This window comes from Phocoena sinus, chromosome 13 (assembly GCF_008692025.1).
Source record: "Phocoena sinus isolate mPhoSin1 chromosome 13, mPhoSin1.pri, whole genome shotgun sequence".
In the NCBI taxonomy this organism is placed as follows: Eukaryota; Metazoa; Chordata; class Mammalia; order Artiodactyla; family Phocoenidae; genus Phocoena; species Phocoena sinus.
This window is the reverse complement of record NC_045775.1, coordinates 78842059-78984483: the sequence shown is the minus strand read 5'-3', so window position 1 is coordinate 78984483 and position 142425 is coordinate 78842059. Positions and strand designations below refer to the sequence as shown.

General features: G+C 45.5%; 4 protein-coding genes across 11 annotated transcripts in view; all 4 read left to right on the top strand.

Moving 5' to 3' along the window:
* Positions 1 to 52871: 52871 nt before the first annotated feature.
* On the top strand, positions 52872 to 88570 carry TTL (tubulin tyrosine ligase). Of its 5 annotated transcripts, XM_032652524.1 has the most exons (9): positions 53097 to 53223; positions 55244 to 55310; positions 56569 to 56647; positions 63186 to 63418; positions 72277 to 72412; positions 72633 to 72752; positions 73416 to 73685; positions 78380 to 78523; positions 85106 to 88570. In XM_032652524.1, the coding sequence occupies exons 3-9, from the start codon at positions 56586 to 56588 to the stop codon at positions 85218 to 85220; spliced, it is 1080 nt and encodes a 359-aa protein (XP_032508415.1). In that variant the 5' UTR covers positions 53097 to 53223; positions 55244 to 55310; positions 56569 to 56585; the 3' UTR covers positions 85221 to 88570. The 5 variants fall into 5 exon arrangements, with proteins under 5 accessions (XP_032508413.1, XP_032508417.1, XP_032508414.1 ...); XM_032652522.1 differs by lacking the exon at positions 55244 to 55310 and having other exon boundaries at positions 52872 to 53223; XM_032652526.1 differs by lacking the exons at positions 55244 to 55310; positions 78380 to 78523; positions 85106 to 88570 and adding exons at positions 75643 to 75707; positions 77572 to 78371 and having other exon boundaries at positions 52872 to 53223.
* Positions 88571 to 95657: 7087 nt separating this feature from the next.
* On the top strand, positions 95658 to 119701 carry POLR1B (RNA polymerase I subunit B). Of its 3 annotated transcripts, XM_032652520.1 has the most exons (16): positions 95846 to 95971; positions 97356 to 97506; positions 99599 to 99766; positions 100018 to 100164; positions 101590 to 101722; positions 104254 to 104390; positions 105295 to 105518; positions 106100 to 106271; positions 109243 to 109414; positions 110183 to 110464; positions 111564 to 111697; positions 112961 to 113131; positions 113925 to 114081; positions 115011 to 115207; positions 115843 to 116096; positions 116918 to 119701. In XM_032652520.1, exons 4-16 carry the CDS (start codon positions 100090 to 100092, stop codon positions 117798 to 117800), a joined length of 2991 nt encoding a protein of 996 aa, XP_032508411.1. In that variant the 5' UTR covers positions 95846 to 95971; positions 97356 to 97506; positions 99599 to 99766; positions 100018 to 100089; the 3' UTR covers positions 117801 to 119701. The 3 variants fall into 3 exon arrangements, with proteins under 3 accessions (XP_032508410.1, XP_032508412.1, XP_032508411.1); XM_032652519.1 differs by lacking the exon at positions 97356 to 97506 and having other exon boundaries at positions 95658 to 95971; XM_032652521.1 differs by lacking the exon at positions 97356 to 97506 and having other exon boundaries at positions 95768 to 95971; positions 101590 to 101676.
* A 12962-nt stretch (positions 119702 to 132663) lies between these two features.
* On the top strand, positions 132664 to 137165 carry CHCHD5 (coiled-coil-helix-coiled-coil-helix domain containing 5). Of its 2 annotated transcripts, XM_032652530.1 has the most exons (4): positions 132664 to 133178; positions 134315 to 134455; positions 134544 to 134709; positions 136994 to 137165. In XM_032652530.1, coding segments are annotated over exons 1-4 (333 nt in total). In that variant the 5' UTR covers positions 132664 to 133176; the 3' UTR covers positions 137018 to 137165. The 2 variants fall into 2 exon arrangements, with proteins under 2 accessions (XP_032508421.1, XP_032508420.1); XM_032652529.1 differs by lacking the exon at positions 132664 to 133178 and having other exon boundaries at positions 133201 to 134455.
* Positions 137166 to 140481: 3316 nt separating this feature from the next.
* The window catches only part of LOC116764183 (axin interactor, dorsalization-associated protein-like), a 2003-nt gene continuing 59 nt past the window's right edge, over positions 140482 to 142425 (top strand). The window contains 3 exon segments of the mRNA XM_032652528.1: positions 140482 to 141224; positions 141226 to 141516; positions 141518 to 142425. The exon segment at positions 141518 to 142425 is cut by the window's right edge and continues 59 nt beyond it. Coding sequence (XP_032508419.1) covers positions 140787 to 141224; positions 141226 to 141516; positions 141518 to 141694 — 906 coding nt within the window. The 5' untranslated portion in view covers positions 140482 to 140786 and the 3' untranslated portion in view covers positions 141695 to 142425.

The window sequence follows — 142425 nt, the reverse complement described above, 5'->3', positions numbered from 1 at the left end:
TAATTGGTACAAAGTTTCTTTAAACTTGTAATGAAAATTCCCGTTCAATTTATTTAGTGCCTCCATGCACTTGCCCACTATTCTAGGTCTCTGGCTTCATGAAGTATACATTCTAATAACAGAGCCAGACAAACACATAAAAGTGAGGAAAAGAAGCAGACAACTACAAAATGTGATAAGTGCTACGAAGGAACCATACAAGGTACTAAAGCAGGGGACACTTGGTGCGATTTCATTTAGATACAGTGGGGGTATTTCATCCCTTTTGAGGAGGTGGAATTTAAGTTTGGGCCTAAACGATAAGAAGGAGACAGACAGGAGACAATTTGGTAGAAGTGGAGGGGCAGAAATGCATCTCACACAGGTAGAATAGCACATGTGAAGGCCCTGGCAGGGTATCCTTTTGGGCACCCAAATATTTCCCATTTCCTGCCTTCACTTAGGACATAGAAAGCTGGAAAGGGAGTTGCTCCCACCCTAACAACAAGAAAAAGTCAGATAATCCACAAAATCATAACTTTTCTTGAACTTATTAGAGAGCTGAGGTTGAAGGGCAACTCACTGGACTGAAATCTAAGAAAAGACAGCCACTTTCAGGGAGAGGCAGGGGCCCAGCACTGGCTTCCTTAGGATAGAGCATGGGAGGAAGATGAGACTATCATATACCTACCTGATCAGAAGATTTTAGCTAAAATTCTTAACAAATTGCTGTGGCCAATTGTAGGTGAGTGTGAGTGTATAGGGCCCATGAGAACCACAACTAAGAAAAATCCACACCTGTTCACAGGCTTTCTCCAGGACCTCTCCTGGCGCTCATGACAAAGATTTGGGACAGGGCAGGAGGCTGGGACTGTCTCCCTTGTGGAGCAGGCTTTGGGAAGAGGAGCAGCCATCACTGCAACAAAGGCACAGATCTCTGCCCACATCTGTCTCTTCATGGCACAAAAGCTCGAGTCACTGAAGGAAGGACAGCAAATCCTGTCATCCCCAGGGCACGGGTCAAGACCACTGCAAGCGGAGAAAGAAAACAGAATACAGCCCTCTACCTCGGGGGAAGAAGCAGAAAACCATCCTGAATTCATAACTGTTAAAAGTCTCCTGTTGGGCTTCCTTGGTGACGCAGTGGTTGAGAGTCCGCCTGCCGATGCAGGGGACACAGGTTCGTGCCCCAGTCCGGGAAGATCCCACATGCCGCGGAGCGGCTGGGCCCGTGAGCCATGGACGCTGAGCCTGCGCGTCCGGAGCCTGTGCTCCGCAATGGGAGAGGCCACGATGAAAGTCTCCTATTGCTGAGGGAGGAACAGGGCCTGCCTACAATTGAGGCTGAGTGAGAACAACAATGAACACTACCACCTCCTCTCCAGACCAGCAATCATCGAGTCACAAGTAACAAGCAGGCTATGGAGAGGCAAGAACATTGAGAGAGAACACCCCTGAGGTGCACACTCACAAGGAAAGCCTCAAGCTGACAGTGGAACAGGAACATTGATGAAAACCCTCTGGTAACCCAGACCCTGCACTGAATACAAAGTAATGCTAGAACATTTGAATCCAGTGGTTACCCAAGGATGACTGTAACAGTGCCACCCAAACTCAGCTCAACTCCTGACTATATTGACTCACACCCCCACCTCCCACCACACACACACCACACACTAAAGGCCTAGAAGAAGAGGTGGGCCCATTTTCAGGCATACATAGTACTCATTTAGTCTCTACCAGTCTATGCATAATGTCAAGTTTTCAATGGAAAATTAAAAGACACACAAAGAAGAAGAAGGATCTGCTGTCAAGAGAGAGAGACAAAGCAATCAAAAAACCCAAACTCATGGGACTTCCCTGGTGGCGCAGTGGTTAAGAATCCACCTGCCAATGCAGGGGACACGGGTTCCAGCCCTGATCTGGGAAGCTCCCACATGCCGCAGAGCAGCTAAGCCCACGTGCTACAACTACTGAGCCTGCGCTCTAGAGCCCACGAGCCACAACTACTGAGCCCACGTGCCACAACTACTGAAGCCCGTGCACCTAGAGCCTGTGCTCCGCAACAAGAGAAGCCACTGCAGTGAGAAGCCTGTGTACTGCAACAAAGAGTAGCCCCCACTCACCACAACTAGAGAAAGCCCGCATGTAGCAACAAAGACACAATGCAGCCAAAAATAAAATAATTAATTAAAAAAAAAAAAAAAGAAACCCAAACTCAGATATGAGCCACATGTTGAAACCATCAGATAGGAAGTTAAAAATAACTATGATTTATATATTAGTGACTTTAGTGGAAAAAGTAGACAAAATGCATGAACAGATGGTGAGTTTTAGCAGAGAGATAAAAACTATGAGAAATAATCAAACAGAGATGCTAAAAATAAGAAAAAATGTGGTAACAGATTGAAGAATGCTTTGACGGGCTTATCAGCAGATTGGACACAGCTGAAGAAAGAATCAGTGGAACTGAAGGTAGGTTGATAGAAATTAACCAAACTAAAATGCACAAGAAATCAGGTGACAGGTTTCGGTAAGAAATGCAGTTGAATTTAATAGCTAAGAAGCAGGTGGAGTTGCCTCATGAATGTCTGCTATGTTGCTCTCAGCCTGTGACCTGAGTCATGGTCCTGTGCATGTCTGTGCCAGTGTCCACCCTTGGGATTAGCACTTACCCGGAGACTGGCGGCTTCTGCAGCCCTCACGGTCTTAGAGGCAGCACGGAGGAGCTGCTGTGCATTTTCCACCAGGAGCTCTTCAGAGGACTTGCTTCTTGCCAAGGAGGCCTTTACTCTTGGGAGTTGACAGGAGGAAAGCAGTTAACATTATACCAGGTAAGAGGCATAATCTCAAATAAACAAATACCAGATGGTTTTACAATGTGAGCCTCTTCCAGAAAGCTGGGATGCCTTTGTAGGGACTATTCAGAGAAAGAAAGTTCTTAAGGTATAATTTAACATTTTAACATAAAATTTATATTTTGATACTGAGAAAGTATGACTCATATAGAATCTATAAATTAACAAGAAGTATGTTTTTAAAAAATTTTTATTGAAGTATAGTTGATGTGCAATATTATATGTTACATGTGTACGATATACTGATTTACAGTATTTACTCCATTTATAGTTATTATAAAATATTGGTTATATTCCCCATGTTGCACAATATATCCTTGCAGCTCATTTTTTTTTTTTTTTTTTTTGGTGGTACGCGGGCCTCTCACTGCTGCGGCCTCTCCCGCTGCGGAGCACAGGCTCCGGACGCGCAGGCCCAGCGGCCACGGGTCACGGGCCCAGCCGCTCCGCAGCATGCGGGATCCTCCCGGACCGGGGCACGAACCCGCGTCCCCTGCATCGGCAGGCAGACTCTCAACCACTGCGCCACCAGGGAAGCCCCTTGCAGCTCATTTTATACATGATAGTTTGTACCTCTTAATCCCCTACCTTTATATTGCCTCTCCCCACTACCCTCTCCCCACTGGTAACCATTATTTTGTTCTGTATATCCGTGAGTCTGCTAAGAAGTATTTTTAATGAAAATAACTGAAGAGAACTAGCAGAATAAATGCCAACGTCCATACATAATGAAAGGGAACAAGAAATTTTGTCTAGAATTGCATTCAGGACTTAAAGTAAAAGTTCTAATCAAAGATCAGACTGCTATTTCTAAATTGAATCACACACCTCAATGATACTTGCTTTAAACTGAGTGTAACTGAATTTAGTGAGACAAGTTGTTTTTCACCAATGAAAATGAAGATGCTATACATAAAATAGATAAACAACAAGGACCTACTGTATAACACAGGGAACTGTGGTCAATATCTTGTGATAACCTATAGTGGAAAAGAATATGAAAAAGAATAGATAGATAGGACTTCCCTGGTGGCACAGTGGTTAAGAATCCGCCTGCCAATGCAGGGGACATACATTCAATCCCTGGTCTGGGAAGATCCCATATGCTGCAGAGCAGCTAAGCCTGCGTGCCACAACTACTGAAGCCTGCACGCCTAGAGCCCATGCTCCACAACAAGAGAAGCCACTGCAATGAGAAGCCCGTGCACCACAACAAAGAGTAGCCCCCGCTCGTCGCAACTAGAGAAAGCCCGGGCGCAGCAACGAAGGCCCAAAGCAGCCAAAAATAAATAAGTTGATTTCAAAAAAAAAAGAATAGATAGATTGATTGATTTAGATAAAACTGAATCACTTTGCTGTACACCTGAAACTAACACAACATTGTAAATCAACTATACTTCAATAAAAAAAAGAAAATGAAGATGCTGTGGAACTTAAGTGAGTAACTTTGGTAAAATCTCAGGACTTTCAGATCCTTTAGAGAACTGGGAACTTGATAAATGTACCTGTATTAATCATGCCTTTTTATTTTCTGTGTTTCTGATGCACTTAGGGCCATCTGATGCTGGAAAGACTGCCCCTCCCAGGGTTAGCCAATCCTTAGAGTAAACCACTTGCCTGCAAGTGCACTTATACATGCAAACCAACCAATCCGAAGTTCACACCCCCAACCTTCTCCTTTATAGCGCTCTTATACTCTGGGCCACTATTCCCCTGCCCTAATCACCCCAGAGCCAGGTGCCAGACAGCTAGAGATAATCTCTATACTCCAGAGCCCAAATTCAAATTAACCAATTCTAAACCTGTTTAGCCTACTTCCCCTGACTTGTCCATTCCTTCCCACAAAAACACAGTAAAGGATTTGTCCATGCTTTCCCCTCACTCCTTCTGCTTTCTGACTGACCCTGGTGCTTCCCTATGTGGTCCTACCGATATGGCTCCTGTTTCTAAGGGTCCGTGAGGGATTGTCTTCCTTGCTTTCTTCCTTCTTCCTTGTCACATCCATGTTTGCATGTCCTACTATACCTGATTTAAACAAATCCGGAGTACCCTTACAACAATACCCATATTTGAAATGCTAAAATTAATTACAGTTCCTGTATTTTAAGTAGAAAAAATCTGGTAGCTAATCGTGAGATGATTTTGTGCCTGAAATATTATTTCCTAGAGAACAGTAACCAGGCTTTATGTTTAGTTTAAAAACAATTTATATACCCTGGTCTTGGCGATGTTATTTTTATGCCTCACAATAATTGATAGTAGTCTTAACTACCAAGCTTTCCCGTAATATATTTACTAATAAACATTTGTTACTGATGAATATACCACTGCAGGTATTAAGGGACTTGGGTGGAAATGAAACCATCCTATACTTCTATTCCGGTGTTCTATATTATCACCGTGAAAATTGTTATATGGAGACAATGACCAAAAACTGCTCAACTCCAGCACGAGGCTTATGTTAAGATTAATTCACTGGGCACATTAAATGAATTAATCTTAACATAAGCCTTGTGCTGGCATAGTTTTTCTTAGGCAAATGATGTTTAAAATGCTTTCACTTTGCAATTAGTGTATTTTTAGAGATAACCAGCTTGTTTGTTAGATATGATTCGTATAAAAACAAATAGAGAGCTAATGGTGAAAATGTAAACACGATTGTAGAGTAGAGATCAGTCATCTGTGCTTGTATATTAACCCTGAAGTGTTGTGAGCCCAGCAGCACCACCGGAGTCACTGTTATGAAGGGAGGAGGGACCGATGTTGAAGGAGAGCCTAAGTTCTGATGTATTTGATTCTTAATCCTTATGGGGACTTAAGGACTCCGTGCTTCCACTGTGGGGGGCACAGGGTCAATCCCTGGTCGGGGAACTAAGATCTCACCTGCCACGCAACGCTGTCAAAAAAATAGAAAAAAATTTAAAAAAAATCCTTATGGTTACTTTATCCTCACACCTACTCAGGAACTAGTTTTCCATGTTAAATATTTTTTCTTTCTTAAGTATATTATCAGATATGTTTGTGATACAGGGAGAAATGACAGTAGCCTAAATGTGTTTTTTGTGCTCTGTAATTATACTCTATATTTTTAACATTTGATATTCCTCAAATAAATGTAGATTCTTGGAGGATAAAAAACATTAAAAGGAGTATACAAAAGAAGGAATTATATTCCCCCTTCCAAGCCCTCCCTTTGGGTCTGAGAAAGAAGACAGCAACTTCCCTTCAAAGCCATTTCCTACCTGGAGATGATGCGGAGCTGGCTGCTCATTGTCTGAATCTGCTCTACCATATACAGAAGCTCCTGGGAACATCTTTGGTCTACACAGTTCTTAGCAATGATGCGGATAAGTCTGGCGAAGTTTTGTCCGGAAGTCGCAATTTTCCTGGCAGAGGTAATGAGCTGTTCTTTGGTCTATACCAAAAGAAATGAAAGAGTTGGAAGTAGGTGAACAACGCCTCCGCAAGTTTTCCCTAAGAAATCCGTGGCAAACGGTAAACATCCCATACTTGCTTGGTACAACTTATTTCAGCCCCGGAATGAACATATTGTAGCTTGGTCTAAAACTGTGATGTCCCGAACCTCCTCCAGAGGCTTCAAGACCAGACACTCCAGGTTAGCAAGAAGCTTATTCTCTTTAAAACCACAGAATGAGGTGGTCCAGGCCCATCTGTCCGTGGGGACTGCTGAAGGGAAGGTGGCCCAGCCTCCTGGTCTTGGGCTAGATTTTCTGCACAGGAGCTGTGGCCTGCAGTGGCTCAGAGAGAGTTTTCAGCAGCCCCGGGGCAGAGATAAGGCCCCTAAGAAGGGCCAGGTGTGAGGAACGTGCAGGTTGAAGGAGGTCTTGGCTTGACCAAAGGGTCAAAGGCCTATAGCCATATGTAGAGCTTCCCAGTTGGGAACTGCTAATTAATGGGTTGGTGACAGAAGCCTTTTCCTAACCAGGTCTGAAAAGGCTTCAGAGAACAAGGAAAGGAGACCAGCCTGGCTTTTATTGTGGTCAGAGAATGGGGCCAGGGTGGGAGTTTCCACTCAACAGTCAGGGCTTGTGTGGTTTGAGCTTCCCACTAGCACCAAAGGAGACCATGCCTGGACCTTTTGGCTTGCCCAGATGTGGAGCACGAGGGGAAGGAGGAGGAGTGGGCGGGGCTTGAAAGCTGTCAGCAAACATTAAAAATGGAGTCAGACTCTTTATAGTACCTGCCCTGTTGAGGGGCCTCTAAATTCCATGAGGATGGACATTAACTTAAGGGACAGAACTTAATTTTGTCTGCCCCATTCTTTTCGTAATGGCCAGCCCTGGTGGGGAGCCACTTCTGGGTCCCTCTCCTGCATGTATCATGCTGTCTCAGCTTCTCCTGTAAGGAAGAAAACAATCCTAATAAACCTATGTTAGAGGCTTAGTTTATTAGAGGTATTTGCAATTCCAGATAAGAAAGGACTGGGTACAGATGTGTCCAATGCCTAATTCAAGCAATTCCAAGCTCCACAGCAGACCAATCCGAGAAACCTCCCTTTCAAATGGGACAGCCTTTTTGAATCACAGAACTCAAGCAGCCAGTCCTAAATTAGCCAAATCTGTGCCAGGTCGTTTGACACTCTGTTGCTCCTTCTTTTTAAAAAACTGATGTTGCGGGCTTCCCTGGTGGTGCAGTGGTTGAGAGTCTGCCTGCTGATGCAGGGGACGTGGGTTCGTGCCCCGGTCCGGGAAGATCCCACGTGCCGCGGGGCGGCTGGGCCCGTGAGCCATGGCTGCTGAGCCTGCGCGTCCGGAGCCTGTGCTCCGCAACGGGAGAGGCCACAGTGGTGAGAGGCCCGCATACCGCAAAAAAAAAAAAAAAAAAACTGACATTGCAACCCCAAACCAAGCCCCATCCCAAACATCCAAGGCAGCACACTTCTTTATGATGTCCCAGGAGAAGACATGAGTCCTCACACCCTCGAGAATTTGTTTTTGCTTTATGATATGCCACCCCAGTTAGCAAATGAGTCCTAAAATATGTACTTTACTTCTCTTTGGATAAGGCTTGGGTTTAGGCAAGCTCTGCATCTGTCAGCTCTCTCCCTGTACCAAATGTGGGTTTGATGACCTGATTTCAGAATTACTGGTCTTTAGGATAAGAATGAAAAGGAATACTAAAGAAATAGGAGAGAGGAGGGTGAGAGAACCCCTCTTTTTTTCCTGTGGGTATTTTATTTTGTACACATTACTGCGACAGTTTCCCTGACCTAGATAATGACGTGAGGAATGGCTGTCGTTCTCTGCTGGCACACAGAGAGTGCTGATGAAGGTCGTGATGCTGGAAAGTCTTTAGTAAGAACATCTCCATGAGACGCAAGAGGGAAGACATATGGGAACATATGTATATGTATAGCTGATTCACTTTGTTGTAAAGCAGAAACTAACACACCATTGTAAAGCAATTATACCCCAATAAAGATGTTTAAAAAAAAAAAAAAAAAAAAGAACATCTCCATGTGTGAAGGGGGAGGGCTCAACTGAAGAGGTCAAGCTGGAATATTCCAGAACTCATAACCTAGGTCTCAAAGGTGCCAGAGGAAACTCAAACCACATGAGAATAATCTTTTGTAGACCACTGCCAGGAAAGGAGATGCTTACCTTTTCTGCCTCTCCAAGGGAAACCTTCATCCAATCTCCCCATCTTCCTCCCCGCTTCCTCCAATTCTGGCCCCAGCCTCAGGGCTGAAGAGTTGCTAATACGGTTGGCTCAAGATTACTGCTCTGCCCCCATGCCTGTGCTGCCTGTTACCTCCCCAACCAGCCATTTTAAACTCTTTTCTCTGTTTTACTCAAGAGTACCAGGGACTTTGGTTGTTAAAATCTGATTGGTATTAAGGTCGAGATTTGGAGGATTCGGGGGGAAGTTCTGCATAGTCACCCCATTTTACCAGGCACTAGCCTCACTGTAAAAAATCACCATTTGCTTTTCCTTTTGTCATTTCCCTTTAGCGCACATTTCCCCAGGGAACTGCACGGGCTGGAGGATTTGCATATTCCTGGGCCCTCAGCCACATGGCCCCATCAGCACCCAAGTCCTATATAAATTAGAATATCTGAGATGTTTGGAAGGAAAATGGAAGTCAGCAAGAAGTTGTAACTGCTCCCACTTTTGACCTAATGACCTTGGGGTAACTGTTCCAGTGAGAAACTAACTGAAGTGGCCATGGGTTGGGAGAAAGAAGAGGCCAATGAAAGGTCTGAGTCTTGGGTGTGGTAGGGCTGCTGGGCAGGGCTTTGCAGTCACCTCGTCTGGAGGTGCCCTGACATCCAGCCTTCTCTCCGGGCCCCGCTCCTCTACCACGTGTGGCCCAGCCACGGGTTTGGAGGCCATGAGTACCCAGCAGGCCTACGCTAGAAGACATTTTCTAAATGGCTCTTGGTGCCATTCGATCTCTTCCTCTGGTCCCCACACTCAGTAAATGGACTTCTTTTCTTTTTTTTCAGTGTTGATGTGTGTGTGGATGGTAAATGATGCTTAACTGCATTGAATCAAGGAGATGGCTAAAGAGAATCAGGTGACCTGTGGTTGAAGTTGCCCCCCACCCCAAAGCCAGTGGAAAGTAGCCCCCATCCTGTCCAGGCTGTGCTGGCCCTGAATGGCCATCCTTCAGGAGCTTGCAGCCCTGTTACCTCTATTTTGGGGAATTTTTAAGGACGTAAATGGCTCCCTTCAGTTCATCCTCTGGGATAGGAATGGGTCTTGATTTTATGAAACTGCAGCTTCCAGTAAATTATCTTCCCCAATGGACTAAGACAAAGCCTTAGTAACGAGCCCACAGGAGGAGGGAAGAGAAAAATGAAGTGAGCTCTATGATACGCCCAGATGGAGAGAGAAGACAGCACCGAAAAATGCTACGTGCCTGATGGCCCCCGCTCGTGGCCCCTCTGTCCTGGCTCCTGCGGGGCAGCAGCTGGGAGACCCGTTCCCCCCCGTGGTGCCCAATCCTCCCACCACCCACTGAAGGTCAAGTACCAGGATGCATCCTCTCCTCCTCAGACTCTGCGCCATCAGGAACACCTCCTTGGCCATCTCCTGGGTAACCTGGGTGATTCTGTTCCCACTGTTCACGCTGCCATCCTCTGGGAGAGGCAGGTCCACCTCAGTGTGCAGCCAGGCTGGACAGCCGGGGGAGCTGCCAGGGGTGCCGCTATGCTGGTGCTGTAAGAAGACAGGGTGGAACTGATGAAATTCAAGACGCTCAGATCTTTTAACTGCAGTGGGGATGTTAATGGCTTCTTCACCATTTTTAAAAGAAGAGTGGGAATCAGGAGGGTTTCCTGATCCCCACATGCCAGCAGCTCTTGACAATCTCCTCCAAATACCTAGGGAAAAAGTGAGAAGAGGAAACAATGAATCCCTATTGCTCTGTGCTCCTTTCACCCAGAATTTGCATAAACTGCAACCGGGCAGACTCAGGTCCCCAGTATAGTTAAAGTATCACATTTTCTTTCCTTTGATGAATTTTCAGGGCTTACCTGGGAGAATCTCTAGCTCCTTGAAGAAATTCGGGAATCCTTGAATGTCCCTACTTTGGGACAGTTTCATATCAATTATTCCATGTGAAAGGACTTTACAGTTCTGGTATGAATAATTATTTTTCCCCCATTAACTTGCTTATTATTTTCTAGTGAGAAAAACAGCAGCTTCTGCCAACCAGAAGTGGGCGAGGCCATGTTATTCTTTTTTGGACCCTAAGTGGGGCCTCCCCTAAGCCTTTTCCAGACTCTGGAATTGAGACCAGGTGTACTGCCCTTGAAGGTAAACCCAGTAACAGTGTCAAGAGCGGCCTTGATCATCTCTCGGCCTCACGCACCAGATCCTGAGCTCCTGGGGGTAGGGCCTGTGCCCTGGGTGTAGGTGGGAAGGAGAACATGGGTGGGAGGAACCTCTGGGCCTTCCTACACCCTGACTTCTCCCCCAAGACCCCAACGTAGCATACTGATGTCTCAGAAGGGTCATAACGTAGCTGTTGGAAAAGTATGAGTGTGATAGCAAATTCTATCTAAATTGGGAGATATATAAGTTCACGATCCTGTTCGGTCTGAGGCTATATATGTAGCAAATATTTCACCAGGAGAGGAATGGAAATCAAAAGGATAACTGCTCCAGGCATGTGTCCCTTCCACCCGCACCTTGTTGGCCACTCTGTCCAGTCTTTGTCATGCTTCCCTCACTGCCGAGCACGCAGGAAGGGCGCTGCGCTAAAGATGTGGAATCAGGAGACCAATGATCCAAGGAAGGGGTTGGATGAAGCACATCATTTGGCTGTAGCTCTAGAGCTCAGGTGGGTGTTTAAGCGAGCGGTTGCCATGTGACAGACAAGGGGACGGGACGTATGTGAGTCTGGGACCAGGAGACCGTGGAGGCTGGGATCTAAGTGACCTGCCCTGGGGTGTGGGTGCTCCATGTCGTGGTGCTTGGCCCCAAGCTTGGCCCAGGAGCAAGCAGAGGCAACAGCTGCCAAGCATGTGGGGAAAGCCCTGATCATTTGGGTTTGACTCAGAAGTTGTCCAGATGCCGAGAACAGCAACCGGCCAGGTGGGTGGATGGAGGTGGCACAGGGCATCCATAGTGAAGGCTTAACTGCAGGCTGTTTTCCTCTCCAACCATAAAGTATTCACTTCCACATTGGGAGCACATCTGAGCACAGGTATACGCCACCCGGACTCATAGCCACTTGCAAACCAAGCTCACTTCAGAGCTCTTATTGCCTGCAATGTCCTTCCTCTCTTCCCTGGCAAATACAAATCCCAAACTGCCTTTGAAGCTCAACTCAAGACCACCCTCGTCTCAGGAGACATCTAGAATATCTGCTTTATCCCTCCCATTACCATTTTGCCCCAAATTTGTACCCCTTCTGCCCTTCTAGGCTGTCTTTAGGATCCCAGCAAGCAATCTAAATCACTTACCATGCACCTGCGATGCCCCAGACACCGTGCTTGTCCTGAAGGATCTAAAGATGAGTAAGATGAAGTCCTTGAACTTTAGCGGCTGAGAGTTTAGACTGTGCTAGTACATATTGAGAAGTCACCTGGCTTTTTTTGTATTATGTCTGCAATTAAATAATCCCCCACCTTCTGAAAACTGTTTGTTGGCCTCATTTTAGACAGGTTGGGATGCCCCCTGACTGCTGGGAGGGGCAAGTCGGAGCCTTTTCTGGAGAAGGACCAACACACTGAGGGCCAGCAGGCTGCCCAGACGGGGCCCGGGTTTATGTGACGTGAAGAGAAAGGTGAGAACTCAACTGAGACTTAAGACTCAACCGTAGTGACTAAAAACCAGGGTGAAAATGGCAAATATGGGATTTGGTGGGCCTTGAGCCAAGGGATAGGCAACTAGGAAATATTCTTTTCAACTCATGCCTCGTATTCAACTGTCAGGGACCGTCAACATCCAAAGCTAGCAGTGTCTCCAGGCTCTTCAGTAATGAAGGAGGCTAGGACTCTGCTGGAGAGCCCATAACTGGAATAAAGAATTTCCAGATTGTGACTTACAAGTACCCAAAAGATGCACCTTCCCAAGGCCGTGCCCTCCCTCAGGGGCTCACAGTTTGAGGTGCTGTTTTGGGCTGTGTGGAGGGTGTCTCCACCCCCCAGGAGCCCCAGGGAGTGGGACAGTGGGGCAGATGCACACCATGGATGGTGATTCTCCCTTCTCCAATTACCCTCCCACCCGGGGGTAGCCCAGCAGGACCACTGTCCCCACTGTCCCCTTCTATGCACTGGAATTATGTGTATGAAGGAGAATGCTTCCCTGGGGTAGGAACCTTGGAATGTGAGGCCTTGCTCTCCACCCAGAGGAAAGCAGCCTGCAGCAGGAGAGGTGACACCCCTTCGTGGACAGGAGGGGTGATGGGGGCTGAATGAGCCTGCTGTTCTCACCATTCCGGGTGCCAGCTGACCTGGGCGGTCAGTTCTCTGAAATGCTCGTGTTGGGAGGTTTTGCTGAGAAGGGGACTGTGTCAGCTGAACTGAGAGAGAAACAGAATGTGTTGTCAGTGAAGTCAGCGGCATTAAGTATGTGTCAGAAAGACCCTGTGGAAAAACAGATCGGGGGAGCTGGCAGGATGTCTGAACTCATGAGACCAGGAGCCACAGAGCAGGAGAGATGAGAAGACAGCGGGAGGCAGAGCAAAGAGGGCTTAGGCTGCAGGGGCAAGGGAACCGTGCCTGGCTCCCAGTGAATCTGGGAACAGGGCCTTTCTCATGGTAATGACATTTTAATGAGAAAGATGAAGTAAAGGGTAATGGGGTGGAGAAACACATTGTCTGGTCCACTTTATCTTGGGAGAAAGCCCAGGGAAAGGTTTGGGGGGGAGTCTGGGCAGCCAAGCATAAGGTCACGAAGGGGACAGATCAGGTTATGCGCAAAACGCTGGGCTGAGCACATCTACCTGGGAACTTCTTGGGCGGCCACTGCCAACCTATTATATCTCCCACGGTTGATGTTAAGTAAATCAAATGTTTGGGCTCCACAATCCCTGACATTGTCTGGTGCCCCAGAAGGAAACAACTATACGTGGAAGGTGTTCAACAGACCCAGAAGCCTTCCGGTAGATCTTTCTTTTTGCCTGTGAGGATTCAAGTTGGACTCCGGCCACTTGCAAACCAAAGAACCCCTGACTGGAGCAGGGAGGTAACATCGTGGAGGTCAAGGTGGCATGAAGTAGCCGGATCCACAGGAGGAGTGCTGTCAGTCACAGCAAGGGGAACCCCCTCCAGATGGGGCCATGGGAAAAACTTCATGGAAGTCAATCATTACAGGCCCTACCACAGGGCACTAATTATGTTCCAGGCAAGTGCAAGTATTTTCCGTGGATGCTTTCATCAACCCTCTGCCAGGGAAGTATCAATGTTCCCATTTTCTAGACTAGGATCTTAAAGTCCAAAATAGCTAAGAAACTTCTCTGAGATCTCAGAACTTGGAAATGGTAGAGGCAGACACAGTGCAGGCAGTGTGGTTCCTGACCTTGGATTCTCAAAGGGTGCCCTGTGCTTCCTGCCAGATGTGAATTACACACGTGGGCACCAAGAGAGCTTTTTCTGGAACTTGACGGGGGGCTTTGGTGACCAGAAAGAAGGCTGAGGTGGGGGAGAAGGAGAGATGCTGACTTTCCTACCATGCCCAGGTCTGCGACTGTCCCGGTGTTGCCTGGATCAGGAGTGCGGGTCCCCACTGAGCTCCCTGCGGCGTCTCTTGGAGCAGCACCCTGAGAATCTACACTGCTGGCTTCAGCGGCTCCTGGTGCACCCTCCCCACGGTGGAGCTGGGGCTGGGTGGGGTCCTCTTCATCACTGGGCTTCAAGCACTGGGCCAGGAGTCTCCAAGCCTTGGTGTGACCACCTTTCCAGGCCTGGAGCTGGGCCACAGCATGGTGGGCCTTGGCTGCCCACTCCTGCTGAAGCCAGTCCTCTGGGCAATCTCGGAGCACAGGGACCTGCTGGGCTACCTCCTTGGTGAGGACAAGAATGCTCTCCAGAGCCATGAGAAGGTCTTCCTGGCAGGGCCCAGACTCCTGACCTCCAGCCACAATTCCCTGCACAGCTTGGATACCAGACACCATTCTTTCCAGAGAGCCTTCTGGCTGGGTCTGGGGGTCTTTGCAGACAGAGAGCCTCGGGCAGAAGGCACCTTGGAGGACACGTTCATAGTCTGCATTGATGCTGCTGAGGTGGCCAGTCAGGGCCTTGGCTTGAAGGGTGAGCTCCAAGCAGAGAAGTTCAAAGCGGGTGGACAGGCTGGGAGATGGTTTGGGGAAGGAGGCCAGGATCTGTGCCACATCCAGCAGAGCATCTGTGAGCACATGAACCTCCCTGCTCAGAAAGGAGATCTCACTCTTTACCTGCTCATCCCCACACAGAAGAGAAGACAGCCTAGCAGCCTCTTGGAGCCTTTGAGAAACATCTGCTGCCTGAGCCAACCCTTCCTGCAGCCCCTGCTGGTCCTTCACAGCCTGTCGCAGGGGCAGCAGGAACAGGCCTTGTCTCCCGCTGAGCCTCTCCAGGCACTGGAGCAGGTCTTGGACAGCCACTGACCACAGAAGGCACCCATCTTCAATGCTCTCCTCCCACGACCTGGGGGCTTGGAAACCATCAGAGGCCAGAACTTTGTCCAAAAGCTGTTTGGCATGGGTCTCCGCCTCCTCCAATCTGCCTTGCACTTGTAAATGCGCTTCTGGGTGCCCAGCTGAGTCAGAATCCTCCTTACCCGAATCCATGGGTCCACTTTTGACTGCTAGTTGAACCATTGAGGCTAAGTTCTGCTGAAGCTCCATGAACACTGTCACGTTCTCTTGAAGATCGGCTGCTGGGTTGTTGCAAAACAGCTGTTGACACAGAGAATACCAGTCACCAGCTATGGCTGCCAAACTTTGCCTGGTTTCCCTGGACTTCCCAGACAGTTGGAGAGCCACTTCCAGAAGTCTGTCAGTTCTAGCAGTTGTGCAATGTTCTATCTCCCTTGCTAGGTCAATAATAGAAGGTGCCAGTGATGGGATTTCTTGGAGTCCAGTCATCGTCTCTGACCCCAGTGGTCCCTCTCCAGCCAGGGCCTCCTGAGCTGCCTCCACAGCTGCATCCTGGTCCTGCAGGATGGTGTGAGCTGAGGTCACTCCCTGGTGGCTCAGGCTGTCTACAGCAAGCATGGGTTTGCTGATGGCAGAGAGTGGAGAGCCCACCTTCTGTAGACCGGTGTCAAAAATCAAGGGGCAAAAAAGATGATCCCTAGGTGGATAGGAGGTGCCCTGGTCGCTTTTCCTCAACCCAGGCTCCCTTTGGTGTTTCAGTGCAGGAGCTGTGCAATCCTGGAGGCTGGAGAGAATGAAATAAGGCTGTCTCTCAGCCATGTCAAACCTCTGGACTTGGTCCCGAAGGGGACTGAGGATATCTGGGTGGTTAGTTCCATCCAGCCCCTCTCGGATGCTCTGAGCTGAAGAGATCACATGTTTCGCCAAGGTTAATAGCGCATCTGTGTCCTGAGAGCCGTGCCCGCCTGAACAGTGCTCCCCAGCTGCACCCAGGACCCGGGAGGATTGCTCCAGCTGCTGGATCAAGACTCTCAGGCCGTTCCGGAAAATAGGATCTCGATCTTGCTCCACATACCTGCTCATCACCTGCACTATGTGTGTCCCTCGACCCTGTAAATATGCCACAAGTGGAGCAAACTCTCTGGAATCTCCACACCTCAAAGCCCATGTAAAAAAGTCCAAGTGCTTGGTCATTTCCTGAATGGACACACTCAGGAACTCAGGAATATCGAGAACATCATCAAAACATGCTAATAAGCCTTCAGATGCCGTGGCCCACTCCTGAAGCAGGGCCTGCAGGGCAGCAGGGCTCCAGTCCAGACCAGAGCCTTGGGGGCTTTGTGAGAAAAGCTGTTGCACTCTGACCACAAGCCCCCAAAGGCCTGCCATGGTGGCCTCCATGTCTTTGCCAGTTTGCTGTCGTGGGCAGCAAACCAAGACCAAGTGAGCCACTCTGAGCATCCGGTTGGCCTGGTCATGGAAAGCAGCGAGGAGAAGCTGGAGGCTCTCAGGCAAGGCCTCGCCATCGCACTGGGAGGAGACTGAGGGAGTGGCCAAGGCGGCCCGGACCAGCCTTTGAAGAGGGCTTTGCGTGTCGGTGAACGTGTCCAGGATCTGGCGCAGCAGCCCGGTGCGGACCCCCTGGGAGAGGTCCTCAGTCGCGGCCCACAGCGCTGTGCACTCCTCCGCCGGCTCCTGGCTGTTCCCGCCCGTCCCCGGAGGCCCGTCAATCGGGTCCAGGCGCCGGACGTCGGCGCTCCGCAGCTCCAGCAGCCGGCGGCAACGGGCCACTAGGCGCAGGCGCTCGGGCGGCGGGGAGCAGGCGGCCAGGCGCATGCAGTGCCAGACCACGGCCGCCAGCGGCGCGTCCAGCCCGCCGCGCAGCCGCTCGGGTCCGGGCGCCGCCAGCAGCTCCCGCAGCTGCCGCAGGCTCCGAGGGAGCGCGCCGTGCGGGGCGCGGGCCGCTGGGGCGGCGCCGGGCTCCAGGCGCCCTAGGAGCTCGCCCAAGGTCTTCCTGGCCAGAGCGAAGACGTGGCGCCGGGAGGCGGCCAGCCGCGGGTCGCGGGGACGCCGGAGGTGGCCGCGGGCGGCCACAAGCAGCACGGGGACGCAGCCCCGCAGCAGGCGGCTGGCGCGGCCCAGGCGCTCCTCGGACCCGCGCGCAGTCAGGCCGCCCAGGCTCTGCAGCGCCACCGCCAGGTCGGCGAAGGGGCCGCGCAGCGAGGCCGCGTCGCCCGCCGCTTCCAGCGCGTCCAGGCAAGTCAGGCACCAGCCCGCCGCTCGCACCATCTTCCTCGCCGTCGCCGCGTCTTCCAGCAGCAGGACCTGTTTGGGCAATCGAGGGAAGAGAAGCTGGAAAATGCGTACACGTTTCTGGAGCCGAAGCGAGAGCAACGGCAGCTGCTTTACCCCCATTGTGCAAAAAAAGACTAAAGAGAACCTCAGAGATAATAATAGTAATAATAATGATGACGATGTCACCTAAGAGTGACGTTTAAAGAAAACATTTGGCTTAACTGAAAATGTAAACCCCTCTAAATTGAGCTACATTTAATGTGGGGTCCAATCCGGCTTTGAAGAGCCCTTCTCTTCACATTACAGGAGGAGCAGTCAACCGTCCACGTGGTAACCAACACATCACGAACTAAAGAGTGTTTAGGAAGCACTTACTGTTTGCATGAGGATGATGGGGGCTGGCGAGATGGCCTGTTCAAGAAGTGCCTCTAAGAAATCTTTCCTGGTCTGACTCTGTCGCCCCCTGACTGCTCTGTTCATCCCCTTCAACAGAGCTGGTACCCAACCACTTCCAAGAGCCTGCCCTTCTTCCCCTCTCCTCCTCCCATCAGCAGGTGCCAAAGCCCTCTGGCTGTGCCTCTCTCATCTCCCCATTTCAATCTTTCTTTAATGATGACCTGTTAAATTACAACTACACCCCCTCCCAATAATCCACAGTATTAAAGTTTAAATGATGAACATTATTAATATATTAATATCTGATAATAGTTGAGGCATATAACATTGTAACAGGGAGCAATGTACCGAGCTAAAAGGGTTGTGACAGATGGTGGAATGTCAGCATGGAGAATGGGGAGTATTTGGAGGCTGAGGGGTTATCCTGGCCCCTGAGATCCTCCCAGGTGTAAGGCAATACAGCAAGTTAGCCAAATAGGCTGAGAGTTGCCCAGGTTTTGGTAGCTTCTCCCCAGGTAGCTCCTGGCCATGGGTAGGGTGGGAAATGCATCCCTTATCATTACGGTTTGGTGGCCAAGTGTGGGGATCAGGGGTTGCCTGTGGGTTTAAGAACAGAGACTCAGTACGTCTACCCAGCTCCCTCTGGCAGCTTCCACAATGAGCATTTATTAAATTGGTAATGAACTCTGCGATCTTGGCATAAATTTGGGCAGGTTTCTCTCTCTGGGGTGGGCATCCCTTGTGGGAATGACATGCCCCGTCCATGCTTCCCAGCAATGAGCTCTCTGTCCAGACCAACGGGCCAGCCAGCTCTGACATCAGCCTCACCTTCGTGGTGTCTACCAGGATGTGCTGAGCTGTGGTCACTAGCTCCTCCTGGTGGCTCTGACATTCCGGCTGAAGATGGAGCTTCTGAGCTACCAGCGTGATATTCCTTGAAGACAGGATCAGAGACTCCGCCGCAACCCCCATTTCCTCCTGGAGCCACACTTCCTCAGAGTCTCCCGCCAGCCTGGACAGACATGTTCTTTGCTCAGCATTTACCAACACTCCATGAACGTAATGTTACAAAAAAGAAACATCCCGGTAAGGAAACTGTGACGCGTAGAAGTTACAGAGCACTATGGAGCCATTGAAGTGGTGACGTAGGTCTGTCTATATGTAACGTGACAGAAGCCTCTCCAAGATGTCATATTGAGTGAATAAAACCAAACTACAGAATAGTGTGTATGGCAAGATTTAATTTGTTTTCAATTAAGTGTAGATCTACATCGAGAACCATTTATCGAGAAGGATAATCATCAAACTGGTTCTATCTTGGCGTCTTAAAACGTGCTTTGTTCCTTTTTGAATTGCTCTCATTTTCTCTGCAGTGAACACATATAATTACTACAGGAAACAATAAGCCTCTTTTTGTAAGGAAGAACCATCTAGAATCTCATTGCAATCCATGTTATCAGGAGGAGATGTTTTGTGTAACAAAAATCAGTTTCCATGAACACAGATGTCCACAGCAGCTGTTTTTGTCCACGTGACTGCAAACATTTCTTTCTCACTAATAATCCCTAACCACACAAAACAAAACAAGAAAAGTCCCGCCCCCCTCCCGCCTGATCATATAATGGTTATTCTTTGCAAATGAGGCTGAGCTCTGTGCCTTTGGACTTGCAGGCTGGGAGGACACAGGAGTGCCAGCTTGAGTGATCTCAGCGAAGCTCCTCTCAGCTTTTGGTCCCTTACCTAATGGCAGCTGATTTCAATGCCCCTCATTCTTTCCTGCCCCAAACAATCCAGCTACCCTCATGTAAAATATCCCGAGGTCCCAGTGTGCAGAATCACACGAACCCAGAAAACCCAGCGCAGCAAAATGTCGAAACACTGGGGGAAAGGAGTATTGGAGAGGATATGTGACGGCTTTTGTCTTCCCTTACTTTACTTTGGACTCCTTGCGGAGAATTTGCACATCAGCTGCTCAGCCCATAAATATGACTGTGCCACATCCTGGCAGCTGTTCAGTTGCAGAGCTGGGGCCCTCACACACTTGCTAACTTCCTGGGCTTTCTCATGGGAGAGAAACATAGCAGTCAAGAGTCAGGGTTGTATATGTGAAATGAGGTTGTGGAGTCCAGTCCTAAGGCAATTAATAGCTGTGTTCAAATATATGACCTTGAGTACCAGCTACTTCACACAGAATAGAACCTCTGCAGTGATCTGCCCAAATGAATCTTCCGATGACCTGCTGACCTTCCCAACTCTCCTCCCTCTTCCTGAGACCTTTGGAACATTTTTCAATCCTTTCTCCCCTCACTCTCTTCCCTACTTTTAGATTCGGCTGAGGTAGTTTAATGTTTTGAATTTGAAGCCTCAGTTAGAATTTCCCTTAGCATTTGCATCTCTCTTTCAGGAATTTTGATTCTTAGCCATTCCAAGATGCGGTACTATTATCCTTTACAAATTTCTGTTCTTCTTCATCTTCCCTTATATTGAGGTCTTTGGTTTCTGTTTGTGTTGTTTATCAGTATTTTTCTGGGTTTTCTTTTTCTTTTTTTTTTTTTTTTGTGGTACATGGGCCTCTCACTGCTGTGACCTCTCCCGTTGCAGAGCACAGGCTCCGGACGCGCAGGCTTAGCGGCCGTGGCTCACAGGCCTAGCCGCTCCGCGGCATGTGGGATCCTCCCGGACTGGGGCACGAACCCATGTCCCCTGCATCGGCAGGCGGACTCTCAACCACTGTGCCACCAGGGCAGCCCTGGGTTTTCTTGATTTCTTGACTTGGGGTACATGGTGATATGGTCACTAAATCCTTGCTTATCTGCATTCATATACTTCCTGTTTCAGGTTAATGATGAGGTGTCTGGGTAGAGCGTTCTTAATGGCAGGCCTTTCCTCTTCACAGCCCATAGACTTGTTACCAGCATCTTCTGGCCTCCAGAGTTCCAGGTGAGAAATATGAAGCCAGTCTATTTGACACCAGTCTAAGTGACCTTCCTTTATAAGTAGTTTGTTTTTCTTTTGTCTGGATGCACCAAGAGTTCAGGAATTATGCCAACATATGCTTTCTATATATCTTTCCTCTGCAATCTCACCCAGAACCCAAGGAGCAGTTTTTCTGTACAGATATGGGTCATTAATTGGCTCAGAGAAATTTTCTTCTGTTATTTGTTTAATTATTGCCTCTCCTCGATCTCTTCATGTTTCTCCTTCTAGAAGCCCCATTACCTGAAAATTGGGTCTCCTGGATCTGTCCTTCAATTCTACTGTATTTTACATGTGTGATTTCTATATCTTTCTGCTTTTGCTCTTTGGCCGAATTATATTGATAGCTTGCTCTTTCAGATCAATAATTGAGTCATAATAGTAAATATTCTTGGGACTTCCCTGGTGGTCCAGTGGTAAAGAATCCGCCTTCCAATGCAAGGGACGTGGGTTTGATCCCTGGTCGGCGAACTAAGATCCCTCATGCCACGGGGCAACTGATCTCGAGTGCCGCAAACTACAGAGCCCACGCAACACAGCTAGAGAGAAGCCCACGTGCTACAACGAAGAGCCCACGTGCTGCAACGAAAAATCCCGCATGCCTCAACGAAGATCTTGTGTGCCACAAGTAAGACCCGATGCAGCCAAAAATAATAAATAAATAAATAAATAAAAGAGTAAGTATTCTCAAACTTTTGCTTCAAGCCATGAGAGTATCAGACCAACCTTCCCACCAAGAACACTGGTAAAAGATGGATGAAATATTTTTAAAAACCCAGATACTTTAAGGTGCTAGAGATCAACCAAGGCAGCCAAGATTTATTCCCAAGTAACGCAGGCCAAGAGGCACAAAAGCCATGTAAAAAGTAGCAGCCATGCCAAGACTTCAGTAGTCTCATGGTACTGAGAAAATAAAAACTAGAGTTTGGGTCTCATCAATGTGAAGGAAACCTGATGAGTATCCCAGGATTTCAGCTGAGACCGCAAAAGGCTACACCTTAGAAGTAAGAACTGGAAATAGACATCTCCTAACAGAGACTGAAACTAGTCTTGAAGCATCTTAAGGTTTTGATTGGAGAAGAGTGACCTCTTCCTACTTTAACTGCCCATCAGAATAAAATTAAATTCTCTCTGGAAGGAGACAATACTACAATTTGCATACATTATGTATTGTGTTCAGTTTTTTAAAATTAGCCCACATGAAAAGATAAAGGTAGCATCTCAAATTATCTTGGTAAAGATAGACTTTATAATAAATAGTGCTGGGGGAGTTCCCTGGTGGTCTAGTGGTTAGGATTTGGCACTTCCACTGCCGCGGCCCGGGTTCAATCCCTGGTCAGAGCACTGAGATCCCACAAGCTGCGTGACCAAAAAAGTAATAAATACATAAATACATAGTGCTGGGACAACGAGTAGACATCTGGGAAAATATAAAGTGAGATTCCTATCTTAAGCCATACACAAGACTGAACTCTGAGTAGAGTAGGCAATCTGAATATAAAATCAAAACTATGCAAGTACTAGAAGAAAATGTGAGTGAATTCTTCTTTAATCTTGGTGTGAGAAAACCTTTGTAACTATGACTCAAAACCAAAAGGCAATAAAAGAATAGGTTGATAAATTTAACTACATAAAATTTTTAAATTTCCATGGCAAAAAAAAAAACCACCTAAAATGTCAAAAGACATACAGTAAGCTGGGAAAAGATTTTTGCAATATATATGACAGACAAAGTTACTAACCTTAATGTATAATATATTCAATGTTTATAAACCTAATGATATAACTCTGCACCATACACTTTGCTTTTATCACTTAATAGTGTATGTGTTTTGGATTAATAACATAACCTAACATACACTACAAAGGGCTAATAACCTAATTATATTTCAATAGATCCAACATGTAATTTATAATATATTTCAACCCAGAAATCTCACTACAAAGAATCTACCACCTCCAACGATATGAAAGTACATATGCACAAGGTTATTTACTGCAGCATTGTTTATAATTTCAAATATTGGAAACAACCTAAATGTGCATTCATACAACAGTGGTTGAGTAAATTATGGTGCATTCATACACACAATGGACTGATTATACAACTCCATATAAAAAAGTAAGAACAGTTTCTATGAAATAATATGTGTGATCTCCATGATATATTAAGTAAAATAATCAAAGAGCACAACAATATCTGTAACATACCCTTCATGTAAGAAAGAAGATATTAAAGATACATGTGTTGAAATTAACCAGAATGTGGGGAAATCCCAAAATAAAATATGAAAAGTAACAAATGAACCTAACTAATCACTAAAGTTGTCAGAATTCTAAGATCGCCCGCAAGGCTCTCATCCCCTGGTGTACACACCCCGGGTAATGGCCTCCCCTTGAGTGTGGGTGGGACCTGTGAATAGGATGGGATGGCAGATTATGTTATCTTATAGGAAAAAGGGGATTGTTGATGTAATTAAGGCCCCTAATCATTGGCTTGAGTTAATCAAAGGAGGATTATCTTGGGCTGGCTTGACCAAAGCAGATGAGCCCTTAAAAGGGTGAGTGGGTCCTTCTTGAAGAGACAGATATGAAGGAGCAGAGACACTCTCCTGTTAGCCTTGAAGAAGCAAATTGCCACATTGCGGAGAGGGCCATATCTCAGGGCCTCAGTTCTCCAATCCCAGAGAACTGAATACTGCCAGTAATCAGTGAGCTTGGAAGGGGACCTGAGCCTCAGATGAGATTGGGGCCCACCTGACACCTGGGTCATCTGGCTCACCCAGCCAGATGAGACCCACAGCAGCAGACCAGCTACCCCAGGCCCAGACTCCTGACCCACAGACACTGTGAGATGATAAATGGGTGTTGTTTTCAGCAGCTAAACTGGTGGTAATTTGTAACGCAGCAGTAGAAAACGAATATGATTTCAAATGAATAGCACTGAAGGGGAGGGGGAAGAAAAAAACTAACCTAAGTAACTCTAGAGAACAATATTTTTCCAGGACAGGGTCAGGATAAAACCGGTAAGAACTACATAAAAATGCTTCCCTCTAGTAATCTGTTTCTCATATGGTTACAGGTTAAATTTGCAATTCCTTCACGTGTATAGGCCTGAAAATAAGTGGATATATCGTTGGTAATGAGAACCAGGATTCTCATTGTTGGAAAAAGAAGCTGCAAAGAAGGAAAGGAGAAGATAAGAAAGAACCTTGTGGGGTTGGATTGGACTTGGAGATATGAATATGCGATTATATATATGCATTCGGAGACATAGAAATAAATAGTCAATGTATGTGTGCCCATGGATTAGGATACATACATATATTTCTTAGCTCTGTCTGCTGAGAGGCCCGAGGAGCAATGACACACCAGTAGTAATGAGTATATTTAAAGCCCAGATCTTGGTTTCTAAATGCTCTTATCCTTCAGTAAAGGAAACCAGGGTTCTTTGGGGGAAGAAGTTAATTCCAGGGCTCAGGCTGGAAAAATACAACATGAGTCTGAAAAATAAGTGGGTGCTTTAAAAAAATGGAGACATTTTCAAAAGGACACAGGAGCTGATTGGAAGGAACTCCCGATGACCGAAACTGGAATGAATTAAACAGTAAAATAATGACAGTATTGGATTATAAGCCATAGAACGAAATAAATATCCAGTATAAATCATTGAATATATACATATAATTGAATAAATAAATGAGGGAGAAAGGATACTATTTCTGTACAGAAGAATTCCAGTTTATACACGTAGAAGAAATGAGAGAAATTTTAAAAATTATTAGGCAAACATCATAGTAACAATTCTTACAGGCAAGATACACTAATGGGTAAATGGATGAAAGTTTGAAGAGAAACAGAACAGTTACAGAAATTACTCCAAGACACTTATGAATTACAAAAGGAAAAATAGCGGAGAAATCTATCGGTTAGTTAGCAACTCAACTAAATGATAAAGTTTAAAATCACTAGTAATAAGATAGATCAACATCGTGATAGAATGCATAAAGAAGGCCACATCACTTCTGTGATATTCTTGCCAAAAAATGCATAACCTCGATCTAATCTAATCATGACAAAACAATCTGACAAACCCAAATTAATAGATATGAAAGTACTAAATAACTGACTGCAAAATAACTGACCAAGACTTATCATAATATCAGGGTCATAGAAGACAAAGAATGAAGAACTGCCACAGATTGGAAAATCTTAAGGAGAGACCATTAAATGCAATGTGGGATCCTGAATTCGATCCTGGAACAGAAAAAGAACATTAGGAGGAAAACTGGCGAAGTTTGAATGAGGTCTACAGTATAGTTAATAGTATTGTATCAATGTTAATTTCCTGGTTTTGAAAATTGCACTATGGATATATAAGTTGTTAACATTAGGGAAAATGAGGTGATGTGTGTACCTGAACTCTATTATTTTTATTTATTTATTTTGCGGTACGCGGGCCTCTCACTGTTGTGGCGTCTCCCATTGCGGAGCACAGGCTCCGGACGCGCAGGCTCAGCGGCCATGGTTCAAGGGCCCAGCCACTCCGCGGCATGTGGGATCTTCCCGGACCGGGGCACGAACCCGTGTCCCCTGCATCGGCAGGCGGACTCTCAACCACTGCGCCATCAGGTAAGCCCCTTTACATATTTTTGAAATAAGTTCTTTATCAGCTCGATGCTTTGTAAATATTTTCTCCCAGTCTCCGTCTTCTTTTCATTCTCTTAGTAGTAGCTTCTTTTCATTCTCTTCTTTTGAAGAGCAAAAGTTTTTTATTTTTTGAAAAAGTCTAATTTGTTCTTTTATGGATCATGCACTTGGCATTATGTCTAAGAAATCTGTTCTTAATCCAAGATCTCAAAGATTTTTTTTCCCCTATGGTTCCTTCTAGAACTTTTATAGAGTTAGGATTTATATTTAGGTCTGTGATCCATTTTGAGTTAATTTTTGTATATAATCTAATATAGTATGTATCAAAGTTCATTTTTTGGTATATGAATATCCAATTATTCCAGCACTATTTGTTGAAAGGCTAACCATCCTCCACCGATTTGCCTTTACACCTTTGTAAAAAATCAATACTAATTTATATTAGAGTCTAAAAAGTCAAGGATTCATGTTGTAATGAACTAATTCATGCATAGTGTAGAACATTAAAAGGATAATTTAAAAATGCATAACAGCATAAAAGAAGAGACATCATACAGAATATTTATTGGACCACAGTATAATTATGCTAGAAATCAGAAAGGTAGCTAGAAAATCTCCAACTGTGTGGTCCAGGAGAGACTGAAGTTGGAAGTGGAGAGCAGAGAAGGTGTGTTAAACCGTCTTCCCCAGGGCTGCTGTGATGCCCATGCTGACTGTGCAGTCACAGCCCCAAAGGCACGATTCACCCAGACTCTGAAGTGAGTGGTACCCTGTGGGGTTGTGCAACCCACGGACCCTTCCCTGTTTACCAACCAGTATGATCATATATATGTATGGTAAACACATATACATATATACAGGCATATCCATGGATAGATATGCTTTATATGAATTTTTAAAATGAAAATGGAGAGATAGGGAAGAAAAAAGGATGGGAAGAGGGAGTGGGAAGGAGAGAGAGAAAGCAAAAATATCTGGAATCAATATATACCAAATGTTCACAGTGGTTACCTATGGGCTGTAGACTTATGGGTAATTCTTTTCTTCCTCATCTCATTCATATTTTCTAAATGTTCATCGTATGATACATTTTTAAGCAAAAGGGAACATATGCTGTGTTGGCCTCTTCTTGTGGGGTCTTCCCTGTAGCCCCGTCCTGATGCCAATGCTGGTCTGCTGATGTGGCAAGTTCCTTCTGGCCTCCTGAGAGCTTACACAGCAGAGAGAAACACCAGAACTTGCCAGCCAGAGAGAAACACTTAGCACGTTGTGTACAGATTGCCTCCATTTGCCCTCTCCTGAGAACTGCTGGAGGAGCTGTCCTGAAAGCCAAGGGAACCAAACCCAAGTCAGAATATAAATTATTTGCAGTGTTGCTCGGATTTGATGGGCTGGACCGTATCCCACGGTCATGAGCACAGATAATTCCCTTTATAAATAATTTACTTGCCCGGAACAGACGATACAGCAAAGGCATTTATAATGAAGCAGACAAAAAGGATATTTAACTTCTCCCAAAGTTTTGTGTGCCCTTTTTTGTGTGTGATTACAAAATGCATTGCATTAAAAACTTACAGTGTACAAAAGAGCGTTAAATGAGTATAAAATCACTCTATTCTCAAACTCCTAAGTAAATTATTGTAAAAATTTTGGCAAGTTTCTTTCCACGAGTTTTTTTCCTTTCACATCACTGGGGTCACACCATGTACAGTGCCTCTGGCTGCATATCTTGTGTGTGTGTATTAAAATACACATAACATAAAACTTACCATCGTACCCATTTTTAAGCGCACAGCTATTGTGGCAGTAAGTACATTCACATTGTTGTGCAACTATCACCACCATCCATTTCCAGAACTTTTTTCAACATCTCAAATTGAAATTCTTTCTTTTTTTTAAGATTTAATTTTATTTATTTTTGGCTGCATTGGGTCTTTGTTGCTGTGTGCGGGTTTTCTCTAGTTGCGGCGAGCGGGGGCTACTCTTCATTGTGAGTGGGCTTCTCATTGTGGTGGCTTCTCTTGTTGCGGAGCACGAGGTCTAGGCCCGTGGGCTTCAGTAGTTGCAGCACATGGGTTCAGCAGTTGTGGCTCGCGGGATCTAGAGTGCAGGCTCAGTAGTTGTGGCGCACGGGCTTAGTTGCTCTGTGGCATGTGGGATCTTCCCAGACCAGGGCTCGAACCTGTGTCCCCTGCATTGGCAGGCAGATTCTTATCCATTGCACTACCAGGGAAGTCCCTCAAATTGAAATTCCATACCCATTAAACGATAACTTCCCATCTTCCCCCTTCCTGAGCCCGCCCCTCACCACCCCTGGCAACCACCATTCTACTTTCTGTCTCTATGAATTTGACTACTGTAGGAACCTCACATAAGTGGAATCACAAAGTATTTGTCTTTTAGTGCCTGGTTTATTTCGCTTAACACTAAGTCCTCAAGGTTCATCCATGATGTAGCATGTGTCAGAATTTCCTTCCTTTTTAAGACTAATACTCCCCTGTATGTGTACACCACATTTTGTTTATACATTCATCTGTCTAGTGACACTTGGGTTGTGTCCACCTTTTGATTATTGAAAATAATACTGCTGTGAACACGGGTATACAAATAACTGTTAGAATTCCTGCTTTCAATTCTTTTTAATATAGAACCAGGAGTAGAATTGCTGTATCATATGGTAATTCCATTTTTGGTTTTTTGAGGACTCATGTACAGTTTTGAATCCTCTCTGCTTCTAATTCACTTAACTTTTGAGCATGAGGTGTTTTGTTTTTTCTTTTTAATGTTTTGCTGCATTGGGTCCTTATTGCTGTGCGTGGTCTTTTTCCCTGGTTGTGGAGAGCGGGGGCTACTCTTTGTTACAGTGTGCGGGCTTCTCATTGCGGTGGCTTCTCTTGTTGCGGAGCACAGACTCTAGGCGCACAGGCTTCAGTAGTTGCAGCATGCAGGCTCAGTAGTTGTGGCTCGCGGGCTCTAGAGCACAGGCTCAGTAGTTGTGGCGCACGGGCTTAGTTGCTCCGCAGCATGTGGAATCTTCCCAGGCCAGGGATAGAACCCGTGTCCCCTGCATTGGCAGGCGGATTCTTAACCACTGTGCCACCAGGGAAGCCCCCATGAGTATCTTTTTAACAATGTTTTTGTAGCTCTTAATAATTTCAAACTTCCAAAAATTTTTGCGAAAATAATACAACAAACTCCCATATGTCCTTCAGTGAGATTCACCAACTGTTCTCATTTTGCCACATTTCCTTTATCATTCTCTTTCTCTTTTTGTGTATGTATGTGTGTGTGTGTATAGAAAGTTCCAGATACGATGCTTCTTTACCCTGAAATGATTTAGTGTGGATTCCCTAAGAACAAGTACATTCACTTTCGTAACCACAAAACAATTATCAGAAATTAATCAGAAAATTAAACATTGGTACAATGCCATTACGTAATCCAAAATCCATATTCTAAGTTTGCTAATTGCTCCCAGTCTGAGGACATGTATGAAATTTAATTGTCGAGTCCTGTGGTGGGCAGTTCTAAAGATGCCCCCACCCCAACGGTCCCATCCCCTGGTAAGTCAATCAAGTGTTAATCGGGTACTGCTGGGAAGGGACTTTGCAGGTGCAATTAAGTTGACCTTAAAATAGGGAACTTATCCTGAACTATCCAGGTGGGTCAAAGTAATCACATGAGCCCTTAAAAACAGAAGAATAAGGCAGAAGGGGAAGTCAGAGAGGTCTGAAGCGTGGGCAACCTTGACCCGCCATTGCTGGAGGGGCCACAGGAATGCAGGCAGCCTTGAAGAGCAAAGATGAGCCTCTGGCTGAGAGCCAGCAAGAGACTGGGCTCCTCAGTCCCATGACCACAAGGGACAGCCTGAATGAGCCTGGAAACGAATTCTTCCCAGAGCCTCTACAGGAGAGCCCGGCCCACGGACACCTCAATTTTGACCTGTGAGACCCAAAACGGAGGAACCAGCCAAGCCCACCAACTTCAAAACTCTGAGGTACGAAATCTGTGTTGCGTTAGGTCCCTAAGTTTGTGATAACTTGTTACAGCAGCAAAAAAACCCTAATACACGTCCCCTCAGTCTCCCTTAATCTGCAGCAGTTCCTGAGACTTCGTCTTGACCCCTGACACTTTATGGAAAATACAAGCCATTTATTTGTAGAAGGTCTCTGAATTTGGATTTTTCTGATTTATATATAAAAGTATATATATATATATATATATATATATATATATATATATATATATATACTTGGCCACGTGCATGGTCACCTGACCAGGGACTGAACTCAGGTCACAGCAGTGAAAGTGCTGAATTCTAACCGCTAGACCACCAGGGAACTCCCTGATATTTTATTAATAGATTCAGGTTCTACATCTTGGCAATTGATTCCACGGAAGTGGTGCTGTGTCCTTCTCAATGGCCCACATCAGTGGGCATGTGGTCTTGTTTTTGTCCCAATAACAGTAATGTTAACCTTGATCACTAGGGTAAAGTGATATCTGCCAGGCTTCTCCTCTGTAAAACTACTATTTCCCCTTTGTAAATAATAAATACTCTGCCGGAAGATAACTAGTGATAATACAAATATCATGCTCCTCATTAAACTTTTGCCCACCAATTTTAGCATCCACTGATGACCCTTGCCTGGAACAGTTATTATTATGATAGGTGCCTTCTCTGTTCATATGAATTCTAGCTCTATATTAGCTTAAACATTTTGTTTGATAGCCCGCTTCCCCATGTAAAGCAATACTACAAGTATTTCCCCTAATTAATAAATGTTAATTGACATTTTAAGCATCTACTTTGTTTTATTGTTTCACCATAAGGTTATGTCACGGTTTACCAAACTAGGTCATTTAGCTTGTTTCTCTTTTTTCACAATTTTAAATAATGACACAACAGATGTCCTTGTAAATACATTGTAGCTCATATTTGTGACTATGTCCTCTGGGTAAATTAGTAAGATTGGAATTAATGAGTCAACAGGTACATATTTCTAAAGTCTTGGATCTATTTTATCAAATTACCCTCTAAAACACCAATTTCCATTTCTCTCATATGAGACGACGCATGTCTGCCATCATTATTCTTTAATAGTTGCTGATATGCTGGGCCAGAAAAATAGTATCTTACCATTTTAGTTTTCATTTCTTTGTTTGCTAAATGTTTGGTAAAAGAATTATTGAGGATTAGTAAGATTGAATATATATTCCAGATTTTAAAATTCACTTTTATTTCTTTTTCACTGAAATAGCTGTACTTTCCTTACTTTCCTATTTATGTATTTGGCTTTTCCTTGTTGATATCATTGTATGTTTCCTTTCTGTTTGATCCACCGCTCCTGAGAGCAAGGACTGTGAATGTCTTCTTCATGCTATATTTCAGCACTTAGAATAGTGCCTGACACTTTAGTAGGCGGTCGATAAATACATGTTGGATGAAAACATGTGTTCTTAGTGGAAAACTCAGCTAATTCTGAAATGTTTGCCTTTTGAAATTACATCCCGACTAATAAATAACATATTAAGTAGCTTTGCTTTATGTTTTATCAATTTACTTGTCACACCTGACTTCTTTCCAAGAGTATGTAAGGAGACTATAATAAGGCTCTATTTATACTCTTCTTCTGCAAACTTGTCAGAGTAAAGCACTTGAGTTGTTTAAAATTATTACCTTTGGGCAATTTGCACAAACTCTTCACTGGCTTGAGCCAATTCCTCTGCCATCTTCTCCAAAGAGGCAAATACTTCATTGTCCATGTCTTTCCTCTCCACTGAGATGATCAGATGGCAAAGCTGAACAGTCATTGGTGAGATGATTCTCTCAATGGCCTTGTTCTGTATCATGGAGCCAATGTCATCCAAGAGGAAAGACTCCATCTGTGGACAGAAGTATGACATGGCTGATATGAAAAGAGGAAGGCTCAGACTTGCCCTTCTAGTTAAGACATAATAGATTACAACAGGTCAAAGTGGCTGCTATAACATTAAGAAGAGTCAGATAAATTATAAAAATTATATTCCAAATACATCAGAGAGCTGTGGCAGCAAGGATTATGAGACAGATTAAAATTCTAGGAATGGGGGCTTCCTTGGTGGCGCAGTGGTTGAGAGTCCGCCTACCGATGCTGGGGACATGGGTTCGTGCCCTGGTCCGGGAAGATCCCACATGCCGCGGAGCGGCTGGGCCCGTGAGCCATGGCCGCTGAGCCTGCGTGTCCGGAGCCTGTGCTCCGCAAGGGGAGAGGCCACGAGAGTGAGAGGCCTGTGTACCGCAAAAAATAAATAAATAAATAAATTCCAGGAATGAGAGAATCTTTCAGAGATGAGTTAGTGTAGAGGACTATTTTCTTAGGGAAATTTGTTATTCTGGGCACAGGCTGAGGAACAGGGCCTGGACAATTCAGAAGCCCAGTGCTGGGGGAAACAGATAAAAAGAAAACTGAGAAACATTACATAGTCCAACTGCTGAAAATTAAACACAAAGAGAAAAAATTTGTGAGCATCCAGAGAAAAAGGCACTCTATCTCTAAAGGAACAGTATTAAATTTGACAGGTGACTTCTCTATAGAAACAAAGGAGTACAGAAGATAATGGAATGGCATCTCTAAAGCGATGAAAGAAAATCATTGCTAACCTAGAATCGTATACCCAGTGAAGTATGCTTTTAAAAAAATGAATGTGCTGGGGTGATAGAACAGTCCTAAATCTTGGTTGTTGTGATTATGTAAATGTGTACATTTGTCAAAAGTTGCAGAATTGTACACTAAAAGAGGATAAATTTTACTGTATGTAAACTGTGTTTTTTTTTTATGAAAAAAGGAAACAAAGGCATCTTCAGACAAACGAAAACCAAGGGGATTTGTTGCCAGCGGGAACTGCACTGAAGGAAAAAAAAGGAGCTTATCAGGCAGGAGGAAGATGATCCAAAGAGGGAAACAAATGCAGAAGAAAAAGAACAGCAGAAGGGTAACATACGATATTGCTTATACAAAACAATAATCGTATATAATGGTATATTTTATAGAGTTTAAAATATATGTAGATCTAAAATGCATGACATGAGGTGGATGGACCTAGAGACTGTCATGCAGGGTGAAGTAAGTCAGAAAGAGAAAAACAAATACTGTATGCTAACTCATATAAATGGAAACTAAAAAAAAAATGGTTCTGAAGAACCTAGGGGCAGGACAGGAATAAAGACGCAGACGTAGAGAATGGACTTGAGGACACAGGGAGGGGGAAGCTGGGACGAAGTGAGAGAGTGGCATGGACTTATATATACTACCAAATGTAAAATAGATAGCTAGTGGGAAGCAGCTGCATAGCACAGGGAGATCAGCTCTTTGCTTTGTGTTCACCTAGAGGGGTGGGAGGGAGGGAGACGCAAGAGGGAGGGGATATGGGGATGTAGGTATATGTATAGCTGATTCACTTTGTTATACAGCAGAAACTAACACACCATTGTGAAGCAATTATACTCTAATAAAGGTGTTAAAAAAAAATAAAATGCATGACAGGGAATTCCCTTGTGGTCCAGTGGTTAGGACTCGGTGCTCTCACTGCCGAGGGCCTGGGTTCGATCCCTGGTCGGGGAACTCAGATCCCTCAAGCCGTGAGGCATGGCCAAAAACAAAAAAAGAGATAAAATGCATGACAATCATGACTCAGAGAGCAGGACGGGGTAAGTGTTGTCAGAGTGTTCTAGGGTTGCAGCATCATTAAGAAATTAGTAAAAATAATCATCTGTGTTAAGCTATAATAATGTAAGGACACATATCATAACCTCTAGGTTAACCACTACAAAAGTGAAGGAATGTGTAATTAAAAAGTTATTACATGGAAATAACATAAAAATTACAATTTTGATTGATTTTTAAAGTCAAGAAAAGGAGGAAAATGGGCATAAGACAGATGCCGAATAGAAAAGTCATCCCAGTAAGAGAGTATATATATATATATATATATATATATATATATATAATTTGTGTGTGTATTGTGTGTGTATATATATATACACACACACAAATACATCTAATTACATTAAATGTAAACAGATTGGATTCATCAAGTAAAAGACTAAAATTGTCAGTCTAGGTAAAACAAATTCATTCTAATTATAATACAGTAATCCTGCTTACATGAGACATAGTTAAGGGCACAGAGAGAGATTGAAAGTAAAATAAAGAAGCATACCATTGAAATGTTACCTAAAAGAAAGCTGTTTTGCTATAATTAATGTCATACAGAGTAGACCGAAGGCAAGAAATATTACTGGAGATGAAGAGGGTTACTTCATAGACATGACAAATCTCCCATGCAGTAGAATTCCAAATAATTTCTATAGCAACTCCACCCTCAAGGAGGGGGAGAATAACTCCCCAGTCCTTAAGTGTGGGCTGTGCATAGCAACTTCCTTCCAAAGAGAACTGTAAGGAATGGGTATGGGGGAGAGTAACTTTACAGTCGAGAAACCTGACGACGCTATCTCAGCCAGGCAATCCAGGTCAGCATCAACAGTGATGAACCTAAATAGTATTCCTCAAAGCTGTTTAGATCAAGGTGATCAAAAACAGGGAAAACCTTTGGAACTGTCATGGCCAGGAGGAATCTAAGGACACATGACAACTAAATTTAATGTGGCATCCTGAATGGAATCTTGCAAAAGAAAAAGGATGCTAGGTAAAAACTAAGGAAATCTGAATAAGGAATTAACTTTATATAATAATTGTGGGGACTTCCCTGGTGACGCAGTGGTCAAGAATGCGCCTGCCAATGCAGGGGACACGGGTTCGAGCCCTGGTCCGGGGAGATCCCACATGCGGCGGAGCAACTAAGCCCGTGTGCCACAACTGCTGAGCCTGCAGTCTAGAGCCTGCGAGCCACAGCTTCGGAGCCCGTGTGCCACAACTACTGAAGCCCATGGGCCTAGAGCCTGTGCTCCGCAACAAGGAAGCCACTGCAATGAGAAGCCCGTGCGTGGCAACGAAGAGTAGCCCCCGCCCGCCACAACTAGAGAAAGCACGTGTGCAGCAATGAAGACCCGATGCAGCCATAAATAAATAAATAATAAAAATTTAATAATTGTGTATCAATATTAGTTCATTAATTAAAACAAATATACCATATTAATATAAGATGTTGACAATAGGGGAAATTGGGTTCAGGGAGCTCATACTACTTTCTTAATTTTTCTATAAATCCAAAACTGTTTAAGAAAATTAAGGAAAATTAAGTCTAATTTTTTAAAAATAAATTATCACAATATATTTAATCAATAAATTAAATATGATAGCATTAAATCAATAAATAGTAAAAAGGCTATTCCTAATCTTTAAAAAGATTTCCAAGTAAAATGCTTAAACATGGTAAAGATTATTTACCAAGAGAAAGCTTTAGACTAAAGAGTAAAAGGCAGAGCCAATTTCATCAAAATCAGTTTCAAACTACTTATGCATCTATCACTATGATTCAACATTTCCCAAAGTTCTATTTAATGCAGTTAAACCAAAAAAATCAAATTAAGTTAAAATTAAATTTTAAAATAGGCAAAATCATCCATGATATTTTAGGAAAGAAAATCTTTAAAAAGAAAATTTGGTTTAAATGGTTGCATATGTTTTCTGTATTAACAAAAATTGGAAATGGAAGAACATCTCATTGTAGTAGTAACAATATCCAACGTGAAGTAAATTTAACATGAAAGGCATGATTTAACTTAAATAAAATCTTCTAGAGGACATAAAAACGGAATCAATTGAGAGATATAACACGTCTGGATAGGAAGACTTAGTATCATAGAAATAAGAATCCTCCCGACATTAATATGTATGGACATTACTGCCATTCGATCACAGTGAGTTTAGAGCTAGCTAAAAATAGTCATATGGGGCTTCCCTGGTGGCGCAGTGGTTGAGAGTCCGCCTGCCGATGCAGGGGACGCGGGTTCGTGCCCCGGTCTGGGAGGATCCCACATGCCGCGGAGCGGCTGGGCCCGTGAGCCATGGCCGCTGGGCCTGCGCGTCCGGAGCCTGTCCTCCGCAACGGGAGAGGCCGCAGCAGTGAGAGGCCCGCATACCGCAAAAAAATAAAAAATAATAAAAATAGTCATATGGAACAACAATAATGACAGAAAAGCTCATATGGAAAAATAAGTGCTTGAGAATAACCAAGAAGCTAAGGCAAAGATTAAGAGGGAATTGCCTTTAAAACCATTGTGTGGTGGAGACGGCTACTTACACCCCCCATACTGGTTATCTATATCTGTGTAAGTACAACCTTCTGTAATACCTCAAGAAAATCAAAGGAGTTTTGTTCAGTCATACAAAGGTCCCTTTAAAGAGATTTGGGTGTTCCTCTCAGATCCTCTCAATCAAACAATAAGGGGAGATTAAGAGCAGTGTTTCTCAGCCTGCACGCAGGAGCTCAAGGCAGTGAAGGGTTTATCTCAAAGATTTGTAGTATGTTTCATCTAACGGAGTTAATCCCAAGGAGACTCACACACACACAAAGAAAACCCACAAGTTTTTTGAGAAATCTGTGTCAGCCAAGCAGGCATGCTCCCACAGGGGTGGGGTGTGGAGGGATACAGGAAGAGTCCCTCTAAAGTTAAGGTAGTGGTGCCCACTCGGACACTGTCACCAGCAGTGCAGCTGGTGCTGTGAGTATAAGCTGCCAATTCCCCTCTCCCGGGAACTGCTCTGAGCCTACAGAGCTGCTTTCCCTGGGGAGTAATTCCTTCCCCCTGGGCAGAGCGGACTGTAGCCAATGGCTGAATGATATGGAGTGTAAATGGTCAGGCCCCCTTGCCTTTAGGGGAGGCAGATCTAGGATGCTGTTTGTGCTCCATGGTCATATCCTGTGGGTCAGACCAGGTTAGACTTGATCATGAGACCAGGTCCTTTCTCCTTCCCCTCCCCTGTCCTCCCTTCAGGCTTTTCCTGAAGGGCACTCCTTCAGTATATCCTGCACCCCCAAACCACTATCTCAGTCTCTGCTTCTGGGGAAGCTGGGCTAAGTCTCTTCCCCTGGCTGCATGTATTGATTCAGGGAGGGCAAGTGATCTCAGCCTGTCCATTTAAAGCTGACCCCCCCAAAACCCGTTGAGAGCCAGACTATGCGCCTGGAGCTGCTGGCAGCCGTCTTGCCCCCCAATGGCGATGGCGTGGCGGGTGGTGTCTGCTCTTGGAGGGAGACAGCAAGGGTAGCCAAGGGATGGAGCAAGTAAGACCAAGTCCTGAAGACATTGCTTACGCCCTTGGATTCAGGTAAACAGTTGTCTTCCAGCACACACTATTTTTGTGTTGCTTAAACCATTTGGTCACATTTGGGAGACTCAGCTGACATACCTGGGAACCTCCCAGAGGAATGAGGCCCCTCCCTCTGCATAGCTACAGGTGGTCAACACCACCTGTAGTGCTTATAGAGTAGCAGGGAGGAGCTACAGAATCCTGGCCCACTGTCTCAGTTATCAAAAAATTTAAAACTTTTTAAAAAGGTTGTTTTTATTTAGTATTTTTTTTATTTTATAAAAATCTTCTCTTTTTTTTTTTTTTTTTTTTTTTTTTTGGTATGCGGGCCTCTCACTGTTGTGGCCTCTCCCGTTGTGGAGCACAGGCTCTGGACGCGCAGGCTCAGCGGCCATGGCCCACGGGCCCAGCCAGCCGCTCTGTGGCATGTGGGATCTTCCCGGACTGGGGCACGAACCCGTGTCCCCTGCATCGGCAGGCGGACTCTCAACCACTGCGCCACCAGGGAAGCCCTTCTTTCTCATTTTTAAATGGATACCCACATAATGTTTCTAGTGTGAACTCTGTTCATGAAAGATTTTAACACACCAAAACGTATTATAAAATAAGTTATTCCTGGGACTTCCCTGGTGGCGCAGTGATTAAGAATCCGCTTGACAATGCAGGGAGCATGGATTTGAGCCTGGTCTGGAAGATCCCACATGCCACAGAGCAGCTAAGCCTGAGTGCCACCACTACTGAGCCCACACGCTGCAACTACTGAAGCCCTCACGCTCTAGGGCCCGCGTGCTGCAACTACTGAGCCTGCATGCTGCAACTACTGAAGCTCGTGTGCCTAGAGCCCGTGCTCTGCAACAAGAGAAGCCACCGCAACGAGAAGCCCAAGCACCGCAGCAAAGAGTAGCCCCCGCTCGCTGCAACTAGAGAAGAGCCCATGTGCAGCAACGAAGACCCAATGCAGCCAAAACAACAACAACAACAACCACCAAACAAACAGAAAAACAAAAACCATAAAATAAGTTATTCCAGATAAGAAAGAGTTTAACACATAAGAAAAAGGAAAACATGGTTATTCCTGCTTCTGAGTATGTCTAGGGATCAGCCAGCATCATCTTATGCCAAGAGCATGAGTTGTAAAAACCCTATGATCCATCTTTGACTGACAGTCATGAGAGCATAGCCACCCATAGAGAACCAACAAGGAGGAAAACATGGACATTTTTGCTTACCTTGATGGGAAGATGCTTTCCACTTTCTAAGCCAAAGAGCAGAATACTGGATTCACTCTAAATGTAAAATATCCAGTTTTTTAAAACCAGCAACAGTAATCTATTTACATCCATACTACTGTTCAAAACTGTGGCATCTCCCACCATCTGTTAGCTGACTCTGCTACTTACGTCACAGACAGTATTGCTAACAAGCAAACATCATAATTTATGCATGGAGCTATTCAAAGTCTGCTGCGTCTGCGGGATTGAATGTCCTGCTTATTCACAGGAATAGGAACCAGATTACAGTCCGAGAAAGAATCTAAATGTTTTAATCAATTCAGTCATAAAAATAAGACTCGACTATCGGTCTTCAAAAAGTTTTGTTGTGGGCAACTGAAAGGAAATCAGGCATCTGAAAGCCAGACGATGAATCACTGAGCAGCTTAATGAACTTGGCTTCTTTCTAGTTTCCTCTTGTGTAGATTTTCACAAGAATCTGGTTTGTGAGTGAATATTCAGGCTGCTGTTTGCGGGAACAGTAAAAGAAATGGGGTCTTAAACTGGAGGGAAAATAGAATTAAACATGTATGTAAGGTTTGTACTGTGTCCCGGGTGTTTCCTATACGTCATCTCACTTACTTCCTAGAACAACTTAATTAGGTAAGTATTATGAACTTCTCTTTACAAGTGAGGAAACCAAAGGCTGGGGCAGGTGAATGGTGCCAAACCTTTGAGAATTATTTCCTATTCAAATTATCACTCATTCCTAGATTTACAATAAGTTCCTAAAGACTATATGACGTTTGAGTTGTGCCTGATTAGGAAAACAGAAAGCACTTTAGGTACCTAAACCAGAGGGAATTTGATTCAAAGAATTAAATACAAAAGTGTTGGGAAGGGTAATGATTTCAGGCAGGACTTCTGACTATGGTTGAGTGAGGAGATTGTCAAACGCTCTTCCCTAAAAACAACTATAAAGATGGACAAAATTGCCCCCAAACAATCATTTCAGCACTCTGGAAATTGACCACAGGCATTCAACAATCTGAGAAGTGTTTATGCTTTAGCAAATGCTGGACTTGGTGGAAATCTGTGGCGTTCTAGTCTGTGTCTGATCCTGTCTATCCCTTCAATGTGGAGTACTGTCAGGGAGGAAGGACCGTGAGAACCAGCAACTTTGCTCTTGCCATCAAAGGGGGCTCACTCCATTTGGAGCAGTGGATGATGCCCACACTCAGGGTCCTTGTCAGTGAAAGTGATTTCCCAGAGGCAGGAGAGCTGGGGAGGGCCAAGCCCTGGTCTGGGAAGATCCCACATGCCGCGGAGCAACTAGGCCCGTGAGGCACAACTACTGAGCCTGCGCATCTGGAGCCTGTGCTCCACAACAAGAGAGGCCGCGATAGTGAGAGGCCCGCGCACCGCGATGAAGAGGGGCCCCCGCTTGCCACAACTAGAGAAAGCCCTCGCACAGAAATGAAGACCCAACACAGCCCTAAATAAATAAATTAATTAAGAAAAAAAATGAGTAAATCCTATTAAAAAAAAGGAGAAAATAAAAAACAAATAGAAAAATGACAAATATATAACAAACAATATCAATAATTATATTAAATCTGAATTATCTAAACACCCTAATCAAAAGGCAGAAATTGAAAGACTGCATAAAAAAGCAAAGTCCAATCCTGTCTACAAGAGACACAACGCTGATTCAAAAACAGAAATAAACAGAAAGTAAAATTTTGGGAAAAGATACTCTTTGCAAATAGTAACGAAAAGAGAGCTAGAGTGCTGTATGGGGTTGAACAGCATTCCCCCCAAATTTCATGTCTACTCAGAATCTGTGAATATGACCTCATTTGGAAATAGAGTCTTTGAAGATGTAATCAAGATAAGACAGGTCATACTGAATTAAGGTGAGCTCTAATCCAATGATTGATGTACTGATAAGAAAATAGAAATTTGGACACAAACACACAGAGAGAACACCATGTGATGATGGAGACAGAGATCGGAGAGATGCATCTACAAGCCAAGGAACATCAAATATTACTGGCAATTACCAAATGCCAGGAACAGGCAGGGAAACATTCTTCCCTTGAGAATCCTAGAGCCTTGAAAGAAAACATGCCCCTGACAACACCTTGATTTCAGAGTTCTAGCCTCCAGAACTGTGACAGAATCAATTTCTGTTGTTTTAAGCTACCCAGTTTAGATATCATCAGAGACAAAATGGGACATTTCATAATGATAAAAAGGGTCAATCTGTCAGAAAGACGGAACAATTAAAATGTAAATGCACTTACAATAGAACTCCAAGATACATGAAGCTAGAGAATTCCCTGGTGGTCCAGTGGTCAGCACTAGGTGCTTCCACTGCTGGGACCCGGGTTCGATCCCTGGTCAGTGAAAAAATACATGAAGCTAAAACTGACAGATTTAAAAGGAGAAATATACAACTCAACATATACAGTTGTAGATTTCAAGACCCCATTTTAAATATTTAATAGAACAACTAGTCAGAAAATGACCAAAACATGAACAGTACTATCAACAAATGCACCCTAACTAGTATATACAGAATACACCAGCCAATGACTGGAGAATACACATTCTTTTCAAGAACACATGGAACATTTCCAGGAAAAACGACATGCTATGCCATAAAAGTATAAAAGTCTCAATAAATAAAAAGGATTGAAGTCATGCAAAGTACGATCTCTGACCACAGTAGATTTAAATTTGAAAACAACATCAGAAAGAAATTTGGGGAATTCTTGAATATATGAAAATTAAAACACATTGATAAATAGTCGATCGGTCAAAGAAGAAGTCACAAGAGAACTTAGAAAAAAATTTTAGTTAAATGAACCTGAAAGCACAATGGATCAAAATGTGTGGGATGCAGATAAAACAGTACTTAGTGGGAAATTTCTAGCTTTAAATGTCTAAAGTAGAAAAAGGGAAAAAAGTGGTAATTGTTGCTTTTGTTGTGGTCATCCATTTACAATGCTTGGTGTCAGTTTATTTATCTATTGTAAAAATAAAAGACAGTGTGTGTGTGTGTGTGTGTGAGTTGCGAAAAAAAAAATCTGAAAGCCTGTCTATGTGTTTTGATCATTTTAAAAATTGGTTTATTGTTCTTTAAAAAATTGACCCATAAGAGCTCTTTATATATTAAAGAAATTAGCCCTTTGCTTATTGTATGGGCTACAAACATTACCCCCACTTTGTCTTTCACCTTTAAAATGTTTAACTATTTTCCACAATTAAAAAGACGCTTTTAGTTTAAAAAAAGAAAAAAGAAAAAGGGAAAAAAATCTTAAATCAATCATCTAAGCTTCCACATTTAAAAAGTTAAAAAAGAAGAGCAAACTTAATCCAAAGTAAGGAAAGGAAATAAAAAAGATTAGAGCAAAAATCAGTGCAATAGAAAGCAGGAAAATGATAGAGAAAAATCAATAAAACTGAAAATTAGTTCTTTGCAAAGATCAACAAAATTAGCAAACCTTTACCTAGACTGCCCAAGGAAAAAAAGAGAGAAGTCAAATTAGGCACAAAATAGGATGTATCACTATTGACTCTATTGAAATTAAAAGGAATGTAAGGGAATATTACAAACATATTCATGATAAAACATTGGATAACTTTCATAATGGAAAAATTCCTAAAAGATACAAATTGCCAAACTGACTCCTTAGAGATACCCAAAGTCAGGTGGGAGGGGGATAAAGTGGGTAGAGGAAGATGTAGCCTTTGGCCTTTCCTTTGGTCAATAGAGATGGGACTATTTCCTCCCATACTAGATCTGTTTCAAAACTGATTTCATCTGAGAAGTTTTCCCTGATTATTTCCCCCTCTCGCAAATGCTTCTTGTATTCCTATCTCCTTAGCACCTCTAGTTATTTAGGTCTATAAATTATCTTAAATTTATTACGATTTTCATTTGTGATTTTTCTATAATGGTTTCCTTTGTGTATGCTTAATCTCACCAACTAAATTGTAAATTGCGTGGGTTCTGAGATTGTGTTCCTTTTTGCTACTGTTGCCCTAACGCAGGTTAAAAGTGGGAGTGGTTAAGAGCAAAGTCAGGAGACATGGGGACCAATGCCCAAGCAAGTTACTTAATCTCTTGGGGCCTCATTTTCTCTTTTGTAAGATGGGTAGGACATTCATAAACCTACCTCATGGGACTACAGTAAGGATTAATTGAAAAAATATTTATAAAATGCCTAGCAAGTACCCAGCATATGTAATCTGCTGAATAACAATAATAGCGTTGTAATTGCTAGTAGGAGTATTAAACAAAAGTGGAAAATTTTAAGACTCCACTTACTCACCATGTCCTCTTAAGGTTTGGCATAGCAGAAAGGATATGGGATTTAGCATCTAAGGGCCTTCATTAAATTTTTAGATTTGTCAAGACCTAAGAAACCTCACTTTACCTTTCAGTTTCTACATCTGTAAAATGGAAATGCTATCTGCTCTAGAATCTTTTTTGTGAAGATCTAATGAAAAATTTGCAAATAAATTGTATATATATCAGGCGCACTTACTGAGGGCTCTCCCCTGGGAGGACTGAACCAGATTCAGTCAGCAGAACTTTTATGGACAATTAATTAATGCCTACTGTGAGGCAGACATGAAATCAACCATTGATTCAAGGAAAAGGTAGGGGATCGACATCGCCACATGAGGGTACTGAAATAAATTGTGAAAATAGGGCATTCTCCTCTCTAATGGGACTATTCGTTAAGTAAATGCGTCAGGAAATGGAAAGATCAAAACATCTACTAATTATGCAGAACAGAAGAGAGAAATGCATCCTTATGTTCGAATCCATTCTCATGGACCATCTGCTGGTCATGATCCAATGAGACCCCCAGCCACCAAAGCTATGATGCCAAAGGCCCAGACAGAGGTCTGGCTTCACTGAGATGGACAAGCCGAACAGCCTAATGCTACAGGCTTGAACACTACAGTCTGGAAAGGTAAAATAAAACTGCTTGCTCAGAGTTACAAAGACAGTCAGTAGAGGGGCAAGACGTGGAAAGAGTCTAGGCCTCTGGCCTCTAAACCATGCAGAAAGCTGGCAACAGTCAGAGAATTCCAGAGAAATGAATCTGCATTGGGAGCAACTGTGCACAATCCATGCTGGGATCCAGTGGGAAGGTTAGTTCCAGAGACATCTGGACTGGGTGTCAGTGCCGGGCGTTGGGGTGCAACTGATCCACTCATGCCCTGGCCGACTAAGATGATGAGATAGAAGACCTTTCTAGGCAATTATCCAAGCCCCATCCTCAATCACTGTAGACCCTAACGGGCTTGCTCTCGTCTTCCTGGCCAAACACTCCCAGCTTTGGCCCCGACTTTGACTCTCTTTCCCTTGTTGGTTTGGCCTTCTTGAACATTCTCTCTGGGTTTGGGGAGCTTCAGCTTCATTCATCATTGTGTATTACTCTAAGGGGTGGAGTGTCAAGGGCCAGGGAGGCTAACCAGAAGGGTTGTCCCTTCTGTTGTGTCTGATGGGTGGCTGATAGAAGTTGAGTACAGATACTGAAAAGTCTCCCATCTTTTCAGCCCCATCAGTCCTACCAACTAAAAGCCAGTTTTATAGGGAGTCATTTGGAAAGCTCTGTTGCTACTCACTCTTCTTCATCCTATTCTCTGAGCTAGAGTAACAGGAGCTATCTTTAGCCAGAGCGCAGGTAGCCTGGGGCACGCCTGGTACTAATCTCTGACTCAGCTATCATTTTCAGTTGCATCTGTTAATTTCCCAGACTTTGTGGAAAATGCCTCTGTTCTAGTTATCTACTGTTGCATAATGAATTGCCCCCAAACTTAGCAGCTTAAAACAACAAATTTGTTGTTAAACCTAATTCTTTGCTGGCATGCTGAGCGGCTATTTGTTTTATCGTGCAGTTTCTGAGAGTCAGGAATCTAGGAGCCGCTTAGCTGGGTGGTCCTTGGTTCTCCAAGGTTGCAGTCAAGCCATCACCTGGGGCTGCAGTCATCTGAAGACCTGCCTGGGTTGCAGGGTCTGCTTTCAAGATCACTCCTGTGGTTGTTGGTCAGAGGCCTCAGTTCCTTGCCATGTGGCCCACTCCATAAAGATGCTCAAACATGTGGCTAGCTTCCCCAGAGGGAACAATCTGAGAGAGAGAGATCAAGACAGAAGCTACAATGTCTTCTTAAACCTAATCTTGGAAATGGTCTATTATGATTTCTGCCATATTCTATCTGTCACGCAGACCAACCCAGGTATAATGTGGTAGGAGACTACACAAGGGTATGAGTACCAGGAGTTGGGGATCTCTGGCTCCAGTATACAGGCTGGCTACCACAACCCCCTTGAAATGGGACAGCTCTTGACTGGTGATGTGTGTGCAGTGCAAGCTTGGCTTTTCCCTCTCCCACCCTCTTTCTCTGTCACCATTCCCCATTCTGGGAGATAAATAACACTGGAAACTGACCTATATGTTACCTTCTCTCTTTACTGAGATGCCCTTAGTTTCTCCACAGTTTAAGGACAGTGTGACATATCTTTTCCTAAAACTCTGTGCATATGCCCTCTTACAGTTTAAGCCTTTCCCCCTTGAAACCTGGAAACCTAACTCTTTGCTGGCATGCTGAGCGGCTACTTCCTGGATGTCTTTGTTTGAAAAGATGCCACCAACATCTAGTTAAGTTTGTTATTCACAGGCCTGTAACCCTGTGTGCAAACTCTAAGCGGGCATCACATGGCAGAAACCTGACCCAGGCAGAAGGAGAGGAGACCTCTGGATAGGAGGCATGGGTGTCACCTCAGTCATTGGTACCCTGTAACTCTCGGAGATTTCACAATGTCCTGTGAATGCAACTCACTGAGTTATTTTCTATTTTCCTGTATCTCTGCGTGGGAGCCGTTGTATTCATCCCAGAAAGAACAGGAAATAAGAGGAGAAATTACTTAGGTGCCACATGGACATAAGTGGCTTCCTTCTACATGGTGAGATGTGAGGTTTCCTGAAGGTATTGTTGTCCCTTACATCTGTCACCCCAACCCAGAATTGCAGCTGCAGAGACCGTGGGAATTTGTGCTCCTCCAGTTAGAATTCCTCTCTCTGAATCCAGTAAAATCCAAGCTTCCCCAGGAACAGAAGCTCTGCGAGGGCAGGGACTTTGTCTTGTGTCCTCCATGCCTCAAGCGATGTCTAGAACAAGGATTTGTTAAATATTGAATGAGCAGTTCATGCCTTGAGAAGAAGGCATTTCCTGTGTTCCAGAGTCTCTGTTTCAACCACCCATGCTGCTAGAAATACCAACACATCAGTCATCGTAATCTTAGCATTAATAAGTTCATTCAAATGGAAAATACTTTTGTCCTAGTTTTGAGAAATATTTGGATGGACATAAAGATGAGAAAGTCAAGGTGCCTTCCTCCGAGGACTTCACAACCTAGTCCGTCGATTTTGGTGTCCTTCAGCTGCACGAATGAGCTGGGTGAGAACAGCAGAGTGTGACACCGTCGGAGCAGGTTGGTTCAGTCAATGTTGAAGCTGTTAATCAGCAGACACCTCTTGACATAAAATGCAATGCGAAAAACCCAGTCCCGATATTACCAACCATTGACAAACTTCGTAGCTTCCTCCAATCCTTCTGTTCCATAGTCATAATTGTGGGTACATACATCCTGGCCTCTGCTGGTCCCATTTCCATGGCTCTGTATGATCCTTTCCACGGTTGGACGTAGGTCTCTTCTTCGTCTGTGTTCATGGGCTGTATACCCAGCCCATTCTCGGAGTCTGGCAGGATTGATGGGGAGGGAGCTGTCCTGTCCAGAGCTCACCTCACTGCCTTGAAAAGGCAGCGCCAGGACATGCAGTGGGGCCCTGGCAGGTGTAGGGTGCGGGCTGAGCATCTGGGCTGGAGAGAGTGTTAAAAGGTGTGTGAAGTTGAATATCACCATCTTAACTCTGTGTCTGGAGACTGCTCATGTTGAAGACTTGGAAATGGAGGTTTCATGCTCACCAGCAAGGATATCCTCGCCCTACAGACTGTTTTCTTTCTAACGGAAATGTTATATTACACGTACACACAACATCCAAACTTGGTAACTTCCCAGTTATGAAGAGTTGATTATATGCCAGGCATGCCTTAGACGTTTCACATGTCACTTAATCCTCACCAATGTCACATTGTTATTCCATTCTTCAAAGATACAATTTGAGGGACTTCCCTGGTGGTCCAGTGGCTAAGACTCCACGCTCCCAGTGCAGGGGGCCTGGGTTCTATCCCTGGTCAGGGAACTAGATCTCACATGCATGCTGCAACTAAAAAGATTCCGCATGCAGCAACTAAGACCTAGAGCAGCCAAATAAATGTATGAATGAATGAATGAATGATATAATTTGAGGCCCAGAGAGGTTGAGTAACTTGTCGCAAGTCACACAGAGAGTCAGCAGCTGAGGTGGGATGTTAGCCTAGGCCTGGTGGCCCCAGAGCCTGAGTTGTCATCTCTCTGTCACACAGCCTGAGCAAAGTCACAATCCCAGACACAGTCACCTTCTGAAGAAAGTGACTCCAAGCTCTGTCATCCTAATAAAAACCTCAGGCCTCATGATTTCTAAATGACACCCAGCCTGAAGCTCAGGACCTCATTCTGGAACTCCAAGTCCCTCTCTACGGCTGGAGTTTAAGTAGCCTGGAATGTTCTCCAGCGCTTCTTAGGGCATTTGAAGTGGTAGGAGAACAAAGGAAGGGACCAGCTGTGTGAGCTGAAGATACTGTCTCTAGAGGGACTGAGCCCTTTCCTGGCTCACATGAGACCTTTGGGAGAGTGGGATGTTTGATGTCTATGGAGGGGCGAAGAGCTCCCCCATCCTTCTTCCTGGTGCCATATTCACGGGTACCCACGTTCCACATACCACGGATGACCTGGGCATGTCTCATCCCTGAAACTCTAAGGAACTTGACTGCAAGAGGTATATACCAGGAACTGCATATAGAACCACCCTTCAAGGGCCTTTCTCTGCCGCAAGGTTCAAGCTGTTGTTACAAAGGCCCCTGTGAGGTAATAGAAAATTCATACAGTTGACCCTTGAACAAAGTGGCGGTTAAGGCCACTGGCTCCTGCGCCCTCAAAAATCCAAGCATGACTTTACAGTCGGTCCTCCCTATTCACGGTTCCAATCCATGGATTCAACCAACCATGGATGGTATCGTGCTGTATTTACTGAAAAAAAAAATCCATGTATAAGTGGACCTGGGCAGGTAAAACCCATGTTATTCAAAGGTCAAATATAGCAACCCAAATCTCTCATTTATCACTGATATTTATTGAAACTCTTTAAAATCACGTTATCTAAAGAATGCCCCATTTAGGCAGCTGTTCCACGAATTTATTGGTCTCTACGCTTGTCTATAGAATGGGCAATCCCTTCACAGTTGGGGCGGGATTAGAAGCGGATTCAACAATTGACACATATTTCAGGTATGGTTCAGGTACTTTTTTTATACTTTTAACTATAGGTTCCGACTGTGCTTCCCTTTTACAATTGTTTTTTAGATGTATATGTTTGTATGTGTACACATGAATGTGTATAATAATTATTATTATGGATATTTAGGACATCATACAGTACAGAAATTTTTGAAGCAGATGTTCACTTTGTAATATCAAAGGCATGAAAGAACTTAACACAGAAAAATAAAACAGATAATTTATGCAGTCTTTTTATTAAACATTTTGGTGCTTGGGGGGAAAAAGTAAAAAAGGTCAAATATATATTGGTCTCTGCTCCTGGCACAGAGCTCCTACAACACTTGTAATTTCCTAAGTGATAAGAGCCCTGGGATCATCTTGAGTTCTACTGAGGTGACTCTGGGTGAGCTTCTCCATGGCTCCTGGATAGGGGCTGGTTGTCAGGAAGACCAAATCATGGTGGGGGAAGTAAGATCCCGAAAGTCATGTGGCGTGGCCAAAAAAAAAAAAAGAATTATCCAGGGAGTGTAACATCACGTGCATAGCATCTTGAGAACCACGATTCCGGTCCTCTGGGGGCAGAAGACTGTGACGGGCCTTCCTCAAGGAGGGGGTCAAGGGCTCCACTGAAGGGTACGGCAGTTCTACCTGCAAAGTGCTTAAGAGCTACCAAGACCTCGGGCTAAAGAAACAGTAAGTCTTATTTTACCCAGCACGATTGTGAGATACAAAATTCTGGCTCATTAAATGTTTTGATTAATAGGGCCTTTATGATCCATGTGGTATATGGTCCATCCGTTTAGGGAGGGTTAATACACACTCAACAATGAAACAGACTTTCATTTGACCTTGATGGTGATCAGGGCACTTCAAAGACTTTGGATGAAGGAGTGTGGGTAACACGGCAGGGAAGATCCAATGGGAAGACTTAATGAAAGGCTATGAATTTGAAACTGAGGATGCTGGCTTCAATGAGCCACTGCAGTTTTTGATGGGTGGATAGACGTGATGAATGCTGTGTTTTTGAAAGATTAACCTGATGATGACGTTCAGGGAAGAGGGGAGGTAGAGGGGCGAAAGCAAGAAGAGCAGCCAGAGGCAGGTGCAGTAACCGAAGCGTGGAATGATTGCGGTGGTGTCAGACACAGACAGTTTTGAGTTGTTTGGTGTCCAAGTAGGAGACACAAAGAGCAGAGAGAGGGGAAAGGGTAGTTGAGGATTTTGCAGCTTGTATCTCAGGAGCATCAACCTGAGGCCTATGTAAGAAAGGTCCTTCTTTAGAGGCTCCAGGTCTGGCCCTATTCTAGCCACGTCCCTCCCCATGAGGGAGACATTTGTGAGGTCAAGGGGATATGGGCACCCCAAGACTAGAACCTTCCCCCTTTCTAGACTATTCTGGGCACCTGAGAACCCGATGCTTCACTGTCCAAATAGCCCAGCTCATGGCCTGGGCCTGTGCAGGCTTCTTCCCTGGCTCCATTCTCTGAAGGGTCGATGGCATGGCTGGTGTGTGCGCCTCTAGGCCTGAGTGGTGGCCAAAAGGTAGCTGTTTGTGGGAGGTGTCGGGTGAGTGGACGGAGCTTGAACTTCCTGGCTACGGAGTCCCCGTGCATGATGCACAACTAACCCCTCACAGTGTAGGATGGAGTCAAGGGGGCGGGCCATGGACAGGGGCCAGGGTCATCCCTTCCAGTATCACCAAGGTCTGGCATGGAACTCCTATGAGTCTGAAAATTATTAAAATCCTGACCTTCCAGGTCATTCTCGTAAATGTATATTTGTAAGGTAGGAAGATAGACGTATTGTTTATCAGCTTATCGGCTTGGTTTATAACTTTAAAGTATTTAGACGTATGGCTTCCCTTGGTACGCTTGCCCTACAACTATTAGGTGTATGTGGGCCTGCTTTTTAGCCAAATATATTCCTCTTTTAGTTTCTCAGGGTGACTTTTCTTCAAATTTTCTCTTTTCTGAGGGCTTACCTCTTGGGTTGTCCCTTAGACTATCCTGAATGATTCTTTTGTTAATTGGCTTACCAGTTTCTTGTTTGTTTGTTTGGCCGTGCCACGTGCGTGGCTTGTGGGATCTTAGTTCCCCAACGAGGGACTGAACCTGCACCCTTGGCAGTGAAAAACGTGAAGTCGTAACCACTGGACTGCCAGGGAATGCCCCTCAGTTTTTTAAATTATTGATTTGTAATTCCTTGTATATCTCAGCTATGAGGCCTTTGTCAGATACATATGTGTATGTACACACGTGCACACATATATCAGATATATTCTACTCTCTTGTTTTCCTTTTTATTCTCTTGATGATGTTTTTGATGAATAAAAGTTCGTAATTTTAAGGTTGCCAGTTTATCAGTTTTTTCCTTTATTCATAGAGATTTTTGTGTCTGCTTTGAGAAATCTTTATCTAGTGGAAGGTCATAAAGATTTATCTTCTTTCTGTTTTCCTCTAGCAGGTTTATTGCTTCACTTTTCACGTTTAGGTGCATTATATCACAATGAATCTGCAACTAATATTTTTCTTTTTGCAACTGATTTTTGTGTGTGGTAGAGGTCAAGATTAATTTTGTTTTCCAAGTGCATATCCATTGACCCAGCTCCATTTATTGAAAAGTCCATCCTTTCTCCTATTGATGTGCAATGTTGCCTTTGTTATAAACAAAGGGACTATATATGCATAGGCTCTTTCCATTGGTCTATTTGTTTCTCCTTGTACCAAAATCATACTTTCGTAATTACTATAGCTTTGTACTTAAATATTATAATTTTACAGTTCTTGATATCTGGTAGTGTTAAGTCCTCCAACATTCTCGGTCAAGATTGTCTTTGCTATTCTTGGTCCTTTGCATTACCGTGTAAATTTTAGAATTGCCATGTCAATTCTCAAAAATTTTTCCGTTTTCTATTTCCTTGGCTTCTTCCCTTATTGTTTCTTCCCTTCCACTTACTTTGGATTTGATTTGATATTCTTTTCTAGTTTCATAGATGAAACAGATGACAATAGAGATAAAAGCTTAGATAATTGATTTTCAGTCTTTCTTCTTTTTCTAACATATGTTCTGTAGAATGTAAATTTCCATTTAAGCATAGCTTCAGTCTGTGTTCTACCAGTTTTGATACACCATATCTTTATCGCCATTCAGTTAAAAAAATTTTTTTTCATACTGTTGCGATTTCTTCATTGACTCATGGGCTATTGAAGGGTTTTACTTGATGTCCAAGCAGCTTGATTCCACTGCAGTCAGAGAAAGCACTCAAAATTATATCAGTCCTTTGAAATTTGTTGAGGCTTACCTTATAACGCAGCATATAATGAGTTTTGGTAAATGTCTTACAACGTTTTGTCCCACTATTGTTATTGACTGTGTATCCTGCCTCCAAGAGAAGAAGGAGAAGGCAAGTGCAAATTCTAAGGTCCAGACTAGGAAGAAATGCACAGTACTTCATTTACATGTAGTAAATGAAGATATTTATATATCCACATGGCCAGGCCTAATGCAAAGGAGGATGGGAAGCTGAATTCTCAGACAGGGTGTTCCCTCTGTAAGATAGCAAGAGAGCTGCATGCTGTCCCACACAATCTTCCAGCTAAGCAACTCCAGTTGGGGAAAAAAAGAGAGTCTTTCTCCATAGCTCAGGTAGAAAAATCCCGGAGAGAATCAGATTCGCCAAATTTGGATCACTCTCCTATGTTTTACCAATCACAATGGCAAACGGGGTGGAGTAGTCCTGTTGGGCCAAGATATTCATTTTCCTGTGTCCAGAATGGACAGTGTCAATCCCAACAGAATCACATAAAATGGACTCCAAGGGGAAAGATGGATTCTATTCTTAAGAAAAGGGGTGCTGTACAAGAACTAAAACAAACAAAAAAGATGTTCACTACAAAGCGTAGGTGAGACAAAGGAGAGAAGTACTACTGGATTTGGAAATTCAGAGGTCGCTGATGTTCCTCATGACATCCGTGGCTGCGGAGTGGCAGAGAGAGAAGCCAGCTTGCCGGGGTGAGTGGGTGATGCAGGAGGATTGAGTGAGTGAAGAGGACGGGGTGGGGGGGGCACGATGAAAGTGGGTGTCACTTCCGGGATGACTGGCTGTGAAGAGAAGCAGCTACAATGTCTGGGCCTGAGTTCCCCAAAAAGGTGGCCCTGGTACAGGGATTTGAGAGCAAGTAGTTTATTTGGGAAGTGATCCCAAGAGACGTGGGATAGTAAACCAGGAAAAGGAAGGACTCCAACAAGAGAAGGTGCGTGAATGAGCGGGTTACAAGCTGTGGACAACGGGAACGCTTCTGCAGATGATCTCGAAGTAGAGTGTAGGATATATGCCTCCCTGCCGGTTCGTTCACTGGAGGGGTGAGGAAGCTGGAGGACTATCTACCAACTCTTTTTTTTTTTTTTTTTTTTTTTTCGGTATGCGGGCCTCTCACCGTTGTGGCCTCTCCCGTTGCGGAGCACAGGCTCCTGACGCGCAGGCTCAGCGGCCATGGCTCACGGGCCCAGCCGCCCCGCGGCATGTGGGATCTTCCCGGACCGGGGCACGAACCCGTGTACCCTGCATTGGCAGGAGGACTCTCAATCACTGCGCCACCAGGGAAGCCCTCTACCAACACTTATTCCTCCTGGATGTCTGAGTGCTGGGGGCGGGGTTGGGGGGGGTGAGGAAATGTAACCAACCCGGCACTCCTGAGTCTGCCGCATTCCTCCTCTGAGCGAGCTTCCCTCCAGCGGTTACCGAGCTGGAGGCTTGGGCATAGAATAAGCGAGTACTGGCCGCTGGGAACGTAGGCAAAATGGGAGAGAGGAGAGCGCCTTTACGATATGCTAATTAGACACCATGAGCACAGGGAGAGCAGGACGGGGAGACGTCCCAGGATGCTCTTTCTCTAAAGAAGAGTAAAAGATATGAGGCGTGTGGCTGATGCGGCTATCTTATGCGGAAGTGTAGGAAGTTTACGGGAAATCTGATAGAGTCCTTTCTCTGTCCCTCAAATGGACCAAAAATCTTTTCCTAAAAGGAAGTCAGAGTGAGATCAGGGCTGAAGGGGCTTTCAAGAACCCCGCCACGCACACACTCGAAAGGGGAAATCGCTCCGAAGAGAAAGCGAGTGACCCAACGCCGGTAAACCGCAGGGCGGAGTCCAGGGCTCCCCAGAGCTTGTGTGCGAGCGCCCGGCGGAATCTGAAGTCACCCCCTGGCTGTGTGCCACGCAGGAGGTCTCAGCAGGTGAAAGGAGCATTCGACCCAAAGGGAAACCAACAGCCACCGGAACGCTTCTGGTTCTCCGCCGTCTTTAAGCAGGAAAGCCAAAGAAGCGCATCTTGGACACAGGATGGGGCCGCAGAACTTTTTGGTTTCCTCCATAAAACGTCCCTTTGAAATAGTGGGTGGGAAGCTACCGGAGCAAGCCCCCTAGAAAGGGATCTTCCGCTGGCACCGCCGCCCCCCTCCGCCCCCAGCAGTGACCCTGGGCTCGGGAGGACTGCCCCACCCTCCGGTCCCTCTGGGGACCGGCTCCCGAGGCTGCGGCTTAAACCGCGCGCCCCTCCTCCAGCCCCCGCACCCTCCGCCGCCGGCAGCCGGCTCGGGGAGGGTGCGGGGCGCGCCGCGGGCGCACAGGCTCCCCCCGCCCGCCGCCGGGCTGGCCGCGCGGAATCACGGGCCGGAGGCGGGGCTGCGCCGGCGGTGGGCGCGGCGTCCGGGCTGCGCTCGCCGCTCGGGCCGACGCGCGGGCACCCGGGCGCGGGCCGCCAGGGGAACCCTAGCTGCGCGGGGGCCGGGCGCGGCGGCGCGGCCGGAGCGTGCGGGGCGGGGTCGGCGGGGCAGGGTCCCGGCTGGCGCCCGGGCGGTTCCTACGCTGAGCCGCCGCCTGGCCGGCTGGTTCCTGCGGCGGCTGCCGGGGCGGCCCGGTCGCGCGGCCCTTCGCCATGTACACCTTCGTGGTGCGCGACGAGAACAGCAGCGTCTACGCCGAGGTCTCCCGGCTGCTGCTCGCCACCGGCCACTGGAAGAGGCTGCGACGGGACAACCCCAGGTTCAACCTGATGCTGGGAGAAAGGAACCGGCTGCCCTTTGGGAGACTGGGTGAGCTTCCCCGTTTCGCGCCCTCCCGCTCCTCCCGGTAGAACGAGCGCTTTTGTCTTAAGGTCAGAAACCTTCCCCTCTGTCGTTCCTCGGGCGGATAAAAAAATGCATCCCTAATGGGCCAAGGCCGTCGTTTTTCATGCCTTCTCGGGTCCCAAATCGAATTCGGGGCGGGAGTGTCGGTGCGGGCCCCCGGGACGGCGGCTGCCTCCTGACAATGACCCGGCCCTGCAGCCCCGGGGGCGTCGGCCTCGGGAGCGGGGAGCCAATGCCGCGCGTTCCTCGGATTCCCCGGTCCTGACGCCCCCAAATCGGGCAGGTCGGCTGGGCAGATCGCCGGGCGGGGCGAGGCCCCGCGGAGCCGGCGGCTGACCATCTTGCAAATTTCCTCCACGGGGGATTCCGCCCTGTCTGTGTTGGCTCGGGAGGGGAGCTTGAGTGTGTTGAAAACCCTGAGGATTCAGCTCCCCGAAGGCTCAGATAAAGCGGCAGGGGATTTGGAAAAGACCTCTGGATTCCGAAAACGGGAGCTTCAGCAGTGAGCCCAGCCCGGGGAAGGGCGGAAGGGTGTCTGATTTTAGACATTCCCTTAGTTTCACCAAAGAGCACGTTTTCACACTTGCGCATTGAATGCAGATTTTACGTGACCCAGGTTTCTCTGCCCTACTGTCTCCGAGGGAGTTCCCTTCATTCACACGGTTGAAGCTGGCACCCCCATGCCTACATCTTCCCCTGTAGGAAGAGGCAGGGGGAAGGAGAGGACCAACGGCTCCTTTTTAGATGACGTAATCCAGAAGTTGTGCAGATCACTGCCATTTACATCCCACTGACCTGCACATAGTCTCACGGCCTCTCCTCCCTGCACAGTCATCCGGAATTGCAGCCTCACCTCAGGGTCGCCGTGGGCCCTGCCAAAATTCCCCTGGGGTGGGCACCCCATCGTACTGCCAAAGATAGAAGGGGAGAAAATAATGAGGAAAAGTCATCTCTGCCTTGGAGGGCATCCCAGAGAGAACAGTTGTATGTCCAGGAGAGGAGACAGTTTTTAGAAATAGGTGTGGTCAGCGGGTTGGAGAGGTTGAATAGGCAAAGAGTGAAAATAGCCATTTGGAACTGACTAGCCCTTGGTGAGCTGACAGAGCACAGTTGGGTGGGAGCCTGTAGAATTGTAATGATTTGAGGAATGAAGGGGGTTTCAGCCTAGTCTTCCTGATATTTTTTCTTTGAAATGAGACCATGGACAACTTTTTATTGTTATACAAATTTATGATGTACGTTGGGGACTCCGTGGAAGGGCTGATTCCAACCCCCAGAAACCTTCAAATACAGAGAATGGGCCTGGAGATTGATTCCCTTTTGTTAAACTGTCTCCCCAGGAAGCCCTCAGCGAGAAGAATACCTTCCCTGAACGAAGAAAACCTGCTTATAGTTGAGAACGTTTATTTCCTCCTTGCTCTGTCTGCTCCCCTGCCTGCCTGACTTTCCTCTTTGGACTGGTCAGTGCCCGGCTGAAAGAGCTTAGGTGGAATCCTAAAATTAAAAAATGGCTCTTTGCAGGGGTGATCGGTGTTGCTGTGGGGCTCAGGACTAGGGTGTAGGATTAGGGTTAGGAGCAGAGTCCTAGAAGGTCCAAATCCTAAGCAGGTACCATGAAGTCAGCAACTGCTCAGGGAACATTTGCTTTTTATGGGAAAGAAAACAGCATCCGATTGGGAGTTTGGGATTAGCAGATGCAAACCATTACATATGTATAACCGGATCACTTTGCTGTATACCAGAAACTAACACAGCAGTGTAACTCAACTATAGTCCAATATAAAATTTAAAAAGAGAAAAATTCTAAAAAGAATGTCAGCCAAACCCCCCCATGCTTCAAGAAAATAAACATTTTTTAAAAGGTTAGCATCTTAAAAAACAAAGAAGAAGAAAAAAGAAAAACAAAACAAAAAAACCAGCATCCCACAACCAGATGGTTATAATAATATGCCTTCATTGTTAAGGATATTTACCTTTCACACAGTTCGAAACCCAAGGAGATGGCCCAGCGGATAAAGGCCAAGGAATGCTGCTGCCTTGGTGATGTGAAGGTGGGTAGTTCAGGTGTGAACCAGTCCATCTGTCCAGGGAGATGGTGAGAGCTAGTTAGCGCCTGAAACTTTTTATTTGATTGTATGCTGTTCTCAGATGAATTATTCTTACCTCTGGCATCTTCGGTTCAAGCTCCCATTGTGGGGTTCTACTTTGTGTTGCTGAAAACTGCATTTTGTTAAGCTGTTAAACATAAATTGAGGCTTTTATAGAGATTATCGTACTCAGTGAAGTAAGTCAGACAGAGAAAGATAAATATATGATATCACTTATATGTTGAATCTAAAAAATAGTACAGATTAATTTATTTACAAAACAGGAACAGACACACACAGAGAAAACAAACTTATGGTTGCCAAAGGGGAAGGGGGGGAGGGATAAATTAGGAGTATGAGACTAACAGATGCGCGCTACGACATACAAAATAAACAGAAAGGATTTACTGTACAGCACGGGGAACTATATTCAATATCTGGTGATAACCTATAATGGAAAAGAATCTGAAATATATATATATACGTATGACTGAATCACTTTGCTGTACATCTGAAACTAACACAGTATTGTAAGTCAACTATACTATAATAAAATTTTTTTTAATTGAGGCTTTTGTTTTTATTTGTATCCTTTTGCCCTAATTTTAAAGAGGAGGGGGCATGCAGTACAATCTATTGAAAATGGGTTTCCCCGTGAGAGGACACACAGAACATCCTCAGGGCTTCTGAATTTACAGACACGGCCTCTTGGAGCATCTAGTGGCCCTCCTAGAAGCTTGCACAGGGAGACATGCTTGAGAACAGCAGGATCGTAGTTCTCCTACCTTCCTTGATGACTGTAGAAAGCAAGGGTAGCAACATCAAAAGCCTAACTGTGTAAGTCCTTACTGTACAGAGATGACTAAATCCATATGTGTTAAGCCAAGTGTGCAGCGCACTCCAGGAGAGGCGAAATAGAAAATACTCTCCCCCCCAAAGAAGAAAAAACAGAGGCAGCAGTGGTCTTTGGCAGACCTATGATGGCGGTATCATAATAGCCACCCTGGGGAGGGTGAGAATTGCCAGTGAGATGCTGAGCAAAGGGGCGTAGAGGGAGGGGCCGGGCAACTGAATCGCTCCCTTTCCAACACCCAGTCCCGAAAGGGGAGAAAGACAAGCTAAGCGTGACCCTGCTCTCCCTCCCGCGTGCTGGTGCTGACATTGTCATTTCCCACTCGAGAAATTGTCTGTTTCCCTTCTGAGCCTCTTCTTCCCTTCACAGGTCACGAGCCTGGCCTGATGCAGTTGGTGAATTACTACAGGGGAGCTGACAAACTGTGTCGCAAAGCTTCTTTAGTGAAGTAAGTGTTCTTTAAGAGCCGTGTTTTCCAATTTTCACCTGAACCTTTTGGGCTTTCATCCTGAAGCACTTAAGCAAAAGTGTGAGATCGTCTTTAAAGGGAGAAGACACTTTGATTTAAAAAGCCAGCAGAGATCCGCTTTTAGTCCCAGTCCAAACTTGGCCGTACATGCCTGTCTGTCCCTTAAGTTGAGGCTCCCTAGAAGCAGAGCCTGAGACAGGGCTTCTGGCGGAAGTGATTTGTAAGGGGAGGGCTTGCAGGAGAAACGCGCTCAGAACCAAGGGCAGGGCATCTGGGGAAGACACGAAGCCAGGAGGTGGTTTTAGCTGAAGTCTCGCCTCTGCCTGACTCCATGGAGCTTGGACAGCAGTGAACAGCCCCTCCATGTTCTCTACTCTGACGTCGCCCAGCCACCGGCTTTGGGCGGGACACAGCTTCCCCAGCGCTTCTAGGCACGGGCTGGTCCCCGGAGAAGAGGCGCGCCTAAGCCCTTGGCAGCCAAAGCTCGGCAGCCAGGGGTCCCTCAGAAGGGACACCTGGGCAGAATATACCGGCGTCTACTGCACCACCCATCTCTGGGCAGTGGGCTTACAGCCACGTGCCGAAAGAGCCGTGTCATAAGGTGGAAGGAAGCAGCCTTATACGGTGATTAAGATCTAGGATCAGCAGCTTGGGTTTTAATTTCAGCTCTTAGCAGCTTGGGCAAATTTTCTGATCCCTCTAAGCCTCGGTGCATCCCTCATAAAGAGGTTGTGATGTACGTAAAGCGTGTAACACGGTGACACAGAGTGAGCGTTTGACGCTATGCCTTAGTTTCCTCTTCTGTGAAACGAGGATAATAATAGCAGCTACCTCAGGGTTGTTGTGAGGATCAGTTGTTACTTTACATAAAGGCCCGGAATAATGTGCGTGCCAGAGTTCACACTGTATAAATGCAAGGTGGGTGTGGCCCCCAAAATCAGGTCTCCAGCATTCCCTCCACAGTGGCTAGCGAACATGTGTGTGTAGCCAAACCAATCATTTAGGTAAGAAGACACTAGAAGACTTGACCCAAAGCAAAGGCTCTTTTCCCCAGTCACACAGCTTTCCGGGCTCTAGCTGTTTACTAGTTTGAGTGCTGGTAGGAATATTTCCACCTTTTTGTTCAGACTCACTGCCCCCACTAACTTATGTATCCACTTCTTCCTGTGATGGATTTTCATGATTTACCAGCTATCCTGAAGGAGAACGAGGCTTTCTGAAGTCTTCTTACATATTTACACATTTAGAGTGCAAACAATTGTTTCAGCAGAGCTAGAAGTAGCCCACGATTATTTATCCAGATTGTCCATTTAGAAAAATTTTTTTTTTAATTTTATTTATTTATTTATTTTTTGCTGTGTTGGGTCTTCGTTTCTGTGCGAGGGCTTTCTCTAGTTGTGGCAGGTGGGGTCCACTCTTCATCGCGGTGCGCGGGCCTCTCACTATCGCGGCCTCTCTTGTTGCGGAGCACAGGCTCCAGACACGCAGGCTCAGTAATTGTGGCTCACGGGCCTAGTTGCTCCGCGGCATGTGGGATCTTCCCAGACCAGGGCTCGAACCCGTGTCCCCCGCATTTGCAGGCAGGTTCTCAACCACTGCGCCACTGGAGAAGCCCCATTTAGAAATTTTTATAAAATGCTTACTCATTCTTTATTCTATGATGATTTTTTTTCCCTAAAGATAGAGGTTGAATTCTGTTTTTGAAGTAGAAAGCAGAGGGTGCTGTAAAAAGTAATGTTCTCTATATTTGCATACTTGGCAGCTCTAATAGGGTGAAGAGAGTACAGAGCTGGAGTCGTGAGCAGGTCTGAATAGGTATCCGGACCTCTGTGACCTTGGACGTTGCCACTCAGAATCTGTGGGGAGGGAGGTGATCACACATGCCCTTTGCCGTTCTGCAGCACGCGGCGTGGTCTGTCGTGGCACCTTATAAATGACGACATGACTTATGCAGACTAGGGGTTGTCATCATTCTCATAAGCTTCCTTCGTTCTCTCAGGTGTCCTGCAAGGGACCGTAGTAATTCCAGGAGGGAATGATTACCTTTGTCATTTTGTCTCTCTCCCATAGTTTGTATGGCTCAAAAGAGCTCCAGAAAGTTAAAAAAATGTCATCTTAGGTGGCAGTCAGAGAAGACAGCCAGGTTGCCCGTGGCCGTAGCAGTTAGTGTTGAGCCAGGACGGTTCTCATCTGTACAAATGGGCCCCGTGGGCAGTGTGCCTGGGCATCCCTCGAGGCTTCCCAGGGCCTTGATGGGGTTCCATGCTGGACGCTGTACAGCAAGTGCCTGTCACTTCCGGGAGCTTTAGAAATTCATCAGGGCCCCATGGCCATAGTCTCAGAGCGCTCAAGGGCTGTCCTCCTGGCCCTGATTGGAGCTTTCTTTTCCTCTTGTGAGCGTTTCTCACATCTCATGTGCGATGCGACTAAACCTCCATTTGTGGCTGCTTCCCAAATGGGCCTTTTTTGGAAAGGGAACAAATGCTAGAGATTTCCGGTAGAAACTGGACTGGGTTCTATACGGGAAATGAGGGCTTCAGATGAAGGGCATTCTACAGACCAGCGCTGGCCAACAGAAATAGAATGCTGGCCACATGTGTCATTTTAAATGGCTTAGTAGCCCCATTAAAATGAGTGCAAAGAAACCGGTGCAATTTTTATTTAACCAAATAAATCCAAAATGTCATGTAATTCACATTAAAAACAACTAATGGGATATATTCTTTTTTTTCTTCCGAGTCTTCAAAATCTGGTGTGTATGTTTTACATTTATAGCACAACTGAGCTCAGATATTAAATTTCCATTGGAAGTCCTATGTTTAGATTTCATAAAAATGTGTGGTTGAAAAGGTAGATTTACATACGCAAGTCATTCTGACATACGTAAAAGTTTTTCAATAACTGTATAAAATACCAAAATATAATTTTCCTTTAATAGTCACATGTACATTGACAAAGCAGGTTCATTGATTTGACTTTGAAGCAAAAGCATATCATTTTTAAAACTACGTCCAAGTTAAGTAAATTCACCAACTCATGTGTCAACTCAGTATTATTAATATTGAATTCAGAGGAGGTATTGAATAAATTGAAAAGAAACTCTGAATTTATCAACAAAGTGTTCTTCAAATTTTTCTTTAGTTTTTGCAGCCAGTTTGCATAATGTTATCTATGACAAGGAAAATCTTATGCATACTGAGTCATAAAACTATGTAAAATTACTATTGGCTTATATTATGAAGTTGGAACATAAATTCTCACACCTGTTGGTCTACGTCATAAGTAAGATCTTTTCTTCCAACTTCCTTGGAGCTTGAAATTTAGCTTGTTCACATGCAGCGTGGTTATAGGTGAAAAAATGTAAACCACACTGCATTTTTTATCTTTGATTATTGAATGAGGTAATAGTTGCATGAAAAGAACGATTTGACAAGCATTCCTCTTATTTTAAGAAAATGTGAACTGGAGTTTACAGTACGGGGAAACCTTGTAAAACCCTTCCATCTCTCAGTGAGCATTGGCAAAGAACACAGAATCATTAAATTCATCATCTTGTGTTTCTTTCATGGTTCTATACCTGCGAACCATTGTAGTATTTGCAAGCATATACTGAACCATTTCAACAACTGTATCCATACAGAGTGCAAATGTTTTCAGTATGTATCATGCGGGCTTCCCCGATGGCGCAGTGGTTGAGAGTCCGCCTGCCGATGCAGGGGATGTGGGTTCGTGCCCCGGTCCAGGAAGATCCCACATGCCGCAGAGCGGCTGGGCCCGTGAGCTATGGCCGCTGAGCCTGCGCGTCCGGAGCCTGTGCTCTGCAACGGGAGAGGCCACAGCAGTGGGAAACCCACGTACCACCCAAAAAAAAAAAAAAAAAATGTATCATGCAATGAAGCAGATGTTTCCAATACGTATGGTCCAACAAAATAAAGCAATAAAGCAAACGTCAGTCTATTAAAATCCCAGTAAATCCAGATTTTAACCCAACCTAGCTGAAGTAATGTCTGTCATGATAGAAGCTGACTTTTCACATGTAGATGAAATTCTTCTTGGACAAATGTAAAAGATTAGGAAATACCCTCACCACGAGTTTACATTTTAGGCTACAATTTGACAATAATTTTTTCCTATATTTGGAAATCTTTTGAGGCAAAACATACAAAGTATTAATTGGGCAGCATCTCTTATGTCACTCAGCTCATCTAAAGCTAAGGAAAAATATTTCAAAATTTTCCGGGTTTGAATCAATCTTTAATATTGTTAGAAATGCTTTGTGGGCAATTATTGATGGCTTAATAAAGATTGTTCACTTTTTATAAAATATCTTTTTAGTCTTTTCCTCAAAATAATTTCTATTACCACATTTCCATCTAAAAGGATGTTCGTTTTGCGTGTGTATGTAAGAATCCAAGCCACTTTATAGCTGACCAAAGTTACAAGCTCAGATCCTAAGAAAAATACGTTGAAAGTTTTTTTGTTGAGTTTTTAATTCTGATTTCAGCCGCTAATTCCATTGCTTCTCTTTAGACGATTGAGAGGAAAACACCTATCAAATTCATTATGTATTTGCTGGAAATGTCTCCTTACACAGCAAACTTCATTTTTCCTGCTACAGCAAATTGTAATTGCCATTTGTTAGGAGATTTGTGACACGTCTTCTTCTAGTACTGAATTTGTTCTTTATTGTCTGGTCATAGTTCTAGCTTCTGCATCCCCACTCAATTCCGTGTCAGTAGAATGCCTTTGTTTTAAACTTAAAAGTTTGTCCATCCTCATTTTTTTAACTAGAAGACTAATTATACGTTGTTTACCAACTATGATTTACCTAGCAATCTCTGTAACTTCGCTGTGTGCTTAATAAACACATTATAATGTTTCATCAGTGCCTGGAAAAAAATTCACATGAGCTGAATCCATCTGTTGTTCCCCAGTAGAACAGTGATGCATTTATGTCTAATTCCAGAAGTAGCACACGCGCCTGACGTGCACGCCACCCTCTAACAACAACATCTGAGGTCCCATGGTAGTTAAAGTGAAAACGTCATCTGCCGAAACAGTAATGTTGTGCTTGGTGGAAACATATTTTACAATGCTTCAGCTTTTAAATGAAAACTAAACAAAACGGAAAATTCAGTTTCCGAGTTGCATTGGCCCCTTTTCAAGTGCCCGGAAGCACTTGGAAACTCCACGTGGCTAGTGGCCGCCGTATTGGACAATGCAGATAGAGCTGAATGGTCAGTGAGTTAGAAATGTATTGGTTTTTTTGTTCCTTTGAGTTCTTTAAGTTAAATTCCATTGCCTCTAACGTAAAAATAGCTTTATTTAAAAATCTCAGTTTAAAGTTTCTTTTCATTATTTCTGCCATTGGCTCAGAGGCTGGGTTTTGGTGATGAATCATAACCCAGGCTTTAACAGTTCTGTTCTAGATAGAAGAGGGAGTGCAGCTCAGGGGAGGCCTGTGAATGTCTTTGGGCAGGTTTCTCCCTCCTCTGATTCCTGGGGAGCAAGGGTAGGTTTTTTTCTTTCTATTTTCTTTCTTTTTTTTTTGGCTGCACCTCACGGTTTGAGGGATCTTAGTTCCCCAACCAGGGATTGAACCTGGGCCCTCGGCAGTGAGAGCCCGGAGTCCTAACCAATGGGCCACCAGGGAATTCCCAAGGATAGGTTTAGAATTAGGACATGGGAGTGATTCAGGGCTCATATCCTGCTTGTTTCTTTTTTTTTTTTTTTTTTTTTTTTTTTTCTGCTTGTTTCTTACTACCTTTGTGATCTTGGGAAATTCACTTCTCTGTGACCCAGTGCCTCATCTGTGAAATGTGATGCTAGCGCCTCCCCCCAGGGGTCTGATTGGAGAGGAGATACAGTGTGAAGCCTTTGTGTTTATTAAGTGCCTGCCCAGGGCCTTTCTTTATATTCCATTATATTATGGGTTTTTTTTTTGAGGGGGGGCAGGAGGTGTGTTTAGTTATGACCACTGGGGTCCCAGGTTCCATTAGAAAGATTCTTCCTTTATTCTGTCACTGAAGCAAGGCTGAACTAAAAGCAAGAAATGAAGAACGAAAATGTCTTTAGATAATTCCGATTCCTGAGTGTCAGCCTTTTCTCTCCAGAGTTGGGCCAAGGTGGTATTTTTTGCCAGTAATCCAAATGGTTTCCTCAGTTCTCCACTTTGTTTTTGTAGGGTGGGTCTAGCTCAGCTACAGCACGTTCGGTGAAAAGATGTTGGTTCAGGATTACTTCAAGCTAAGTTTCCTTAGATGCATTTTAAAAGGAGCTGAAGTTCTGGACTTTAAGCCCCTGTTGAATTCACCGGAGCATGCCTATGAGGTCGCGGGTAACAGCTGTGAGCTGCCCCGTGGTGCCTTGGAGGTCTGCCCCGTGAGTGGGATAAAAAGGAGACCTAGCCCTGGTCATGCCCGGCTTCCTTCAAGAGCTCTGGGGCAAAGCACTGGCTGTTCTGAATAGAGGGACGGAGGGTACTCAGAAGGGAGACTGACCCTCTGTCATCTGTCAGGCTCGTCAAGACCAGCCCAGAACTGGCTGAGTCCTGCGCATGGTTCCCCGAGTCCTATGTGATTTATCCAACTAACCTCAAGACCCCAGTTGCTCCAGCTCAGAATGGAATCCACCCGCCAATCCAGAGCTCAAGGACAGATGAGAGAGAATTTTTCCTGGCTTCTTATAATAGAAAGAAAGAAGATGGAGAGGGCAACGTTTGGATTGCCAAGTCGTCAGCCGGAGCCAAAGGTGAGTCGGCACTGTTGCCGCTTCTCCCTTCCCTGTAGGTTCCCATTGTGTTTTGTTAGATTCCAACAATGTCTTTAGACGTGTGGCTATTCTAATCTGAATCCTCGTGGGTGGAGACCTCGTTTCATGACACAGTTTAAAATATCTGCGTGCTGGTGACTGAGAAACGTATATCTCCAAATCAACTAAAAGAGAATAAAATAAAATTTTTAAAAAAGTGAAGTAAAAAAAAAAAAAAAGTGAAGTAAAGTAAAAAAAAAATAGAAGTATCTCGAAAATAGAATAAACTCGACCTGAGGTCTTTGCCTTTAAGCTCCACATCCAACAGCAGGCAGTTTCAGCATAACATGTCTGATACAGAACTCTTTATTTCCTTCCCAACTTCACCCGCCCCAGCCTCCTCCTCTTTCCGTCTTCCCATGGAGTGTATGATTCCACTTCTCACCCAGCCTCTCAATCCCCAAACCCAGGAGTCCTCTTTGGCTTTACAATCTATACCTACTGCATCAGTAGGTCTTGCTAACTGTACCTTCAAAATAAAGTCTGCAATGGACCTTTCCTTGCCATTCCCACTGTTCTCACTTAAACCAAAGCTCCTTTTCTTTCTATTCTGGGTAACTACAGCACCTGCTCACAGCAGCTCTCCTGCTCTTGGACAGAGTGATGTTTTAAAAACAGAAACGTGATCATGTTACTCCCCGCTCAAGACTTACCAGCTGGCTTCCCAAGGCAACTAGAATAGACTCGAGTCCTGCTGGAAGTCTCTGTCCCTTGATATTTGCCTGTGTCTCTGATCTCATCTCTTATTCTTGGCCTTGCTCCCTGTACTGTAGCCATAACACCTGCCTAGCATCCCTGAAATACTCTAAATTCATCTCTGTACCTGGAATGAGCTTTCATAGACTATTTTTCATTTCTCAGCTCAGATGTTGCCTTGTCAGAGAGGCTTTTCTTGTTTCTTTTTTGCTTTCTTTTTTAGAGAGGCTTTTCTGATCTAAAATAACCTCTGTGCCCATTGCTTTCTATCCTTTCTCCTGCTTTATTTTCCATCCTTGCACTAACCTCTTCCCAGCACTCTATTACATATTAGTTTATCTGTTCAGCTCCCCCATAGTCCTGCACACTCCATATAAACACAGACTTTCTGTCTTGTTCATCTCTGTACCCTCCCCATAGGCACTTAATGTTGTATGTTGAGTGAATGCAGGGAAGGCATAAGGTATGTCATACCAACTCAGGCTTAAAATGCAGGCAGCTGCCAATGTAGTGATCACATAGACACGGTCCATCTCTGCAACTGCCATCATATGCTCTCTTAAAAACCACTCCATTTTGAACTTACTTCTTCTTTCATTGCCTTGGAAGACCATCTGGCCATTGGTACTCATTTCTGTCCCTGGTCCAGTGGATCTCACCTTCTTTTCCACCAACCGTGAGACAGGAGGGCATCACCTGGAATCTCCTGAAAGTGGGAGAGTTGGACTCTTGCCACAAGCCAGGTACCTCACCGACTTCTCCCTCCCCTCCTGGGACTTCTTCTCCAGGAGAGTCCCCTAGCTTTGTTCTAATAGTAAGTGGGGGAACTGAAAGAGGAAATAGTCATCCACAGTATTCCAGATTCCTCCTTTGGATCGGGGCTGGAATCAGGATGGCCGTTATGAGGCTATCGTGTGTCCTTGTGTCATGGACTTGACTGGTGCCGGAACCATGAGTGAGGCGGGGCCCTGGGTAGAAGGATCTGTCAAGTCGTGGCGGTGATCCCACCTAGGTGGTCCCTGGACCCTCACCAACACAAGATAAAGAGTGATTCTCAGCAGCAGAGGGAGGTCATAAGGAGAGAATAAAATGCCAAACAAGACGTTTTGCTTTGGGAGTTGAGGAGATAAGTGGTGTGGATTTGCTTTGTTTAGGCTGAATGAATGACTTTTATTCTTGTTAAACAAATACTTAGTGCCTACTACATGCTGGGTGTAGTTGGCTTAACTTCACCCTATATCCAGATCGAGCCACTGTTCACCACCTCCACCCCCGTCTTGGAGCTGAGTCACCTTCACGTGTCACCTGGAGCATTGCTCCCTGTTCTGTTCTTGGCCATTCTGCAGAGTCTACACAAAATACAGCAGACAGAGATCCTGTTAGAGCACAAGCAGACCATGTCACATCTGTGCTCAGCACTGTCTCTGGGGCCAGGACAGCACCTGGCATGCTGCAAAGGTTCACTATATGTATTGAGCGAACGAGTGAATGGGATGGATGAATGAATAAGAGAAGTAATGAACGTTTGGAGGGAGATAAAGAGATAAATGAGACGGACATGGTTCTCTTGCCCTCAGGGACCCATAGTCTAGTCAGAAAGAAGGCTAATGATGTATTTATTTCCAGATTAGCTAAATGCTGAGATGGAAACAACCTGAAAAACCATTGTGAGTGCGACCTTGAAGCTCCTAGAAGAACCCCAGCTTCATAACTTAGGATATAAACAGATATCCTCCAGGTGTAGTTAGTGAGGATAGAAACAAACGGTATAAGAAACAGTTAAGAAACACATGGAAACGTGCTGCGCTGGTGTACAGAACTTCCAAAATAAGTGTGGATTTTATGTATCATTTTACATCTACAAAGTAAGAAAACAAAAGCCTTCAGTGGTTGTGTTGCTGAATTTGTTGTGAACTGCTCCCTCCCAGTGGTGCTACACAGCCCTTTGAAGCAGCGATAGGACCACACAGCAAGGGTCAGAAAGAGTTCCTTTGCTTTCGGCTCACTCATCTCATTCCTGAAACTTTACTCCAGGGAGATGGTTAAAAAGTAACAAGGGCGATCTACAGCAAAGACATTTACCATTGTGTTACCTGTAACAGCAAAATTGTATTTAGGAACAGCCCCACTGTCCAGCAGTCAGTAAACGTGTCATTTTTAAATCCACACGATGGGCTATTTCTTTGGCCACTAGCATTGGGAAGTTAATGCAGAGACAGTGAAAATATTGACTGTACGAAGTGAAAAAAGAATATGAGGTGAGTTTGCTGTGATTGAACCTATCTTTGCCATATTACATAAAGGAAGGTAATACGAAAAAATGAAAAGAATTATGTTAGGAAATAAGATGATGGGTAGTTTCAGGGCATTCGTAGGAAAATGGTGTTTTAGGATGATTATTCTAAAAAGAGTGTGCAAGGTGCTGTGGAGCAGGAGAGACTGAAGTCTGATCTGAAGAACTGGCAAGTGAGAATGAAGAGGAACCAGGGAATCTGAATGTGGTTCTTAAGGGAAATGAAACAGAATGAATTATGTTCATCCAAAAAGAGAGGAAGGGATGTTTCCCAGGTTGATTTGCTGTTTCTTGTTTAAGAGGCTAACCAGGTGGTGGAGGGAGTGATAGAAATGGGGTAGTTGAAAACAGGGTTGGCTTTTAGGAAAGATGAATCGTTAAATTAATTTGCTGTACAGCAGAAATTAACACAACATTGTAAATCAACTATACTTCAATTAAAAATATATTGGAGGGCTTCCCTCGTGGCGCAGTGGTTGAGAGTCCACCTGCCGATGCAGGGGACACGGGTTCGTGCCCCGGTCCGGGAGGATCCCACATGCCGCGGAGCGGCTGGGCCCGTGAGCCATGGCCGCTGAGCCTGCGCGTCCGGAGCCTGTGCTCCGCAACGGGAGAGGCCACAACAGTGAGAGGCCGGCATACCGCAAAAAAAAAAAAATTTTTACTGAAAGCATGAGACCCAAGTAGAGATGAGCTGTAAATCTAAAGTGTAGGGGGGTGACTTCCCTGGTGGTCCAGTGGCTAAGACTCCGCGCTCCCAGTGCAGGGGGCTCCAGTTTGATCCCTGTTCAGGGAACTAGATCCCGCATGCCGCAACTAAAGATCCTGCACGTCTCAATGAAGATCCCGCATTGCCACAACTAAGACCTGACGCAGCCAAGTAAATAAATAAATATTTTTTTTAAAAAAAAAGTGTAGGTGGGAGGTCCTAGAACCAAAAAGTGAGTCCAGCAAGGTCGCAGGATATGAGATCAACACACAAAAATCAATTGCATTTCTACCTCTGTCACTTATTTATGCCTTGCTCTCCGCAATCTGGCCACATCCCATCTTGTATGCTCCAACCTTATTTTCTTAATGCAATTTCCTTACGGACTATTTCTTATTGAAAATTAATATCTCTAATGCTAGTAGATGGAAAAATAATGGGAAGAAAGTAAGGAGACAGGTACTTTTTAAAAATAAATTTATTTATTTTACTATTTTTGGCTGCATTGGGTCTTCGTTGCTGCGCACAGGCTTTCTCTAGTTGCAGTGAGTGGGGGCTACTCTTTGTTGCAGTGCGCGGGCTTCTCATTGTAGTGCCTTCTCCCGTTGCAGAGCACGGGCTCTAGGCGTGTGGGCTCAGCAGTTGTGGCTCATGGGCTCTAGGGTGCAGGCTCAGTAGTTGTGGCGCACAGGCTTAGTTGCTCCATGGCATGTGGGATCTTCCCAGACCAGGGCTCGAACCCATGTCCCCTGCATTGGCAGGCAGATTCTTAACCACTGCGCCACTAGGGAAGCCCTATATATATATTTTTAATAGGAGTATAATTGCTTTACAGTGTTGTGTTAGTTTCTGCTGTACAATGAAGTGGATCAGCTCTATGTATACATATATCCCCTCCTTCTTGGACCTCCCTCCTTCCCCCCACCCCATTCTACCCATCTGGGTCATCACAGAGCACCAAGTGAGCTCCCTGTGCTATACAGCAGGTTCCCACTATCTATTTTACGCATGGTAGTGTGTATATGTCAACCCTAAGCTCCCAATTCATTCCATCCTCCCCTGCCCCTCTGGGTCCACATGTCTGTTCTCTACGTCTGCGTTTCTATTCCTGCCCTGCAAATAGGTTCATCTGTACCATTTTTCTAGATTCCACATATATGCGTTAATATACGATATTTGTTTTTCTCTTTCTGACTTCACTGTATGACAGACTCTAGGTCCATCCACATCTCTACAAATGACCCAATTTCATTTCCTTTTAAAAAGTATTATCATTAGAGAAAACCTAACATTAAAGGGAAATGGAAAAGTTACCCATAGCCTTACCCAGTTCCTAACATAATTATTTTTATTTTTTCATATTAGTTTCTTTTACATATGGGCAAAGACAGATTCAATCACGGTGAACTCATATCTTTTTCATTTCGTACTAACAATGAACATGTGGAAGCCAAAGTTAAAAATACAATACCAGTTACAGTCACCGTAAAGAAAATGAGATACTTAGGTATAAACTTACCAAAACTCGTACAGGGCCTATCTGCTGAAAATTACAAAACAACTATGAAAGAAGTCAAAGAGGACCTAAATAAACAGGTAGACATATCACGTTCATGGACTGCAAGATTCAACACAGTAAAGATGTCACTTCACCCCAAATTGCTCTATAGGCTTTAGGTGATTGGTGTCAAGACCTCAGCAAGGTTCTTGTGTAAACATAAAGCTTCTACTAAAATTCATATGGAAAGGCACAGGCCCTAGAATAGCTTACACAATATTGAAGAAGAAAAGTGGGAGGAAACACTGTCCCTGATCCCAAACTGTATTGTAGAGCTACAATAATCAGTACACTGTGGTATTCGTGGAGGGGATAGAAATATGAATCAGTGGGACAGAGATGTACCCACTCATTTATGACCATCTGATTTTTGACAGAGGTGCAAAAACAACTCAATAGAGGAAGGATAGAGTTTTCAACAAATGTTGGTGGAGCAGGTGGATAGCCACAGACCAAGAAAATGAACCTCAACATAAACCTCACCCCTTATACAAAACCGAACTCAAAATGGATTGTGGGCTTAAATGTAAAATATAAAGTTATAATTTTTCAGAAAACAGTAAGAGATAAAGCTAGGCAAAGAATTCTTGAACTTGATACTGAAAGTACAATCCATAATAGTAAAAACTGATCAGTTGAACCTTATCAAAATGAAAAACTTTTGTCCTGTAAAGGACCCAACCACGAGGATGAAAAGACAAGCTACAGACTGGGAGAAGATACTTCCAAGCCTTATATCTGACAAAGGACTCCTATGTAGAATATACAAACAACATTCTAAACTCAACAGTTAAAAAAAGGGGGGGATCCGATTAGAAAATGGGCAAAAGACAATGAAAACGTATTCCATTGAAAAGGTTCTACAGATGAAAAATAAGCAAATGAAAAGATTTTCAGTATCATTAACCATTGGGGAAATGCAGATTAAAACCACAATGAGCTATCACTGCACTCCTAAAATGGCTAAAATAGTAAACAGTAAAAACAGCACATGCTGGCAAGGGTCAGGAGAAACTACATCACCCTCCCAGTGCTAGTGGGGATTTAAATTGGTAGAGCCACTCTGGAAAACAGTCTGGCAAGTTCTTATAAAACTAAACCTGAAGTTACATGACCCAGCAACTCCACACGTGTGGGCACTTGTCCAGAGAAATGAAAACTTACATTCACAAAAAACTTGTACATGATTGTTCATAACAGCTTTATTTGTAATAGCCCAAAATGGGAACAACTCAACTGTCCTTCAACAAGTGAATGATTAAACAAAGTGGGATGGATCGATCCCATAGAATACTACCCAGTAGTAAAGGAGAATGAACCGTTAATAAATACAACACCTTGGATGGATTTCCAGGGGAGTATCAGTGAAGAAAACAACTTCCAGGGATCACATATTTTATAATTCTATTTATGTAACATTTTTGAAATGACAAAATTATAGAAATGGAAAACGGATTAGCGGCTACCAGGGGTCGGGGAGTGGGGTGGGGGAGGTACTTGTGGCTTTGAAAGGGCGATATGAGGATTCTGTGCAATAATGGAACTGTTCAGAATTGGAGGAGATATTTGCAAATCATATAAGGTACCAGTATCCAGAATGTATAAAGACCTCTTATAACTCAGTAATAAAGACAAATAACCCATTAAGAAATGAGCAAAGAATCTAAATAGACCTTTCTCAAAACAAACAAATGACATAAATAGCCAATAAGCATGTGAAAACATGCTCAACATTACAAGTCATTAGAGAAATGCAAATCAAAACCATAATAACATACCACCTCCCTCACAGCCACTAGGATGGCTATAGTTAAGACAGAGTACAACATGTGTTGGCAAGGATGTGAAGAAATGGAGCTCTTGCCGCCCTTTGCTTATGGGAATGTAAAATGGTACAGCTATTACCAAACTATTTTGGAAAACAGTTTGGTAGTTCCTTAAAAAGTTAAACAGTTACCATATGACCAACAATTCCACTCCTAGGTATATTTCCAAAAGAGTTGAAAACATATGTCATATGTTGAAAACATGTTTTCCACACGAAAACTACAGTACACATCTTCATAGCAGCATTATTCATGAGCCAAAGATACATGTATATGTATAACTGAGTAACTGCTGTATACCTGAAACTAACACAACGTCGTAGATCAACTATAATATAAAATTAAAAACAAAAGAGCCAAACAACAGTGGAAACAACCCAAATGTCCATCAGTTGATTGAACAAAATGTGATATATCCATACTATGGAATATTTAGTCATAGGAAGGTGGAATGGCATATTGACACATGCTATAACATGGGTGAAGCTTAAAAACGCTGTGTTAATGAAAGAAGCCAGACCAGAAGGGGCCCCATATTGTGTGTTTCCATTTATATGAAGCATCTAGAATAGGCAAACCCATAGAGACAGAAAGTAGGTTAGTAGTCCTCAGGAGCTAGTGTGAGGAAGGAATGGGGAGTAACTGCTTGGTGGGTGTGGGGTTTGGGGGGAGGTGAAGAAAATGTCCTAAAATTAGATTGTAGTGATGGTTGCAAACCTCTTGAATATACTAAACACCATTGAATTTTACACTTTACAAGGGTGAATTTTGTAGGATATAAAAAATATCTCAAAGCTGTTGCATCATTTATCTAATATTGATGGACACTTTATATTAGAGTATAGTTGATTTACAATGTTGAGTTAGTTTCAGGTGTACAGCAAAGTGAATCAGTTACACATATACATATATCCACTCTTTTTTAGATTCTTTTCCCATATAGGGCATTACAGAGTATTGAGCAGAGTTCCCTGTGCTATACAGTAGGTCCTTATTATCTATTTTATATATAGCGGTGTGTATATGTCAATCCCAATCTCCCAATTTATCCCTCCCCCCCGCCCTTTCACCCCTGGTAACCGTAAGATTGTTTTATACATCTGTGACTCTATTTCTTTTTTGTAAATAAGTTCATTTGTACCATTTCTTTAGATTCCACATGCAAGCGATATCATATGATATTTCTCTTTCTCTGAAGTAAGTCTGACTTCCTTCACTCGGTATGACAATCTCTAGGTTGATGGACACTTTGAATGTATCCAGTTTTTTCTAATACAACGCTGCAGGAATGTTCTTGTACATTTGTCTTTCTGCCCTAACCACCTGATGTTTCTACTAGATATAGTGTTTCCAGTCGGTTTATTGGCCATAAGCAGCATACAGCCTTTACTGTGGTAGCCAGTGACCAAAAGTAGAGCGGCCTTTATGGTGCTTAGACCCTTTGAATATCCATAAAAATGAAATTTCATGGAGCCTGCCATGACAGTGTTTACAATCCTACATGGAGAGAGGGTTGGATAACCCTGGTGCTTTTGTGGGGAGAGGGGAGAGTGAGAGAGATGGAAGGAGGGAAAGGATGGAGAATGAAAAGCGAGTCGGCCAGTAACAGCCTCCTGTCGGTTTTTACCTGCTGTCAGAATTTCCTTTCTGGCTTTGCAGAGAGCTTTTCCTCTTGGGGTGAACTGGACTGATTATGGTTTGCTTTTGCCCTGTTAGGTGAAGGCATCCTCATCTCCTCGGACGCTGCGGAGCTGCTGGATTTCATAGACAACCAGGGCCAGGTGCACGTGATCCAGAAATACCTTGAGCGCCCCCTGCTTCTGGAGCCAGGTCATCGCAAGTTTGACATCCGGTAGTGCTTCCGCGTCTGGAGTTTTTGTTTTACAAATCTGGAAAAAATACAGCGGTGTGTGATGCGGGGGGTGACATGGATTATAGGGAAGTATTGGACTTCGTTTAATGTTCCCCAAGTTGAGTGCAGCTGAACAGAACCGAGCTTCTGTTTTTCTTTCACTCTTTCTCTTGTCTTTCTAGAAAATGTTATTAAGATGATGAATTTTCTTTTTTTTAAGTATTCTCTTTAATGAAGATGACTTGTGGATCCAAAGAAAGGATATCAGTGTGTGGGGCTTGCTTTATGAAAGCAGCAGAGAGATATGCATAGAACACCTAATACAGTCACAGCAGATCAGGTGATCCTGCCAAAGAGCATGTCCTCACTTTATTATCCGTGTCCCACTTTTTAAGGTTTTCATGAACACACCTCAGGGGTTTGGACTTTACCTTTGCGAGCAAAGGGCCTGCAAGGAGAAGTAGGTTGCATGGTGCTTTCAAAAGCTGAAAGCCCTGCCCCAGCTTGCCCTGAACCTTGCTGTCATCTCCCCATCCAGGACTCTTTGTCACTTAGGTGCCTTCACGTTGACTTGCTGCTTCTCGAGCCCCAGTGCTGTCAGATCAGCTTCAGCAGAAAGTCTTCTTAAGATAACTAAAAGAGCAAACATGGCAACTGGAGGTTTCATAGATTAACCGTAAAAACCAAGCCACTCAGATCTCTTCGAAATGCTGTATCTTTTGAATGGATCAGAGTCTCCTTGTCAGTTATGGTGAAATGTTTTCTTTACCTCATTATGGTGATAACCCACTATCTTGGCTAACTGGCGTGGCTTGCCTTGTGTATTTTTTTTTTATTAATTTTTTCTGGAGTATAGTTGCTTTACAATGTTGTCATGGCATGCCTCGTATAATTTTAGAACATACCTCCTTCCTCTGTTTCCTCCCAGAAAAATCAAGGTGTGGGGATGATATATATAATATGCAGAAACTTTGGGTAACTTGAATATTTTATTGACTTGCAGAAGCTGGGTCTTGGTGGATCATCAATATAATATCTACCTCTATAGAGAGGGTGTACTTCGGACTGCTTCAGAACCGTATCATGTGGATAATTTCCAAGATAAGACTTGCCATTTGACTAATCACTGCATTCAAAAGGAGTACTCAAAGAACTATGGGAAGTACGAAGAAGGGAACGAAATGTTCTTTGAGGAGTTCAATCGGTACCTAACAAGTGCTTTGAACATCACCCTGGAAAGTAGTATCTTACTACAAATTAAACATATAATCAGGTAACTTATTCATATCCCTTTCGGTTAAATGTGTCTTAAAGGAGCTTTGGGAGTTTGTGCCTTTCAAGGAATGATTCCATTTACATTGTCTAAGAACAAAAATTATTTGTTATATCCCACTATTATCCTTTTAATATCTATAGGATCTGTAATGCTGTCACTTTTTTTTAATCCTTATGTTGGTAATTACCTCATGTTGGTAGTTTATATCTTCTGTCTTTCACTGGGACAGATTGGTTAGAGGCTTATCAATTTTATTCATCTCTTCTAAAAGTCAGCTTTTGGCTTTATAGATTTTCTTCGTTGTTTCTGTTTTCACTTTCTTTGATTTATGTTCTTAACTATTTTCATCCTTCCGCTTTTGGGAGGTTTGATTTGCTTTTCTTTTTCTAGTTTCCTTGAAGTGCAAGGTTAGGTCATTGATTGGAGAGATTTATTTTTTTATAGAATATAAGCATTTAAGGCCATCAATTTTCTTATAAGTACTCGTTAGCTGCATCCCGCAGATTTTGCTATGTCATGTTTTTGTTTTCATTTTATTTTTATTTTAAAAATGTTTTGTTTATTTTCGGCTGCTTTGGGTCTTTGTTGCTGCACACGGGCTTTCTCTAGTTGTGGCGAGCGGGGGCTACTCTTTTTTTTTTTTTTTTTTTTTGCGGTACGCGGGCCTCTCACTGTTGCGGCCTCTCCTGTTGCGGAGCACAAGTTCCGGACGCGCAGGCTCAGCAGCCGTGGGTCATGGGCCCAGCTGCTCCACGGCATGTGGGATCTTCCCGGACCGGGGCACGAACCCGTGTCCCCTGCATCGGCAGGCGGACTCTCAACCGCTGCGCCACCAGGGAAGCCCTTTTTTTTTTTTTTTTTTTGTATTTTTGGGGGCTACTCTTTGTTGCGGTGCACAGGCTTCTCATTGTGGTGGCTTCTCGTTGTGGAGCATGGGCTCTAAGTGCGTGGGCTCAGTAGTTGTGGCACTCAGGCTCAGTAGTTGTGGCACACGGGCTTAGTTGCTCCACAGCATGTGGGATCTTCCTGGACCAGGGCTCGAACCCATGTCCCCTTAATTGGCAGGTGGATTTTTAACCACTGCTCCACCAGGGAAGTCCCTCCTTTTAGTTTTATTAGGTGTTTGCTTTGTACATTTTGAAGATCTGTTGTCAGGTGCATATGCATTTAGAATTGTTATCTCTTTGAGGGGAATTGACCTCTTTATCATTATGTAGTTTCTGTCTTTATCTCTCGTAATATTTCTTATTTTGAAGTCTATTTTGTCTGATATTAATATAGCCAGTCCAGCTTTCTTTTGATTAATGGTATGTCTCTTTCCATCCCTTTACCCTTCTTCTCTATTCTATTCTATATTTAAAATGGGCTTTTGGTAGACATCATATCATTGGATTTTGTTTTCTTTTGCTTTTAACCCAATATATCATCTCTTTTTTTTAAAATTTAATTTTATTTATTTTTTTATACAGCAGGTTCTTATTAGTCATCAGTTTTATACACATCAGTATATACATGTCAATCCCAATTGCCCAATTCATCATCATCTCTGGTTTTTAATTGTTGTGTTTATACCATTTAAATTTAAAGTAATTACTGACTTGATGGGATTTATGTCTACCATTGTATTGTTCATTGTCTGTCCCTTCTTTTTTGTTTTTCATTTCCCTGTTTCCTGCCTTCTTTTGAATTATTTGAACTTTTTTAGAGTTCCATTTTAATTTTTCCACTGAGTATTTGGCTATATCTCTTTGTATTTTTGCTTGTTTGTTTTAGTGGTTACTCCAGGGTTTATTATATACATACTTAATATATGATAGATTGTCAGGTTGGATTAAAAAATTTAAAAAGACCAAACTATATGCTTTCTACAAGAAACCCACTTCAAATATAAAGGGAGAAAAATATGCTTTGACATTTACCCAGATATTTGCAGTTTCCTTTGCTCTTCCTTCAGTCCTCAAGTTCCAAGTTTCATTTCCCTTCAGACTTCAGCATTTCTTCTAGAGCAGTTCTGCTGGTGTAAGTCCTCTTAATTTTCCATCATCTGAGAATGTCTTTAGTTTACCTTATTCCTGAAGGATTTTTTTCACTGGAGTTATACAAATATAATGTCAAGCAAAAAATTACAAATTGGTCCTGTTCATATAAATTGAAAAACAAGCAAAACTAAGTAATACATTATTTGGAGGAATGTGCACATGTGGTAAAAATCTAGAGAGAAACAAAGTAATGCTAAACACAAAATTCAAAATAGTGGTTAACTCTGGAGGGGAAGCGGGAGGGACCCAAGGAGGGGGTTTAAAGGTATTGAATTGTAAGTATATGGGTAGTCATTAGTGCTACATATATTTTAAAATCACAAGTCGTTGTTTTTATTATTTGTATAGTTAATATCCTGTTAGATTTCCCCATACATTTTAACCCTTTATGACCCCAGGTCACTAGTACCTAAGACTGTCCTTTCCCCACTGCGTTTTGGTGTGCCTTTGTTATAAATCAGGTGGCCGTTTATGTGAGAGTCTGTTCCTGGGATCTCTGTTCGGTTCCGTGGTCTGTTTATCTGCCCTGTTGTTACCACCCTGTCATGATGACTGAGCCTTTTTCCTTAATGTATTCTTACACAGAGTCTAACAGAATAATTACGGGGCTCAGAGTTCCATCTCTTCAGGGATTATATGTGGTTAGAATTCTTACACCAGATACGTCAAGTATACTGAAGAAAGAATTCATATTTTAGGCAAAAGATTTATTTGATATTTGATATACCCCCTCCTCCTCGTTGTTCTGTGCACTGCAGAGTGTTGCTACTTTGGTGCTATTAACGCTCCTCGCGGCTCTCATGTTCTTTTCTTCCCCAGCCAGCTTCCCCCAAACTTCCCACTCCAGCTGAAAAAAAAGATGTACTATATAAAGTCTCTGATGATGAAAAAAAATTCTTTAAAGTGAATTATTAACTTGAACTCCCAGCAGATAAAACAATATTTTGTTTTGATTTGGTTCTTGCTTTCAGTTTTTCCTGTAAGTGTTGGAGTGTAATGTTTCTTTCCATTTTTATCCTTCAGTATTGTTGGCTTTTTTTTTTTAACCATGAGCACCTATTAAATTAAAATTTTTTTCTAAATTATATTTTAAAGGGCATTTTAATAAAAACAAAAGTTAAGGGTATTCTCTCGCAGAATAGAGATGAAATATAGAAAAAAATGTGATATGTGGCTTGCAGGTTAGGGATGAATGGGAGAAGAAATTTTTATTCCAATTGGTTCTTAAGTGACTGTCCAAAGTGATCTTGAAAGGTTTAAACACATCTATAGAAAATGTTTCCTCTTGGAGAAAAAAAGGAGGAAACTGATGCTTGGGGTGGAGGGAGGTTGAGGGGAGCAAGACCCTGGTGCCAAGTTCACAGAAGCCTCAGTTCTTCTTTTAAAGTCATAAGCCAAAAGCTACTTATAAGGACACGTCTTTTTTCTTTCTGGCCATACGGCACCTGGGATCTTAGTTCCCCGACCAGGGATCAAACCCGCGCCCTCTGCATTGGAAGTGCGGAGTCTTAACCACTGGACCGCCAGCGAAGTCCCCTTCTATTTCTTCTTCTTCTTTTTTTTTAGGACACATCTTTTTCCTTCTAAATATACAGCTGTGTAGAAGGACAGCTATCTCTGGTAGTCTTAGAGTCATCATAACATATATTGCATTTACTAAGAGAAATATTTTGCCCCAACATCTAGTTGGGAAAAATCAGTGAAGAGAGCTTCATGAAACAGAAACGGCATAGCATTTTTCTGGGATGGTTGTACTAGATAACAGTTCTTTATTATTCATAAACAATACATTCGTGATTATCGTAATTAATGATACATTCATAAAATATGCTTACATTTATTAGATGCTTCCTAGCTACCAGAAGTCATGCCAGGTTCCTTATGTAATTATGTCATTGAACCATCTCAGCACTGGGAGTAAGTATTATTTTTACCCCAACTTTACGGACAATGAAGTCAATCAACACTTGGCTTAAAGAGGTTAAAAAATTTGTCCGAGCCTCCGGCTTCAGCAGCCTGACCTCAGGCATCATGTACTTTTCCGTTATGTCTCTGAGATTCACTTTCAGCTTTTCTGCGTCACTAAAATCTTGCAATTTTTGCAAACAGTCGTTGATCCTAATATTAAATCCTATTCTGTATTTCAATATCTTGTTTCATTATATAAAGCTTTAAAAGCAACTGTTTGGTACTTGAACTGGAGCTAGTGAAAGAAATGAACGGAGTCAGCATTCTTTTTGTAAATTCTGCTCTTCACTAAATGGTGGTCCATTCTTTTAATATAGCAAAAATACGTAGAAATGTTTTGCTTATTATTTTTTTTTTTTTTTTTGGTTTGTTCTGCTTATTATAAACAAATGTGGCAGCAGTCCACCTGTTGGAGGAGTCCACATTTGTAGGGACCACGGTGACTCAGCACCTGCTGGGTGGGAAAGCAGCCACTACTTGTAAGAACAAGAGTGATGGCAGAGTTTTCTAACAAATAACTCACATCATCGTGAATAATCTATTGGTAATGCATTTAAAAAAGAGAATTAAGCCAAAGCCTCATTTTCATCAGCACGTTCGATGTAAAACCATCCAAGCACCTCTTCCGGTGGTCCTTCTCCCTGGACCACCCCATCCTCAGTGAGCGCCCCCTCTGCCCTGCAGGAGCTGCCTCATGAGCGTGGAGCCCGCCATCAGCACCCGACACCTCCCTTACCAGAGCTTCCAGCTCTTCGGCTTCGACTTCATGGTGGATGAGGAGATGAAGGTCTGGCTCATTGAAGTCAACGGCGCCCCTGCTTGCGCTCAGTAAGCCCGAACACCGCTGGGTTTTTGTCTGTCTGTTTGCTTTTATCTAAAATGAGGTTTACTGCATTTCATGCAGTTTGAAGTCCGTGCGGCAAAGGAGACTAGCACGATTTTTAATGCATTTAAAAATAAGGGCTTCCCTGGTGGCGCAGTGGTTGGGAGTCCGCCTGCCGATGCAGGGGACACGGGTCCGTGCCCCGGTCCGGGAAGATCCCACATGCCGCAGAGCAACTAAGCCCGTGAGTCATGGCCGCTGAGCCTGCGCGTCCGGAGCCTGTGCTCCACAACGGGAGAGGCCACAACAGTGAGAGGCCCACGTACTGCAAAAATAAAAAATAAATTTTAAAAAATTAAATTAAATTAAAAACAGGGGGTGGGAGGCAAATACACAAAGTCCTAGTCTCCTTGAGTCCCTGGAAGAGAAGGGTTTGGGTTAAAACATGTGGGAAGTTAGTTCTGCAGGAGAAGTAGTCTGTCTTGGCAAGGTGGTGAGCTCCTGTTACCTGGGTGTCCAACCACGGACCCTTTGAGTGCCATCATGGAGGAGGTACCAGCGACGGGAGGGCTTTGGGAGGACCCCGGCCAGCAGGGGGTTTTGCTGAGTCATTTCTTATCCCTTTTCCTCCCTGTATGTGTTGAGCACTTAGCACTTGTGGGTGGTGGATGCCGTGGGAGTTCTAAACAAAGCTAGTAATACCAGCAGCGACCCTCTCCCTTGACAAGGTGATGAGTCAGCCGCGTCCTGTGAGTCAGGGAGAAAGTGATGACCAAGTAGTTCAGAGGCTCCCTGGGCAGGAAGTGGTCTGAGAAGGTACCATGGACATCGTGGAGCTGAGGCTGGGGTGTAAGAGGGGAGTGTCATGTGTGCTAAGGGGGAGGGAACCCAGAATCCAGTGGGACCTTGCTCTGGGCCAGGCTCTAGGGGAGATGCACAGATGAACAGACCCTGCCCTCGGGGAACTTCTGTTCCTCCTGGGAGGAGCCTGGCTGCAGCGTGGCATGAGCGTCGGGGGTGAGGAAAGGTGAGGGTGAGAAGGTGAGTTGGGGCCCCACTGTGGGACTCCTTACGTGTAAGGGAGTCATTTGGACTTCATCCTCAAAGGCTGTTGGTTCCTCTGAGGATCCACATTCGTTAGTGTCAAGACCCTTTCAGGGTTCCCCACGTCCACGTCTTGGAGGAATTGCGGTGTGATCTTCCGACGGCGTAGGAGAAAGGCCTGCACCTCCAAGGGGCAGTGTTAACACATAAGCAGTTCTCTCATTTGCCACCTGCTTCGTGGCTGTGACCTGGCAGGTGGGATGCCGTCTCATTCATCCTTGCCTGCCGCTAACGAATACCCGTTAGATACCCCTAACCCGCCAGGCCCCGGACTGGGCTCTGGGTCACAGTCGTGAGCAGAGAGACCCGGGCCCCGCCCTCAGTGGAGGGAGACTGGGCGAGACAAAGGACAAGACAAATATAGATTACAAACTGGGACACACCCTTTCGTAGGGTAAGAGATGTTAGAAGGTAATATGATTGAGCAAAAAGTCCCCCTGGGAGGTGATGTTTGGAACCGAGATCTGAAGGAGAAAGGAAAGCTGAGGAGACCAGGGGTGGAGGAGAGCAGAATGTTTCACGTCCTCCCTTCCCCAGGTCCACAGGGGTGTCCATCTTCTCCCGTCCTTCCTGTCAGAGGTTTGTCCCTTCCTTGTGCTCTGGACCCGATCCCCTCCCTCCAGGCAAGAGGGTGGGTTGAGGATGCCTCCCTCATCTGCTTTCTCCCTCTTGGCTGCATCGTTCCCACCAGCCTGTGGCGTTCAGCAGATTTCCCCAGCAATTAAGAAAAGCCCTCCTCTGAAGCCCCGCCCTGCTCCCGGGACCACCCCCTCCCTGCTCCCTCCACAGCCACACTTCTGGAGAAGCCACACGTGCACACGCTGTCTCCTCGTCCTCAGTCCGCATCCATGCTCTGGTCCACTCCGGGCTGCCTCACATCCCGGCCGCTGCACAGAAACTGTTCTTTCCAGGTCCCCAGCCAAGCCCATATTGCACTTCAGGATTTTAAAACCAGCAAATGATGTTGCAGCCCGGAGTTGCAGGCCAGTATCTGCACCTGTCTTCCCGGTGTCCTGCAAGGATGTGTGTGGATGTCCAGTAGGCGCCCCACCCGGCCAGAGTTGCCCATCTCACTGAATGTCCAGCCCCCACCCCCGCCGCCCCCCGCTTTCCAGGTGACCGAGACCCTGCCCCTGCCTTTCCATTACCCTCAGGTTCTGTCCATCGGGGCCTGGTCAGTTCTGCTTCCAGCCTCGCCAGCCCTCTGCTCCCCCGCCCGCTGCCCTTGCTCTCCCAGACATCGTCCACCAGCTTAGCTTTTGCAGAGAGCCTGCTAACTGGGTCTCCGCACCTTCTCGCAATTGCCCCAGTGGAGTCTGTTCTCCCCTGAGCAGCCGGAAACCAGGCCCTGCTGTTCTCTAGCCTTCCCCCTGCGCCTGGGACCGAAACCTGACTCTGAGGTTTCTGACCGAAACCTGACTCTACCGCCCCGCCTACCTCTCCAGCCTCACCCAGAGTGTCGTTTCCCTGATGACGCTTACCTGCTGCGGGGCCTTTGGCTTGCCCTTACCCTACCCCCGCAGCCCAGTCTTACCAAGGCTGCTTCTACTCTGTCAAAATGGCATCTCCGGGAAGCCTTCCCGCCTCCCCTGAATAATCCCATCTTTTTTAAAAAATTTATTTTATTGAAGCATAGTTGATTTCCAGTGTTGTGTTAATTTCTGCCGTGCAGAGTGATTCAGTGATACATAGATAGACATTCTTTTTCATAGTCTTTTCCATTATGGTTTATCCCAGGATATTGAATAGAGTTCGCCGTGCTCTACAGTAGGACCTTGTTGTTTATGCATTCTGTATATACCGGTTTGCATCTGCTCACCCCCAAACTCCCAATGCATCCCTCCCTCCCCCCTCCCCTCGGCAACCACAAGTCTTGAACAGTCCTATCTTTGATTTTCTCCAGCCAGAGCCTTGGTAGTTTACTTCATTACACTAATTGCTGTCAAATCAACCCATTTTTGTTTTCTTTACGGAATATATGCACCGTGGGGGCAGCGGCCTTGTTTCTATGGTTCTCCTTGGAGTCCCAGCACCTGGCACCGTGCCTCGCACATCCTAGTCTGCAAATAGTCGTTGGATGGACATAGTGTGTGTTACTGGTTAACACTCTTACTCACCTGAGTCAGTAATTGCTTAGGTTTTATTTACATAGAGACATCTTTCTATCTTCCTAATACTCCCTAATGACATTGGTGCTTCAATGCATAGAATTTCTTTATCATTAGGCCCAAACTTACACATCAGCCAGGATGGGGTGTCAGGGAGCAGGGAGGTTCTGTTTGCGTACTGTGAAGAGCTTTGGGAATGTTTAAATGGCAGCTTTAAGTGTTTAAAGACAAGGATGCCATCATGTCTTGATGGTGAATCAAGGACCAGAATCTAAAATGCAGTCAGGCATTCAAGTATACAAGGTAAGAAAGTAATAAAGTAACCCCGCTGTCTTGTGGGCAAAAGTGATTCTGGTTCAGTTTATTCCTGAAGCTTATGAGCTGTTCACTAAGTGTTTCTTCTCCAGGGTAGCTCTTTGATTCCAAATGTAAATTATCCTAGGTCAAGATACAGATAATCTGGTGCAGGCCCACATAACTGAATGCTTTCCGTAGAGGTTGGACCCTTTATTTATCATTGGTCTTAAGGGCTTTGGCTCAAGGGTGGACCTCCAGTCTCTGGACTGGAAAAGGTGAATCTGCCTCTTTTGTTCCGCGTAGGGATTGAAGGCTAGGGAGGGCAGAGAAACAGCAACTTCTTAGTTCATTTGGAGTGTCGAGTAATGGCTTTGACCTCTTTCCCCAACAGTAGCACCCACCCACCTGGTGGAAACTCACCTGCTCTCTGAGGTGCCTTGCAGGATCAGGTCATGCTGGGCCCCAACAGAGGCCTCTGGTGATAAACCCCTGGGCATCAGGGTTCACTGGCTTCTCTGGGCTCCATCTCACCAGCTCCCACACAGCCACTCACTGTCTGTTGGATTCCCTTCGTTCAGAGTCCTGATGCGGGTAGTGGGGTCCAGGGAAAGAGCGGGGATTTTAGGAACATGTAAAAATGAGCGTCCTCAAGGAGTCGACTGGAGGAGGGAGACAGACACTGCCCAGTTAATTATTATATGAATCCTACTGTGTTACAGTTGCTGTAATAGAAAAGAAACAGATTCCATCTTTTTATTTTTTGGCCGAGCCTCATGGATTGTGGGATCTTAGTTCCCCTACCGGGGATTGAACCCGGGCCCCCGGCAGTGAAAGCATGGAGTCCCAACCACTGGACCACTGGGAAAGTCCCTCAGATTCTATCTTTTAGGTTCATGATTTTGAGTGGGGAGTGTTCTTGGGTCCTTGCTTCCAAAAGGACGAACGGGGGGAGAGGGTCAATGGAGATGATGACATGATGGCGTAGTCAAAGGAAAGTCTTTTTTTTTTTAATTATTTACTTTTGGCTGCGTTGGGTCTTCGTTGCGGTGCGCAGGCTTCTCATCGCAGTGGCTTCTCGTTGCGGAGCACGGGCTCTAGGTGCGTGGGCTTCAGTAGTTGTAGCACGCGGGCTCAGTAGTTGTGGCTGGCAGGCTCTAGAGCGCGGGCTCAGTAGTTGTGGCACACGGGCTTAGTTGCTCCGTGGCGTGTGGGATCCTCCTGGACCAGGGCTCGAACCCGTGTCCCCTGCATTGGCAGGCGGATTCTTAACCACTGCGCCACCAGGGAAGTCCCGGGAAGCCTTTGTTCAGGAACCACAGTTTCCATTGTCGTGTACGTGTTAAAAATGGGACTTACTCATCTTGCTGTATGAAAACCAGCAGGATGTTCAAAGGCCCACTCTTGCCTGTATGTCAGGTACTTCCTACACCAGAAATAGCGAAGATATGAGTTGACCAGGTTGAAGCTGTGTCCTCCCCTCCCCCCAGTATCCCCTTTGGAAAATGCCTTCCCGAGGTAGCTAATGACAAGCATCAAGAAACACCAAACACGGTGTATTTTGACGGTTGTGGCTCCTGGGGACTTGCCGAGTCCCAAGTTTAGCAGCCGCTATCACTCCCTTGCAGGCCCCCTGGTCACTATCCCTTCAGAAGTGGGAGGTTGAGTGGTGTGGCCACGCCAGACTGTTGAAAATGGGACTTGATTCATAGACAGAAGGGGCAGAGGCTGGGGAACTGGGGAGAGGGGAGAGAGGGGAGAGAGGGAAGAGCAGACATCCAGCAGGAAAGATGAAGGTTAGCTGGCACTTAGGACTTCCTGGGGTAGACAACGGAAGCATGGCTTTGCGTGAGCTTTCTTCCCAGAGGGCCTTACCAGAGGTTAGAACATACAAGTTCCAGCTTCAAGGGCAGTAGAAGGGGATGGGAGGGGCAGGGAGAAAGTTTCTGTGATGGGGTGGATGATAGCAGAGATTTGCCTTTGCATCAGGAGGGATGGGAATTCGCTTGTGAAGATTTCCTACCTGATGGAGATTGGGACATAGCATCTTCTGGAAATCGGGGCAGTAAAGACCTCTGTTCCTCTAGGTCGAGCTGGCCTGGTCTCCTACCCTTGGCTGCAGCCACCTGGATTCCAAATGTGTTTTGAGTGAGTTGGGAAGGCACATCAGGCCTGGAGCGCCATCCCAGATGTGGGTTTTCTCTTTGGACCATATGTCTCTGGTTTTTCCCTGTGTTAGAGACAGTCCTGAGAGAGCTGGCTCTGGGGCCTCATGTGCTGTCATGTGAAACGGGCGAAAATCCTATAGGCAATAAGTGAGTGGGGAGCTAGAGGGCCTCGTCGCTTCTCTGAAGAGACTGGATGGGATGTTTTCCTCCTTAGCTTTTCTGCTATGGTGGTTCCAGACCCCTGCACGTGGCCTCAGAACCCTGCATGGCTTGGCCCCTGCCTTGTCCCTAGCCTCGCACTGCAATGGTCCAGTTCCCCAGATGCCCTGAGTTCTCTCTCCTCAGTGGGTACCACTCCTTCCATTTGCACTGCCCCTCTTCTCTCTCGTCCAAGTCTCTCTTTCTCCCTCCCCTCCTTTCTCTCCACATCTCTCCCTCATTCTTTGTGTCTGGCTCCCCCTCCTTCATCCTGTTTCCTATCCCATCATCCATTCTCTGTCCGACTTGATTCCCTCTCCGGGTCTTGGCTGAGCTGTCACTCCGGGGAGTCTTTCCTAAAGGCCCCTCAGCCACACTGCGTGGGCACTTTCCCTGGGGAGAGCCTGCGCCTCCAGGTGTGCCCCCCGAGACAGGCAAGACGGCCCCCGTTCTCTTTGGAATTGCCTGTCTTCCCTGCAGTTCAAGTCAGAGCAGGAGTCGTCTTGTCTGTTCACCTGCAAGACCTTCCAGAAATATCTGTTGAGTGGCTGCTTTCTCTTCCTGCAGTACCTCCTGCAGGATTTGCATGGTCAGCAGACACCAGTCTTAGAAACGTGAGGTGGAATTTCTAGGGCAGATCCCGGTGAAAAAAGCGTTGACTTTTCGCTTGCACTTGGATGAGCATCCTCATAATAGCTCTTTGAACCCGTTTCAGGAAGCTCTATGCGGAGCTGTGCCAGGGCATTGTGGACATAGCCATCGCCAGCCTCTTCCCGCCCCCCGGCTCGGGGCAGCAGCCGCCCCAGCCGGCCGCCTTCATCAAGCTGTGACCGAGGGAGGTGCTCGAAGCTGCCTCGGAAGAAGCAGGAGGGGGCGCTGCCCCGGGGGAAGGAGGAGTGTCCGAGTTGCTGTCATCAAGCCAAACGGGAGGAAGAGAGACAACCCGCAGAGACGTGCTGGAAGAAGAAAAGGCAGCTTCCCCGAGGAGTGGTCGTTTGCCCAGGGGTTCCCAGGTGGAGCTCTTGGCACTGCTACTGAGATTCGAAAACTGCAGCAAATTTCGCCAGTGGGAGAGCAGGGTATTCTTCTGAGGGGCAAAACACAGGGATGTGCTTAACGTTCTCATCCTTTGAAAAATCTGATCTTTTTCCTAAGGTAGTGCTGTGAGCAGCGCCTCTCCTGCCCGGGGTGGCAGCCGTTGGATCTGGTTGGTGTCTGTCCACCTGCTGCATTAGTGCCTTAGCTCTGTGCCCAGCTACAGCCTCCTGTCTGGGGCAGGGGCGGGATGTGAGAGCACTTGGGAGGTTGCCAAGGGTGTCGTTCCCCCCCCCCCCCCCCCCCCGCTAGTCCCACAGGCATCTGCACAAGTGCGCACCGACCGTCCTGGGCGCTGGGCTCTGCGGACGCTGCCGTGCCATTGGGGGGCTTGCTCTTCTTGGTCCTGATGGCATCTGGCTGGTCACTGGCCAGGGTTGGCCTGGGCTGGGCACCAAACAGCAAACGCTGCTCTCAGCCTGCTCTCTGCATGTTTCAGAAACCAAGCAGCGAGTTTGCTGCAAACCCATAAGCATCCAATAAGCATGAGAGAGGAAACAACACAATGTCCTGCTTTACTTAATAGTTGCGGTGGGGGGGAGTCTTTGAAATGTGATTCTCAGTTCTCTTTGTTTTAACCAGAATTCTACATGCCCTTTGGCCAAGTTCCCTTTCGTTCTGTTTTTTTTGTGGGGGATTTCACTTTTGTAAAAACCCTTCTAGGGGTCGGGAGAGGGTAGAATTCCCCCCCCTCCACCCCAGGGGGCTCCTCCCCACTTTGTTTTTCTTGCTCTTCTGGCACCTTCTGTGGGAGCTGGACAGGCAGGTTTTGTTCCAGGGAAGATTCTCCGTCTGCTGCGCCTCTCGACATCACGGAGAGGCTCTGAATCAGTGTGTGTCTCGCCTGAGTGGGAGAGTCTCTTAAAATGGGGAAGATGGGGTTTCAGAGCCGCACTCAGCATCTCTTAAGTCGGCAGAGGTTAACGGTGTCCTGTTAGATATAGTTTCTACTCTCGGGATGGACGAATTTTCTGCAGACTTTCCAGGAGGCCATGTCACTAGCGAGAGGAAGCCCCATATGCCATCTGTGTCCACCGTAAGATGAGTGAACGGTACACTGGGAATCACAGCAGACCCACTGAACCGGCTCCCTCCTCCCCAGGGCGCAGCGGGGTCTTCCCTCTGGCACGTGTGTGCTCCGTTATTTGTCTCTACTTGGCACGAGAAAACAGTTCTGCAGCCAGGGGAGACTTTTTTTTTTTTACAAAGAGAAGAAACAGCAACACCTCAAACATGATGAGATGTGGGAGCTTACAGTGAGAAAAGGAATCATGATGGAAATGATTCAATGAATGCAGCAGTGCGTGTGGGATGTGAAAGTGTTATGTCCGGGCTGAAGTGGAGGAAGGGCCAGCTGGCTCGGCCCTCCAGGGTGTTTGGAATTACAAAATAAACGTGCGGGCGGTTACCCAGAATATATAGATGATGAAGTTTCCATCCAGAGCAAAATAAGACAGTGTTCAGGGAACTGTGAAGGCCCAGCACAGCTGATGGGTTAGTGCTGGGGGCTTCCGAGCAGATCTTGGTGAGGTGCACACCTACGTAGAAAGTGTAGGGTGATGGGGAAAGCGTGGAGGCTTTTGTAGTGCTGTCACATGCGAACGCAGATTTGTAATGATCTTTTGGACCTGAACTGCAGGGACGTTCAAGAATTTTCTCTTACGGTGTCTCTTACCGGTGACAGAGCTAAGAATCCAGGTGTAGGAAGTCTGTGGAACTTGATGGATTTCCTAAGAATCAATAGCAATATATGTGAGGGAAGGAAGGCTTTAAAGAGAAAATTCTGCTTCATTCCTCGCGTGGTTTCGAATAAGTGTCTATTTTATGCATTTATTTCCGACCAGGTGGAATGGTTGGCTCAGAACTGTTCCATATCCTTCCATGATATCCTTGACACAGGTGGTCATGCCTCACCCGCAGTCAGTCTTCATACCTGTGGTCTGTGTTCGTGTGTCCAGTTGCTGGGGAAGGAGGTGGTGTTTTCTGGAGGCGTCGATTCTGATCTTGACTCTGTCGTTGGCTGCACGGCATCAGAGGAGCCTGTGAACCTCTCTGTGCCTTAGTTTCTTATCTCATGGAAGAGCTTGTTGCCTGACCCAGGGACGACTTCAAAGGCATTTAGTGAGGACACATGAGATTAGGAAGGCTGGAGAACCTCTAGTACCAAGGTTCTCAATGCTGGCTGTTTGCTGGAATCACTTGGGAAGCTTTTAAAGAATGTTGGTGTCCACACCTTCCCTCTCCCTCACCCCTCACCCATTAAGTCAGAACCTCAGGCATCAGCATGCTTTGAGATGCCTTGAACCACTGATTGAGAAGGAAGGACAAGCACATTATTACCTTGGAAGAATCAGGTAAGGTTTAGGGCTTTAAAAAAAATTCCTTCTAGAAGGCTAGGCATTCCTCTAAGAATGACCGGATGCTGACGTGATACAGCGAGTGCCGTCCAAGCAGGTTTTTCTTTGCTCCCCTTCACAGCCTTTGGAAACTCAGCTGTGCTTTCATCTACTTAAACAGTTTGTGAAGCCTTGTCAGCAAATATAAACAGACATGAATTTATAAATCTGCTAAATAGGTGTTAAGATTATAAACAAATAATTGAGAGAAAATCCCCTTCCCTCCCTCTGGACTCCCGTGGTAACTATAAACTCCACTTCCCCAGGATGTGGAAGTGCCTCGGTGTCTGTCTGATACAGTGGAGCGGGTGCTGGTGGACTTACCAGCTGACGTGATGTTTCACGAGTGCCTCAGGGTGTACATCCCAGACTTGGGACATCTGGTAGTGCTGGAAATGGATGGGATCCGCAGGACCTGCAAGCAGCAGTGATGCTACAGAGGGTGTTGCCATTAAGAATTGAGGTCGTGTCAAGCAGGGGTGCATCCAGCCCTGCTGTGGGTGGTGGGGACTCTGCCAGGGAAGACTGGATGCCAGCGTGGGTCCCCACAGCACATGGGTGCCATGGAGAAAACTGTCTCTGATCCTGGACGCAGAATATGTACCTAAGAGGAAATGACTCCTGACACAAGGCGATTTTATGAATGTTTAAAATGCCTGGAGCATTAAAGGAATCATATTTCAAGCATTTCTCTGCCCTTTGGTTCTGTCATCTTATTGTGAGTGTTGACTGTCCTAGGATATCACTGGTTATTTGAATGCATGATTCTGTTACCCAGAGGTAGGCATACTTTTTCTATAAAGGGCCAGGTAGTAAATATTCTAGGCTTTGCAAGCCAAACTGGTTCTCCTTTGCATATTCTTCTTTTTTCCCCCCAACTCTTAAAAAATATTAAAACAAAGCCAAAAAGACTTAGCACACAGGCCATACAAAAACAAGCACATATGTGGCCGTTGTTTGCTGACCCCAGAATGCTACTCGGTACGTAAGCCAACAGATTGTCCTTTGAAACTGTGATGAGCTGCTCCAGGGTGAAGCATTGAAACAGTTTCAGCTGCCAAAATCCAGTCTCACATGTCATGTGTATTGTCTGAATCATGCTGCAGGTTGTGAGGTGAGATCCCCGGTTGTGCAGGAGTTATGTGTGCTTTAAACATGGAGGTAGAGGGGCTTCTGAAGTGAGGTTCCTTCCCCAAATAGCTGGAAGTTCAAGAAGTCCTTACTAAGACTTCACTAAGGACTTCTGTGTAAGTCCCCATCTTAGGGCTTATTTTATGTGACCTGTCTCAGAGTGTGCCCAGTGTGAGCAGCCTTTTCCCTAGGTGCATTTGTTAAAAATAATCAGCAGCCATTGCTTAACATCTCAACTTACTGAGATGGCTTTAGCAGCTGGAACAAAGAAGCTGCTGACCAAAAAATTTAGAAGGGAAAGATGGGGAATGAGATGCCCATAAAACGTTTTGAAAAGTTTCAACATATTCCTAAAAATATGGAAGGCCACACACAGGTGTGGGGCTGTGTCCGTGCCCAGGGGAGACCTGAATTCCCTCGGCTTTCACCTCTGTCTGACTAGGAGGATCTTCACAAGCAGGACGTGCAGACTAAGGCAGAGCTGTAAACTAAAAGGAGACAGAACGATGTGTCACCAGAGAGACGATATCATTAAAGAGAGAAATTGTTTTTTAAGTAGAACAAAGAAATTTTGGCATTGAAAAGTATGATAATGCAAATGAAAAATTCAGTAGAGGTGGTCAAAGGCAGGTTTGAGCTGGCAAAAGAAGGAATCAGTGAATCTGAATTCAATTGAGAGCATCCAGTCTGAGGAACAGAAAGAAACATGAATGAATAAAAAAATGAACAGAACTCCAGAAACGTGTATGTACACCAACATATACGTAACAGGAATCCTAAAAGAAAGGAGGGAGAGAGAGGGGGGCAGAAAACAAATTGGAAGGAGCAGTGGTCAAAAACTTTCCCCCTTTGATGAAAACCATTAAAATGCATCCAAGAGGTTCAATAAACCAAGTAGGATACATTCAAAGAGATCCGCGCCAAGACACATTAACCACTAAGAAAATAACTTTAAATATATAGTAAAAAGGACAAGGGAACTAAAATGTTACACTAGAAAATATATATTTAACAAGAAAAGGCAGTAGTGAAGGGATGAGGAGGTAGTAAGGCATTTACAAAGCAAATAGCACAATGCAGACACAAATCCTACCTTATCAGTAATTTCATTTAAATGTAAATGAGTTAAACACTCCAATCAAAAGGCAGAGACTGGCGACGTGGATCAAAAAAAAAAAAGCGTGATCAAACTCTATGCTATCTACAAGAGACACGCTTTGATTCAAAGCCACAAACAGGTGAAAGTAAAAGGATGGGAAAAAATATACCATGCAAGCAGTAACGCAAAGAGAGCTTAGGTGGCCATACTACTATTAGACAAAATAGACTTTAAGAAAAAAGTTATTACAGGCAAAGAAAGACACTTTATAATGATAAAAAGATCAATCCATCAGGAGATATAACAATTATAAACAAATGCACCTAGCAACAGAATCCCAAGATACATGAAGCAAAAACTGGCAGAACTAAAGAGAGAAATAGTAAATTCAACAGTAATAATTGGAGCTTTCAATTTTCCATTTTCAATAATGGATAGATGATCAACAAGAACATAGAAAACAATGTAAGCCAACTAGATCTAACAAATATCTATAGAACACTCCACCCAACAGTAGCAAAATATACATTTTCCTGAAGTGCACATGGAACTTTCTCAGGAATAAACCATATGCTACACCATAAAGCCTCAGTGAATTAAAAATGATTGGAATCAAACTACATATGTTCTGTGAACACAATGAAATAAAACAAGAAATCATTAACAAATCTGGGAAAATCACAAGTATGTGGAAGTTAAAAATGCCAAAGGAAAGAAGTCACAAGGGAAATTAGAAAGTACTTTGAGAGAGATGAAAATGAAAACACAACAGGGCTTCCCTGGTGGCACAGTGGTTAAGAATCCATCTGCCAATGCAGGGGACACAGGTTTGAGCCCTGGTCTGGGAAGATCCCACATGCCGTAGAGCAACTAAGCCCGTGCACCACAACTACTGAGCCTGCGCTCTAGAGCCCGCAACCCATAACTACTGAGCCCGCGTGCTGCAACTACTAAAGCCCGTGTGCCTAGAGCCCATGCTCTGCAACAAGAGAAGACACTGCAATGAGAAGCCCGCCCACTGCAACGAAGAGTAGCCCCCGCTTACCGCAACTAGAGAAAGCCTGCATGCAGCAACGAAGACCTAACACAGCCAAAAAATAAATAAATAAAAAGAAAGAAAACACAACTTACCAAAACTTACGGAAAGCAGTTAAAGCCATGCCTAAAGGAAAATGTATATCTTTAAATGACTATGTTGTGAAAAGATCTCAAATCAGTAACCTAACCTTCCACCTTAAGAAACTAGAAAAAGAAGAACAAGCTAAATCCAAAGTACGTAGAAAGAAATAATACAGATTAGAGTGGAAATAAATGAAATAGAGAATAGAAAAACAATAGATAAGATCATTGAGACCAAAAGTTGGCGCTTTGAAAGATCAAGAAAATTGATTAACCTTCAGCTAGACTGACCTAGAAAAAATAAGGAATGAAAGAGGGACTTACTACAGCACAAATAGAAAGGATTACGGGGGAACCCAATGAACAATAATATGCCAACAAATTAGATAACTCGTATGAAATGGGCACATTCCTAGAAAGACACAAAACTGACGAAACTAACTCAAGAAGATAAATTCTGAATAGACCTAACAGGGGATTGAATTAATAATAAATAATATTTTCACAGGGAAAAGCCCAGGACCAGATAGCTTCACTGGTAAATTCTACCAAATGTTTAAGGAGGAATTAACACCAATCGTTCACAAACTCTTCCAAAATATAGAAGAGGAGGGGACACTTTCCAACTCATCCTACAAGGTCACTATTAATACTTTAATACCAAAACCAGACAAAGACATCACAAGAAAAGCCAGCAACAGACCAATATCTCTTAGGAATAGAAATGAAGAAATCTTCAACAAAATACTAACAAACCAAATCCAGCAACATATAAAAAGGATTATAGATCTTCCTTGACTTATGATGGGTTATGTCCCAGTAAACCCACTGTAAGTTGAAAATACCGTAAGTCAAAAATGCATTTAATACACCTTCCCTAACAAACATCATAGCTGAGCCTAGTCTGCTTTAAATGCGCTCAGAACACTTACATTTGGCCTACAGTTGGGCAAAATCATCTAACACAAAGCCTATTTTACAATAAAGTGCTGACTATCTCATGTAATTTATTCAATACTGTAGTGAGAGTGAAAAATGGAATGGCTGTCTGGGTATAGAATGGTTATAAGAGTATCGGTTGTTTACCCTTGTGATCGCTTGGCTGACTGAGAGCTTCAGCTCACTACTGCTCCCCGGTATCATGAACGACTACCATACTTCATATCCCTATCCCGAGAAAAGATCAAAATTCAAAATTTGAAGTAAGTTTTCTAATGAATGTGTATCGCTTTTGCACCACTGTAAAGTTGAAAAATCATAAGTCGAACCACTGTAAGTTGGGGACTGTCTGTATATACTATCGTACACACCATGATCAAGTAGGATCTATCCTAAAAAGTCTACATTCATTTAACACACAAAATTCAATCAATATAATCATTTTTTTTCTTTTTTTTTTTTAAACATCTTTATTGGGGTATAATTGCTTTACAATGGTGTGTTAGTTTCTGCTTTATAACAAAGTGAATCAGCTATACATATACATATGTTCCCATATGTCTTCCCTCAATATAATCATTTTTTTATAGAACAAAAGATAAAAGCCACATGATCATATCAATATACACAGAAAAAGCATTTGACAAAACAACACATTCTTTGTAAAAACACTCAAAAAACTAGGAATGAAATGGGAACTTCCTCAATTTGATAAAAGGCATCTTTGGAAAAACCCACAGCCTACATCATATTTAGTGGTGGAAGACTGAAAGCTTTCTCCCTAAAATCAAGCATAAAACAAAGATCTAATCTTGCCACTTCTATTCAACATTGGATTAAGGCTTCAAAAGGAAGGAAGGAAGGAAGGGAGGGAGGAAGGAAAGAAGGAAGGGCATCTAGATTGGAAAGGAAGAGATATAACTGTCTCTTTTTGCATATGACAAGACCTAACATACAGAAAATCCTAAGAAATCCACAAAACCTATTAGATCTAATAAATGAGTTCACACAAGATTGCCAGAAACAAGATCAATATACAAAACTCGATTGTATTTCTAGACCCTACAAATGAGCAATTTGAAAATTAAATGAAGAAAACAATTCCATTTACATCAACATCAAAAAGAATTAAATACTTAGGAGTAAATTCAACAAAAGAAGTTCACTTGTACACCAAAAACTACAAAACATCTTTGAAAGAAATTAACACCCAAATAAATGGCAAGATGTCCCATGTTCATAGGTTGGAAGATGATTATTGTTAAGATGAATATAGACCCTAGATTGATCTACAGATTGAATATAATCCCTATCAAATAGCTGCCTTTTTTTGCAGAAATTGACAAGCCAACCCTAAAATTCATATGGAAATACAAAGGATCAGGAATAGCCAAAGCAACCTAAAAAAGAAGAACAGAGTTGGAGGACTTACACTTCCTGTTTTCAAAATTTATTACAACTCTATATTAACCAAGATTGTATGGTATTGGTATAAGAATGGACATACACATCAAGGCAATAGAACTGAGAGTCCAGAAATGAACCACCATATTTATGATCAATTTATTTATTTATTTATTTATTTTTTTTGCGGTACGCGGGCCTCTCACTGTTGTGGCCTCTCCCATTGCGGAGCACAGGCTCCGGACGCGCAGGCTCAGCGGCCATGGCTCACGGGCCCAGCTGCTCCGCGGCATGTGGGATCTTCCCAGACCAGGGCACGAACCCGTGTCCCCTGCATCGGCAGGCGGACTCTCAACCACTGCGCCACCAGGGAAGCCCTTGTACCGTTTTTTGTGTGTGTGTGTGTGTGTGGGGGTGGTGGATATAATTTTTAAAAAACAGAGAATAACAAATACTGGTGAGGACATGGAGAAACTGGGATCCTCATACATTGCTAGAAGGAATGTAAACTTGTACAGCTGCTTTTGGAAAAATTTGGCAGCACCTCAAAAAGTTAAACATGGAGTTACCATATGTCCCAGAAATTCCACTCCTAGCTGTAATACCTAAGAGAATTGAAAACTTATGTCCATACAAAAACTTGTGCATGGATATTTCTAGCAGCATTACTCATAATAGCCAAAGGTGGAAACAACCGAAATGTCCATCAACCGGTGAATAGATAAAATATGTATCCATACAATGGATTCTTATTCAGCGGTGAAAGGAATGAGATACTGATACATGCTAAAACATGGATGAACCTTAAAAGCAGTGGAGAGATAGTAAGGATGGTCGACGCTTTTCGTGTTCTGAAGGGGAGAATTCCTGTGGTAGCTGAAGTGGGACAAGAGATCAGTGAGCAGTTTTTTTGTTTTAACAGCTTTTCCAGCAGGTTTGTATGCTGATGGAAATGACTGCTCCTGCCATCATCCCTGCATTCTCCTGCCCTCCAGGAGACCCTGACCAAGGGAAAGGGAATGAAAGTTTTCCTTAAAAGAAGCAGACGTTGTAAAGGGAGAGAAGGCAGAATTTAGGTCACAGCTGCACGGATCTTGGGAGATTTGATGATGTCAACATAAGACAGAAACAGAAGATAACTTTTTAAAAGTGGTATAAGAGGAATTTCCTGGCGGTCCAGTGGTTAGGACTCAGGGCTTTCACTGCCAGGCCGTTTCAATTCCTGGTTCGGGAACTGAGATCCTGCGAGCCACACGGCATGGGATGGGGGTGGGGGAGCAATAGAGGAGTGAAAATTACCAGCTGACCCAGGTAAAGGTGAAACTGGGGAAGGAGGACACTTTTGGGAGTGCTGAATTAATTCATTAATTGTGATGGCTTCTTGGGTGTATAAATAGGTCAAAACTTATCAACGTGCACACTTTAAATGTGTGTAGTTTATTGCATGTCAATTATACTTCAATACAGAAGAGAGCTGTGACACACACACACATACACACCAAAGACGAAGTTGAAAGACAGCTGCAGGCAGTCCCTGATAACGTCCGTATTCTGGGGAGATAAGTACTTCATAGGACTTACAGATTCTCAAAGGATCTTAAGGCTGCAAGGCCCCTCGGACACCCGCCTTCCCACCCCGCCGGCCCCGCCCGGCTCAAGACTTCAGTCCAGACGACGCGGGGAGTGGGTAGAGAGGGCGGACCACCGCTTGACCGTCCCAGTGACGAGCCTTCGACTTCAGAGTTGGGTAGAGAGCAGTTTGGTGCCCGACGGCGTTTTCCTTGAAGCCAAGACTCCGGCTGGGTGTCACCCCAAGGGTCTGCATCAGCACTGGATCGCAAAGCGGTCAAGGGAAGAGAGGGAAATCTTTGAACACCGCTCTCGGCCGGCCCTAATAGCACGAATGAGAGCCAAAGAGGTCACACGTGGAATTGCCCGTGGAGCGGATTCCCGCCTTTGGCGTCTCGCGGAAGGGGGATATGGGAGGGGGCGGTGGAAGAGAGGAGGCCGGGCGAGTCCCCCACGCTCCGACTCTGCACAGATTTAAACTGGCCCATTCGCTCCACGGTATTGGTTTCAAGTCGACCCCGTAAAATCGGAGGACCCAGGGCCGGAGGAGAAAGAGGAACTACATTTCCCAGCAAGCCGAAGGCGCCCGGCGCCGGCCATGCTTTCCGGCGCGTGTGAAGCTGTTGCTGGCATCCGGAGTGCAGGCGGACTCATGGATCCCGACGGCCGGTGGCGGCACCTACCCAGCGGGCCCAGCCTAAAGCACTTGACCGACCCCGCTTACGGGATCCCGCGGGAGCAGCAAAAGCCAGCGCTGCAGGCGCTGACGCGGGCGCATGTCGAGTCCTTCAACTACGCTGTGCGCGAGGGGCTCAGCCACGCGGTGCAGGTGAGCGCGGCGTCCTCAGGCGAACCCAGGCGAACCCAGGCTCCCCTCAGCTCTGGGTTCGCCTGCGCCCCTAGCCTCTGCTCCAGGCGGGCGGAGGAGAGGGGGCCCGGCGAGGATAGGGGTGGGGGGCTTGTGAGGCGTTGGAGGAGGGCCGGGGGAGAGGTGATTGAGGCTCGGGGCCTGGGACGGGGAGATCCAGGAGGCGAGGGGAATGGGGCACATGCCGCGGGGCAGGGGTCCCAGAGAGAGGGCTGGGAGGTCGCAGTGTAATTTCAAATAGTTGTAACTCCTTGACCGTGCTAGGCTCAGCGCGGGTCTGTGTTAAGGAAAGTATCAGTGAGGCATAAAAGAGAGGTTCCGTAGGAACCATTTGGTCCACAGGAAGTGATTGGTACCATCATTACACAGCATTTGTTCCACATTAAAGTGATTGGTCTAGAGGGTCATGGTGCCAGAGTTCAGGTGAAGATGGTGGGGAGAGGGTCTCATTAGTAAGCATCCCCTTGTCTCCAGGCACTGGGCTCTAAGGGTGAGGGAGAGGCAGGCCTGTAAGAGACAGTTCTTGCTTGGCGTCATGTTTTGGGTGAGGAGGTGGAACTGTGAAGGCAGTCGGTGCCGGTACACTTGAGCACTGCTCTGACAAAGGGGCGGCCGCATGGTACTCCGGGAGCACAGAGGAGGTCCAGCTAGTCCAGGTGTACACGAATTGAAGAGGAAAGTGCGTTCCCTCCAGGGGAAGTGAAGGAGCAGAGCTCAAGGGGACTCGACCCTGTGCTTTTGCTGGGTAGGGCTTGCATGGTGGGAGGGGTGGAGAGAATGTGGAGAGCTGTGCCAGTCTCTGATGCTTGAACTCTATTCCGCAAATAATTCGGAGCCATTGAGGCTTCTCTGAAGTTTAATTATTCCTTGACCTGTTTGCAGAAGACAAGGTATTTTTATTTTTGTCTGATGGGAAATAATAATTTCTATCATGCCTGGACTCATTGTATCACGTCTATGAGAAAAATTATACATCTACTTAAAAGTTAATTGGCCCTGGGGTTTATGAAAACAATGAAAAAGAGCACGGTGTTGAGATGATCAAGGAAGGTTTGACCTAAAATGATGGAGCACATGTACGTAAGAGATTTTTATGGGCAATATGTGGACCAGCAGTTCTCAAACTTTTTGGTCCCAGGACCCCTTTCCACTCTTAAAATTCTTGAGTGATCCCCAAAGAGCTTTTGTTTACTCTATTGGAAACTGAAATTGAGAAATCTTAAAAATACTAATTCATTGAAAAATAGACCAATTTTATATTAACTCTTTTTATCAAAAATATTTTCTAAAGCAGAAATGAAATTAGTAGATGAATGATACTTTTGTGTATCTTTTTAATGTTTAGCTTATTAGAAGACAGCTGGATTCTCAACTCTGCTTGTATAGTCAGTCTCTTTTGATATGTTGTTTTGGTTGAAATACACGAAGAAAATCTGACCCAGATAACGACGCTGCAGTTCAGTTTTTGAAAATGTTGTTCCATAAAGCACAGTAAGGTAAATGACTAATGTTTACAAAACCAAGGGGAAAATAGCCTTCATCAGATCTTGTTTTGCCCAGTTTCTTTGGAGTAGATTCCTCCATCTGTGAGTGCAAGTTGATATGTCTGTCACATTTGTGAATTGCCTACTTGCTAAAGTTTATCTGTAACCCCCAAACCAGTACTCACCAACATCTGCAGGGACAAAAAATTTGAGTTGCCCATTGTACAGCCATCCCAACTCAGGTACAATAAGGCGACACTCTTGCTTTCTTGTTTCAAGTTCTTATACTAAAAATAATGAGATAGTAGGAGAGATATGCTCATTTTTTTCCAGCAGGTTCAAAGTGTTCTTTTCAAAGTTTCTTCCGTTTTTCACGTTCTTATTATGTTCTTTTTGTTGGTGATTTTGCTGTTTAAAACAGACATCATGCGTAGTGCTGAAGTGCTGTGTAATGTTGCTAAGTGTGAGAAGGCTGTGATGTGCCTTCAGAGAAAATGTATATTAGAAACCTTTGTTTAGTCATGAGTTAGTGCTGATGGCTGTGAGTTCAGTGTTAATAAACCACGGTATGTATTAAATAAGATGTTCTTAAGTAGAAACACACATAAAGGGAATTCCCTGGTGGTCCAGTGGGTAAGACTCTGCGCTCCCAATGCAGGGGGCCCAGGTTCAATCCCTGGTCAGGGAACTAGATCCCACATGCATGCTTCAACTAAAGATCCCGCATGCTGCAACTAAACATGCTGCCACGCTGCAACAAAGATCCCGGGTGTCGCAGCTAAGAGCCGATGCAGCCAAAATAAATAAATGTTTTTAAAAAAAAAAAAAAGAAAGAAAGAAAGAAACCCACATAAAGCAAGGTTATGTATTGATCAGTTAATGAAATGCTGTGATCAGAGACTGGCAGGAACCTAACTTTGTATTTCCCCTGAGAACAGAGGTTCAGAATTCACTGATTCAGCGCTGGTGGTGACTTTATGGGCTGTAACTATTTTGAATAATGAGAATTGGCTGCGTTGTGATATAGATAGTGTAGCAAATGGCTGGAGAAAGTGAATCTTCTAATCTCCTTTTGTAAACTAATGGTCTATCCTGAAATAGGAAATATGTTAAATTTTTATTTTAGAATAAAATACTGAATTCTAAAATACCAGCTTTAGATAAAATTTTAAAGTTTAGAAAAGGTCAGTTGAACTCACGTGAGGTGGAAGAACCTCCCTCGTATTCTTAGCTCCATTTTTTTTTTTTAACATCTTTATTGGAGTATAATTGCTTCTTAGCTCCATTTTTGGCATTCTTGCTATTTCAGCACTAAGGCCAGGAGGTTGTTTAGAGTTAATACGTAGGAGAACTCAGTGATGCCCCTTCCTCAGTTCAGCAGCGCTCCCCCCGGGGAGTGGTACAAAGAAGCAACTGCTGTGGAAGGGGAAGAACCACCATGACCACCACCAACCCCTTGCATGGCTCTGGCTTCAGTGTGAGGCCACCGTGGAATGAAATGTACAAAGATCAGCCTAAAGAATGGCATTATTAGAGTGTCTGTTGCTAAATCAGTAGGGTGTGTCTGTATCCTTGCTGTGTTGGCAGGAGTCCCATTTGTCTTGCATGCAGCGGGTACAAGGTACAAATGGGAGGGTTGGGGGAGAAATTAGGAGTTTGAGATTAACATATACACACTACTATATATAAGTTAGGTAAATATCAAGGACTTACTGTATAGCACAGGGAACTAACTATACTCTATATCTTATAATAAACTATAATGGAAAAGAATCTGAAAAAGAATAGATGTGTGTGTATTATATATAAGAATAGAGAAGTCAAGCACTTGGTTCAGAGAACAGCTTTGTTCTGTACACAGCTGTATCCCTAGAACCTACTACAGAATCGGACATGTAGTAGACAGTCAAAAAAATCTTGTTAATGCATTACAGTTTTAGGTACTTAGGATCTGAGTAGACTGGATGTAGCGTTAGCTGTTTTTCATATGTGTCACATCAGCATTATAGCCATCAATGCTTATAGAACACGTGGGATTTGAAAGAGTCTTAGAGAAAAAATACCTTGGAAATGCAAGCAGCTAACAGTGTGAATTGTGTTTCAGGCCATCCCTCCCTTTGAATTTGCTTTCAAAGATGAGCGGATCTCTCTTACTATTGTGGATGCTCTCATCAGTCCACCCACAGTTCCAAAAGGGAGCATCTGTAAAGAGCTCAATGTTTATCCAGCAGAATGCCGGGGCCGAAGGAGCACCTACCGGGGAAAGCTGACGGTGAGTACAAGAGACAGTGTATGACTTGCACACTGTACATTTTTGAGAATAAGCCTGGTGCCTAACACAGTTTATACCAGAATTCTACTTTCTGAGTGCTGTCATCCAAGAGATCCCATCTTTTCAATCTAAAGCATAAAATCATTTAGTGTATGGTCTTCTGCCTTAATCTTTTCAAATACTCATTCTTGTAGATCTGGATATTTCCTTTTTCACGAAATAATTTTTTTCTCTCTCTTATTTTCATTTAGGCCGATATCAGCTGGGCAGTGAATGGAATCTCAAAAGGAATCATTAAACAGTTTCTTGGCTATGTTCCCATCATGGTGAAATCCAAGCTTTGCAACTTATACAACCTTCCTCCAAAAGCCCTCATCCAGCACCACGAGGAAGCAGAGGTACCTACAGGGGTCCCATGCAGTCAAAGGCCAAGTGACAGTAGAAAACGCCTGAGCTGGGAGAGAGAGGACGGGAAGCTTGTCGGCAGTGGGGGAGGGGTGTCCGGATTTCTTTCTCTGCTTCAGTCTCTGGATAGGTAACGTGGGGCATTGATGTTTTGTCTGCACACTGCATAGGCCTCATAATGAGTCTCAGATGAGACAATGTATGAAAAAAACCACTCCAGTTAGAGAATATGATTATTATGGGGAAAGAATAGGTAGGTTTTTCCTACCAACTGATACATATTTAGATACGTATTTGTTTTTTTTTAAAGCTGTCTTAACCCACATATCTGTCTCACATGTCTGCTTTACCCACAGTCAGATTCTGTGGACGTATTAAATGCTTCATATACCTTCCATTCAAGCCCTGTTAGGTGGCTTTGCAGTATTAAGTTGAAGTAATCAAGACATGCAGACTCTGCTTACAACAGGGGGGCTGTGTTGTGTGGTGGGAAGAGGGTTTTGGTGGCAGATCTGGGTTTGACACCCAGCTGTTCCGTTTACCAGTCCTGCACCTTTGGGAAATTTAATCTCCCTGAGCCTCAGTTTTCTCTTCTGAAAATGGGCATATAGCTCTCTCTCATTATTATGGGATTGAATGTTATGCTGATATAGAACACTCAGCGTGATATGCCTGCTTCATAGTAGCTCCTTATTTATTACAGAAACGTTCTATTAACTTATTAAAAATTAAATATTAAAAATATTTTCCTATTTAGCTAATCCAAATTTCTGGTTTCCAGAGCTTTCATACAGTCAAAAGTTTTTAAACTTATTCAAGAAACCATATTTGTCTGGAAGCTAAACGATTACTGTTTTCATCTTTAGACTTCTCTTTGGAGTAGCTTGTTTTTGGTTGTTTTTTTTTGCGGTACGCGGGCCTCTCACCGTTGTGGCCTCTCCCATTGCGGAGCACAGGCTCCGGACGCGCAGGCTCAGCGGCCATGGCTCACGGGCCCAGCCGCTCCGCGGCATGTGGGATCTTCCCAGACCGGGGCACGAACCCGCGTCCCCTGCATCAGCAGGCGGACTCCCAACCACTGCGCCACCAGGGAAGCCCCCTTGTTTTTGTTTTTTAACATCATTTGAAGACTGCAGTCATTTTAGGGACACAAAGGCTGGTTAGGTCCAGGTCTGATAGAAGAAAGTGCTATGATTTTCTTCCATAGTTTTCTCCCAAGTCTCTACAGCCTTTTTAATGTGCTTAAGAAGACTTAATAAAGTCTGCAGTTTCCAAGGGATCCACAGTTCCTCTGGCCCGAGTGCACCTCTTCTGCACATCTGTCTACGAATGAGGGTGCTGATTGCGGTTGGTCAGTTTCATGTTTACGGGTGGTTATATATCTTTGTTTAACAGATTTTAATTCGTCTCTTTGGCAGGAAATGGGAGGCTATTTTATAATCAATGGCATCGAAAAAGTCATCCGAATGTTGATTATGCCTCGCAGAAATTTCCCCATCGCAATGGTAAGACCAAAATGGAAAAGCAGAGGGCCTGGCTATACTCAGTATGGTAAGTTGTAGTGATATTTTGGAATGTTCTTTTAGAAAAACTTAAGCTATTTTATTGGGTCGGCCAAAAGGTGCGTTCCTTTTTTTCCGTAAGATGCTCTAATAGCAGTTAGCTGTCTTTAACTTCATTCGAAACAATTTTGTTAGATTGTATTTGACAGCTGTCATATCAGCGTGCATTTAAAAAAAGAACATCAGAATTAGTGAATTTTTGTGTAGCCATTTTAATATTCAAGATGAAAGAAAAAAATCAACATTTTTCAGCATATTATGTTTTATTATTTCAAGAAAGGTAAGAACGCAACTGAAACGCAAAAAAAAATTTGTGCAGTGTGTGGAGAAGGTGCCATGACTGATTGAACGTGTCAAAAGTGGTTTGCAAAGTTTCGTGCTGGAGATTTCTCTGGACGACGCTCCACAGTCGGGTAGACCAGTTGAAGCTGATAGCGATCAAATCGAGACATTAATTGAGAAAAATTAACGTTATAGGACTTCCCTGGTGGCGCAGTGATTAAGAATCCATCTGCCAATGCAGGGGACACGGGTTTGAGCCCTGGTCCGGGAAGATCCCACATGCCACGGAGCAACTAAGCCCGTGCGCCACAACTACTGAGCCTGTGCTCTGGACCCCGCGAGCCACAGCTACCGAGCCCACGTCCCACAACTACTGAAGCCTAGAGTCCATGCTCTGCAACAAGAGAAGCCACCATAATAAGAAGCCTGCACACCACAACGAAGAGTAGCCCCCACTTGCCGCAACTAGAGAAAGCCTGCGCACAGCAACGAAGACCCAAGGCAGCCAAAAATTAATAAATAAAATAAATAAATCTTTAAAAATCAGCATTATGCCACGCGGGAGGTAGCTGACATACTCAAAATATCCAAATCAAGTGTTGAAAATCATTTGCACCAGCTTGGTTATGTGAATCGGTTTGATGTTTGGGTTCCACGTAAGTTAAGCGAAAAAAACTTTCTTGACCTTATTTCTGCATGCGATTCTCTACTGAAATGTAATGAAAACATTCCGTTTGTAAAACAAATTGTGATGGGCGATGAAAAGTGGATACTGTACAGTAATGTGGAACAGAAGAGATCATGGGGCAAGTGAAATCAACCACCACCAACCACACCAAAGTCCAGTCTTCATCCAAAACAGGTGATGTTGTGTATATGGTGGGATTGGAAAGGAGTCCTCTATTATGATCTCCTTCCGGAAAACCAAACGATTGTTTCCAACAAGTACTGCTCCCAGTTAGACCAACTGAAAGCGGCACTGGACAAAAAGCGTCTGGAATTAGTCAACAGAAAACACATAGTCTTCCATCAGGATAATGTAAGACCGCATGTTTCTTTGATGACCATGCAAAACCGTTATAGCTTGGCTGGGAAGTTCTGATTCACCCTCCGTATTCACGACACATTGCTCCTTCGGATTGCCATTTACTTTGGTCTTTACAAAATTCTCGCTTTTTTTTTAAAATAAATTTATTTTATTTATTTATTTTTGGCTGCGTTGGGTCTTTGTTGCGGTGCGCGGGCTTTGTCTAGCTGCGGCGAGCGGGGGCTACTCTTCATTGCAGTGCACGGGATTCTCATTGCAGTGGCTTCTCTTGTTGCGGAGCATGGGCTCTAGGCACGCAGCCTTCAGTAGTTGTAGCACGTGGGCTCGGTAGCTGTGGCTCGCGGGCTCTAGAGCGTAGGCTCAGTAGTTGTGGCGCAGGGGCTTAGTTGCTCCGTGGCATGTGGGATCTTCCTGGACCAGGGCTCAAACCCATGTTCCCTGCATTGGCAGGTGGATTCTTAACCACTGCGCCACCAGGGAAGCCCCCAAATTCTCTTAATGGAAAAAATTTCAATTCCCTGGAAGACTGCAAAAGGCACCTGGAGCAGTTCTTTGCTCAAAAAGATAAAAAGTTTTGGGAAGATGGAATTATGAAGTCGCCTGAAAAATGGCAGAAGGTAGTGGAGCAAAAGGGTGAATACACTGTTCAATAAATTTCTTGGTGAAAATGAAAAATACGTCTTTTATTTTTACTTAAAAACCGAAGGCACGTGTTGGTCCACCCGATATTAAAAAGTAGACGCATCCAAACAGTCTTTGATATTTTTCTCCCTTATATGTATAACGTTTTGTTTTTCTGTTAAGCATTTCTGTGTTATAATTTCATAGTGGGAAACCTTTCTACTGTGTTCAGTTTTTTTTCAAACTGAATGAACACATGTATTTATGTTACTGCTTACCGTGCTGAAGGATGCTGACTTGGCCAGGTGTAGGTACAGGCCTCGGAACTCTTCTGGTTCAGGGTATGTGGCACTCCCCTCGGTCTCTGGCTTACGGCGACCTGGCCTCTGTTTGATCACTCTCCGTGACAGTGGCTGGCTTCACAAGATAGCATTTTGCATTCACGAGCCCTGTATAGTTAAACAGTTTATTCTTACAATTGAGCTAAAAATCAGTCTGTAATTGTAGCCATGCATGCTAAATGGTAGTGTTGCTGAGTTTCTGACCGTTTGCTCTGTTTGTTTAAATAGGAGTTTCAATGCACTGTGTGAGGGAAGAACATTCCGCCGTCAATATGAACCTTCACTACTTGGAAAATGGCACGGTTATGTTGAACTTTATTTACCGGAAAGAACTGTTTTTTTTTCCTTTGGGATTTGCACTTAAGGTGTGACTTACTGAATATACTTCTCTCGTTAGGGAGTGAGTCATTGGAAGTGGTGTCCTGTGCAGGATGGATATAGGTTGTCCTCATCAGAGTTCATGCTGTGCTGGCATCTACTACTGCTCCATAATAAGTTACCTCAGGGAATTTCCTGGTGGTCCAATGGTTAGGACTCCTCGCTTTCATTGCCGAGGGCCTGGGTTCGATCATTGGTTGGGGAACTAAGATCCTGCAAGCCACATGGCGCGGCCAACAACACAAAAAAGTTAACTTTAAAGGCAGTGGCTAAAACATCGCTAAACATTTCTCTCACAGTTTCTGTGGTCAGGGGTTTGGAAGTGGCTCCAGATTTGGGCAGTTCTGGCCAGGGTCTCCGGAGGTTGCCGTGAGATGTCAGCGGGGGCTGCTGCTGTTTAGCAGGCTTGCCTGGGGCTGGAGGATCCCCTTCCGAGGCGGTTCCCTCATGGCTGGCAAGTCACCGTGGGCTGTTGGCAGGAGGTCTCAGTTCCTCTCCACGTGGGCCTTTGCACAGGCTGCTTTGAGGCAGCTGTCTTCCCCAGAGAGTTAGCCAGGAGAACAAGGCGGGAGCTGGAGTGCCCTTTACGACCCTGCCTTGAGAGTCATGCTTCAGCTTTTCCACCATGTTCCATCGGTCACGCTGGCCAGCCCTGACTCAGTGTGGAGGAGACCACGGTTGTGGGTACCGGGAGGTGAGGATCATGGGACCATCTTGGTGTCTCATACAAGCATCGCCCTGATTTTGAAGAGCTCACTTAGATTCAGTGATAGCGGAGTGCTAATTTTTCTCGGGTATTAAAAAAAACAAAACAAAACAGAATGGTTACTAAATGATTAAGATGGTTTAGTTATTAGCAGTTTTAAAAAGGAACCTTTTTTTCTTTTCTAGGCACTTGTCAGCTTTTCCGATTATCAGATTTTTCAGGAACTCATCAAAGGAAAGGAAGATGACTCTTTCTTTAGGAACTCTGTTTCTCAGATGTTAAGGATTGTAATGGAAGAGGGATGTTCCACACAAAAACAGGTCCTTAGCTATCTGGGTGAACGCTTCAGAGTCAAACTCAGTCTTCCCGACTGGTACCCAAATGAACACGCTGCAGAGTTTCTCTTCAGGTATGTGTGCTTTTGTTTATTGGGGGTGGACGGTGTCCATGCTTCCTTGTATTGATTCCTTGTCGCTGGGGCTGGTGAGTCATCTGGGAATCAGAACGGCCCTGGGGGTAGGGTTCTGGCTTAGCAAAGTAGGGCCCAGCTTTGTTTCTGCAGTCATCCTCGCCTTTTTTTTTTCTGGTAGCTTCGTACCTTCTGTTGTACTTTAAAACTTGTGAAATAACTTCAGACGCCCAGAATTGCTGCAAAAATTGTACACTGGACACTCCCGTTCACTGGTTCTTAACATTTTTACCACTTTGCTTTGTTGCATTCTCTGCATATCATCAGCGTTTTTCTTCCTGCATCATTGAAAGTTGCAGGCATCACATCCCTTTATTTCCCCAAGGCTAGGACTTGGTCTTCTGTAACCGCTGTGTAGTTATTAAAGGAGCCCTGCTCTAGACCAGCGCTGTCCGACCTGTATCCACGAGCCACGTGCTGGGCATTGGAGTGGCCAGTGCAGCCGAGAAGCTGAATTCAGTAGGACATCGAGTAGTATCAGCGGCTGAATCGTTTTAAGCTTTTTCTTTCTCTTTTGGCAGCCAGTGCATCTGTATCCACTCGAAATCCAACACTGAAAAGTTTTATGTGCTTTGTCTCATGACCCGGAAGCTCTTTGCTTTAGCCAAAGGAGAGTGCATGGAGGAGAATCCTGACAGTTTAGTGAATCAAGAGGTCCTGACCCCCGGGCAGCTCTTCCTCATGTTTCTGAAGGTAAATGCAGGCTGCTTCACCCCAGAGCAGTCGTACCTCTTGTGGGATGACGTGGCCATTTCCAGCAGTATTGTTTCCTGCATGTTTAAAATTTCTAGTTTGGGCATTTTATGTAGTCTTTTTTTTTTTTCTACTTTTTGTTTGTTTGATTGTTTAGCAGTAAGGGACTTACAGATCTTAGCTTGGCCAGGTTCAGAAATTTCTTTAATGTTTTTATAGAAGCTAAATAAAGACTATCAAATCTTGGTCATAACATTAATGATAAAGTGTAAATGGCCTATATACATACATCCAGTCAGTCCCCATTATTCACAGAATCTGTACTTGTGAATTCACCTACTCGCTAAAATTTATTTGGAACGCCAGCAGTGTCAGCACTCCCGTGATCATTTGCAGACAGGCACAGGTGCTAAAGAACTGGAGTTTCCTGATGTTCATGGCCCCAGCTGAGGTCTGATGAGCTGTAAACAAGGGTCTCTACTGCCATGTTTGTCACAGTTTTGTGCTTTCTGTTGGTGATTTTGCTGTTTAAAGTGACCCCCAGGCTCAGTGCTGAAGTACCGTCTAGTGTTCCCAAGTGTAAGAAGGCTGCGCCGTTCCTTGTGGAGAAAACACTTGACAGGCTTTGTTCAGGCATGAGTTACGGCGCTGTTTGCTCTGAGCTCAGTGGTAACGAATCAACAGTATAAACTGAGGTGTCTCTCAACAAACACAAAAAACGAGGTCACGTATCGATCAGTTGACGAAAATGTTGTCAATGACCAGAGACTCCCTGAAGTCTAACCCTGCACTTCCCCTAGGAGCAGTGCTTCTGGGCTCCCCAGTGCAGTGTTCACAGAGACAGGATAGGACGTGATTACTGTAAATAATGAGAACTCTGTGTGTATTGGGAGAGAATGTTGGCATGACACAAAGATAATTTTATAAGCAAGTTGACTTGGTAGCATTTTATATTTTGAATATCATCCCTAAAGAGGATTTAATCTAAGAGATAACAGAACAACGGCAGGGAAGATGGAGAGGACTGAAGTAAAAATCTCCAAGTTCCTAATCTGGTCAATAATTCAATTCTTACTTGAAGGTAACAACTTTTGTTTCTGTCTGCTCTGTCTATAAAATTAGATTGAGAAATGTTGGTAGCCTAGAATGTCCCTGATAAAAATTCAAATCAGACAGAAGTTTCAGTCACCTTTAAAGACTAATTTACATTCCCCTCCTGAAACTGAAGCACGTGGGTTCGTTGCGAGCCGGCCATGTTAGAAGTATCTTCAGTTCCACGACATTACCAAGGTGACCTGTTTCAGCAACAGAGGAAAGGAAACTTGGGACTTTTTCAGAGAATTCATTGCTTAAAGGTGTCTGATTTCCTTACCTTTGCCTCCGTTATACTCAAGCTTTTAAACCTCTGAATTCGGGACATGAAAGCAATCTTCAGAAGGTTCACGACAGTGACCTGATACGAATGACAGGCTTGTATAACCATCTCAGTGAGTGTTGCCAGAGACTGAGGTCCCTGTGATGGGGTCCGAGGCTGCTTAACAGGGTTGGGGAGTGAGGGACGCTGAAGCGACTCCGCTCTGAAGTGTGAGAGCAGCTGGGGAGATGCTGTACTTCCTTCTCAGTGCTGCGTCGCTCTTCATAGGCTTGTCCGCCCATCTCCACGTTAGCCCTTTTACCAGAGAGGCCGGTGAGCCTCATGGGAAGGCTTCCTGGAGGGCTCTCGCCTGCTTCCGCTTGGACCGAGTGTGTAGACCGCACAGACAGGTCCACAATCGCTCGCCTGCAATTCCAGATCCAGAAAGTATGAGAACCAAAAAAAACAATGAGAGTTGGCGACAAAACCTGATCCGAACCAACAGGAGGCTGTTTGTAACTTTCATTTGCTATACTTTGTATGACAGTTTGTGTTTCAGGGTAGAAATGTGTTTGGTTATGAGCCCGTGCCTCAGTCTCCATCATGGGTATTAGGTAATAAAAGGTCTGTGTGCCCGTCACCTTTCGGAAGCCTAAAAATTTCTTAATACTGAAATGCATTTGGCCCACGGGTTTTCAGAGGTCCTGTAATGCCGTGCTTCCTGAGGAAAAGTTTGTTGTGAGGCTGAAGTAACCATGCAGAGCGCCAGCTTGTTGTACGTGCCCAGTAAATGCTAGCTAACCTCGAAGAGACCACGGGCAGGCCTCTGACCCAGGAGGAAAGTTTAGCTCACTCTTTCCGCCTCCCCGTCTCCGGTTCCAGAGCATTTTACCCACATCTCTGTTCCTCATCTCTGACTTCTTTCCTCTTTTCTCTTTTGTTTTCTCTTCCTTTTCCATCATGTTTCAACTTTTATATGAGAAGAACGTGTCAGTCTTTCCTACTGGCTTGTCAGTAAGGGGTCCTGTGTGTTGGGTGTCATTTGGGGACTTGGGGCTCTTCTTAGTTGTTTTGTTCTTGGGACAGCGGGCTGCTGCTTTGTCTCAGGGCTTTGTTGTTGTTGCCTGTTTCTGGGGTTGAAGGTCTTTCGATTGTTTGATAAGAGCATTTGAATTAAAAACTTTTCTAAGGCCCAAGCAAACCAGTTTTGGTTCTTTTCCATTAGTGTGGATAATCTCGACTGGGAGCGATTTTGTTCCACCCCAAGGGACCTTTGACAGTGTCTGGAGGCATTTTTGTGGGTAAGGGCCAGGGATGCTTCTGTAACATCCCACAGCTCACAGAACAGCCCCTCGTCACAAAGAACTATCCAGCCAGATGTCCACAGTGCCAAGGTGAAACTCAGCACTGCAGAAGTCTGTATCTTCTGTCTTAAGAAATGCCTGAGCTGTAATAGTACTTTGAAAAGCTGTTTTTTCAGGTTTATAGTTTAGCAGTTTTCCGTGTCAAACGCATGAATTCGTGGGCTTTTGTTATGGATGTGCAGGTTATGTAAGAGTAAATATCCAACTTGTGCTAATTAAAATACCTAAAAATTTAAATTCTTTCTTATTTCAGGAAAAATTGGAAGCTTGGTTAGCATCTATTAAAATAGCTATAGACAAGAAGGCCCAGAAGACCAATGTGTCCTTAAACACTGAAAATTTGATGAAGATTTTTACTCTGGGAACAGACCTTACAAAACCATTTGAATATCTTCTTGCTACTGGGAATCTACGTTCTAAAACAGGTGAAATTAAATAGAGAGGCTTCACATATTTTTGATTTTCAAATTATTTGCTTGATGTAGATTTATATATTGCCGAGAGAGATTCTTTTCAAAAGTGAACTTCTTACTCATTAAAGACAGATTTCATGTTGTAAATTTTGACAGGTGTATAATTGGGCTGTTGACAGTCTGTCTGTATAGTTGAAACCTAATTTTAATGATCAAATGCATTTCCTGTGCCTCTTTCTAGAAAACCAAAGAAAGCTTAGATCTCTGAGGAAAGGTTGTTAACTAGATGGGTTGTCTGGGAGGGTTGTTAGAATGCGCATCCCTAAACCAGTTGTATTAGAATGACTGGGAAACTTTAAAAAGTGGTTATTGAGGGCCCAGAATCTTTTTTTTTTTTAAAACAGATGATCCTGGTGCAGATTCCTTAAGGGCTAACAAATGCTTGTGTGTTATCCAGCCCTCTTGGATGAATCCCATTCAATTACTTGCTATTTTATTACTCATTTAATGTTTTCCCACAAAGGAGATAGTGTAGAGGAGATGGAGAAACAGTCGAGGCTAATACAGTTTGTGAAATCTGGGGATTTTTACTATGTTTTTAAGCTCTTCCCCTCACCAGAGCTGAGTAAACTTCGTGATGACTGAGTAAACTTTGTGATAACCCACTCTGTGATCTCTAGCGTACTCTGAGGTTTTATCTTATCAGAGCCTCCAGTAAAAGATAGGCTTTTTTTTTCCCCTTAAGTTTAGCCCATTTTCAATGACATTTGTTTTATTAAGGTCTTGGCTTCCTGCAAGATTCCGGACTTTGTGTTGTGGCTGACAAGCTGAACTTCATACGCTATCTCTCCCATTTCCGCTGTGTGCACAGAGGGGCAGATTTTGCCAAGATGCGGACCACCACAGTACGCAGGCTGCTGCCGGAGTCCTGGGGTTTCCTCTGCCCCGTGCACACCCCCGATGGGGAGCCCTGTGGTCTGATGAACCACTTAACCACCATATGTGAGGTCGTCACACAGTTTGTGTATACAGCATCTATTCCAGCTTTGCTCTGCAACTTGGGTAGGTGGTGTACAGCAGTCTTGTCTTGTTTGCTTGTGTGGGTTTTAACAGGTGCAAAGCTATTAAGTTGTGCTTCTTTGGGGGCTGAGCAGAGAATTCTTGTAAGGGCGATGGGTGAAACACTGTGGATAACCTGTGACATTTTGTAAAGCACTTGCTATCTTCAGAAGGTGTTGATGGCTCATGGAAGAGCGTTCTCTATTTAATTAGAGTCGATTCTTGGTATTTGCAGTACTTCTGTAAAGTCACCGCTGGCACTGAATTAGCAGATACTGAGCCGTTGTTCCTGGGGAAACAAAAGATTAGGTTCCTCTGAGCCTCTTGTCAAAGCGTTTTCATCAGCTGGTACATAGTCTTGCTTTATGTGTGTTTCTGTTTAAAGACGCCTTATTTAATGTATATTGTCGATTCATTAATATTGAGCTCTCAGCCAACAGCACTGTAGCGATAAGCTTATCTAACACGTTTTTCCATAAGGCTCAGCACGGCCTTTCACGCTGTGCTTGAAGGCCATTACAAACAGCAGAATCACCGGCAAAAGCACAAAGATGCAAAAAATATGGCACTGAACAGAGTGCGGAAAGGACGCTTGTTTACAGTATGAGCTGAAACAGACAGCACGTCACCTGGTTTGATCTCAGCTGGGAACACGTGTATCCGGCGATTCAAAATTTTCACTGCATGTCCTCAAATGATCAAAAAAGCGCCACTAGTATTGATATTGGGGTTACAAATAAAGTTTAGCTAGCAGGCAGATTTGTGATATGTGAACAATGAGGATCAAAGGTAATTAGATTTTTGGAAAAAAGTTAATATGTTTACATGGCTCAGAAATCAAAATACAAAAGGTGCACAGGGAAAAGCCTCCCTTAAACCCCTGTCCCCCTGCTCCTCTCCTCACCGGCAATTAGAGACAGTAGATTTGGGGGGTCCTTGCCGAAATGATTTAGATATTTACTCAGGCAATACAAAAACATTCCGGTTTAGAGACAGGATGACTAGATAGCTAAAATGATGAAGCACTTGTTGAATGCGGAGGGAAAGTTAAATGTTGGGAAAAGCATCCTGACGTGATCATTCCGTTTCCTCGCTTCACCAGGCGTCACTCCAGTTGATGGAGCTCCACATCGGCCGTACAGCGAGTGCTACCCTGTCCTGCTGGACGGTGTCATGGTTGGCTGGGCAGATAAGGAGCTTGTTCCTGGCATTGCCGATTCTCTCCGACATTTTAAGGTGATCTTGAGTCTCTGTGAATTGTTCTGCCCTTCCGTCTTAGGTTTTCAGTCATTTTCTAGTTGTTGAGGTAGCCCCAGGGCATTCTCGAGTGTCAAGGGGTCTGGAGGTCAGAAGCTAATTACAAAAGTGCCCATACATTCCCTCTGGTGGCAGCGTCTTGCCTTGTACTGACGTCATCAGTTAGGGTCAGTGACAGGTATTTGACCTGTACTTTTTTTTTTTTGGTGGTTTCATTGAGGCCCTAGTCTACTAATCTAACACACTTTTAACTTTTTTTTTCTTGGTAAGTACTAGTGGCATATAGGGGACCTTGAAATATGGACTTAATATTTCAAGTAATATTGGAACTATACAAGATATAAGTCATAACCTGTTGCCTTCTGGGTCTTGAGATACCTTTTTTTTTTTTTAAAGGCCATTCCATACATCACGTGGATCTTAGTTCCCCAACCAGGGATTGAATCCGTGCTCCCTGCATTGGGAGCGCAGAGTCTTAACCACTGGACCACCAGGGAAGTCCCTTGAAACACATTTTTTTTTAAGTAGAGGGCTTCCCTGGTGGTGCAGTGGTTGAGAGTCCGCCTGCCGATGCAGGGGACACAGGTTCGTGCCCCGGTTTGGGAAGATCCCATGTGCCGCCTTTTCACTGAATACATTTTAAAATAACACCAGTCATCTGTATATTATTTATTTATTTATTGGTTTAGTATTTATTTATTTGGCTGTGCCAGTTCTTAGTCGAGGCACACGGGATCTTCGTTGCGGCATACAGGATCTTTTAGTTGCGGCATGTGACCTCTTACTTGTGGCATGTGGGATCTAGTTCCCTGACCAGGGATCGAACCTGAGCCCTCTGCAGTGGGAGCTCAGAGTCTTAGCCACTGGACCGCCAGGAAAGTCCCCAGTAATCCATGTTGTAGACATCAGAGGATAGAATTTCATTTAGAATGTCTACACACACATTCTTGGTTTACCTTTTCCCCAGTCTCAGTTGTACGCAGTTTGCCTGATACTGGGACTGAGCCCCCAAGAAAGTAGGGCTTTTGCCAACTCTGGTTATGGGGCGAACGGCCATCTGTGTGGGGTTGAGACTGGCAGGGCACTAGGTTTGTTACCTGCAAAACTGATTTAATTCTAAAGATGTTGCTTTTCACATTTGATATGCTTCTCCACTATACCCACCTCCTGGGCGGCAGGGGAGATAGATGTAAAATACTTCATTTATTCTTAATTGAACTCTTTTTTTTTTTTTGAGAACAGGTTTTGAGAGAAAAAAGAATTCCTCCCTGGATGGAGGTGGTCCTGGTCCCCATGACAGGAAAACCAAGTCTGTACCCAGGATTGTACCTTTTTACCACTCCTTGTAGACTGGTGCGGCCTGTGCAGAACTTGGAATTGGGCAAAGAAGAACTAATTGGAACTATGGAACAGGTACATAGACTATGTGTGATTGTATAGTATGCAACTTTCAGAGACTTAGTAACTATTTCTTTTTTAAAAGTGCTACTGGGGCTTCCCGGTGGTGCAGTGGTTGAGAGTCCGCCTGCCGATGCAGGGGATGCGGGTTCGTGCCCTGGTCCGGGAAGATCCCACATGCCGCGGTGTGGCTGGGCCCGTGAGCCATGGCCGCTGAGCCTGTGCGTCCGGAGCCTGTGCTCTGCGGTGGGAGAGGCCACAGCAGTGAGAGGCCTGTGTATCGCAAAAAAAAAAAAAAAAAGGTGTTACTGTTATAATTACAATTGGGGCATTTGAAAGAAAGTCAAAGCTTATTTTCTGCCTCTTCTGTGACCAGCATGGAGCAGTTTTCATGCTCTTCAAACTTGAGAGAGGGTTGGCAGTCACATTACTTGCCTTTCCCGTCCCGCTCAACTCCCCACGTTCCTTGGCAGCCAGCTCTGCCTCGGGTGGTGAGACTGAAACATTCCGTTAGAACCGCTCTCAATCTTTGCCTACATTTCTGCAGTTGCGAAACTCTGGGCTTTGTGCTACTTTAAAAAAATGTTCCTCCTTCCTATCTCCCTTCACAATTGGACCAGGGTAGATTTAGGATGAAGTGTGTAAGGCATGTGGTATTTCTAACTGGATCCCTTCAGTGTTCATGATACTGGGTGGGAAGTTTTTCTTTCAAGTCTGTGAGAACTAAACTCTCAGAGATAGAGCTAATACGTGTTAGCAGTCACAGTTATTTTGTACGTTGAACTTCCTCGTCCTTCCTCTTTTCAAGATCTTCATGAACGTTGCTGTCTTTGAGGATGAGGTTTTGGCTGGCGTTACCACCCACCAGGAGCTCTTCCCTCACAGCCTGCTGAGTGTGATCGCCAACTTCATCCCTTTCTCTGATCACAACCAAAGTCCAAGAAACATGTACCAGTGCCAGATGGGTAAGGTGGAGGGGAAGGTGGTGGTAGTCACAGAAGAAAAGGGCTTGTAGTGTTTTTTTAAAATTTATTTATTTTATTATTTTTTATTTTTGGCTGCGTTGGGTCTTCGTTGCTGCACGCTGGCTTTCTCTAGTTGCGGCGAGCAGGGGCTACTCTTTGTTGCAGTGTGCAGGCTTCTCATTGTGGTGGTTTCTCTTGTTGTGGAGCACAGGCTCTAGGCGCTCAGGCTTCAGTAGTTGTGGCTCGCGGGCTCTAGAGCGCAGGCTCAGTTGTGGCGCACGGGCTTAGTTGCTCCACGGCATGTGGGATCCTCCCGGACCGGGGCTCGAACCCGTGTCCCCTGCGTCGGCAGGCAGACTCTCAACCACTGCGCCACCAGGGAAGCCCTAAAATCATTTTGTTTTGAATTGATTCTCTGTACTGTAAGGTAGTAGTACAAAGAAGCGTCTTACCTGCCCCCTGTACCTACCTCACTATGCACAGTTTACAAATACCAACATCTTACTGTGTGTGTGTGTGTGTGTGTAAGAAAGTAATCTACTTAGATAGTAGTCACTGTCACTCCATCTCTCCCCCCAGTAGTAGTAATATCCTGTAGTTTGTATATCCTTTACATCCTCTTTTTATGCTTTTATTACATGTGTGTCCATAAACTAGGTCTAGAATTGGGATGTGTGGCAAATGTACATGAATGCATCATATTAAATGTCATTCTGTACTTTTTCTCATTCAGCATTGTTTTCATGGGTCATGTTGATACACACTTGTCTACCTCATTTTCACCCCAAGTATTTGTCCGTAGTAAATATAACCAGCATGACTAATTTATTTGTTCATTCCCCTATGATGAATATTTAGTTTCCAATTTTATATGTCACCTTTATAATCAAGGAGGAAAAAACAAAATGCTAATTTTTTTCCCTTTGTAGGTAAGCAGACTATGGGCTTTCCACTCCTCACTTTTCAAGACCGGTCAGATAATAAACTGTATCGTCTTCAGACTCCACAGAGCCCTTTAGTGAGACCATACATGTATGATTATTATGACATGGATAACTACCCAATTGGGACAAATGCCATTGTCGCTGTTATTTCTTACACTGGCTATGATATGGAAGATGCCATGGTAAGTTTTTTTTTTTTTTTTTTGCGGTATGCGGGCCTCTCACAGCTGTGGCCTCTCCCGTTGCGGAGCACTGGCCCCGGACACGCAGGCTCAGCGGCCATGGCTCACGGGCCCAGCCGCTCCACGGCATGTGGGATCTTCCCAGACTGGGGCACGAACCCGTGTCCCCTGCATCGGCAGGCGGACTCCCAACCACAGCGCCACCAGGGAAGCCCCCATGGTAAGTTTTACCAGGAGATGTAGTTCCGTCCTTTTTCGTTTTTAACTTTTTTGTTTACCATCAGATCACTGAAGGAGTATTTCTTGTGTGCCCAAGTGCCTAGTATGTGGCGCGTGGCTCTTCTGTTAAATAGTTAATTCCCGGTCTAAGTTAAAAGTGACAAGCCTTGAGGGATGTCACTAAATATTCATGTGCACGTAGCCTGCCTATCTGGGTGCATAGTATGAGTAGATGTCAAATGAATGTAGTCTTGGAGATATCTACCTTTCTTATGTCTGGATTTTAGTAGCATAGGTGATTTAGGAAATGTGGATAGTTTTAAAATCAAATGCCTAAACCAGTTGTAATTCTAACCGGGTTTATTTTGAAAACTCTCATTTGGTCTCAGTCTCTTAATGATTCTTTGACTTCACAGATTGTGAATAAGGCCTCTTGGGAACGAGGCTTTGCCCATGGAAGTGTCTACAAGTCCGAGTGTATAGATCTGTCTGAAAAAATCAAACAAGGAGATGACAGTCTGGTGTTTGGAGTCAAACCTGGTGACCCACGGATTCTGCAGAAGTTGGATGATGACGGATTGCCATTTATTGGAGCACAACTGCAGTATGGAGATCCATATTACAGCTACCTAAACCTCAACACCGGGGAAAGCTTTGTGATGTACTATAAGTAAGTTCGCATAACCAGTGCTGTTTTTTTTTTTTTTTTTTTTTTTCCGGTACACGGGCCTCTCCCATTGCGGAGCACAGGCTCCAGACACGCAGGCTTAGCGGCCATGGCTCACGGGCCCAGCCGCTCCGTGGCATGTGGGATCTTCCCGGACCGGGGCACGAACCCGTGTCCCCTGCATCGGCAGGCAGACTCCCAGCCACTGCGCCACCAGGGAAGCCCACCAGTGCTGTTTTTTAAAGGCTGTTTCTGAGTGAAATTGCTGGAGGTCAATGCAAGTTATTTTTCAACAGGAGAATTTTTGGAGAAAATATAAGCGGTAGCTTAGTTATTAACTGAATGGACATTTCTTAAATGAGACAAAGTTCTGTGGTCTGTTGTACTGCCTTTGTTTTTCTACTTTTCTTGTCAGTCTACTACAATTGATCACTTATCTGTGATTTATTTTAAAACTATATTATTCAAACTTGAGCATCTCTCTTGGACATGTTGTTAGTAATGTTTCCCAGCTAAAATGTTGAGTTCATTATACCTCTTAATAAAAATAAAATTTTAAGCTCATTTTACAGCTGTAAAATTGGTTTCAGCAGTAGGCCTTCAGCTGCCTTTCTTGCTAGTATTCTTTCAGATGAACACAGTTCTCTAGTGAACATAATCAGTAGCCCTATTCATAAATGCTTTTAGGGATACCAGCTCTATCTGCATTGGAGAATAGAGGTGAGAATAAGTTTTGCACATATCCTTTATGAAGCGCTAAATATGTCAGTAAAACTTAGTATCTCTATACATTTTGACATTTTGTCTGGTTTATTTTTTCCTAGGAGTAAGGAAAATTGTATTGTGGATAACATCAAAGTGTGCAGTAATGACACTGGAAATGGCAAATTCAAGTGTGTTTGCATCACGATGAGAGTCCCTCGGAACCCAACTATCGGGGATAAATTTGCCAGTCGTCACGGGCAGAAGGGCATCTTGAGCAGACTGTGGCCAGTTGAGGACATGCCATTCACTGAGAGCGGGATGGTTCCAGACATTCTGTTCAATCCTCACGGTTTTCCATCCCGCATGACCATCGGTATGTTGATTGAGAGCATGGCAGGGAAGTCTGCAGCTTTACATGGTCTCTGCCATGATGCTACGCCCTTCACCTTCTCAGAGGAGAACTCGGCCCTGGAATACTTTGGTGAGATGTTGAAGGCTGCTGGCTACAACTACTATGGCACTGAGAGGTTGTATAGTGGCATCAGTGGGCTAGAGCTGGACGCAGACATCTTCATAGGTGTGGTTTATTACCAACGCTTACGCCACATGGTCTCAGACAAATTCCAAGTGAGGACAACAGGAGCCAGAGACAAAGTCACTAACCAGCCTATCGGGGGAAGGAATGTCCAGGGTGGAATCCGTTTTGGGGAGATGGAGCGGGATGCTCTTTTAGCTCATGGTACATCTTTTCTCCTTCACGACCGGCTCTTCAACTGCTCGGATCGGTCTGTAGCCCACGTGTGTGTGAAGTGTGGTAGTTTGCTCTCCCCGCTGTTGGAGAAGCCACCCCCATCGTGGTCCACCATGCGCAACAGGAAGTACAGCTGTACTCTGTGTAACCGCAGTGACACCATCGACACTGTTTCCGTGCCTTACGTCTTTCGGTATTTTGTAGCTGAACTGGCAGCTATGAACATCAAAGTGAAACTGGATATCGTTTAACTTGACGCCGGCCTTTTGGGTCAAGATTGCTATCAGATTAAAACAAAATGTAACTTTAGTTCATTGAAGCTGTTAATAGTTACTCGAGTTTTTCAAGGTTAAGAGTTCTCAGCCAAGACCTGGCAACTAAGAATGCAGAGTTTCTGAGTTGCTCTGGTATAATAACTGCTGAAGATGACTTTCAGTGTATTTGTTGCTCTTTAAAAGTGATACACTGATAAATAGAAGGATATTCAGGGGAAAGCCTTTCCACCCCCAGGTTCTTCATATCCTGCTTTCAGCAGGCAGTGACACTCAAACATTTATTTGTCCATATAGAGCAGAGCAGTCCAATAGAAATAAACAGTGTAAGCCATATATATGTAATTTTGTATTTTCTTAAAGTAAAAACAAAGGTAGAAAAATTTTTAGCAGCGTTTTTTTTTTTTTTTTGCGGTACGCGGGCCTCTCACTGCTGTGGCCTCTCCCGTCGCGGAGCACAGGCTCCGGACGCGCAGGCTCAGCGGCCATGGCTCACGGGCCCAGCCGCTCCGCGGCACGCGGGATCCTCCCGGACCGGGGCACGAACCCGTGTCCCCTGCATCGGCAGGCGGACTCCCAACCACCGCGCCACCAGGGAAGCCCTTTAGCAGCGTTTCTGAGGTGTAATGGTTATACCAAAAACTGCACATATTTAATGTATATAATTTGGTGCGTTTGAACATACGCACACACTTGTGAATGATCACAATCATGGTAATAAATGTCACCTCCAAAGGGTTCCTTGTGCTCCTGGGGGTGGTCGCTTTTGTTTTGTTTCTTGGTGTTTTTACGGTAAGAACACTGAACTTGATATCTACCCTATGGACTATGGATAGAACACAGATGAATATATCGCCCCATACAAACAGTTGTTCAAAAGATCGATATGTGTCTCTAGAAACTGGGTCTTGGTGTAACAAAAAATAATGTATCTATTGAAGGAAAGAGCGATAAAACTGAATGGTGTGTGTAACATGTTTATGAGTGAATGGCTGCTAAAACGCACAGAAAAATACAACTCAAGACAATTCTATATGTGACTAGAACAAAAATGTATCTAAAAAGAGCTGTACTCAACACGGAGTGATATGCAGTATATTTATGAATGCACAGTTTGTATAAAACAAAATTATCTACTCAAAGGAAACACCTGAACATAAGAATGAATGGTATTTTTTAGGATAAACTATTGTAGAATGGGAAAAACTATACACACAGTTATATGCCGTGTATCTCTATGAATGGAACGTTGGCAGAAAAATAATATATTAACGTAAGATATTTCCATATACATAATTGAATTATACTTTTATATCTCCCTGAATGAAGTTTATGAATCTAAATGAATGTAACTACTGAAAGGATTTATACGCAAAAGAGAATGATGCAAGATATATCTATACATGGAACGTTGGTAGAAAACAGAAACAGGAGGAGGTGTCTACAGAGAGAAAACGCCTATGTACAATGCGTATTGTACGTCCCTGGAATAAAATGTGGTTAGAATGGAAAGGAATATATCCACTCAAAGAAAAGTGGTGTACACAACACTGAATGATAGGTTACTTATCTCTGAATTCAATGTTGGTATAACAACAACAAGTGTATCTAATGAGTGATGTGTTTCTATCTATAAATGAAGTGTTTGTGAACACAGATGATGTATCTGGAGTATGAGAATATAAGCAATTGTACCTATTAAAAGGAAGGATTTAGAAATGAGCCTGAAAGGTTTTCCCCGTGAATGGATTGCTGGCAGAACACATGGGTGTCTGCTGAGACAGACTGCCATGTGCAGCACTGATGATTTGTATCTGTAAATGGAGTGTTGGTGAGCCCAGATGAATGTATTTGCTCAAGTAAGAATGGTATATACAAGATCTGTGCGTGTGTATGCAATTCATATGTGTAAATATATATAGGTATATAATCTGAATAAATAGGAGAACAAGCAAAAAATCTACTTAAAGGAAAAATATACTCAAAAGACTGAAGTAATGTTATGCAGCTCTATGAAAAGCGGAGAAAAGTACCTTCAGTGGGAAGATAGAGCTAAACGTAACACTGAATAAGTTACTTATAACCATGAATGAAGTGTTGCATAATTAAAGAATTTATTATGAGTACCTTAAATGAAAGAAGTAAATACAGAATTGAATGACAGATTTTGGTTCCTGGCAGTATCCGTCCCTGGGTCCTGCTAGAAGTCAGACCTCCAGGCCCTGCCCACTTGGAGACAGAGACAAATCTATGGGGTAGATTCACAGCACTAAATCCCTCTGGCAGTCAAGATACTAATGAGAAACCACTTGTGACTCCTTCCCATCTGTCTTGTGGTAAAAGAGGCCACATCACAGGACTGCAGTGTGTCTACTAGCCGAGGAAGGCCAAGGACCGCTGGCAACCACCAGAAGCTGGAAACAGGCCTGGAACAGATTCTCCCAGTCTCCCGAAGGAATCAACCTGCCAGCACCTTGATTCGGGACTTCCGGCCTGAACTGTGAGAGAACACGTTTCTGCCTACCTAGTTTGTGGTAGACTGTTCAACAACCTCAGGAAACTTACGCAGCCGAAGCTCAGTGCCTGGTGGGGCACACCGTTGAATAGCGTGGGCTCTAAATGTGACATTTAGGTACCTCCATTGGGATCAGCGAGGGGGAGGTGAAGGGGACCAGACAGGCTGTCAGAGAACCAAACCACCTAATTAACCCTTCCCATGCTTCCTTTTTCCTTCCCACGAGGTGCCAAGTTCTGTTTGAAACATCAAATGCACTTTAAAGGCTAAGCAGGGGGAATTCCCTGGCGGTCCAGTGGTTAGGACTCTGCACTTTCACCAGCAAGGGCCCAGGTTCAATCCCTGGTTAGGGAACTAAGATCTTGCAAGGCTTGCAGCACGGCCAAAAAAAAAAAAGCCCTGCATCTGTGACCGGTTTGTGTTCGCCTCCTCTGGCCTCCTTTTGGCCCACAGCTCTGGAGGACCTGGAGGAAGGAGGAGGGCGCTGGGACCCATTCATCAGCTGCAGCTCATGAAACTGCACCTCTTCTAAGCCTCGCACCCCGTGAACCTGCAGCGGGTAAGGAGGGCTCAGGCAGTGCTGAGGAGGGGGCCAGGCCCGCGGGAGCCCCAGCAGCCCAGTGCACGAGGAAAGGAGTTGCACTGGGTGGGCTGCGGAGGTCTTAGACCTAAGACTGGTCCCCAGGAGGGAGCTGCTCCCCTGCTCCCAGGGGGCAGAAGAGTCTGAGTCCGACCTCATGAGGGCACCGCGTCCTCCTCTCACCTGCAGCGTGCCTGCCATCACTCAGGGAGGCTGTTTCTGTAGCTTCTCTAGGACACAGCCACAGCTTCCACCTCTTCCCCAAAACCTCCCCTGCCCAGCACCTTAATACAGGCCTGACAGCACGGCAGGAACCTGCAGGTATACCCTCCTCCAGGCCTCCCGGCCCTGCCTAGACTGGCAAACGGCTGGAATCCAGAAGCTGGAGTCGAGGATGGAGGTTTTTTTTTTTTTGTCTGCGTCGGCTCTTCGTTGCGGCAAGCGGGATCTTTTTGTTGCGGCGCTCGGGCTTCTCTCTAGTGGCGTGCGGGCTCCAGGGTGCGTAGGCTCTATGGTCTGCGGCACGCGGGCTCTAGTTGATGTGTGTGGGCTCTGTAGTTGCAGCGCACGGGCTCTCTAGTTGTGGCACGCAGGCTCAGTAGTTGCGGCACGCAGGCTTAGTTGCCCCGCGGCATGTGGGATCTTAGTTCCCTGACCAGGAATCGAACCCACGTCCCCTGTATTGGAAGGTGGATTCTTTACGAATGGACCACCAGGGACGTCCCCACTGAGGACAGAATTTATCACAGTTCCGATTTTTAAACTAAAGGGCCTACGATGGAGAAAAGGGGGCAAGAGACCCCCTCAGAGTACGTGGTTTCCTCTAACCATTTCCTGTGCCACGTGCCGCTCTTTCCACAGGAGGGAGGCCCTGAAGTTCCACGTCACTGAGAAAAGGTGGAAGGTGGCTGGCAGGGTGTATCCGCTCACCGCTGTCCTCACACCGGGAGACTTTACGTGTGCGGGGCTCCTCAGGAGTTGCCTCCCCTCCAGCATGCCCTACAACCTAAGATCAGGAGTGTGGAGCTTCCAGAAAAGACAGAAGGAAGCCCAAGAGTTGAGGGTGGTGGGTGAAGCCACCCGAGAGGAGAGGAGCCCGTGGGACCAAGAGACCCCCTCCTGGTCTACAGAGCCTTCTCGTAACACCCCGTCAGGAAACCACCTGTACGCCCAGGTACCATCACAGGCTGCCTCACAGCCCCTTCGAGGGATCAAGGGTCAGCACTCACTTTGCTGCCAGGTCGGAGATCATCCGGTCAAAGTCATGTCTGTGCTGCCATCCGTGACGGCCCTCAGTCTGGCCAGGGATCGAAGCCCTGAACTAAAACTCTCTCTGAGTCAGTCTACAAGTGCATGCTCCCATCATACAACCCTGCCCCTCACCAACTCTGACACGCGCTCCCTGGAAGGCGCTATGTCTTCCTGTGTCTAGCTTATTTCACCGAGCAAACACTGCATGATCTACTTGATATGTGGAATCTAAACAAGTAAAACTTCCCTGGTGGCGCAGTGGTTACGAATCCGCCTACCAATGCAGGGGACGTGGGTTCAAGCCCCGGTCTTAGAGGATCCCACATGCCGCGCAGCAACTAAGCCCGCGTGCCACAACTGCTGAAGCCCGTGTGCCCAGAGCCTGTGCTCTGCAACAAGAGAGGCCACTGCAGTCAGAGGCCCGCGCACCGCAATGAAGAGTGGCCCCCACTCGCTGCAACTAAAGAAAGCTGGCGCACAGCAACGAAGACCCAACGCAGCCAAAAATAAATGGATAAATAAATTAATAAAAACAAACTCTGTGGAGCTAAAACATAATTTAAATAAATAAATAAAATTAAAAAGTCAAACTCATAGGAGCAGGGTAGCCAGGCCCAGGGAGTGGGGGAAATGGGGAGATGTTGGTCAAAGGGCACAAACTCAGTTATAGGATGAGTAAGTCCTAGAGACCTAATGTACAGCATGGTGACCACAGTTAGCAATAATGTATGATGTACCTGAAATCTGCTAAGAGAGTGGATCTCAAATGTTCTCATCATACACACACAATGGTAATTATGTGAGGTTGATAGGGATAGAGAAGGATAATTAAATGGTTAGTTTAGAAATCCCACTAGGGGATTAAAGATAGAAAGGGAATTTTAAGAGTCTGGGAGACTCTTGCAAGCTAATGACACTCAAGAAAAGGATCCAGTAATCTAGCAACAATCTACTCTACCTTGAAGGAACACCAGGCACACTCAAGCCACAAACCCTGACAGCTAAGACACAAGACAATAGGGAACTCCCTGGCGGTCCAGTGGTTAGGGCTCTGCACTTTCACTGCTCAGGGCCCGGGTTCAATCCCTGGTCGGGGAGCTAAGATCCCACAAGCCATGTGGTGTGTGGCCAAAAAAACAACAAAAAACCCACAAGACTATAGATATGGGGTCTATGTCTTGTTACATGAAATCGGGGAGTTAATGGTCCTCGAAAAGTATCATTTCTGCATGTAGCCAAGACAGGACTTTGTATAGGTGAAAGGGTGAAGAAACTAGGAAGAAGAAAGGGGACATTATACCGAAACCTGAGATAAATTACCATATTTTAGTATATGTCACCACCCCAATATACATAGGATTTAAATAGCACCATGACGGTCTCAGACCATATAGGGTTAAAGGAGGAACTAATGATGTAAGCCTTGATGTCTACCCAAGAATGAGGAAAAAGGTGGTCTTCTCCCCTCCCCATTTTCTTTGATTATAAAAATGGAGCCCTCTTTGCTCTTGGGGCTGCGCCTTGCCTGCCCGCTTGTCTGTCTCACAACTGTCCAACGCTAATAAACTCACTCTTTGAATGCCACTTTACCTCACGCTGAATTCTTTCTGCATCAAAGCAAAAGAACCTGGGGCTTCCCTGGTGGCGCAGTGGTTGAGAGTCCGCCTGCCGATGCAGGGGACACGGGTTCGTGCCCAGGTCCGGGAGGATCCCACATGATGCGGAGCGGCTGAGCCCGTGAGCCATGGCCGCTGAGCCTGCGCGTCCAGAGCCTGTGCTCCGCAACGGGAGAGGCCACAGCAGTGAGAGGCCCGCGTACCGCAAAAAAACCCCAAAAAACAAAAGAACCTGAGCTTCGGTAAGTCCTGACACCAGGTGAGCAGTTTTAATGAAAAGACAGTGGGCTCGAGTCCCCTCCTAAGTAAGGGGTCATGGGTTCAAGTCCCAATCTGAGTTCTGGCTGGGTTCAAGTTCCATCCGAGAATGAGTGTGGTTTTAAGGTGATGGATACGTTCATCAGCTTAATTGTGGTAATCATTTCACAATCTATACTGTATCGAAGCACCACATTGCCCACCATAGAAATATAATTTTCATTTGTCATACATACCTCATTAAAGCTGGGGGGAGACGGGAACAAAAAAACAAAACCCTGATGTGCCCTGACCCCTTCCCTCTTTCCCTGGCCAGTCCCCTTCCAGACAACCTGCCCCCATCCCACTCCTTTCACCACACCTTTCTCCCTTCCTGCTGAAATGTGCAAATGTCACATAAAATCAAACAGCTGATTCTTCGTCTCCCTCTCAATCTCCCCCAATTCTCAGTGCTGTTCTCAGCTAAGCATCAGAAAGAAAGCAATCATTAACCCTGCTCAGAGGGGCCTGCATTTTTGAATAGGTACTTTTTAACCTAAATGAATCTTTTTAAAAATTAAATGTATCTACTTATTTATTTTTGGCTGCATTGGGTCCTCGCTGCGCGTGGGCTTTCTCCAATTGCGGCAAGCAGGGGCTACTCTTCGTTGCGGTGGCTTCTCTTGTTGTGGAGCACAGGCTCTAGGTGCGCAGGCTTCAGTAGTTGCATCACACGGGCTCAGTAGTTGTGGTGCACCAGCTTAGCTGCTCCGCGGCATGTGGGATCTTCCCGGACCAGGGCTTGAACCCGCGTCCCCTGCATTGGCAGGTGGATTCTTAACCACTGTGCCACCAGGGAAGCCCAACCTAAATGAATCTTTAATTCAAGGGGGAGTTGTTTTTGTATGTCTGTTTTTGAGTGTTTCCGCTTCTAGGACACTCCTCAGAGGGCAGCAATACTAGGACCTCCATTCTAGATGAACTGGCCTAAAGGAGGGGCTTCCTTTCTGCCTCTCTGGCTTCTCACCGAAACCTCAAACACTATTATGGGTAGACTTACCTCGGGAAGCTCACTAAAATCAGAATCCAGGGCCCCATTCACCATCTCACTCAGTGTATAAGCAGAGTCCTTGTAATTGCCTGTAAGGCCTCAGCCATGCAGCTTCCTGCTGCTGCCCTATCTCCCTCATCACTTGCCACGTGGCTCCCTCTACTCCAGCTACACTGGCCTGTCCTCGTGTTCCCTGAATGTATCCTGCATGTTCCCACCATTGTACTGGCTGTTCTCTCTGCCTGGGACACCTGTCCCTGCGGCTCCCTCCCTCACCCTCTTAGGCCTTTGCTCAATGGTACCCTCTCACGGAGGTCTTCTAAAGTTCCGCACCCAACTCCAAAGGGTGGAGTGTTCCCCACCACCAAGCAATTCTCCAGATACCAGCTGGGGGTCCTATAATTCAACTGAATTCTGATCCTACTGTTACCAAGCTCGGTTTTCCCGACACGCAGTAAGCCAAGCACTGAGATGCCCAGGTTTGCAGCAAAGAGTTTATTCACAAGGCAGCCAAGCAAGGAGATGGCAGAACAAGTCTCAGATCTGCCTCCCCAAAGGGATATTTATGGGATAAAGAAGCAGGGTGGGACTCCCCTGGTGGCGCAGTGGTTGAGAATCCGCCTGCCAATGCAGGGGACATGGGTTCAATCCCTGGTCTGGGAAGATCCCACAGGCCATGGAGCAACTAAGCCCACGTGCCACAACTACTGAACTTGTGCTCTAGAGCCTGCGAGCCACAACTACTGAGCCCATGTGCTGCAACTACTGAGGCCAGTGCGCCTAGAGCCCGTGCTCTGCAACAAGAGAAGCCACCGCAATGAGAAGCCCGTGCACCGCAACTATGAGTAGCCCCCGCTCACCAAAACTAGAGAAAGCCCACGCGCAGCAACAAAGACCCAACATAGCCAAAAATAAATAAAATAAAATAATTTTTTTAAAAAGGGGGTTCCCTGGTGGTCCAGTGGTTGGGACTCCTGCCATGGCCTGGGTTTGATCCCTGGTCAGGGAACTAAGATCCCAGAAGCCGCACAGCACAGCAAACAAACAAACAAGAAGTGGCAAAAGCAGGAACTAGAAGTTCCATCAGAAGGAAGTCACACACCCTGCAGCCCTCAACCCAAATTTTGAATATAAAAACTTTTCCCCCAAAACCACTGAGGAGTTCGGGGTTTTTGAGCACAAGGCACCGTTCTCCTTGCTTGGTCCTGCAATAAACCTTTCTTTGCTCCAAACTTCAATGTTTCGGTTCATTTAGCCTCACTGTGCGTTGGGCACACAAACTGTTAAAATTTTATTTATTTATTTATCTTTGGCTATGCTGGGTCTCTTGCTGCGCGTGGGCTTTCTCTAGTTGTGGCGAGCGGGGGCTACTCTTTGTTGCGGTACGCGGGCTTCTCATTTGCGGCGGCTTGTCTTGCTGAGGAGCACGGGCTCTAGGTCCATGGGCTTCAGTAGTTGTGGCTTGCAGGCTCTAGAGTGCAGGCTCAGCAGTTGTGGCACACGGGCTTAGTTGCTCCGTGGCATGTGGGATCTTCCCAGACCAGGGCTCAAACCCGTGTCCCCTGCATCGGCAGGCGGATTCTTAACCACAGCGCCACCAGGGAAGCCCCACGCAAACTTTTTTAACAAGCTGTTCCCTTACCTGCTGTTCTGTAAGACAAGCTCAAGAACTTCTGTTAGTGACCAGTTTCTGTTAACCCACTGGGGCAGAGTTTCCCTATCTACCGAGAGATAGCATCAGATTCCACAGGTTCAGGGCTCAGTCCTACAAGACTGCCTCCCCTTGCCCCCCGTACGCACACGCACTTCAGAGGGCAATCCTGAGTCCAGGTCGTCACCTGTGCTTCTGACCAACTGGCTACAGACTGGAGGTTTCAACAGTCCCCTCCTTTTGATCAATTAAGTTGCTAGAGTGGCTCGCAGAACTCAGAAAAAAACATTTTACGTGCTATATGACCAAGGATATAACTGAGGATATAACTCAGAACAGCCAGATGGAAGAGGCGCACAGGGCAAGGTATGGGGAAAGGGCTTGAATGAAGCTTCTAAGTTCTGCAACAGGCACCCTCCCGCATCTGCACGTGTTCATCAACCTGGAAGTTCTCCAAACCCCTTCCTTTTGGGTTTTTATGGAGGTTTCATTACACAGGCACGAGTAATGAAATCACTGGCCATATATAATTGATTAAACCTCTGGCCCCTTCCCTCTCCCCAGAAGTCAGGAGGGTGAGACTGAAAGCTCCAATCATCTAATCTCAGGGTTGTTTCTCCTAGCAACCAGCCCCCATCCTTAGGTGTGGCCCCAAGGTCACATCATTAGCATAACAAAAGACACCTTTGTTGCTCTCATTTCATAGGAAATACCAAGATTTCAGGAGCTCTGTGCTGAACAGTGGATGAAGACCAAATATTATGTTTATTATAATCATATCATCACACCTTCCCTGGACATTCTACCGAGAAAGTTGTCACCCTCTCAACACTTCCCAGTCCCTTCCCAGTTAGATCATCCTCTTAAATATTCATCACTCACTTAGTATATGCTTTTCTTATTTACTGTGATGACTGTCTGTTTCTCCCACTAGAATGTTCAGTTCCACTCTGGTACTGTTGAAATAAAACTTTACAGGCTCGAGATAGAGCCAATCCTGCCCTGGGTGCCAGGCCTGCAAACCGAAACTTAGGTAACTTTCATATCCCTGTAATGCTCCACTTGACCGGAAGCACAGCATGTCCAGTTGGCCAATCCCCAAATGCCAAGCCAACTCTGGGCTTATTTCCTTCTTCCTTGTCACCTCAAACAAGGTTGAATATGTGGCCCGAGCCTATCAGATATTTTCTGTTTCTCTCTTCCTTGTTCTTTATTCTTTATCCTATAAAAGCCTCCTGCCTTCCACCCCATTTTGTGGTTCTCTGGAGACTGTCTGCTTCACGAAGTGTTAAAATTTCTATCACCTGAATTGTCTTCTTTAACTTTTTATCAGTATAAATTTTTGTCTGTTTTATTCACTGCTGTCTCCCCAGCTGGTAGAACAGTTCCTGGCACATATATGGCACTTAATATTAGTGTGTGAAATAAAATTCATATTTATGACAAGAAAAAAATTTTTTTTTTTTTTAGCTGTGTTGGGTCTTCGCTGCTGTGCACGGGCTTTCTCTAGTTGCGGTGAGCGGGGGCTACTCTTCATTGTGGTGCGTGGGCTTCTCATTGCGGTGGCTTCTCTTGTCACAGAGCACAGGCTCTAGGCATGTGGGCTTCAGTAGCTGCAGCACGTGGGCTCAGTAGTTGTGGCATGCGGGCCCTAGAGCATGCGGGCTTCAGTAGTTGTGGCCTCTGGGCTCAGTAGTTGTGGCTCATGGGCTTAGTTGCTCCGCGACATGTGGGATCTTCCTGGACCAGGGATAGAAACCGGGTGCCCTGCATTGGCAGGTGGATTCTAGCCACTGCACCACCAGGGAAGCCCAAGAAAAATGTGAACATAAAAATTCTTCTCTGCCCTTTGGCCTCCCCTCTCCCCACCACACTGTGCACTGTGCATCTCCATTATGCATTGACCAAACCTCCCTCCTAAGCAGAAATACCTACTCAACCATAAACAGCAACATTCTCCTGGCATAAATAAGACAACTCCTTAAAAAATTACATTCCTTCTTGATCTTATAAAGCGTCACACGACCCACTGTGATGGTGCTCAAATCTGGAATTATGTAAACTGTCAGTAATACATCCTTTAATGTACAGCCCTCTGCCTCAAAAAACTTACATAAACTGTGTCTTGACTTCTAAAGGGTGGAACAGTTCTCAGAACTTTCTGAGATGCTCCTCCCAGGTTATTATCCTCAAATTTGGCTTGAATAAAAATTTCCAGGGACTTTCCTGGTGGCACAGTGGGTAAGACTCCATGCTCCCAATGCAGGGGGCCCAGGTTCGATACCTGGTCAGGGAACTAGATCCCTCCTGCACACCACAACTAAGAGTTCACATGCCACAACTAAGGAGCCCGTCTGCCGCAACTAAGACCTGGCACAACCTAAATAAATATTTTTCAAGAATAAAATAAAAAATTCCAATTGTCTCTTAGATCAACTGATCAGTTTTCCGTCAACAGTGAATAACTGGATCTCATGTTACTGTCAACAAAAAATTAATCAGTGGTCAATCTAAGACATGGAAAATGTTACTCAAGCCAACCTGAGGGTTATAACCCAGGAGACAGTCTTTCAGGAAGTTCTGAGGACTGTTCTGCTTGTTAGAGGTCAAGGCACAGTTATGTAAGTTTTTGAGACAAAGGCTTATACATCAAAGTAACATACTGACAGTTAACACAGCCCAACAAGGAGAGTAGTGGGTCATCGCGATTGCTTACAGGATTGAGAAAGGAATGTTATCTCCGAGGAGTTACTTTGCTGGTGCCAGGAGGATTGGCTTTTTTTTTCTCTTTGTCAAGTAGGCATTTCTGTATCTTCTTAGGGGATCTAGTTGATGTATAATGCAGATGCCCAATGCACAATGAAAGGGAGGGGGTAGCGGCTCAAATGGGCAGAGAGAGAATTTTGTTTTCCTTTTTCTATTTTGAGAATTTTATGTTTAAATATTTTCTTGTACTGCCTTAAAAACAATTTTATTTCATCATTATCCTCACGCAATCCTATGAGCACGCTGTTTCATTCATTCCACTATTACTCGGCCAGGCCCCATGCTGTGGGGTAGCCAGCAGTGACCATGATACAGATACAAAGCCCCTTCTCTCATGGGCTTCACAGGGCTTTGAAGTAGGCAGAAAATAAGCCAACAAATATATACAATAATAATTGTAAAAAGTAATAAACAGAACCAAAATTAAAAGAGTCAGGAGGTCAGAAGGGGGCGCACTCACACCCTAACACATAATTGAACCCAACAGGAAGAGATTCCTCTTCTTCCCTAGCAAGAGCTCAGCCAATGAGACTGTCAGGACTTAGCCAATAAAAAGCCGCTAAACTTCAAACTCCCAATCCCTCCAATGGACTCTGTTTACTCCAGTCCTCCCAATTTCCTTTTCTCCTCTTTAGAAGAGCTCTCCTCTCCTTGCTGTGCTGGGACTTGCACCTGGCTTGCTATGGTTGCAGACCTGTTAACTGTATTGCTTTACTGAGCTCGAATAAACCCACTTTTGCTGGAGAAATAACTGGCAGCCTATTTGTTTTAGGTCAACATAACAAACTCTGATAAGGCTAGAAAGAAAATACAAAGTGCTCCATACCAGGTGCTTTGCATGTCATCTATGTTTCTACTCACAAGGAAATCCTGAAACATCTGTTACAAGGAAACTGAAACACAGAGAGAAGTACTCTGTCCGAGATCTCAGGTTCAAACCCAGATCTGCTTCACTCCAAACCCTAGGGTCACTTGGGTCCCCCTTACCTTTGATTCCTAAAGAGGAAGTTAGTTACACTCTTGAGCCACAGGCCAAAAGGCAACTAGAAGTTTGGAGGCATGAGTGTCAGACGTTTGAAACCCTTCCCTGGAGGAAGCATATTACCTGGACTTTGGGATAAGACTCAGGGGGAGGCATGGGACAGGTTAAGATTTCACTCTCCCAGGAAGGGAAAACCTGAGAATTTAGTCTACATTTGAAGCCAAAGAGAAGAGATGCTGACGCTGTTCCCTTCCTCTCTTCCAGGCTCCATGCTAAAATGCTCACATATACTATTATCTTGTGAAGAATTTCACTGTTATCATCCCCATTTTACAGACGAGCACACTTGCAACCAAGGAGGACCCTTTGGGGCCCTTCCAGAACACACCTCCTCCCCATGTCCTCTGCCTACCTTCTGTCTGTAGAAAAACTTTAGCCTCCTGGGCCTTCCCCGAGTTCCAAAGAGGAAATTTAATCAGAGAAGTGAGAAAATGCAGAAAGGAAAACCGTCAAACAAGACAAAATAATAATAGTTTAGCCATTAAACAAAGTCAAGGCCCTTTAGTTCCTCCTCAGGGGCTACAGATAATATTCTGAGCCGTGTCGTTTGAGCTGTTTTGCACATACTGAAACCCACACCAGATGGAGGCACGTAGACGCCAGACTGGTTGGAACCAGAAAGTTGATGATACTAACTCCCACCAACCAATGAGAAGAATGTCTAGAGCTGATCACACACCTCACAAACCCGCTCCCTCACCCTCTTTTTTTTTTTTTTTTTTTTTTTTTTTTTGCGGTACGCGGGCCTCTCACTGTTGTGGCCTCTCCCGTTGCGGAGCACAGGCTCGGGACGCGCAGGCCCAGCGGCCATGGCTCACGGGCCCAGCCGCTCTGCAGCATGTGCGATCCTCCCGGACCGGGGCACGAACCCGTGTCTCCTGCATCGGCAGGCGGACTCTCAACCACTGCGCCACCAGGGAAGCCCCCTCACCGTGTCTTTAAAAACCTTTCCCTGGGAACTCCCTGGCAGTCCAGTTGTTAGGACCTGGAGCTTTCAGTGCCCTGGGCCCGGGTTCAATCCCTGGTCAGGGAACTAAGATCCCTCAAGCTGTGTGTCGTGGCCAAAACAAACAAATAAAAAAAAAATAAAAGAATGACAGAGCCGTTGCAGGTATGACAAAAACTGGCTAGAACCGATTAGGCCCAAGATGGAGGAAGATTCAACTCCCAGGAGACCTTGAACCTCATTATACACTAACATATGCAAATGACATGCCCACAGGTGCCAGGACAGTTCTGAGGCTGACCACAGGAGGCCAAAAAGTGGGCAGGGACCCAATTCCTGGAAATCCCCGCCCCTTCCCCTAAGTAGTTAGAATACTCCTCCCACTTGCCTAAGAAATTACCCAGCCCATAAAAACTAACCACCCCATATTTCCGGGCCACTCTCCCCTTTTGAGATGGATTGCATTCTGCTTACAGAGTGTATCTCTCTAAATAAATCCACTTCTTTCCTATCACTTTGTGTCTCACTGAATTCTTTCAGTAACCAGACAGAAAAAACCTGAGCTTCTGTAAGTCCTGATACCAGGTGTGCGAGCTCAATGAAAAGACACTGAGTTCGAGTCCCAGCCCATGGGTTCCAGTCCCATCTGAGCTGTGCTATTTCAGTTCGGTAACATACTGAGACTCCAAGCAATTGTCACGTGCTCACAAGTGGCTCTTGTTCCTCTAAGCCACTATGATTAACTACATTTTTTTTTTTTTTTTTTTTGATTAACTACATTTTATGTTCATTTTGGCTCACCCTGGGTCTGGAAAAAGCTCTGCACACAAGACAGCAGGACTGACGCTCAGTTCTCTGACCAAGGGATACTCACACGGAGCCTCATACCTGAAGACAGACGAGGAGGCGGAAACGTTGTCATATGATGAAGAATTACAGAGAACTAACTTCCCCAATGTGGCAGGGAGCCAAGACTAAAACTCACGTCCGCCTTGGCTTCATAATTTATGCCAAGGGGTAGGGGACACGGTCTGGGTAACCCAGGCTGAGTAGACGAGAGGTCCAGGCCTCCTTCTCCTGCTCCCGGGGTGACCCCCTTCCCGCCCGCTCCGCCTCGCGTACAACCAGCGTCCCCAGAGGCTAGTGAGCGCACGCGCAGAGCAGAAGATGCAGAGGGGCATCAGGTATCAGGTTCCGTGTCCGGGCACCCAGCAGCCCGCAGCCACGGCGCCCAACCAAGCCGCGAACGGCAGCGTGTTGAGCGGTCGCAGCAGCGGCAGCCGCTGGCCACAAGCTCCAGTAAGGCGGCTAAAGGCGCGTGCGGCTGCGGCCAAGTACAGGAGCGGCGCACACCGGCGCCGCACTCGCGTTAGAGCGGAGGTACCGCGATTCTTCCCAGTACTTCCGGTGAATTCCCGGTGCCGCCAGGGCCAGCCGGAAATTGAAGGGCACAAAGTAACGAGCCGGCTGGGGCCGGAAAGTGGCTACGCAAGGCTCCACCATTAGAGGTCGGGGCCGGAAGGAGAAGTAGGGCGCCGCCATGACGGGTTGGGCCTAAAGGGAACTGGGCTGTCTGTCTGCTCTGCGACCGGGAAAATACGAGGCAAGGAGGGCTGGGCTGGGCGCCGCCATGACAACCTGATACCGGAAAAGGCGGGGCTATCCTCCCTCATTGATCCTCCTCCGGCATCGGCCTCGGGATGTGAGTAGCGGGAGCCCCTACCCCGTAACTGCCCCCGTATTCTTTCTCTTCCCCAGTGATCTGGACTTAGGCCAGGACTCCGGGAAGAAGGATTGGCCACTCTGTTCCCTGGAGATCCCGAGCCTTAGGATTCAGCGCTGTCCTTCACGAGCCTCAGTTCTGCGCGTGTTCAGGCCCCGCCCTTTGAGCGTTTAGGCTCTACCTCTCTTTCGGGTGATAACGGAGGACTTTCAGGTCCAGTCTTTCAACACCCCAAGCCTTGCCCCCCAAAACACCGGGTCTCGTCCCTCACCCTGCAACCCTACGACTCCAGACTTCTCCCAGGACCTCTAGGACTCTTAGAGCCGTCCTTTTAGAGCTCCAGGTTCCTCCCCCTGGATCATCTGACTTTACTTTTTGGAACTTCCGGGTCTGTCGAGTATCTCAGATCTCACCTATAGGGCCCACAGACTTGTTCTTAGACACCACTGATCTCACGCTGGAGTTCCAGACCTTGTTCCCAAGAACTTGAAGAGCCTATTTGTAGGACCCTCCAGATTTACCCTAGAGCCCCAGCCTCACCCAGGGCTTCCAGATCATGCCCCTAGGACCCTGAGACCCACCCCAGGACCCCCAAACCTGCCCCAGGGCCTCAAGTCTCCCTTTCAGTACCCCTGTCTTCAGGTCTCATCTCTAAGACCCTTTGGTCAAGAGAGCGACCCTTCCCCAGGACCCAAGACCTCAACCCTTGGACCTCTAACCCTCACTTTTAGGGCCTTCGAGCTCATTTAGGGCTCCCAGGTTCTCTCGGAAAACTCTAGGTGTTACTTCTAAGGCCCTAAGCCTTCTCTTCATGATTCCCAAGCCTAAACTGGGGGATGCCCAGACTCCCAGACCCTTCTTCCAGAACCTCCACAGACTGCCTTGGAATAATCAGACCTTTTTTTCAGGACCTCCACTATCTCCCCAGAAGCTTCCAGCCTGCTCCACAGCCCCCAAGGCTCATGCCTTACCTCTCTACCTCCCTGGCCCTATCCCAGGACCCTTCAGACTCTGAGATTTGCCCAAGACCCCATGGGGTGCCACTCCAGACTCAGATCAGAATTCCCTTTCTTGCCTACTGCCTGGAATTATCCTCAGACTGTCACGTCCCACAGGCAGGCGGCCCTGGAGATCACTGCTCGCTACTGTGGCCGGGAGCTGGAGCAGTATGGCCAGTGTGTGGCAGCCAAGCCTGAGTCATGGCAACGAGACTGTCACCACCTTAAGATGAGCATTGCTCAGTGCACGTCTGCCCAGTGAGTGTGGGCAAGTACGGGGCAGGTGGAGGGGGGGTAGGCAGTGGGGTGGAAATCTCCCCAGGCCTGAAATGCCCTGCTCCTGCAGCCCAGTCATCCGGCAGATCCGCCAGGCCTGTGCGGAGCCTTTTGAGGCCTTTGAGGAATGTCTTAGAAAGAACGAGGCAGCCGTGGGCAACTGTGCGGAACACGTGCGCCGCTTCCTGCGGTGTGCTGAGCAGGTGCAGCCGACACACACCGCCTCTGCCGCAGAGGTAAGACAGCAGCCCAGCACTTCAGCCCACCCTTTCATCTTCGTAGCTGCTGAGTAAAGACCTTGGAGTCAGCCTCAGCCCCACACAGACCTTTACCATGCATCCCGCTTCCAGAACATCAGCACGTGTTCCCCTCTTACCCATTCCACAGTCCCTGCTTTAGTCCAGCCGTCTCCTCCCCCCACTCCACAGCCAAGGTACTTGCCCCAGCCTTCTCCCTGGTCTCCCTGAATCCCCTCTTACCTTGCCTCCACGCGGTGGCCAGAGAGAACATTTAGGAACTGAAAACTAGTCACATTACATCTTTGCTTAAAGCTCTTTGGTGACTCCTCATCCACACTGAGAACAAAATCCCAGGTTCCTGCTGCTTCTCTGTGTTCTTCCCCAGGCTGACCTGATCCACCTCCTCCCTTACCCGCTCTCCCTTTCTCGTCCTCATTGCCTCTCAGCTGTATGGGCAGTGGGGGTAAGGATGGGGCAAAAAAGTCTTACCTGTTTTTAATGTATACAGTACCTAAACAGATATACACTATATCTGTGGTATTAAAGTGTCATGGATGGGTGCAATTTTTAAAAAATGTCTAAAAAGACTCCTTGGGGGGCAATAATTTTTTTAAAAAAAAGGTTGAGAAATGCTGGTTTAGATGTTTACTGTCTCACCCACTGGCCTGCAAGCTCCGAAGGCAAAAGTCACATCTTTCACCAGATCCCTCTCAACCCCCTCCCATTTGCCCCTCTCTCGGTTCCTGAGGCCCCATCTTCTCTGTTCACACCCAGAAGAGAAGCCTTCTCTTGGACCTCCATGCTGTCTGTCTTACCTCATTCAGTCCGTTCTCTGTGAAGGTCCCAGAGTGATCCCAGAGGAACTCTGACTGTGTACTGCTTCATGGCTCTCATTGACCAGGCCAGGTCTACACCCCGGCACAGCCTCTGGGGCCCTGCAGGACATGGCCTCTGGCCCTGCCTCTACCCGACATCCACCTCAAGCTCTGTGTTTCCTGCCCCAGTGAACATGCAGCTACTTGAATGCTGGTCTCTCCTGCTGCCAGGCTTTTATCTCACTTTTCCTCTGCCTGGACTGCCCTTCCCATTCCATCTGGCTAATTCGTATCCCAGCTTCGATGTCACCTCCCCCAGAAAATCCCGTCATGGGCCGTCTCCATCCTCCCAAAATCCCTGAGTTCCCTCCACTATGGCTTATACTTTACTGCCTTGTGGCTGCTTCCCTCCCATCGCCTGTTTCAGAGGAGTTCTTGCCTAAAGACTGGGGAAATGCCCTTCTACCAAGCCCTGTAGACATTGGGTTTTGTTTTTTTTTTAATAAGGCACAGGTAAGTGAAAGTTTCAGGTTCCAAGAGCAGACACCAGTGAGACGGACTTTTATTTCTTTTCAGAAAATATTCGGTAATGATTGCATACTGTTCACGCTAGTTTATTAATTATATTTTGGTGGTACTTCTTTCAAGTTTTTTGAGCATCTGAGCAGAGACCCCACCTTCCTATCTTAGGGCCAGTTGCTCCCTCCCTCCCGGAACGAGCAACCAGGGCTCTCCCTGGTCTCCCTGGGGTCAGCCCTGCCCTGCCCCCTGCTACCCTCTGTCTCCCCGCTGGTAGCCAGGGGAGCTTTTAAAAATGGAAAGGGGGTCACATCTGTCCCCTTTAAAGCCTGTGGTTTTCCAGCGCACTCAGAGTCATTAACCCCGCACCCAGGTCCTCCTGACTGCCCTCCCCTTCCCGGTAATGGCACCCCAGCTGCAGCTTTCCCTCTCCAATTGGGGGCAGTGAAATTCAGGCCTCCTCTCTTCTCTGGTCTCCAAAATAGCAAACACACAGGCTCATCTCGTAAAACACGGTATAAAGACATGTCACGTTGGCGCGGCTGACGGCGTGCAGTGCCGCTTGTACCTCCCGCTCCACACACCTCTGCCCTTCACCCCGATGCAGTTTCCTTCATAGGATTTACCCGCTGACACGTTTTTGTTCATTTGTGTCTGTCCCTCCCTGGAGTCAGAGATGTGTGTCTGCTGCATCCACTGCTGGGTCCCTAGTACCTGTCACAGGGCTGGGCACACAGCAGGTGCTGTGTAACCCCAGCAGAACGCTGCCTTCCCTGCTCCCAGTGACGGCTCGCTGCACCCGAGGTCATCACCTGACACCCTCTCCCTCCAGGCTGTGAGCTCGGCAAGGGCAGCCTCTGCCGTGTCTACCTGATCTCGCCAGCAGTGGTCCCAGGGCCAGGCACACAAGAGGTGCTAGTAGATGTTGATGCGGCTTTTTTCTGCAGGCACAGCCACTTCCTGCCTCCTGAGGACCCTTCAGACCGTAGGAGAACTGGACATGAGTGACTGCGCTTGATGCCTCCACCCCTGAAGCATGGCCAGGTGGAGTCCTGAGGGCTGTGGACACGGGCCTGGCTTCCCTGGACATCAAGGCTCACAATAAATAAAGACTCTACAGGCTCTGGCTCCTGCCTTCAGCGCCTGCGGGCCCTGTTCCCCAGCTTCACCTAGTGCGCCAAGGAGGGGCCTGGGGCCTGGGGCAAGCTGCTCTGTCTGTTCACCAGGGTTAAGGCGACCCCTCTTCCCCCTCAGCTCTGCCAACATCCATTTCCTGTCTCCTGCCGCACGGATACGGAGAAGGGCTCCTTCTCACCTTAACTGTAGCATTTACAAGTCTTCGTTGAGTGTTTCCTTGAGGCTTAGGGGGCAATAAATAACACACCTCCTTCCCTCCTGAGTTCAGAACCAGTTGAGCAATAGACATGGGCATGAGGCAATGCAGGTGAAAACACTGGCTTTTGTATGGAAAACAGCTGCATTGACGGACGTGGCTTAGAGTTTGCTGCGCTGGACTTCTCCTCTGCCTTGGTTTGCATCCTTCCAGAGTCCATCCCGGAGGATTTGAGTGCAGGTAGTATCTGGGGGCATGATTCCAGGAATGCTCGTAGGGAAGTGGAGAGGTGTGACAGAGACGAAGGCAGCCAATAAAAGGTGCATCATCAAGCCGGTCACTGCTGTGGGCAGCTGAGGCTCAGTCCCACCTGGGACTTCTGGGAGGCGGCACAGAACATACCTCAGTTCCCCCATCCCAGGGGCAAGGAAGTTGGGGTGTATGTACACCAACTCCCCGTCTGACACTGAGGGATGTTTTCATGGGCATTGACTGCCCTATGCGTGGTCGAGTGCCCTCCTGCCACCAAGGGAGGGCCCTGAGCAGAGAGCAGTGGGAAGTCAAGTGAGCAGCCTTTGGCACACAGCAGAGGGTGCTGAGCGGGTCGGGTAGGCACCAGCAGAGGCTGCTGCAGCTTCTCAATGTTTCTCTGCAGGATTACAGGGTCCATGGGCACGGCTGGTTGATCGTCTTCCTGCAGGGGAGGTCCTAAGGAGCAGAGGGTAGATAGGCAAGTATGCAGAGAGAGAGCCCAGAGCCTGCACCCAGCTTCACCATTCAGATAAGTTGCTCTTCCCTGGAGCGTAATCCAGGCTTACAGAAACTGGAAGTCACTGGTCAGCGCTGACCGGACTGGCCATTTGAAATCTAAGGCTTGTGCTCTGGCTTGGAAAAATGAGCTGGGAGTCTCTCCTGGGGATTTGACACCTAAAACAAAGGAACTTGTTGGTTGGCTTAGCAGCCAGGGTGGGAGTCCTACGCAGTCAGGGTTGCAGGGGCCCTTGGATGCCATGTGGCCCAAACAGGAAAACCCAGGTTGTGGAGAGAGGGTTGTGATCAGTTCCTGTGGTCCCTGAAAGGGCTGCTTGGGTCCTGGTGGCTTTCTGTTCCCAGCTCCAGTTTCCTTGGGCTGTGGATTGAGCCCTCAGATTTCTGTGTATGTTTTCAGCCAACCTGTCTTTACTTGAGTAAGCTAGGGTGGGGTTCTCTCCATGTGACTGAAAGAAGTGATAAGAGCAGACAAAATGGAGGTGGAGACTACATTTTGGAACATCTCTAACAGGCCTCTCTTCCACTAGGCTAGACCAGCTTCCTTACATGGTGGGTCTCAGGGGTCCACGAGAGCAAAAATGGAAACAAAGTCACCACATTCACCACATTCTACTAGTTGAAGTAAGTCATGAGGCCAACCCAGATTAAAGGCCCTGGAGAATCTCCCTCTTTTTTGGCGGGGAAGGGACTCCACCTCTTGATGGCGTTTGCCTGCAAAGAATTTTTGCCCATATTTACCCATAAAAACTTCATAGTTTCTATTCTTGCGTCTGTTTGGGTAAAATGTATTTTTCTAAGAATTTTTCACATGATCTTAATTTTTAAATTGTCATCAATTTGTTCTTAATATCATCATATTATCTTAAGGTCTGTCAAACCTGTAACAAAGGCCCCTTTTTCATTTCTCTCTTTTCTTCTTTTGGCTGAGCCATGTGGCTTGTGGGATCTTAGTTCCCACCTGGGCCCTCGGCAGTGAGGGTGTGGAGTCCTAACCACTGGACCGCCAGGGAATTTCCCCCTTTTTCATTTCTGACATTGGTTATTTGTGTCCGCTTCCTTTTTTTCTTGATGAGTCTTGACAGGAGTTTATCAATATTATTAGTCTTTTCACAGAACCTGCTTTTGGCTTTGTTGGTGCTCTCTAGTTCATATATTTATTTTTAATTTAAATCTCTTCTTTATTATTACCTTCTTTCCTTGGATTTAATTTTCTGTTTTCTACCTTTTTGAATGTTTAGCTCACTGATTTTCAGCCTTTTCCCTTTTCTAATATATGCACTGTTTCCCCAAAGCATGGCTATTTTGCTTTTTTCATTGATCTCAGATTATTTAGACGTTTAAAATTGTATTTTTAAATTCCTAAACATATGGGGATTTTTCTAGTTATCTTGCCTAATTGCAATTGGGTTGAGAACATATTTTATATGATTTCAGTCTTTGGAAATCTGTCTCGACTTTCTGGCTTGGCATATGGTCAGTTGTTCATCTGCCATATGTGCTGGAATGCTTGGCTCGTGACGCATTATCGTAGCTTGGATTCCCCCAGAAACAGACTTTGAGACAAGGGCTTGGGAGATGATCCCAGAAAGCACTGGTGGAGCTGTGGGAAGTGAGGCAGGGAAGGGAAGGCAGCACATCAGAGGTGCATTTTCAAGCAAGGTATCACTGTGGGCAACAGCTTCATTCTCTGGGCAGCTCTGGGAAGCAGTGGAAATAGACTTCCCACTCTCGGGGTGAGGGCATTTGTACACCCTTCATTTGGTTGAGGGCTGCTTAAGGGGATGGGTTTTTTGTTTTCTGTGGGGTCTTTTGGTTTTTTTAGTTTGGCCTGCGGGATTTTGGTTCCCTGGCCAGGGGTCGAACCCGTGCCCCCTGCAGTGGAAGCGCAGAGTGTTAACCACCGGACCGCCAGGGGAGTCCCAAGGGGATGGATTTTAAATTCCCTGCCACTCCCCGCTTGCCACACACATCAGGCAGAGTGGGCTCTGGTGGAGAGGGATCTCTCCAGCAAAGATCAGCCGCCTCGCCTGCTTCTCCCACTAGGTTCACGTCTGTGGCCGCCACTTGTGGCCACAGCGGCCATTGCTCCCGTCTGTCATGGCTGCGTCAGCGGCAGCCAGCGTCATCCTGACCACCTTTGCTGCCTGTCACTACTGATGCCATCACCACATCCCACCATAGCCACCGTTGGTGGAGGTATTGAAATGACAAGAATGCCTTCAAAATGCTTGACTGCGTTCGCAAAGAATGACTGCATTCAACCCAGGAGGCCAGTGAGAAGTGGTGGGCGTGAAGGCGGGGGGGGGGGGGGGGGGGGGGGGGGGGGGGGGAAGCCCTGGGAAGTGTGTGGGGAGGGACAGACAGCAGTGTTGGGGGGACGCGTGTGCACGCTGAAGGGGCTGAGTGAGCGGATAACGCTCAGGGTTCTGAGGAGGCAGAATTCCAGTCAAGGCTTCAGAGCTGCAGAGTTCGGCTCGGGCGGCAGATGGGCTTGGGCGGCTCCTTGGTGGGTGGTGGCGGTGGCCTGGCAGCTCCTCCTGGCCCTGTTAATGTCGGGGTCAGGCCCGGGGAGGATGGCGCCCTAGAGCCCAGCCTCGCTGGGGTAGGGGTGGGAGGGGACGCGGTGGGGACCGGCCATGTCAGAGGTGACCCTAAGTCTGCCACAGCGCTGGGGTGCCAGCTTTGGGAGAGGCTCCGACTTCGACTCTTGGGGCCAGCTGGTGGAGGCGATAGAGGAGCATCAGATATTAGCAAGACACCTACAAAAAGAGGCCCAAGCTCAGCACAGCAATTCTGAGTTCACAGAAGAACAAAAGAAAACTATAGGCAAAATGGCGACATGCTTGGAATTACGAAGTGCAGCTTTACAGTCCACACGGTCCCAAGAAGAATTTAAACTGGAGGATCTGAAGAAGCTAGAACCAATCCTAAAGAATATTCTTACATATAATAAATTCCCATTTGATGTTCAGCCTGTCCCCTTAAGAAGAGTTTTAGCACCTGGTGAAGAAGAGAATTTGGAATTTGAAGAAGAGGGTGGTGCTAGAGCAGGGTCTCCTGATGCCTTTCCTGCTAAGAGTTTCCCGTACTTTATTACCAAGGTTGCCGTCAGAACCAGGAGTGACGTTACTCATTATCAGAATTGAGAAAATTGGCCTGAAAGATGCTGGGCAATGCATTGATCCCTATATCACGGTTAGCGTAAAAGATCTGAATGGCATAGATTTAAGTCCTATGCAAGAGACTCCAGTGGCTTCAAGAGAAGATATGTATGTTCATTTTAATGTGGACATGGAGCTCCAGAAGCATGTTGAAAAATTAACCAAAGGTGCAGCTATTTTCTTTGAATTCAAACACTATAAGCCTAAAAAAAAGGTTTACCAGCACCAAGTGTTTTGCTTTCATGGACAAGGATGAAATTAAACCTGGGCCAATCGTAATAGAAGTATACAAGAAACCCACTGACTTTAAAAGAAAGAAATTGCAATTGCTGACCAAGAAACCACTTTGTCTTCATCTGCATCAAACTTTGCCCAAGGAATGATCGTGACATGAATACCCTGGAACGTCTGTGACTCTTACCACTCAGTAGAAACCACCCTAGCTCTGTGTAGCCTCTTCACCCTTCAACAGGCAGGAAGCAAGCCGTACCCAGGCCAGCAGGCCAGAGTGAGTCCATTACACAGCTGTAGCACAGAATTCAAAGTCCAGCACGTCACTGACGTAAAAGACTCCTTTGGATACAGGCTTATTGTAGATCTCGAAATGTTTTCACTTTTCTATTAATTGTGCAGTGAATAGCCTCTTCTCTAATTTGCCACTATTCCTGCCCTGCTTCCTGGAACGACACTGTTGTGGGTGGAATGTGCTCACCTGGGCACTTAATACAGCAATAAGAGTGTGCTAGATTTACACACCTGTCCACTTCTGCTCCAATATGCTCTTCGGTTTTTCGAGTTAATGTCAAACTTTGGGTTGATGTGGGTAGGATAGTATGAAACTGCCTTTGAGAGGAATTGGACCAATTATGCTGCCCAAGGTCAGTCTGGAAATTTATAGGCTGCTCCTCGGAGACGGCCTCGATTCACCCTGATCTCATGGTTCTCCTGCTTAGAAATAGTGTGTCTTGGCCAAATCAGCATCCCATATGGGCGTGTTCACAGGTTGTAGCTGTGATTTTTCCAGATGACCGGATCGTTTTTCTGAAAGAGCATTTTTTTGTTTGTTTGTTTTGTTTTGTTTTTTTTGCGGTACGCGGGCCTCTCACTGTTGTGG

What these genes read in the sequence shown, in the direction of transcription:
- CHCHD5 (XM_032652529.1), top strand. Translation starts at nt 134,232, where the DNA reads ATGGGGTGCCACTCCAGACTCAGATCAGAATTCCCTTTCTTGCCTACT. An exon ending in GCTCAGTGCACGTCTGCCCA is followed by an intron (nt 134,456 to 134,543) that starts GTGAGTGTGGGC and finishes CTGCTCCTGCAG; the next exon opens with CCCAGTCATCCGGCAGATCC. An exon ending in ACACCGCCTCTGCCGCAGAG is followed by an intron (nt 134,710 to 136,993) that starts GTAAGACAGCAG and finishes TTTTTTCTGCAG; the next exon opens with GCACAGCCACTTCCTGCCTC.
- POLR1B (XM_032652519.1), top strand. Translation starts at nt 95,741, where the DNA reads ATGCTTTCCGGCGCGTGTGAAGCTGTTGCTGGCATCCGGAGTGCAGGC. An exon ending in TCTTCCTCATGTTTCTGAAG is followed by an intron (nt 106,272 to 109,242) that starts GTAAATGCAGGC and finishes TTCTTATTTCAG; the next exon opens with GAAAAATTGGAAGCTTGGTT. An exon ending in AGCTTTGTGATGTACTATAA is followed by an intron (nt 116,097 to 116,917) that starts GTAAGTTCGCAT and finishes ATTTTTTCCTAG; the next exon opens with GAGTAAGGAAAATTGTATTG.
- TTL (XM_032652522.1), top strand. Translation starts at nt 53,067, where the DNA reads ATGTACACCTTCGTGGTGCGCGACGAGAACAGCAGCGTCTACGCCGAG. An exon ending in ATACAGTCACAGCAGATCAG is followed by an intron (nt 72,753 to 73,415) that starts GTGATCCTGCCA and finishes ATTGACTTGCAG; the next exon opens with AAGCTGGGTCTTGGTGGATC. An exon ending in CAAATTAAACATATAATCAG is followed by an intron (nt 73,686 to 78,379) that starts GTAACTTATTCA and finishes TCTGCCCTGCAG; the next exon opens with GAGCTGCCTCATGAGCGTGG.